Source organism: Thalassophryne amazonica, chromosome 19 (genome assembly GCF_902500255.1).
Source record: "Thalassophryne amazonica chromosome 19, fThaAma1.1, whole genome shotgun sequence".
NCBI classification, from domain to species: Eukaryota; Metazoa; Chordata; class Actinopteri; order Batrachoidiformes; family Batrachoididae; genus Thalassophryne; species Thalassophryne amazonica.
The window spans coordinates 41,410,637-41,554,815 of NC_047121.1; the positions used below are offsets into that span (position 1 = coordinate 41,410,637).

At 40.0% G+C, this 144,179-nt stretch overlaps 4 protein-coding genes across 8 annotated transcripts; 2 read left to right on the forward strand and 2 right to left on the reverse strand.

Moving 5' to 3' along the window:
• Nucleotides 1-1,615: 1,615 nt before the first annotated feature.
• LOC117500887 (inositol-3-phosphate synthase 1-B-like) lies at nucleotides 1,616-22,602 on the reverse strand. 3 transcript variants are annotated; one of them, XM_034159671.1, is made up of 11 exons: nucleotides 22,591-22,602; nucleotides 15,363-15,487; nucleotides 15,108-15,269; nucleotides 13,686-13,815; nucleotides 12,292-12,485; nucleotides 11,999-12,148; nucleotides 10,317-10,532; nucleotides 8,684-8,848; nucleotides 8,464-8,577; nucleotides 4,724-4,941; nucleotides 1,616-2,464 (listed from the first exon to the last, which is right to left on the reverse strand). In XM_034159671.1, the coding sequence occupies exons 2-11, from the start codon at nucleotides 15,474-15,476 to the stop codon at nucleotides 2,269-2,271; spliced, it is 1,659 nt and encodes a 552-aa protein (XP_034015562.1). In that variant the 5' UTR covers nucleotides 15,477-15,487; nucleotides 22,591-22,602; the 3' UTR covers nucleotides 1,616-2,268. The 3 variants fall into 3 exon arrangements, with proteins under 3 accessions (XP_034015562.1, XP_034015560.1, XP_034015561.1); XM_034159669.1 differs by lacking the exon at nucleotides 22,591-22,602 and adding an exon at nucleotides 17,849-17,979; XM_034159670.1 differs by lacking the exon at nucleotides 22,591-22,602 and adding an exon at nucleotides 17,790-17,968.
• Nucleotides 21,734-51,556, forward strand: LOC117500890 (programmed cell death protein 10-like). Its single transcript, XM_034159676.1, is given in 9 exon segments — nucleotides 21,734-21,887; nucleotides 25,715-25,938; nucleotides 26,517-26,570; nucleotides 39,403-39,520; nucleotides 42,002-42,128; nucleotides 47,892-47,955; nucleotides 47,957-47,971; nucleotides 48,060-48,145; nucleotides 50,658-51,556. Coding segments are annotated over 8 exon segments (636 nt in total). The 5' UTR covers nucleotides 21,734-21,887; nucleotides 25,715-25,848; the 3' UTR covers nucleotides 50,740-51,556.
• Nucleotides 51,557-55,944: 4,388 nt separating this feature from the next.
• Nucleotides 55,945-81,716, forward strand: LOC117500889 (programmed cell death protein 10). The gene is made up of 7 exons (XM_034159675.1): nucleotides 55,945-56,121; nucleotides 56,692-56,745; nucleotides 69,550-69,667; nucleotides 72,152-72,278; nucleotides 78,042-78,120; nucleotides 78,210-78,292; nucleotides 80,815-81,716. Exons 1-7 carry the CDS (start codon nucleotides 55,963-55,965, stop codon nucleotides 80,894-80,896), a joined length of 702 nt encoding a protein of 233 aa, XP_034015566.1. The 5' UTR covers nucleotides 55,945-55,962; the 3' UTR covers nucleotides 80,897-81,716.
• Nucleotides 81,717-98,937: 17,221 nt separating this feature from the next.
• LOC117500888 lies at nucleotides 98,938-116,231 on the reverse strand. 3 transcript variants are annotated; one of them, XR_004557881.1, is made up of 5 exons: nucleotides 105,286-105,943; nucleotides 103,859-104,189; nucleotides 103,117-103,292; nucleotides 99,969-100,276; nucleotides 98,938-99,913 (listed from the first exon to the last, which is right to left on the reverse strand). XR_004557881.1 is itself a non-coding variant. In XM_034159674.1 (5 exons), exons 1-5 carry the CDS (start codon nucleotides 116,187-116,189, stop codon nucleotides 100,027-100,029), a joined length of 1,377 nt encoding a protein of 458 aa, XP_034015565.1. In that variant the 5' UTR covers nucleotides 116,190-116,231; the 3' UTR covers nucleotides 98,938-100,026. The 3 variants fall into 3 exon arrangements, 2 of the variants coding, with proteins under 2 accessions (XP_034015565.1, XP_034015564.1); XM_034159674.1 differs by adding an exon at nucleotides 116,170-116,231 and having other exon boundaries at nucleotides 98,938-100,276; nucleotides 105,286-105,885; XM_034159673.1 differs by having other exon boundaries at nucleotides 98,938-100,276.
• Between the last annotated feature and the right edge of the window lie 27,948 nt (nucleotides 116,232-144,179).

Below are 144,179 nucleotides of genomic sequence, written 5' to 3' on the forward strand. Positions count from 1 at the left end.
CAGTGTACAAATTAGTCAAACCTAGAAAACCCACAATAACCATTTACAAACAGCTTCACACAAACACTGACAATTGGGCTGTAAGAAGGCAGTAACATGCCAAAAATGAAATTCACATAATTTAAAATTTACAGTCCAAAAGGTCATATTCTGGTCAGTTCAGTTCTATGTACACAGGAGTGTGATTAACTTGGATATTAAACATGAAACACTAAATATTACTTAAAACAGATTTTGCTGATGACACCGTTTGACATCAATTATCATGTTATTACCCACAGCTGTGAGATCCCTTGTGTTAATTCAACTGAAAATTTGGACAGAAAACAACTCAAGCAACTAGAAAAAAAGCAATTTCTTGAAAACTGAATAATACCCTTCCTAAAACAATTATGCTCAAGGTCGGTAACTATCCATCCTGTGCCGCTGATGCCACAACATTACCATATTTTCCAGAGTATAAGTCACACCTGTCAAAAATGCCTCTTGAAGAGGAAAAGAAAAAACCATATAGGGGTGATTCTTAGACTACGGGCACTTATGTCCTTTTATCATATTGTATGAAAAACAGAAAAAAGGGGAAATTTCACACTTTTATAGTTATCTTTACAATGAAAGTGTGTTAAGAAATTTGTTCTAGTAGTCTATGATGACTTTTTCACCTTTTTTCAGCATCATTATATGCAAATATTGCCGTTTTGTGCTTGTCCCACACCCAGACTTTTGATCTTCAATGATAAAAATGAATGGTAAAGAAACGTTTTTTTCTAATGTTTTAAAATATCTGAATAAAAAGTAAAATAATCAAAACATAATTGGGGTATTCAATGTCATACAACTGTTGTGATTTTTTTAAACAAAATGTAGTTGTCCCACACTATTGCCGTAATTTCCACCACAACACTGTAATGTCCCTTTAAACAGTTTGTATGAAAGATTGTTTGGGTAGTTTCTATGGAGATAAACAGTGACATCAGAGCACATGTATATAGCGCCAACTCACAACAAACAGTTGCCCCAAGGCGCTTTATATTGTAAGGCAATGGTGTGGTGGAAATTACATTTACAAGGCCAATAGTGCCCATAGTTAAAGAATCACCCATAGGTCCTACTGAAGTATAAGTTGCACCTTTCTCTGTTATCTCTTCTTTTTGAGATTTTTGTGCATTGTTGTAGTGTATTTTGTTTATTACTGGTATTCATTCTTTTATTATTGGAGTTACTGTATTTCTTTATTGGAGCTTATTTTTTTAGTTCCTTGATTTTTGGGAAATTCCCATATAAACAGTCATTATAATAAAGGATAGCGAGGTCCATGTAACAAACACAGAGGTCTGATATTTTTTTATACAGATCCAGCAAGAAAGGTTAATAATTTGTTTATCATATGACTATTTTATATATACAAACACGTGAACTTCAGGTTTCACCTGAATATGAAAGCTGCTGATGTTTTTGGGCTTGGAGGCAGACCCGTTCGTTTTCTTCACCTCCATGAAGAACTTGCCTAACAGATAACAGATGGTCAAAGTCGTTAGCTGGTAAGATTTCAATCTATGTGTTTTTTTTTCAATGCTGTTTAGATATTTATGGAGTATGCTCATATCCGACTTGGTTTTTCTTATCGTGCTTTTAGCTTTCTTGTTTGTAACAAAGTTTTTAATCTATTCTTGACTGTTTGGAGCTGTGTTTTTGTTGGTCTTCATTTTGCATGTCCATTTCAAGCTCGTTTGCTGTTAATTCCGCCATTTTATTTGTTCACTTTTTGTTTTATTTCACGCCATGAAAATTGTAGACAAAGTCCCAAATCTGATACGCGATCTGGACCAATTGTCATGGTAACGGTCTGATATGGGAAAATATCAGACCGGAAATCAGCCAATTGGCGCACGCGTACTGTCATAGCCGTATAATTATTATTATTAATAAACTTGGGAAATTTTGGTATATAAGTCGCACCAGAGTACAAGTCACAGGGCCTTCTAAACAAGTACGCGACTTATACTCCAGAAAATATGGCCCAGCATTAGGTGTTATGCAACAGATCTTTTGCTCTGTTTCAATCAATATTGCATAAGTGTTTATGCGGCAGTGCCTTTTTGTAAAACCTTCAGCAAATTACTGTAAGAAATGCTGGTTTTATCCAGGACTATATTTGTTTTTGTTTTTTTGTTTTCTATCATATTTTGCTCAGTGAGCGATTTTGTTCTTTTGATACAAACCTAGTTGTATTTCAATTTTATACAGGGTACAGTGTTGCATCTGGGATCAAAACATGCGTGGGTCATCGTCAACATGTGACTCAATGCCATTTGTTATCAGTGTATGGTTCCCGTTAATGAGGGGAACTTTTTTCAAAGCTGCTGTGTGGTTGCTGACATAGTTGGTGTGCGTCGGCAGTACGTCTCTCTGCAGCTTGTGTTCCAGGAGCATATGGTTCTGAGGAGGAAGGCCAAGGCACGCTCTGAAAAAGGCAGAAAGGAAGTTTAAACTTTGAATGAAATTTGTACAAATTTCACATGTTGTAAACTTGGACTGACTTTATTTAGAAGCTTTACCCTTCAATATAATACCATATTGGCATGTCTGAGCGCCCTGGACGTTCCATGCAAAATTATGCTTGAAGTGGGGGGGTGGGCATTTGTACAAACTCAGCCACATGTATTTGTCGGACTGCCTAGTTTAATAAAATGTCTGATTTCCTTGCTAATAAAGAATAAATCACCTGTCTTTTGGTTTTTTTTCCTTCCTATCCTTTTGTTATTTATTAAATGGGTTCCTTGTCAGCTGATGTCTGGCGCAGCCAAAAAAAAAAAAGGACAAAAGGTGACCTGCACGGTTAGTTTTCAATGTTAACTACATGAACAATAATTTACTTCACTGAAACACTTTGCACAGCATGTATGTTAAAGTAGAAAACTCTGGCACTCATGGCAGCTTAAAAAAGTTCCTAGCTGTTTAAATCTAGGCGACTTTGCAGTTAAATAATACATTTGTTGCCGTGTGATTCCTGCTTAAGATCTAAAAAAAAAAAAAAAAAAAAGAAAATCCATAATTTTGCCGCCAGCCTCTCAGTGAAACGAGTGGAACATTCAGACTGTTACTGACTGTCAACACAAGTCAGTTTTCTCTGCGTTCATGTCCACAAGCTGCAGAAGCCCTGTGTGTGCTCACACTGTGTCACACTCTGACAAAGTATTTAAATATTTTGTCCGTTGGCAAATGGGTGATTCTTTAACTACGGGCACTATTGGCCTTGTAAATGTAATTTCCACCACACCATTGCCTTACAATATAAAACGCCTTGGGGCAACTGTTTGTTGTGATTTGGTGCTATACACATGTGCTCTGATGTCACTGTTTATCTCCATACAAACTACCCAAACAATCTTTCATACAAACTGTTTAAAGGGACATTACAGTGTTGTGGTGGAAATTACGGAAATAGTGTGGGACAACTACATTTTGTTTAAAAAAAATCACAACAGTTTTATGACATTGAATACCCCAATTATGTTTTGATTATTTTACTGATATTTTATTCAGAGATATTTTAAAACATTAGAAAAAACGTTTCTTTACCATTCATTTTTATTATTGAAGATCAAAAGTCTGGGTGTGGGACAAGCACAAAACGGCAATATTTGCATATAATGATGCTGAAAAAAGGTGAAAAAGTCATCATAGACTACTAGAACAAATTTCTTAACACACTTTCATTGTAAAGATAACTATAAAAGTGTGAAATTTCCCCTTTATTCTGTTTTTCATACAATATGATCAAAGGACATAAGTGCCCGTAGTCTAAGAATCACCCAAATACATCTGTCTCCCATGGGGTTGGGGCGCTAACGGACAGATTGCGCCACATTTCTACTGCAGTGAATCTGCAATGCACAGAAGGACTGTCCCCATTTGTTGAAATTCTGGATTTCAGCAATAGTTTGGTGGTCTGAAAGCACAAAATCATAATCATATGTGCCCCCACCTCCTCCCTCTCTCTGAGGGAGACATAGCGAGAGTGAGAGTGAGTGATATCTCCTGTTCTGTGTCGACTCTTTCTCCTCTGGTGCTGGAGTTTTGGTCAATCAGAATACCAGAATGATCAATCAGACAGCCACAGGGAAAAAAAATAAATGAAAAAAAAAAAAAAAAAAAACAAGTAGAGTACAAACCAGCAAACAAAGGTACAGGCATAGTTTAAGCTCTCCATCTAAACTCTGCTCAAAGTTTTGAACACGCTCAAAATTTTCTGTTAAACTTTGCGGACATCAGCTGAGGAACTCATTTTGCAGGTGGAAAAAGGCTTTTTGTCACACAAAAACGAGCAAACTGATAGTAGCTCCTTTACCGTGTGAGTGGGACTTGTACAAAGCTAGCCATTGCCACAGAATACTTCCTGCGAATCTTTCACAATAAGAGCACAGGACAAACTGATGACATCACAAGTCAGACGTGGAAGAAATGAGAAAACTGTGAAAACTCTTTTGTGTGCTTTTTTACAATATGCTGGAGTCACTGAATTTATTTTAGGTGGGCATTTAATAAAAAAATTATTTCAGGTCAGTGTTTAACCAACTTTCTTCAAAAAAAAAAAGAGGTGGGTTGATGCTCGGCGTTGGGCCCTCAGACGTGCAAATAGGGTGTAGTATTTTTAAAAGGTAAAGTGTGTTATAATGCAGAACAGGAAAGAAAAAGATCTTTTATTGGGGCTGAGATACACCTCATGATGTTTTCGATGCAGGCACGCTGGCGGAAAAAAGCATTGATGACCGGCGTCCCCAGTGGGACCAAGGGGGCTTTACAGAGGAACGAGAGCAATGCCAGGACACTGTGGAAGGACTGGAAGTTTTTTTCACCCTGGGGCTGAACAGTCACACGCTGACAAAGTTCGGTCAGGATCACAAGGTCCAGGATGATTGGGCTTGCTAGCAAAGAGTCCTGTTGCACAACAAGAGATGTGTGGTCACCATCGTTGGATTAACATGAGTGATTATGGTTAAACAACTGATCTAGTAACCAGTTTCAAGTGTGTGTGTGTGTGTGTGTGTGTGTGTGTGTGTAAAACCAGTTTCACCTTAAACACCCTCAAAGCTTCTCAAACAATACTTGCAAGTCTATGCTGCTCCTACCATTTAATAAGTGGGGCATCAAAATTCCACCTTGATTTAAATGAATGAGAAAGAACATGTTAGGATTGACTCTACATCTGTGTGAAAAATGAAAATTAGTGGTATTGTATCGTGATACCTTCAAAGCCAGATCAACAAATAATACGTTTTAAGAAAATACCTGTTATGAAATGTACCACAGGCAAATGTTTAGTCTTCACTTCACAGTTTCTAGTCATTCTAAGGTGTACTGAGATTACAACTACAAACATCTAAATTCATGCTGTTTGGTTTCCCTTCAAGTGTTAAATAAGTAAAACTTAAGTTTATTTAACATGACATTTGAATGAGTAAGTAAGGGCAAGGGACACAACTGTAAGTTGATTTTTTGCTTCAGCCTCTTATTTTTGCCAAAAGTTAACTCCTCAAATTAATAAGCAGTGGAGACATTACCACACACTTAAACTGCTTTTGTTGCCATCTAGCGGGTGATGTGCAAATTTCAGGGCTTCTGGTACACTTACGAATTGAAACCCAAAATTCATTCATTCTGTCATTCATTAGTTTTCAACCGCTTATCCGAGTACGGGTCATGGTGGCAGTAGATCAAGCAGCTCATCCCACACTTCTCTATCCTCTGCCAAGTCCTGTAAAGGTGCCCTGACACTTGTGCCCCCACCCACTGTGCTCGTAGCCGGATGCCGTACTTTGTTCCGCTGGCTGCCACGTGTTGTGTGCTGGACGCTGCATATATAAAATAATTATTTCGTAGCGGATTAATCATTTTCTCTTTGAGTTGGTTGTTGAAAACACTTCTAATCGCTTCCGGAATCACAGAGGAGTGCTCCAGCAGCAGCTTTTCTCACGCGCATGCTAAATGAGGTGGAGAAAGCATTTGGAACCGTCTAAAAAGGTAATTATTGGTTATGTTTATATTGGAATGGCTTGGTAAAACAGTTGCATGTTTTTCCTTCTTGTGAGCAGCTATAAAAGTATGTTTATGATATACGATGTCTGTTAGAAAAGTATCCAACCTTTTTATTTTTTTCAAAAACCTGATGGATTTGAATCACATGTGCTTGCATGAGCAAACCTTGAACCTTCGTGCGCATGCGTGAATTTTTTTCATGCCTGTTGATTGCGTCATTTGCTTGTAAGCAGCCTTTGTGTGAGGATGGGTGTAGTTCTCTCGTCGTTTTTTCTTTGCAAGGAAATGGCGGAACGAATGGAGCAGTGCGACTGCATAAAATTTTGCCAGAAACTGGGCGACCCCCAGGTGGAAACCATTCGGATTATTCAGACGGCTTTCGGTGACGATGCTATGGGCATCACACAGATTAAGGAGCGGTACAACTGGTTTAAAGACGGCCGCACAATGGTGGAGAGCGTACCGCACTCCGGTCGGCCATCAACATGCTGAAATGACCAGATCATTTCCAAAGTGAACACTGTGGTGATGCGGGACCGTCGTGTGACTATCCGAGAAATTGCGGAAGAGGTGGACATCAGCACTTTTTCGGCACATTCCACTGTGACAGAAGATTAGGCCATGAAAAGAGTTGCAGCGAAATTCATGCCGATGGCTTCGGCACGAAGCTGATGGCGGAGCAAAAGCGCCTCCATGTTGAAGTCTCACAGGACATGTTGTGACATGCCCACCTCTTCCACAATTTCTCGGATAGTCACACAACTGAAAAGCCACCGAAAGCCGTCTGAATCTTCCGAATGGTTTCCACCTGGCTGTCACCCAGTTTCTGGCAAAATTTGATGCAGTCGTGCTGCTCCAGTCGATCTGCCATTTCCTTGCAAAGAAAAAATGATGAGAGACTCCACCCATCCTCACACAAAGGCTGCTTACCAGCAAATGACGCAATCGACAGGTGTGAAAAAATTCACGCATGCGCACAAAGGTTCAAGGTTGGCTCATGCAAGCACACGTGATTCAAATCCATCAGGTTTTTGAAAAAAATAAAAAGGTCGGATACTTTTCTAACAGACCTCGTATTTAACATCTCGTTATAGTCGTTCAGACGAGATGCGCTGTGATGTGGTGCGCTGACGCAATCACTCACGCAGTGTTTTTGAATTGTTTGCATAATGTTCACATGAAGTTCAAGTAATTAATGCGCAATGGAGATTTTAAACATTTCAAAATTTTCTTTACACACTTGCACGAAGCTGTACACAGTTTACAATGAGTTTGAGGCGAGGTTACTCTTGTGCACGGCAAAGTGCATGCAAGTGCGTGGATCAAAGTCGTGCAAGTGTCAGGTGGCCTTAACTCTTCCCGGGAGATCTCAAGGTATTCCCAAGCCAGCTGGGAAATAGAATTTCTCCAGCATATCCTGAGTCTTCTCCGTGGCCTCCTCCCGATAAAAAGTGCCTGGTAGACCTCCTTAGGGAGATGAACAGGGAGCATCCTCACCTGACGTCCAAAACACCTCACCAATTTTTCAGTGTTAACAAAAAAAAAGAAAGAAAAAAAAAGACATAAATAACCATTTATAAATGTCAGAAATGTATGATTTTTCCACACACAGAACTTTGACCTCCTAGTTTTACTGTATAAAAATTTTTGATGTTGATAGTTTTAAGATGCAAATGTTTGCCAGAAAGATGTACGGAAGATGGAATTTCTCTAGACAAGGACGATTTACAGTTGTGAAAAATCAGTTCCATCAAAATTCATTTTCATTTGTCTTACAAATTAAACATGTAAACAGGAACAGGTTATGTGTAGAAATAGTGGGAGAGAGGGAATATGCAAATGACTTGCAAGTGTCTGAAAGATGTGTAAAGAAAGATTAACAGTCAGGGAAGGGTGAAGGGAGAGTATTGGAACTGAGCATAAGTGATGGCATTCCTGAGCCTCCACCCCATACAACCACTCTTGGACCTGGCCTTTGGGAATACTCTATTTTTTCCCCAGTAGATAGAATTCAGTCTCTGTAAGAATTAGCAAAAGCAAAAAACTACAGCACCATGCTGATAGACTGCAAACCTCCACCAACACTAGTTTCTTATGCCACAAATTTTTACCTTGGAAAAAAAAATTTCAAGATAACAGTCCTGTTAGAGGTGACTTTTCATAAGTTAAGCTATAATGCAAAATACAGATTTAAAAGTGCTTTTCGATGTTAAAGTCAAATATCTACTAAATCCGTAATACGGCTCAGATGCAGCTCAAACTTGGTCTATTCATTGAGAGTACCCGTTTGCACCTCATTGTCACAAATGAGAGTGATTGAGGCACTTTTGATTGAGATAGAAGGCAAAATGTACACCAAATAGGCTTTTCATTATTAAATTCAAATGTCCACAAAATCCACAGGTTTCACTGAAACTGACTGACCTCACAGGTGTTGTGCAGTGCAATGGTATTGATCCCTCCCATCATTATTTCAGAAGTGTATTCATCCATGGCACGTTTGCTGTCTCCCACAAAGGGAACATATTTAATCACCACCTAAAACAAAGAGAGAGAGACAGACAGACACACACAGGGAGAGGGAGAGAGAGAAATAAGATGTCTGGAAGAGTCTCTCCAGTTTAACAGCCACTTGTTAACTTACGCAATGATCAGGTTTTTCATCAGGCTGGTACAGGATTGGGTTGGACTGGACCATGTCATCCACTACGTTGCTCTTGGAGATCTCCTTGGAGCGAAACTGCTGAGGAGCAGACAGATTCTTTCCATCGTTGTTCCCCAAGTGATTGTAGCTGACAATGGAGGTCGGCTGAGACAGGGAGAGAAAACCATTTAAATTCAATGTGAATAGTAGAAGTAGAGATTGGTGGTTTCAGAGTAATTACTACATATTTTCTTTATTTTTCTCATTTGTTATTTTTTCCCCAGTCAAGGTTGTAAATGCAGAGTGTAAAATACTGTATACAAAGAATGAGATTCTCCCAGTGACAACTGGTGTTCCTCAAGGGTTATGTTCTGGGTCCTTCAGTGCTCAATGCTTGTATTCACTGGTTGTTGGGTAGGGTTGTGGAAACCAGTGACTTTGTTGGTTAGGAACGGTTTACCGACCGTGACTTTGTGGTTGATGCTGTGAGCTTGGTGGAATCAGTGGATACTCTGACTGCAGCACATCAGAAGTTGAGTGATGAAATGGATTGACTGAGTTTGAGACTGTCCTGGATTAAGACTAAGATCCAGGCTTCGGTGACTTCCTGGACTCAGCCATGAAAACTGTATCTGTATGTGGTGAAGGTGTTGACCTTTTAGAGACATTCCTGTCCGTAGGTCCACAGCCTTTGAGATAGAGAAATGTCTGAGAAGATCTTATGGCATTAGAAGGTTTCTGGACAGAGGTGCTTGGTGACGCCGATGTCTTTGCAGGAGAGCAAAAGTCCAAGTTTTAAGTGTCCTGGTGCTTCCTGTATTACTGTATGGTTGTGAGACTTAAGGTGATGACTGGATGCCTTTGGTACAAGGTCTCTTTGGAGAATCCTTGAGCACCGCTGGAATGACTGGGTCAAACACAAGAGGCTAAGATGAGGAGTATTACTTGTACTGCGAGGGAGAGTCAGCTTTGCCATTTTGGCCATGTGACACCTTTCTCAATGCATGATCTAGTACATATGCACTGGAGTATTGAGGACCACAGTGGCTGGAGAAAGCCAAAGGGACTCCCACATTTCACCTTGCTGGTGGGAGTAGACCAGCTGTTCGCTTGGGCAGATGGCATTCATAAACGAAAGGGGGTTCCATGGTGTCATGGCTGCCGCAAAGCATGACACTCCCAGGCTTGACTTGTTAGATTATTGGGGAGGTGTCAAAGATTAAAACAAGGAATTAAAAAGCGCAAGCCTAGGATCAGTGGTTCCTGAGACCAGAGTTATTGTGAATATATATATATATATATATATATATATATATATATTTATTTTATTTTTTTAAGCTACTAACATAACACTTGAGTTTCTGATAAACTCTTAAATCAGAGCTCAAAGGTACTTCTATTTTGCAAATACTTTGACACCAAGATAAAGACTGTACGATCAGAGGTTCCTAACGCAGAGCACAATGCTGACAGAAGTAAACACTAGCTGAAGGAGACAGGCAGAAAACAGTGCACTATGTAACCTTTTTGCCCCTCTTCTTTTTTTTGTTTTTAAATTCATCTTTAGGTCAGCTGGCTTGGTTCAATTGGCTGATCTGTCATTGGCATTTTAAACTTCAGTCACTCATCTCACCTTGATGCCGGAGCTGACCAGAAAGTCCACCAGCACGGATTTGATCTTCGTCTGGCCAGATTTGAAGTCATCTCCTCCGATGAACACGCCCCTCTCCACAGCCAGCTCTATAGCCCCAGGGACAAACGTATTCTGTGGGGAGCCGTTGATGTAGGCACAGCCCTCCAGTATGCTGGCCACTGCAAACAGAGTTGATGGAGAAACTTCTCCTCCACCCTAGTGGAGGTACAAAGAGATAATGACTGTGACATCCTTTGTCTTATCAGAGTGAGGAAGAACACTGGGCTGATGATGAAACATTCCCCCTGCAACAGTGTTCACATCATCTGTGCAGCACAGCTCTGCTGCAGGCTCGAGGCGCATCTACAATTGAGCTATTTACTGAGGATTAAAACTGTGAAACAGACAATTACCTTTGCTGGCAGCAGTGAAAACATACTGAAGAAAGATGATTATTAAAACTCACTCAAAAGGGGGAAAACCATAAACATCCACATCTGATTTAAAAATAAATCTTTCACACTCATAGTATTTCATTTACACATCTGCAAGAACATATTAAGAGACTAATCTGTTCATCCTTTAAGCTTTATTAATCATAAATTGTGATGGATTATATCAGCATTAGTAGGGAATTTAGTTGAATGGCTGATCCAGAAACCCCAGATTTTTTTTTTCTTCAGCAGACGCCAAGTATAGCGGATAAGAGAATATTTACAGAGGAATCCTTCAAATGGTGATGCAAGCACCACATTTTGCACAAATTCTCCTTAGACATTACTCATTTGAAAAAGCAGTGTCCACTTGAATTTTCAATAGGTGATCACTTAGGGGGACAATTGAAGAATGAGTCAAAATTTAAAAATGATCCCATCAAATTGAGAACTGTACCATATTATTTGTCTGATCATAAGGATTCCAAAAAGGTATAGTTTGGACTATCTGTGACTGAATTCTATGGAATTATGAGGTAAAACTGCAAGAATGGTAAGAAAGGTCAATTTCAGTTTGTACAGGGGTAAAAAGTTTAAGTTGCCCCAATGCTGGTAAAAAGTGGTGCAAATTATTGACTGAGCTAATAGGATTAATAAATGGAATAGTTTTGACTGTGTTGAGTGCTTAGTCTGCAAAGGTTAAACAATGAATAACATGATAACTAAATATGCCACATAATGCAAACTATTCCTTTTTAAAACCCTATTAACTCAACCAATAATTCACATTGATCTTTTTTTTTTCAAAATTAAAGCATCTTTAACTTTTGAACCCTGTAAATACTGAAATTGACCTTTGTCATCATTCTTGCTGTTTTTACCCCATAACTCCCTAACATTCAGTTATAGATAGTCCAAACTATACCTTTTTGGAATCTTTATCAGGAAAATAATGTGGTATAATTTTCAATATGATTGGAGCATCTTTTAATTTTGACCATTGTGTAATTCTTCAACTGACCCCCTGCCTGGCCACTTATTGAAAATTCAAGTGGACACCCTGCCTTTTCAAAAGGGTAATGTCTAAAGTGTATTTGTGCCAAATTTGGCACTTGCATCACCATTTGAAAGATCTTTTTCAGTTATCCTCTGTACTTAAAGAAATGTATCAGTTTACATCATACAGAATATGTACAAATTACTAGTCTGGGTGGTCCAAATGACATTTTTCATGGACCCTGATCTCACCTGGATTGTAGCCAACAGGTTCTTCGCTGTATCGTTAACCCCAATTATGACATCACAGTAGCGCTCAGTGTTGGCCGTCCACAGAACAATGACTTTATCCACACCGCTCGCCTGATGGAAGTCCCTGATATCAGCTCTGATCTGCTCCACCTGGAAAACCATTTACTCCTCAAAAATCAAAAATCCTAATCACATCAAAAAACAATAACAATAATCCAGAGAAGGATTTTTTTTATAATTATACAAGAGTGCCTCTAGCCTTATGCTCTGCATATTTGTTTAGCAAACCCCACCTGCTCTGCCATAGTCCCATGAAGAATGTTGTCAGCGCGACTCTCCTGGTTAGCAGCAATAAATTCTGGGATGTAGATGGAAGGTCTTGGTTTCAGGCAGCACATGTGCGGTCGTAGCTGCTCTTGTAATGACCAGTCAAGCACCTGAGCTCGCTCCATTGCATGACCAAGATCCAGTGAAGAAATATCCCAACCTGAACACAGGCAAAAAGTGTATATGGGAGGTGATGGTCTAGTGGTTAAGCATTGGGCTTGAGACCAGAGGATCCTCGGTTCAAACCCCAGCCTGACCAGAAAATCACTAAGGGCCCTTGGGCAAGGTCCTTAATCCCCTAGTTGCTCCTGGTGTGTAGTGGGCACCTTGCATGGCAGCAGCCTCACATCGAGGTGAATGTGAGGCATTGATGTGTAAAGTGCTTTGAGCATCTGATGCAGATGGAAAAGCATTATATAAATGCAGTCCATTTACCATTTGTGTATATGTGTATATAAATTTTATACAGCTGGCCACTGTTACATCATCTACCTGACACAAGAGATGTTTTGAACTAATGTCCACACCTTTTTTGTGACATTATAAGGCATGCTTATATTAAAGCAAGTATCTCCACCAACAGCATTCTTTGAGATTTTTGGATTTTCGATGTGCATGTTATACGTCACACTAAATGCCAGTGCTGACAATGATTCCAGAATGGTGGCATGCCATCTAAAAATCACACAGCTGGGCAGCATTTTGCCGTCTTTGTTTGGTTCAATGTAAACAAGCAAAGGTGGGATAATGAGGAGTCTTCTGAACCCTTTAACATACTCACAGTTTTCAACAGAATGTAGTAAATATCAATATGCTCTACCAAATGCTTGAGTTGACCATTAAAGGGTTAATGGCAGTGTAGCTGGAGCTGTTTTAAAAGTGTTAGTCACTATTTAGTAGTAATGTTAAAAGTGCACCCATTCCATTGACACATGGTATAAACCAATGGATGTTATGAGTATTTTTATCAGTTTCGCCCAGAGTCAGTTATAATGTTCTAAAGGTTGTGCTAAAACATGTTCTATCAATAATGAAAATAATGAATGAGCACAAAGTGAAATCAGTTCACCTGTTAGTGTTCAACAGTGGTGTGACCTGTCTTGTAAGTAGTAAGTACAAAAGACAAAGCTGTGTTGATGGGCCCTTCCCAAAGAAGATGACTCACTGCAGTCTCAGCCCTGAAGGACAGCCTTTCTACATGAGAATACTAACTGTTTAAGTATACCAGTACCCAAAAACTGTCCTGAGGTGGAATCTTTCTGCCTGTATAAATCTCTCTCACATCAATTGTTTTGCTCAAATAGTTCTGTTGGACTCTGAAAGGGTAACCTTGAGTTAGATTTAATGGAATTACTCTTACCATCAAAGACAATATCATTAGGGTGCACCATGGGCAAAAGGTCACGGAAAGGCACGTTTACTTCGCCCTCTAGACCAGACCCCAGACAAACAGTAGATGCTTGCAGGAGGGAGCCAAAGTAATTTGCTTTCTGAAGAAAGTGTGAGAAAAAAAAGGGAGAGAAAACATTGTGTTTTAAATCTCTGTTATGTAAAATACAAGTTACAGAGTTCAAGCCAGTAATACATCAGTGCATTGAAGCTCATGAGACACAGGTGTACATAACAAAGTGCCAAAATAGTCAAGAAATCAGAGACATCCCAAGAAACCGTTCATTAAGGCAGTTGCATGTGCCCTTAAAAAGGGAAAACCAAAACTAGTGTGATTTAAGCTCTCTGTCGGCATATCCAGTGAGCAGTCGGTCTGCAAATGTAACCGGGGCAATACAGTAGGATACATTCAGAAAAGAGGAAAAGAAGCTGCCATTTCATAATCATTCTGATGGTCTTGTTATAAAAGTAAGATTCACAGTTCTTTTCAACTACAAATTCTTTACAGAATCATTCTGTTTTGCATATTATGTTGCTCAATTACCAATGTACTTTCTACTCTGTAGTTGGAGACCACATGCATAACACAGCAATTACAACTTTAATGTACTTTTCCCAGCCAGAATTTTTTATCCCAATTATCCACTTCAAATTTGTGGAAAATCACATCAATTTTGTTTCAGTTAGCATGGGCACAAGAATCAAAATGTGATGAAACTCAATCATGCTCAAATTCAAATTCAGCTGAGATGCACTCATTTGGAAGGTCCCGTTCAAAGTGCTTTTCTGTACCCCCCGACCTTACAGCCTGCAGGTAGTACAAATTAACTTGTAGAGGTGTAACACAGAGCCACTCTTCATCTGACCACCTGTTTGGAATTTTAAAAAGAATATAGAAGTTTTGATTCTCTAACAAATTAGACCTGTCAACACTTGTAATCATTAAACCCTGAGAGCTGCACCAATCTCAAGTTTTGATGGGAAAGCCACCCCCCCGCCCCTGCCCCCAGGCCAGAACCTTACCCTCACTACTTCTCCAAAGAATGAAAAATGGATCACAACAATGACAAAATTACTACACGTGGGTACAAATTCCCCAAGTGTGGTATCACCCTTTGCTTTTGCCCCACCCTGAATAAGACCCACTGAAAGGTCCAAATACGCTGACTCTATTTGGACCCAGTTCCACTTAACTTGACCTTGTCAGGACGAAGTGTTCTGCCATCTCTATAAAGCAAGATAGTTAAGTAGTAATGCAGTCTGTGCCATCATCAGCTGCTACACTAAGTTAGAGCTGTTGTTTATCCAAACCAGAATGAAATAACAATATTCCACTAGTTGATATTGTGTATGGATTTATGCCGACATTTTTTTTTTTTTTTTGATCACTCACCTTTATTCCAGTCTTGGTCCTCCAGCTGAGGCCCAACTTGTTGGCCAACACAGCAGCGGTAACTGTGGTCCCATTGTTGCCCCCCCAGCCCACAAGCATCACACCCAATCGGGGAACATGCCGCTCAGTGCGAAAAGTCAGCTCAGTGGTGCAAGGGGTCACCTACATTCATTATGGAGCAGAATTAGCAGGAGATTGTACGGAAAGCAAATAGAGTGTACAGTTCACAAACATAATGCGACACAGGCGATTTACCGTAATTTTATTCCCTTCTGTGTGCACTGATGTGGTCTGGTAGGAATACTGAGCCACAATATGTGTCTCTGTATATCTCACATTTGGGCTGTTAATATGAATGTTGACTGACATGACTGCAAAATCTGCAGAGAAAATGAGAGAAAGAGTTGAATGGTAATGAGTCCAGCTTTTCTTTCTTCCTGCTAACAGCCTCCAGACAGCACAGTGGATTTGTTTTGTATGTGCGTGCATGCGTGCGTGTTGGGTGTGCACGTGCATGTGTAGGCTGCACATGCAGAGTGCAATGGTACCAAACATATGGAACCAAATTTGCACTCTAAATGGAACCAAGCCACACTCTAAATGCATCCATCCATCTTCTTCCGCTTTATCCAGAGTCAGGTCGCGGGGGCAGCAGCTCAAGCAAAGCCGCCCAGACCTCCCGATCCACACACACCTCCCCCAGCTCCTCTGGGGGAACCCCAAGGCCCAAGCCAGCCGAGAGATGTAGTCCCTCCAGCGTGTCCTGGGTCTTCCCTGGGGCCTCCTCCCAATGGGGCGTGCCCGGAACACCTCTCCAGCGAGGCGTCCAGGGGGCATCCGGAAAAGATGCCCAAGCCACCTCAACTGACTCCTTTCAACGTGGAGGAGCAGCGGCTCGACTCCGAGCTCCTCACCCTATCTCTAAGGGAGCGCCCAGCCACCCTGAAGAGGAAACTCATCTCGGTCGCTTGTACTCGCGATCTCGTTCTTTCGGTCATGAGCCAAATCTCATGACCATAGGTGAGGATCGGAACGTAGATCGATCGGTAAATCGAGAGCTTTGCCCCCCTACTCAGCTCTCTCTTCACCACGACGGTCCGATACAGCAACAGCATCACTGCAGATGCTGCACCGATCCGTCTATCGATCTCACGCTCCATCTGTCCCTCACTTGTGAACAAGACCCCGAGATACTTAAACTCCTCCACTTGAGGCAAGGACACTCCACCGACCTGAAGAGGGCAAAGCACCTTTTTCCGGTCGAGAACCATGGCCTCGGATTTGGAGGTGCTGATTTTCACACTCGGCTGCAAACTGCCCCAGTGCACGCTGAAGGTCCTGATTTGACGAAGCCAACAGAACCACATCGTCCGCAAACAGCAGAGACAAGATTCTGTGGTTCCTAAACCAGACCCCCTCTACACCCTGGCTGCGCCTAGAAATTCTGTCCATAAAAATAATGAACAGAACCGGTGACAAAGGGCAGCCCTGGCGGAGGCCAACGTGCACTGGAAACAGGTTTGACTTACTACCGGCAATGCGAACCAAGCTCCTGCTGCGGTCGTACAGGGACCGTATAGCCCTTAGCAAAGGACCCCGGACCCCTTACTCCCGGAGCACTCCCAACAGGGTGCCCCAAGGGACACGGTCGAACGCCTTCTCCAGATCCACAAAACACATGTGGACTGGTTGGGCGAACTCCCATGAACCCTCGAGCACCCGATGGAGCGAGTAGAGCTGGTCCAGTGTGCCGCGACCAGGACGAAAACCACACTGCTCCTCCTGAATCCGAGGTTCGACCATCGGTCGAATTCTCCTCTCCAGTACTCTGGAATAGACCTTACCGTGGAGGCTGAGGAGTGTGATCTCCCTATAGTTGAAACACACCCTCCGGTCCCCCTTCTTAAACAGAGGGACCACCACCCCGGTCTGCCAATCCAGAGGCACTGTCCCCGATCGCCATGCGATGTTGCAGAGGCGTGTCAGCCAAGACAATCCCACAACATCCAGAGACTTAAGGTACTCAGGACGGATTTCATCCACCCCAGGATCCTTGCCACCGAGGAGCTTTCTAACCACCTCGGTGACTTCGGCCTGGGTAATGGATGAGTCCGCCTCTGAGTCCTCAGTCTCTGCTTCCTCTTCGGAAGACGTGACGATGGGATTGAGGAGATCCTCGACTCTAAATGCAATGCAACACAAATGGGATGAATTAATCCATGTCATGTGACATAAAAAGCGCCAATCAAATGACCACAGAATCCACTCAGCCGTTATATAAAACTGATTATTACAGGGCCACCATCAGGTCGATCACGGTAGTTTTTCGTATCTGAGTAGTTGTGGTTATTTTGGACATGCGTGCCAAATTTGGTCGCTGGAACGTTTGCGGTTTCTGAGCTCCAGATGCTTTTGTTGGAGAAAAAGAATAACAATAAGCCTTACTGCTGTTCCAGTTCTGGAGATTCTGGTTATTTTAGTGACAAACTACGCACAAGCACATCAACACCAGCTGCTGCTGGCAAGTGGAAGAATAAAAAAGGAAAAAGAAAAGGAAGTGTGTTGCCATCCTTCCGGCAGTTCAACTTTCAGCATATGTGGTTTAAAGTCGTGAAAGCTGGAAAAGGGAGCAAACGAAGCAGAACAGATCGTACAGAAACGGGGAGAGAAAAAAAAAACATTACAAAACACAAATGAATGAGTCACATGTAGCTAAGTAGCTAATCCGGAAATTTCCCCACCTTTTAATTTTTTCCTGAAACACAGCTCGTTCTGGTGCGCTTCGTTGATAGTTGCGAGCAATTATTTCCAAATCTTTAGGGTGTTTCTGTTACCGTGTGGTCGAAGGGACAAACCGGTACATCCGGCTAATCTTTTGCCGTCTTTGACAAGATGATGACGATGAAGTTTCAACCAGCCAATCAGGTTGCTCCTTGGAAACCCATGAGACGGACCCTTGTGACGTCACCACATACGGTGGATGTAATTGGACGTCTGTGCCTGATCCACTGCCCGAAGGACGATTCTAGAAAGTTCACTCTATGATCCTGGCGTTTCCAGAAAGATGATGGAAAACTTTGTATTGTTGATAAAAATTCAACATATATTTTTTTTTTTTTGCAGATTTTTCATTCATTTAGAGCTCAGTCGCCCCCACCCCCAATCTCTCTCTCTCTCTCTCTCTCTCGCTCTCTCTCCTCTCTCTCTCTCTCTCTCTCTCTCTCTCGCTCTCTCTCTCTCTCTCTCTCTCTCTCTCTCTCTCTCTCTCTTCGGATTTAAATAATACACTCAAACCACACATAAATACACCACATTTTTCAAAAATTCATGTCAAACGTCATAAATCCGAAGAAACCTTTAAGGAAAAGTACCCGATTTATCATCTAATCAAAAATTCCCAATTGAACATGGCTGCTATTTATGACGGCGGCCAGCAGGAGTCGCTGTGCAGGCCTCCCCTGACAGCCAAAGGATACTCTGGCCACTGACTGATTACAGCATCCGCCTCCCATGTCGGAGATCGTGAGCTCGCGTCCCGAGTGGAGCGATCAAACGCAGAGGTCTTCAACTCATTCCAGAAAAGGTCAAGAGGCTGCAGGTTTTCTTTGTAATTACCCACTCCGTGATGTTAATCAGTGAAATCACCTGGTGGAGTGGGTGGTTGCAAAGAAAACCTGCAGTCTCTTGGCCCTTTCTGGAATAAGTTGAAGACCTCATGACCAATATCCCTGTTCACTATATATATCTATATAATTTACACACTCATCTTCAACGGCTTACTCCAATTAAGGGTCATAATTTACATGTTTAATGAATACCAACACGGCTTTGTATTTGTCATTATGTTTTGGTGTTTTTACCATGCTGGGTAATTATATTTCCCTCCGACATCTTGATATCATGGGAATAACCTGTTTAAATACAATTTTCTCTGCCCGCTTACTTCACTTAAGGGTTGGCGTGGAGAGTTGATGCCTATTCCGGCAGTCATAGGGCGTGACGCACAGCACCCTCAACAGGATGCCAGTCTATCGCAGGGTTACATATAGACAGAGAAACACAACCAGCATGCACACCTACACACAATTTAAAGTTGCCAATTCAGTTTTGGATGTGGGAAGAAGCCGGAGCACTCAGAGAGAACTTGTGCAAAAAGAGCATGCAAACTCCACACAAAAAGGCCACAGCTGGGAAGCGATTCCAAGACCTTCTTGCTGTGAGGCAACAGTGCTAACCACTAAGGCACTGTTCTGAGGTTCAGCTAATGGTCTCCTGTATTGTAGAACCCTGGCTTATGCTTTCCCAGGGAGAGATTCCTCTACAATTGGAACACACTCTCCAGCCCCCTTTTTTAAAGATGGGGACCACCACACCAGTTTGTCAATCCAGAGATACTGTCCCTGACTTCCATGCAAGATTGTATAAGCATGTCAGCCATGACAGCCCAACAATATCCAGGGACTTCAACATCACATGGCGGATCTCATTTATCCAAGGCGACTTGCCACTGAGGAGTTCTTGACTACCTCTGTGAATTTTGCATGGGAGATGAGATGGCACCAGATCTGCCTGAGCCATCCATCCCTGCCTCCTCAAAGCATATCCAGGGCATGTCTGTCAAGTTGACTAGATCATCATAGTGTTCTTTCTACCACCTGACAATATCCTCAGTCCAATTTAGCAGCTCTCTTCCTTTGCTGAACACAGCCTGGGTGAAGAACTGCTTCCCTTTCCTGAATCAGTGTGCCAGAAGCACTTTAAGGCTGAACTGAAAGTCATTCTCCATGGCCTCTACAGACTCCTCCAACACTCACGTTTTTGCCTCAGCCATCACTGAGGCTGCAGTCCTTCCAGCCTGCCAATACCTTCTGGAGACCTCTGTGCCAGCTGGACATGAAAGGCCTCCTTCATTAGCGTGATGACTTCCCTTACAACAGGAGTCCACTAGCGGGTTATTGGGTTACAAAATACAAAAAAAAAAAAATTTAATTTCTAAAATTATCTTCCTTTTTAACTTATATTTTATTAAACTTTATAACACAATTATACAAATCAACATCAACCTAAATATGTCTGGCTGACATAGTATTATTAATTTTTTTGGATAAACAATGACCACTTTTCCCATTTTTGTCCATTTGTGGTTCCCGTAGTCTTATAATGTGTTATATATGTGTTATAATTATCTTCCTTAAATGTAAACTGAAAATAAATCTCTACAACTTGATATAAATTAATTAAAAATATAAAAGCCAAGATGGTGGGTTGCATATATATATATATATATATATATATATATATATATATATATATATATATATATATATATATATATATATATATATCGTGTATATATATATATATATATATATATATATATACACGATATATATATATATATATATATATATATATATATATATATATATATATATATATACACGATATATATATATATATATATATATATATATATATATATATATATATATATATATATATATATATATATATATATATATATATATATATTTTTTTTTTTTTTCCAGTTTTCTTCAGACAAGTTAAGGGATGGATACATGAACATTTTCAAGTCACTGAAAATGTCTTTGACTTTATTTACATCAATTATGTAGAAATACAAACAGTATGGCACTCTATGACAAATATGTGTGGAGTAGACAGTTCTCAAAAAATGAGTGTCTGGGCAAAAAAGAGAAGAGTGAGGAAAGCCACCAAGACACCCAGATAACCAAGGTTGGGTAGGATTTCTTTGAAATGTAATCCAAAAGTAATCAGATTACAAGTAATCCAAATGTATGTACATACATACATGTAATCCACATGTATTCTTTCAAAGTAATCCTACCCAACCTTGGTAATCTGGGTGTCTTGGTGGCTTTCCTCGCTCTTCTCCTTTTTGCCCAGAAGAAGTTATAGGCTTCTCTGGCTGTGATTGGAAAAATTGTGCATCGTGCATGTTTTGCATTTAGTATTTCCAGTTATACAGCTTTATGCTGAAGTCGTATAGAGGAGGATTTTCTTAAAAACAAGACCTGAAAGTTCAGCTACAATTTGCCAGAAGGTTCATCTGAGATGCAAGCCTAGATTTGATGTTTTGGTGAAAGAAAATTCTTCTCTATGCCACTTTCAGTTTGAGTTTAAGGCAGATAATTTTGGAAATTTAAATTTTTTTGGATTTTTTTTATATATTTGAAATGGCATAAACACATCAACATATGTGAAATACCAAGTGTTCCAAGAATTTTGGAGGGCACTGTATATTTTTCAAAATTCCCTCCAAAACTTAGATGGCACAGGGCAAATACAAAATAAATGTATAACTGTCTCTGATTCAATCCCAAATCGGTGAACCTGGAAATTGTGTTATTACAAGGATAAATGTGTCGTATTTTAAACTAAAGTTCTCTTATTGTATTTGAAATGCAAAACTTGAAGGGGCACAACCATGTTTTACGCCAATTTATATAATCTAATTGTGAATTACAGAAAATTTTTCCTTTGGGGGAGATAACATGTTTGTTTGTACATTTTCTATCAAGTGTATCAACCAGACTGACAGTCATAAAGGGCACGTTTCATGTGCTGACGTTGTGCTTAGTCGCCTGTTCATTGGAGAACAGGCGTTGACGTCGAAACGGTCCGGAAGATGTCGGTCTGGTCAGTCCTGAAAAACTTCCGCCTTAACTTGTAAAGAAAATATAGTAGCTAAAAGGCAGACGACGGCGTAACCATCTCGTTTAAAGAGTTTTACCCAAGGTAATTACAGGGTAGCACGTCCATGCTCAGATAAACACTTATAATGGCATAGTTTCTTGATATGTTTAATGTCAACAGTGTATACAATGCTACAGCTTACTCTGGGTAGTACAAATGCTAACAGGATGCTAACATCGAGTTGGTCAGAGGCCTCAACTAATAATTTTTAGTGTTCGATCGCCATATATTTGCCACTTTGCCATAGTGTTACTTTGTTTATTATCGGCATGTCAGCAGATGACTTTGTCAATTAACTTTAGGTAAAACAGTCGCCCTTCGTTAACATTACAGCAACTATCTCAAGCAGATGGCTAATGCATTTAGCTAAAGAGTTAGCAGTTAGATAGAGCTACTTAGTTTAGCTTGTTGGCTAGTCGCAGAGTCTCGTCAAAAATATGTAACTTAATGTGTGGCTTGTTAACATGAATCGATACATTTACTTTCAAAACTCTGTCACAAAGTGCTTACTGTTTTAAATAACTGTCAGTTAACAGTTCATTAACAACATAGAGCTGTTTCGTTGTCCAAGACATTTTCTTGCTTCTGTCATTTGGGATTCTTTATAACAGAGATATATTGAAAATATAAAACCACTTTAGATTTTCAATATATCACTATATATTTTCAATGCAGTATAAGCAGGATTGTGTTAGTGTTTCCTGGTATGACATCATTGCATATCTAAGTTGCTGCCTGGTTACACCTTTTTAGATAAAGCAATGTTGCTGTTACCAGCAATTAATGTCATTCTGTCACTCCCGTATTTTGGCCTTTGCTCATCGTTCCTTGCTTCTTCTCCAGGGAACAGAGATGCTGGTGTGTGAATTTCACAGTAGCTCAAGTAGTATGGCGCTTCCTGAAAATGTGGATGCCAGACTGTTAGATGCAGATGAATCCATATATTAAGATCATTTCTTGCAGAGTTGTAGAGAATACAGAAACATTTATTTTATGTATTTTACATTTAATTGTATCACTGGAGATGGAAGCTAAAATGTGCTCTGTGATGAAAAATTGTTTTTTTTAAATGCAGAATGTAGACTCCAAAAGCATTGCAACAATTATTTGATTATTAATGCACTATTAAATTGTCAGCTGTTATGATAATCAACTATTTGAGTTTGATTTTAGCTTCTTAAATGCAAATAGTTTCTGGTTTATTTTACTTGTTGCTTTACTGTTATCTATTAGTAAACTGAATGTCTTTGGGCTGTGGACAAAACAAGATATTTGCAGGTGACATTTTGGGCTCTAGGTAACTTTTAGCAATATTTGTCACTTTTTAAAAAACATTTTATGGACCTAACAATTAATCATCTAATTAAGAAAATAATCAATCAACCAAAATCAGGTTGATCTTTTACCAGGTCCAAGCGACATTTGACACCCTCTCTATTATTGAACTGTCTAGTCAATGGGACATGTACTTTGCAAGTTATGTATTTTGATATGCACATAACATGCATAATATGTTTTCCTCAACGAACTTTGGTTCGTGGACTAGTTCTGTTGAATATACATGGTACCAAGGTGCCCACAAAAAAAACAAAACATGCCAGCATATCAACCAATGTGCAGTTGAACTGTTTTCTTACCAGCTTTCCTATGTAATATGTTGAAATATTACTAAAATTAATCATGCATAGGACATATTAGATGCCTTCTACTTTTTTAAAAACAATGCTTCTGACCCACCATATATCTGTTCGAAGGGGATCTGGCTCACTTTCCATTGACCCTACTATTGTTGAAGCTAAATAAAATGTCCTGGGGCCTCATGTACAAAGGCTGCATAAGCACAAAAACGTGGCGTACGTCTTTCTCCGCGCTAACATTCAGGACTATCAAAAGTGAAATGACTGTGGAAATGTGCGGTGCACCATTCCAAGTTCACAACTGGCGTACACTTGTTTCCACAGCTACCGGTCCACTCGGGACATGTAAAAGAGATGCTGGGAAACTGTTAATAGTGTGAAAACAAGTATTCATCAGAGTGATGTGCACATCAGAGACACACTTATGAACAATTAACACACCCACGTGTTTGCAGTTATATGGGTGGATATGAAAGCATGTGCAAAGTGATGAGGAAAATGGGATTAACAATGGCTGCGTTAGCACTGTTAGAGGACCTTGCAAATGGTGCAATCTGACATGAGCGTGACCGTGGGAATGCGAGGATTTACTTGCAAATGATGATAATTAAGTCGATTTTAGTTACCAAGGTCAGTATTACTGTAGAACAGTAGAACTGTGGTCGGCCCACAGCACAATACAGCAAGGAGCCAGGAGTTGTCTGTGCCCACACATGTGCTGACCACGCTGGGGTTCCTGGCAATGGGGGCATTCCAGTGGGAGCTGGCTCAACGGTCAGGAGTATGCCTGTCAACCTTGAGCCAAGCCATGCCAGCTGTGTGGGACGGAATCATCTGATTGTCATCCAGATACATCACATACCAGCATTAAAGCGCAATTTGCAGTGTGAGCCGGTTTCCCTAATGTAATCGGAGCTGTTGACTGCACACATATTGCTATAAAGGTGCCATCACATTATGAATTTGTTTTTGTTAATTTTCATTCCATCAACATTCAAATGATGTGTCATGTGCAAATGCATTGGTTGTGTTGGGAACAGGCTAGAAGCTGGCACGGTACACGATGGGTGGCTGCTTGGTGAGGAAATAGTTTATTTGTGTAAAATTAAAAAATTAAAACCAGCATGATCAAACATGTTTATTGTTATTATTTAATTTTTTTTTTCTTGATGGTTACACTACAGCTGCAGCACGTCTTTACAGGCCTCTGATTGGCTCCCTGTGTTCAGTATTCGCCAATCAACATGGCTGTACAGTTGTGGATATCACACACTGTCAGCCATGGCATACCTCATTTTATTTAACTTGTGTGTGTGCTGCTCTGAGCCCTCAGCATTTACGGCCTCACACACACATGCACACACGCTCCCACTAACTTTTTTCCTATTTCATGTTTATTATGTTTGACAGGGTACCAAATAAAGTATCCCTGTGTGTCTCTATTTCCATCATCACACTCTTTTTTTTGTGTTCATGTTGACTGATCTGACTGAGAGGGGAATCCCAGCTCACTTGGCCTATTTACATGAATTTGCATATTTAAATAGGGACGTGGAAAGGGAGGAGTTTGGTACATCTGCATATGCTCTCAATTCCATGTTGATTGGGATGTACAAATGCAACATGCTTGGATCCATGCGGACAAAACACTTTGATACATCTGGACATTTTTGTGTGTACGTTAGTTTCTGGGTTTTAGTGTATGGCATGTTTCAGTAGGAAATCCACACAAGTCTTTGTACATGAGGCCCGTGGTCTGTTAATTTGCTGCTTGTTATCCGAGCAATCCATTGGGCAGTTTGTAATATTTCCCACTGCTGTTTCATCTGGCACCAATGCAATGAATGTGACTTGTTTGTGTTTTTGTACTGTAATTTGTATGTGTGTACCTGTCTACTGTAACTTTTTCATGCTGACGAAGAAAAATACACTCCCACTCTAGTGCAGTTTTGTGCCTTGCAGTTTTCTGGTTCATTTTTTGAAAAAGCGTTTTGGGTTCTGCAAATCTGCACCAGTTTTATTTTGTTTAAAATTTGCAAAATTAGGTTTTATTTAAGATGTCTAACATTAGGTTCTTTAACCAGAACAGATTTGGTTCTGTCTTGGTGGAAATAGCCAAACCAATCTGTTAAAAATATACTTATCCATGGGGGGGTATAAATACATTATTTACTGGTCAGTAAATATCATGAACTGAAACGACTTGTCTCTTGTCTTTTAAACTTTCAACAGCCTCTTGTCAGCCTGGAGCTTGCGTGGTTTTCAGATTGTGTGTGTGTGAGTGGTTGGGTGCATGTGTGAGTGTGTGTGAGCTGCAGTTAGCCTTCCTTCTCACCTTTTCATCACGAGCTGTTCCTCCCTGGAGGATGACAATGGAGGAGATGAAGAATGAAGCTGAGACAAATTCCATGGTATCCATGACACTGTATGCTGTGATGTATCCTGTTTTCAATGAGGTACATTTATTTTTTTGTGGTCTTACGATGTTCTGTCATTTTCTTAGGCACTGGTCACACACAATGAGTTTGAAGTCATAATCACAGTATAACTGTTTTGGCCTCAATGTATGTGCTGTGTTGTTAACTGATGACAGGGATCCTGTGTATCCTTAGAAAGTCTTAAAAGGCATTGCATTTGTTTGTCTAAAAATAAGGCCTTAATTGGTCTTAAATCAGTCTTTCAAAAGTCTTACACATGCCAAGACATAAGAAGTAGGATTTTATTAATCTTTTCTTCTGACATTGGAAATAAAAATACCAAAATAAATGGCAATGTCAGGTTGATTGGTTATTTATTTGTTTGTTTAAAAGAATTCAGTGAAAGTGTCTCCTAACTACACAAAGTCATAACGCCATAACATACATGATGATAGAGGTGGTACTCCACCATTTCTAATATGTACTGGTTAAAAATACTAATGATCATATGATTAAAAAGTACATTATTGACATTGAGTGAAGAATGAGTTATTTATGTCTGACTGAACACATCCAACTTTTGCACTGATATGCGCGTGTGTGTGTTTTGTTATCAGCTGGAGAAGATCAACCTATCAGCGGCGCAAACGCTTAGAGCAGCTTTCATAAAGGTAAAAGTATTGTATGCATGGGTTATTTTAGTTTTCTCCTCGTTCTTTAAAGAATACATCCTTTTGATACTCAGCATGGATGTGATGTTCTTTTCAGTATCATGGCAAAGGTTTGGTTTTTACTTCAAGGACACTGACAGCATGCTGACTGAGGTTAAAATGCTGACTTTTTACTTCCAGAATGATCAAAGCGACTTTCAGTGTTGATTAGTGCAAATCGCTGATGACTAGATGACTATAAATGTATCAAAGTAGTCCTGAGCAAGAAAGCCTTGATCAGATGTGCTCACGGTACACAGCGTCTGTTGTACCCTCATATTTCAAAGTATCATGCATTGAGAGAAATGTTTACATGGGCTTTTAAACAGTCAAGTTCATAAAATATCTCACCTCACTTTTATAAAATTGGCTTTTTTTTTCCTCTGCCATGTTGTATGTTTTCAGTGCTGTTTGTCTGTTTGACTTTTAGCAGGATTATGCAAAAACTGCCAAACTGATTTTCTTGAAACGTGGTGGGAGTGCTGTCTATGGGCCTAGGAGGAAACCTAACTTTAGGACTGGATCTGCCGAAAGGGGGCGGATCTGGGAATTTGTAGGAATGAGGTTGTTTCTGTAACTATTATGTAATTCTGGATTTCTGAGAGCTTGCAACACGGGATCCACCTACGTATAATATTTGGTGTCCACGGGGGAATCCTTTTTTTGCGCACGATGAGATTGAGATTCTTTTGTCATTGTTATGCTACATACAAGAACAAAATTGTTTTAACACATCCACCAGTCAGTAGTTTATTGCAAAGAAGCCTGTATTATTGCTTTAATAAATAAGGGAATACTCCTTGATCTGATGCTTTGGAGACCTTTTTGATGATGTTGCTCTACGCATGCAGCGCTCAGTGTGGATGTACTGTGGACATGGCAGGAAGGCACCAGAGATATATATATATATTTTTTTTTCTCAGCAGCGCTCACTATCCTGTTCAGTTTATCTCTCTCCTCTGTTGCACTGTTGCCAAACCAGGAAGCGATGCAGTAGGTGAGAATGCTCTCAGTGGTGCATCTGTAAAATGTGATCATGGCCAGAATCGTAAGCTCCACCCTCTTCAGCCTACGGTGGGAGTGAAGGCCCTGTTGGGCCCTCTTGAGTGCTGCTGTGGTGTTGTTCCTGGAGTTCAGCTCATCTGTCAGATGGATCCCCAGGAACTTGGTGCTCAGAGCAGCTGATGGTCAGTAGGAGATGGTGCCAGTGACCAATCCTCCTGAAATGAGTTACCATGTTGTTGTTGTTGAAGGCAGGGTTGTTTTTTGTGCACCAGGCTGACAGATGCTCCACCTCTTTTCTGTAGGCTCATTCATCATTGTTGGTGATGAGGTTGATAACTGCGGGGTCATCGCCAAATTTTGTGATGTGGTTGGCATTTAATCTGGTGAACAGTCATGCATCAGCAGCGTAAACAGTCACTGGGTCAGTACACACCCTCTGGAGATCCTGTGCTTACTGTGGTCATTTTTGCTGCTATGCTACTTACATTGACTCTCTGCCATCTCTCTGTGATCCAACTGCACACGCCATGATCCACGCCCCAGCAACAAGAAGTTTTCAATGAGCTGTTGTGGCAGTATCATGTTAAATGTGGAGCTGAAGTAAATTAACAGTATATTGGCATAACTATTGCTGTTTTCCAAATGAGATGGCATCCTCCATAGACCGGTTTGCTCTGTAAGTGAACTACAATAGGTCCAGACAAACTGCTCAAGGCATTTCATGGCTATGGGGGTCGAGGCTACAGGCCAGTTGTCATTCAAGGACTCTGGCTTGTTGAGCAGAGGTATTTTGGTGGCACCTTTGAAACAGGCATTCAGGCTTGGCTGAGCAAGATGCAGTCGTCTCTAACTCCACACTGTAGCGATCTCCACATGTTGATGTAGTTCATTTTAGCGTCCAGTGAGTGAGTGTTAGGGTTAGGTTTGCAAATTAATGGCTGGTTTGCTTGTGTTAACCCTTAGGCAGGTGTTGACGCCTCCTTGCTTCCCTCACTTACCTGTTCTGTCTCAGTGCCTGGAGTGTAACTTCCTCACTGCAGTGGCTCCAGATGAGTCCAGCATTGGTTCTGTGCAGCCTCAGTGTAGCAGTCTGAGCTTGTTAAGCTAGGTTGTCATTATCAGTTTGCAGTTCATACAGCACTTTCTATTTTCCAGTAGGAAGTTGCAGTTATAAACAACTTTTCACCTATTTGCTTTTCAGGGCAGGGATGAAACCACTTGTGGCACTGAAAAACTTCAGCCAGGCTGCCTTGAAGTACCCTCATGCAGCCGCTGGGCTGTTGATTCTTGATTCTCTTACCAGATTATTTATCTGATCCACTGAATTTTGGATCGGGTTGTCGCATATGTCGCTGACTTAAGACGGGTTTCCATATGTACTCCTGAAGCGTACCCATCCTGAATAGTTTCTAACTCTGCTTTACTTTGCTTCTACAGTCTGGTGTCTGCCAGCTCTTGATGGGTTGACCACACTTGACCCAGTTAGTTACCTGTGGGTAGAACACGAAGAATGGAACAGGGTTAAGACCCTACATGTATAGGATCCTATTTCCTTTTCTTCTTTTATTTCTTGTCAGAGCTGCAAAATTTGCACCTACTTCTCCAGTTTCATATTGATCAACTCCCAAAATAAATGTTGACTATATACAAATATTTACTTAATTTTTTTGTTGCTGAGTAATTCAGCAGGAGAATCTCATCACTTACCAAGTAAGTGTTACACTGGCATTTTTGTGAGTAATTTTAGTAACTGAAGTGATATTTTGACTTTTTTTTTTTTATTGGAATTTTGTTGAACAGATTAGGTTCAATTCATGTGGAATTTGTTTGCCGGTGCTGTCATTGGCATGACTGATATTCACAAGTATGAATTGGTAATCAGTGTAATGTTAGTTAAAGATCTGTGGCTTCAGAAACTATGCTCACTTAAGTCCTATATCGACCCATGATGCTCGTTTGTGTCGGCGGTTATTTCCAGATTCCATAGTATGAAGCATCCCGTCCAGGGATGCTACGCTAGTCCAGTGCAGATTACTTCCCCAGCTAAGGACGGCACCCATTTACAGCTGGGTGAACTGAGACAGTGCAGATCAAGTGTCTTGTCCAAGGACACAGACTAAGTGCATGGACAGAATTCAAAGCCAGTCCTGCAGATTGGCAGTCTGCAGGACTGCAGGATCAGTTCCTTATTCATTCACCAGACAAAACATGACATAAAAAGAACCCAAAACTGCATTTTCCATTTTATTAATTTGATGCTATTGTCACATTGGTTTAGTTCATCTCACAGTCGTAAGGTTTTGCTCATTGTTGCTGTTGTGGGTGTGCTAAAACATGAAAGAACATGCACAGAGAAGTTCAAACATGCTTGACAATATCCAAATGTGAGTGAGGTGTCGGTGAGGCTTGTGCATCATGTCTTTGAGCAGCTCAAACATAACAATGTTTGCTCATAGACACATGCAGTTATAGTCGCGTGCATTTGTCAGCAGTATACCAAAAAACAGTTTACAAGTGAGGAATTGGAACTAAAACCATGCGCTGTTCATCAGGTGAGACTTTTCAAGTGTCTTCATCGTGTCTTTTGTTTGTGCATTTCTCACACTGCTGTAATAAATGCACAGATAACCTCTGTACTGCAGTAATGGCACTCACCAAGTGTGCATATGAAACATTAATGAAGAGCTTTTGTGAAATGTAAGACTCGTAAAGGGAGATGTGATCTGCGAGAGATTCATGAGCTTTTTTTCATTTCAGTGCTGTATTATTGAAAACAGTCATGTGAGTTGTCACCGGATCTCTGTTTGGACATTCATTTTTGGAGTCTGAATGTTAACAAGGATAGGTCAGGACACAATGTTGCTTTGTGGTTTAGATTAATCAAATTTGACTATTATGTGGACAAACTCTCTAAATCCAATGTCATACTGTATTTTGCCCCCTTTAACATCAGTGACAGCTTGGAGTCAATTATGAAGAAATACAAACAGTATGGTGCTCTATGGTAAATCTGCATGGAGTAGACAGTTCTCAAAAACTGACTTAGTGCAGCAGATAACTAAAACAATCATGCAAATGGTGATAAAAGCATCAAATTCGGCAGAAATACTCCTTAGACACTCCTCTTTTGGAAAAAACGATTGGTCACTTGACTTTTCAGTCGGTGGTCAGGTAGGGGTCAATTGAAGAATTACACAGAGGTCAAAATTAAAAGATGCTCCAATCATATTGAAAAATATTCCACATTATTTGCCTGATCATAAAGATTCCAAAAAGGTATAGTTTGGACTATCTGTGACTGAATTCTATGGAGTTACGGGATAAAAACAGCAAGAATGGTGACAAAGGTCAGTTTCATTTTGTATAGGGGTCAAAAGTTAAAGTTGCTCCAGTTTTGGTAAAAAGTGATGCAAATTATTGGTTGAGCTAATAGGATTAATAAATGGAATAGTTTTGACAATGTTGAATGTTTGGTCTCCAAAGTAAAGGTCAAACAAGGTCTACGTCTGTTGGATGTTATGTTACCCTGCAATGTGATAAGTAAGGATGATACATGGTCCAAACTATTCCTTTTTAAAACTGTGTTAACTCAACTAGTAATTTGCATCACTTTTTACCAAAATTGGAGTAACTTTAACTTTTGACCCCTGTACAAACCTTTGTCACCATTCTTGCTGTTTTTATCCCATAACTCCATAGAATTCAGTTACAGACCATCCAAACAATACCTTTTTGGAATGTTTATGATCAGGCAAGTAATGTGGCATAGGTTTCAATATGATTGGAGCATCTTTTATTTTTGACCTCTGTGTAATTCTTCAATTGACCTCTACCTGAACGCCAACTGAAAATTCAAGTGGCCAATCAGTTTTTTTCAAAAGAGGATTGTCTGAGGACTATTTCTGCCGAATTTGATGCTTTTATCACCATTTGCAGGATTCCGCTCTAAATATTCTTTTATCTGCTGCACTAACTGTGCAAGGAGAAGAAGCGTGAGGAAAGCCACCAAGACACCCAGACAACCCAGAAGAAGTTATAGGCTTCTCTGGCTGTGATTGGAGAAATTGTGCACAGTGCAAATTTTACATTTTGCATCATAGTGGAATAGAGCAGAGAAGGATATTCTTTCACCAAAACAGATCAAATCTAGGCTTGCATCTCAGATGTACCTTCTGGCAATTTGTAGCTAAACATTCAGGTACCAACAAGATACCAGTCACTCTCACAGTGACAGTTTTCACTTGTTTGTTTTTGTAATCATTCCATTTTACACACACACACACACACACACACACACACACACACACACACACACACACACACACACACACACACACACACACACACACACACACACACACACACACTCTTGCAACTTCACATATAGCAGCTCTGGCAAGATACCTTTCAGCACACTAAAGGATCAAGGTTAAAGGTCAAGGCCACAGCAAGGTCAAACACTAAATTCAATGAAACAACTTTCCTGGTTGCAGTTTTTGAAAATCTGCCTCCAAGTTTGGTATGAACATAGTGATAGGCCTTGCCCATAAGCCATTACCTGGGATAAGTGATTGACCTTGATCTTCAGGGTTTTGCTTGAGCTCAAAGGTCACCTAAATTAAGTCAAACTTTAGATTATAGTAAAACATGTCATGTAATACAGCAAATTAAAGGGCTTGATGAGAGGATTTAGAATATTGCAAAGGTTTTCAAGTTATGACGTCTTTTGATGACATCATCATGAAAAACCTGTGTCGCAGACTGAACAGTCCGCCCCCAAAAAATTGGTCCACCTTTTGCATCTGAGCATGCGTCATTTCGGACCACAGCAGCACGTCTGAGACGAGTCTCTTCACCCAAAGCAGGGGCGGGCAACTTGTTCCAGAAAGGGCCAAGAGGGTGCAGGTTTTCTTTGCAGCCACCGATTCCACCAGGTGATTTCACTGATTGATATCACTTTGAGCAGATGGAATCAGTTAATCAAATGAGGTCATAACTTGAAAACCTTTGCTGTGTTCTGGATCCTCTCATCAAGCCCTTTAATTTGGTGTATTACGTGACATGTTTTACTCAAATCTGAAATTTGACCAAATGTAGGTCAAATTTCTTTTCTTTTTTTTTTTCCAGTTTATACTTTATTTTAGTTTTCAAAAGGTACAGTTTTACACAAACATTTGCACAGATTAAACTTGGTAGCATCCCAAAAAATAATTAACATTTGTGAAAACTTACTTTTTTTTTTCTCTTTAAATTAAGCGAGAACTGTAGCATTGAACCCAGGTGTAAAGAAATAATCTTATTCACAAGTCCACTTTGTGAAAGTCCATTGAAATATGTTGAAAACATAGAAAGCAGATTCACCTACAGCATTTACACATTTTTGTACCCCTGTCCCCCATTCTTACTTAATATGTATGTGGTAAAATCCTATATAAAGTCAGATCTATATTGTCTAATGTATTGTAGCCATCCTTTCCATACATTATTGAATTTGTCAACTTCCAATCTAACAGATGCCATTACTTTTTCCATAGTGTATATATTTAACATGACATCAACCCATTCCTCCACCTTTGGGATCCGATCTGTTTGCCATCTTTTGGTGATTGCTTTTTTACTAGCTAAAAGCATGATTCTCATAATTTTATAGTCATCTTTTCTTCTTAAATGTAACATTTCTATATTAGTCAAATATAACATTTCAAAACTTAACGGGATTCTGACCCGTACTACTTCATCTATAATGTTTTTGATTTCAGACCAATATTGAGTCATTAAAGGGCAACCCAAAAAGATGTGAAAATGATCCGCTTTGTCTTCCCCACATGATCTCCAACATTTTGTCTACATATTTTCTTTGAGCAGGTGTTAAGGAAAACCTTATTACATTTTTCCAGCCATATTCTCTCCAGAATAAAGAGCTTGTTGTTTTCCATTGATATTGGAGTATTTGATCCCAGTCCCCCTCTGAAATTAAAATGTTTGCTTCCCTCTCCCACCTTTCTTTGACATATCCTGTGGCATCCCCCTTTAACTCCTCTAAAGCTGTATATAATTTTGAAATAACTTTGCAACTTAACTCTGATTTATAAGCATCTAGGATAAGTTTGAGTATATTTGACCGAGTAATATTCATATCCTTATTTTTCATTTCTTGCTTTAAATAATGCCTTAGCTGCAGGTACCTATGGAAATCCTGATTTCCAAGATGAAAGTCATCTTTTACTTGTTGGAAACTCATTACATCATCTCTTTTGATTATTTCCCAGTGCATTCTTGGACCATTTCCCCACAATTTAAATGTGCTGTCCAATGCATTTGGTACAAAATCAGTATCATATGCAATCCATCTCAAAAGCCTGCATTTTCAACTAAATTATACTTTTTCAAAATTTCAGACCAGATTCCCAGAGAAACCCGCAGCAAAGGGTTCACATTTTGTCTCCAGTTTACCTGTAATTGCAAATCACACATCAGGGCTTGTACTGGTGGCTTCATTTTCCCCTCAATATCTTTCCATTTTGCTACATATTCTGGATCACACAAACCCATCAACACCTTCAACTGAGCAGCTTGATAGTAGTTCTTGAGGCATGGTAAAGCTAGACCTCCATGTTTTTTTGGCAATTGTAAAGTTCTGTATTTAATGCGTGGTCTTGCCCCCTGCCATATGTATCTATATATTAATTTGTCCCATTCTTTAAAGTCCCTCTCAGTTAATTCAATAGGAAGATTTTGAAATATATATATAACAACCGTGGCAAAATATTCATCTTATTCACCTCAACTCTTGACACCAGGCCTAAGAAAGGGATTAAGTTCCATTTTGAAAAGTCTGCTTTGATGTTAGACATCACCTTGTCATAATTTGAGATTTTCAAATGTCCAAGATCTTTAGTAAGGTGAATGCCCAAGTACTTCATTGATTGCTGCTCCCAATTAATTGGATAATTTTGTTTTATAAATTGGTTTGGTATATAATTATATGATAGAGCTTGGGTTTTCTGCACATTAATTTTATATCCTGACAGCTTTCCAAACTCTGCCAAGAATGACATCAGGACTGGTAGTGATGAGTTTGGGTTCTCCAGGTAGATCAAGACATCATCTGCGAACAATGCTAATTTCTGCTCTATTCCTGATATGGTTATTCCCTTGATATTGACACACTGTTTTATCCTCTGGCTTAGCGGTTCCAAAAAAAATATAAAATAATAACGGACTGACTGAGCAGCCATGACGACAACCCCTCTCTAATTTGATTACCTTTGACAGACTACCATTGACTTTGATCCTTGCTATTGGGTCCACATACAGAGATCGAACAATCTCAATATAACCATCATGAAAGTTAAATTTTTTCATTACTCTAAATAAAAATTCCCACTTAACGGAATCAAATGCTTTTTCTGCATCCATTCCCAGTATGGCGGCCTCCAGGTTTCTTTCTTTGATGTGCTGCATAATAAGTAATGTACGGCGAATATTGTCATGTGTTTGCCTTTGCTTTATAAATCCAGTCTGTTCTAAACTGATAATATCTGGTAATATGTCCTCCATTCTTTGAGCTAAAATTGCTGTAAAAATTCTATAATCCACATTAAGTACACTAATAGGTCAGTAGCTAGAGCAATTTGTTACGTCCTTACCCTCTTTTGCAATAACGGAAATGATTGCTTCCCTCCAAGAATCTGGAATTGTCCCACCCTGTGAAATCCAATTGAAAGTTTTTTGTAATAAAGGGATTAAAATTTTCCTGTATACTTTATACCATTCGGAGCCGTAACCATCTGCACCAGGACTGGTGTCAGATTTAAGTCTAGAAATGGCTGAATTGATTTCTTCCACCGTTATTAGAGCAATTAATTTCTTATTCTGCTCCTCTGTTATTTGTGGCAAATGTAACTTGTCTAAATACGTGTCTATTTGAGATTCATTGTTATTTTCTGTTTGTGCATACAACTTGGCATAATAATCTTCAAAACATCTATGTATAGCCTCTGTTTTGTATACCATTTGCTTTGTTTTAGGGTCTTTCATCTTAGAAATTTGTCTTAATGTCTGTTGCTTTTTAAGTTTATACGAAAGTAATTTTGTAGATTTACTCCCCGCCTCATAATATCTTTGCTTTGTGTAAATCATTTTTTTCTGGATTTCTTGAGAAAAAATGTCATTAATTTTTGCCCGTATTATCTTTAATTCTTCATTAGTTTTATCATCAACTTTGTTTTTATGCTCTCTTTCCTTTTTTCCAAATCTGCTTGTAATTGTTTTAGTTCAGATTGTCTCATTCTTTTTATGTGAGCTGATTTTGCTATCAGCTTTCCCCTCAATACCACCTTGCATGCGTCCCATAGTATAGGTGGAGACACGTCACCGTTATTGTTTTCTTTAATATATTCGCAAATATTCCTCTCAATTTCCTCTTTCATCTGACCGTTGAGCAAACTTGAATTTAGTCTCCATACTGTTGTTTTCTTTTCAGTCCCTGTGAATATTTTTAAAAATATTGGGCAATGATCAGATAGGTCCATAACCACCATATAACATTCTTTTACTCTATAACGATCTTTTGAGTTAATTAAAAAAATAATCGATTCGTGAATACAGAGCATGAGGAGCTGAATAATAGGTGTAATCTTTTTTGAGTGGATTTAGGTCCCGCCATATATCTAAAATCCCATGTTCTGACAAAAATTTAGAAATTCTTTTACCAGTAGTGGTCTTTTGTTGGGTGTTCCCTGTCGAATCTAAATTCGAATTAAGACGCTGCTTTAGATCACCTCCCCCTATTAACACTCCTTCACTCTGTTATCACCAGCTCAAAGAGAAGTTTGAAGAAACTCCAATCTGAACCTGGAGGGGCATAGATATTGAGCAATGTAACCAGAACTCCCTCTAGTCTACCTATAACTATTACATATCGACCTTCCTTATCCTTTATAGTTTTAAGCATTTCGAAACTTAGTCTATTGGATATTAATATACAAACCCATCTTCTATGCCCTGACTGATATGAAGATGAAAATTCCTTATATCCATTTCTCTTGAGTTTTTCATGTTCTTTATCAGTCATATGGATCTCCTGTAAATATAGCACTTCTACACCCTCTTTTTTCATGTTGCTCAACACCTTGCCCCTCTTGATTGGACTGAGGAGACCATTAACATTGTATGAGGCTACTTTTCTATGAGTACTCTGTGATGGTATTCTATGTTACATAATATAAATATCGTTATTCCTTTCACCCTATGTGCTACGTAAAACAAACGTTTGGAACAGTAATGAATAGAACAACTTTGAACTAAGTATACTCAAGACTTTCAAACATGAGGTCCAAAAGGAAACCTTTGTAGAGCAAAGTACCAGCTCTGAGGGATAACCCCTAACCCCGTAGGGTAGGGGGCCCTTGTGACCATATTTGGCCCTGTTCATTCCTCCCACTTTTTGTCCACTTTGAAATAAACATAAACTCCCCGACTGATAAATTAACTAAATAGAGGAAGGCTCCCTCTCTGTTGTAAACATATACACACACACACAGTCATTTTCAACATAATTTCCATAACATCACACTGTTGTCTTGATAAGAGAAGGTCCTATTGGTCCAGTGGCTTACTGGTCCTCTTGCCCCGCTCTTCTGTAGTTGAAGGCTTGCAGTTTCTCCTTATATCCCAAAGATGCTGCCTGGTCCGGTTTGTCCCCTCCTCGAGCAGAGTGCCACATCAGACGAGACAGCCTCTCCAGGGGGTCGTCCACGGGTCTGATGATCCGGACCTGGAGACACCTCGCCACCATATCCTTAGTTGCCTCTGCTGCCGTGGTATACAAGCGAGTTTCATCTTCATAGAAAACACGAAGCTTCGCGGGAAAGGGCGTCTGGAATCTGACTTTTTTTTTCTCTCTCAGCACTCGCTTTGCTTCAGCGTATTCCTTTCTCCTTTTCATGAATTCAGCTGCATAATCATGATCCACGTACACCCGTTGCTCCTCAAACATGAAGCCTCTCATTCCCCACGCCTTCTTTATGATTTCCTCTTTACATTTATAACTTGACAGCTTCACAATAATCGAGCGTGGAGGGGCATCTGTGGGGGGACGTGGTCCAAGTGCTCTGTGTGCTCTCTCCACTCGGAGTGCAAATGTTGGTGGCAGCTCGAGTTTTTCCCGGAGTAAAGTTTCCACGAATGTGCACATTGACTCCGCGCTCTCCTCAGCCCGTTCTCTGATGTTGTGCAGACGTATATTTTCGCGTCTGCCCTGTCCATCCTGGTCCACCAACCGCTCCTCCAGCCTTCTCTGGATCTTGATCAGCTCACGTCGCTTGATCAATGCACTGGACTCGGTCCTCAGTCCCTTCAGTACGTCTTTCCGCTTCATCAATTCTGCTATTGGCCGTTTTTATTTCTGCCCTGATATCTTTCAGATTTTCCACTGTTTCACGGCGAAATTCCCTAATTTCACGCAGAACAGTCTCCAGCTCAGACATTTTCCTGGGTTCGGGGGACCTGTGCACTGCCCGTTCCTCCTCCGCATGCACCTCTGTTAGCTCGGTTAGCTCTGGTGTTAGCTTACCCCACTCTTCTTCGTCCGTGTGTATCAGTGATTCTAGAAAATTTTTTCGTCTTTCCTCTTGTCATTATCAAAAGCCCATTTATGCCTTGATATTTTAGGGATTACACGGCAAAATTCACCACTCAGGGCTTCACCCAACTTAAAAGTCGGGGAGCAATGTTTTTACGCTACCGCTATCATCGAGTCCCGACCGGAAGTCTTGCAGGTCAAATTTCAATCATGAAAAAACGTGCACAATTTAGATTTTTTTTGTTTGTTTTTTTTGTTTTGTTTTTTTTAAGGGTTTAACAAACCATGTAAATCATCATTGTGGTCTCTTGTAAGTTTACATGTTGCAGTCCTACGGAGATACGTTTCAGCACACAAAAGGGTCAAGGTCACAGGAAGGTCAAACACTAAAATCACAAAAAGAAACTTTGGTGGTCACAATTTGTGCTTTTTTTTTTTTTTTTGCTTCCAAATTTGGCATGAATATAGTATATTCCCTTGCCCATCAGTCCCTCTTCATAGTGGTTGTTCCTCGTGGTAGTCTCTTTTTTGTTCACCTTTTGGCAAGATACCGGTCACTCTCAGGGTGACAGTTTTCTTTTTTTTTTTTCTTTCTTTCATTTCGCGTTTCTTTTTTTTTTTTATTTCTTTCATTTCACTTTTGATTATTTATTTACTTAGGTCGTTTCGGAATATATAGTACTTACAAATATAACCAAACTAGTTAAAAACAAAAAAGTGGACTAAGTTCGGAGCATGACTGAGCCAGATGTCTGTTTAAACAGTGCACAAGCCTGTGGGCGACAACATGACACCTGGTGTGTCGTTTGTCAGCTTGGACGGGATGCAGCTCCATTTCGCTTCCTTCTTTACGGGCTCCTCCTGCTGCAGGGAGTTGATTTTGTAACAAAAGTTAGAAATATTCAAGAGGTTTTTATGTTCATGTGTGCCAGGAACAGCAGTCATTAGAGTGCACACCTCCACAGAAAAACAACAGCTCACCATATTTAGACCAAATTACATTTGAGAAACAACCAATATCTACGTAAAACCGTGCTCCTTTAGTTTTTGACTCATCCTGCTGACTGTCAGACAGACTGATGCAAAAATGTAAGTGTCCTTTGACGGTAATATCTTTTTGCTGTACATTCTGAAGGTGAGCTTTCATTATTTATGTGTGGTGTTGTGGTTTTTTTTATTATTATTATTATTATTTTTGGTCAGGCTGAGAGGGAGAACCCAGGTCTGACTCAGGACATCATAATGAAGATTTTGGAGAAAAAGAAAGTCCAGATCAACTTTACTGAATCGCTGCTGCGCATGGCGATTGATGATGTGGAAGGTGTGTTGGACATGACTCCCAAGTTATTTTCTTCTGTGTGTGGGTGATTCTGAGTTTTATGTTTGTCAGTGGTACATTATACCTTTTACAAGTTATACGAGGTCTGTTAGAAAAGTATCCGACCTTATTTTTTTCAAAAACCATATGGATTTGAATCACGTGTGATTGCGTCAGCCAAGCTTGAACCCTCGTGCGCATGCGTGAGTTTTTTTTCATGCCTGTCGGTTGCTTCATTCGCCTGTTAGCAGGCTTTGAGTGAGGTGTGGTCTACCCCTCTCGTTTATTTTTTATTGCGAATAAATGTCTGAACGATTTGGATCTTTGCTGCATCAATTTTTTTCCAGAAACTGTAAGAGACCTCCAGGTGGACACCGTTCGAAAAATTAATATGACTTTCAGGGACGATTTTATGGGGATTAAACAGATTACGGGGTGTTACTGCCCCTTTAAGGACGGCCCACAACTGCTGAGAGCGCAGCACGCTCCAGTGCCGATGGACAGGCTGACACCCCGCACAAACAACCAGATCATTTCCAACGTGAAAGCTTTGTTGATCCGGGACCTCGTCTGACTTTCACAAAAAGGCAGAAGATGTGGACATCAGCACTTTTTCCGGCACATTCCACCGTTACAGGAGTTTTTTTTTTTTCATGGAAAAAGAAGCTGAGGGACGCGCCACGGCTCTGTTCATTACGCGGGACAAAACCATCTTGGTGTTGGTCTCACTGGACGGCTTAAAGGTGGATTTCAGACGGATTCCGGTTTCTTTCCAGTCGTGTGATTATCCGATTGTGATTGTGCATGAGCTGAACATGCCAGAACATGTCCTGTGAGGCTTCATCACGGCGTTTCTTTTTGCCATGCAGCTCAGCCGCGACCCGCGGAATTCCTCCGCCTTTGTTCCTCTTTCCGTGACAAAAACTCCTGTAACAGTGAAATGTGCCGTTCATTTCTAAACTGGATGCTGTCTTGATCTGGTATGTCCTCTGACTAGCACAGGAATTGTGAAAAGACGTGGACATCAACACTTTTTCCGGCACATTAAGACAGACGTGCGGAGGAGTTCGGCACGTCGTGGTGGCAGCCGGTCGGCGCAAAGAAACACCGTGATGAAGCCTCACAGGACATGTTGGGGCTTGTCCAGCTCAAGCTCAATTTCTTGGATATTCACACGACAGAAAAGCAACCGGGATCCGTCTGAAAGCCGTCCTGAGAGACCAACACCGAGGTGGTTTTGTGCCGCGTCCCTCAGCTTCTTTTTCCATGAAAAAAAAAACTCCTGTAATGGTGGAATGTGCCGGAAAAAGTGCTGATGTCCACGTCTTTTCACAATTCCTGTGCTAGTCAGAGGACATACATACAAGACAAGACAGGATCAAGACAGCGTCCAGTTTAGAAATGAACGGCACATTTCACTGTTACAGGAGTTTTGTCATGGAAAGAGGAACAAAGGCGGAGGAATTCTGCGTGTCGTGGCGGAGCTGCATGGCGTAAAGAAACGCCGTGATGAAGCCTCACAGGACATGTTCTGGCATGTTCAGCTCATGCACTATCACAATCGGATATTTACACGACTGGAAAGCAACCGGAATCCATCTGAAATCAACCTTTAAGCCGTCCAGTGAGACCAACACCGAGATGGTTTTGTCCCGTGTAATGAACAGAGCCGTGGCGCGTCCCTCAGCTTCTTTTTCCATGAAAAAAAAGCTCCTGTAACGGTGGAATGTGCCGGAAAAAGTGCTGATGTCCACATCTTCTGCCTTTTTGTGAAAGTCAGACGAGGTCCCGGATCAACAAAGCTTTCACGTTGGAAATTATCTGGTTGTTTGTGCGGGGTGTCAGCCTGTCCATCGGCGCTGGGAGCGCGCTGCGCTCTCAGCAGTTGTGGGCCGTCCTTAAAGGGGCAGTAACACCCCCGTAATCTGTTTAATCCCCATAAAATCGTCCCTGAAAGCCATATTAATTTTTCGAACGGTGTCCACCTGGAGGCCTCTTACAGTTTCTGGAAAAAAAATTGATGCAGCAAAGACCCAAATCGTTCAGACATTTATTCGCAATAAAAAATAGACGAGAGGGGTGGACCACACCTCACTCAAAGCCTGCTCACAGGCGAATGAAGCAACCGACAGGCATGAAAAAACTCACGCATGCGCACGAGGGTTCAAGCTTGGTTGACGCAATCACATGTGATTCAAATCCATATGGTTTTGAAAAAAATAAGGTCGGATACTTTTCTAACAGACCTCGTACTTGTCATTATGTTTGAATTTTATTACCTGACTGCATTTTTTTTAAATTTAATTTTTATTGTAAAGCAACATAAAATTTACACTTCCACGACAAAATTATAATACTTTCAATACAGTATGTCTGCTTTACCCTTTTTAACTTTTTACCTGACTGCATTTTATCTGGCCACCGATCCAGTGGTCAGTTTGCTCTGCATACTGAGATTTTTCTGTTGTTTTTTTTTTGTGACAGAGTTCCTGATTGAGCGACAAGAGCCAGAGTTTCAGGACCTAAATGCGAAAGCTCGAGCTTTGAAACACATTCTCAGCAAAATACCTGATGAAATCAATGACAGAGTACGATTCCTACAGACCATCAAGTAAGGGTTAACAGGAAATCATCACTTTACACCGCTGCACTCAGGGACATTCGTGTGTGTGTGTGTACAACATAACTCAAAGGGCTTCAATCCCATTTGGCTGCTAAGCGTGTTGGAATGAAAGAGTCCGCCAAGGAAAAAGGGATTTAATTTAGAGAAAAAAAACTGGTTAATAGTCAAGTTCATAGGCCAAGCTAAACATTTTTGGTTTAGTGCTATATTCTATAGTACGTTTCCATCTTGCATACACTCAAACCACTCTACTTACATTCCCAGCCAAGGCCGATGTCGCAGACTAAACAGTCCCCCCCCGCCAAAAATTGGTCCGCCCTGCCTCCACTGTGCATGCATCATTTTTGAGTTCAGCCGCTCGTCTGAGACAAAGTCTCTTCACCCAAAGCGATCAAATGGATGAATGTGTTTATTAACCATCAGATGACAAGGTAAAACCTCTTAAATCATTCTAAAGTTAGTTTTAAACAGAAACGAGGCGATACTGAGTGACGCTTTGAAATGACCAACGTGCAGCGAACGCATCAGCTAGCAGCTTGTTTAGCCGCGGCACTCTGATCACTTCCTCTGTCTTTTATGATGAAATAATGCTGAATTTATGTGGAAATGATTGTTGTACAAAAGCTTCAGATATCTGTCGCTGAGATAGATGATGACTAGAGGCAGTTTGAAGCAGAAACAAGGTGATAATCGGTGAACCGCGGCTGATGACGCATGCGCAGTGAAGGCAGGGCGGTCTGATTTTTAGGGGGAACCGTTCGGTCTGCGACACCGGTACCCATATACAGCTGGGTGGACTGAGACAACACAGATATAAGTGGTGTCCAAGGACACAGACAGGTAGTATGAGGACGATTTGAACCTTGACACGCTAGATCCTTATCTGCTGAGCTACCAGCTCTACAGGTTGAACAAATATGCTCATGAATTGGTTAAAGATACACCTACAGTTACTATTAAACACTTAATATGACACAATACATCACCTTTCTGTTGGGCACATGAACTTTAAACTTGCCCATAAAAGTTTAACTCAAATTATTTGGAGAAAATCTGGGTTAAACATGGTGGAAGGGTAGTATTTTAGTGAAGATTTAATTTGGGACAGAATTTATAGAACCATATTTTAAGGTGTTGCTGAATCAGAAAGAACTAAATTTTGTGAATTGGTGTCAGACATGTAAGGTGCGGGTTTGACACTCTGTGAATGTTCCTTCTGGCCGATTGGCTGCTACTTTAGCTTCATCAAAGCAAAATATAATGTCAGCTGTCAGACGCACCACAGTACACATGCAGGAAGTAACAGGAAGTGGAAAGCGGTATTTCACCATTGACACATTTACTTTCACTCATTGTAATTTTAAGTGTCACCTTTTCATCATCTGCTGTGAGAGAATAGAAATTTATGATATTCAGCGACATTAGGGCCACAATATGAGTTTACTGATGACTGTTAGTGTTAACTGGTGCAGCAGATGGTGTCCAACAATATCATTGTTACAATATTGTAATGTTTTAAAAAGCTCAAGTCTGTTTCTGTGTTTAGAAATGATGAAACTGTTTCAATATGAACAACAAAATCAGTAATTTATATAAATCAGTGTGATCTGCCTGACTGGGTTCATAATGCAGTTTTCTTACTCATTTAGTTTTTGTGAATTCTGTATAATTTTTAGTAGAGGTGCACCGATCGATTGGGCACCGATCATTATCGGCCAATCACGCCTTGATCGGTTTGATTGGTGATCGGCAAAATGCGGCGATCAAAAGGACCGATCACAACAGTGCAGGCAGTAGCGCAGGGAGCGCTTGGTCCTGTCATGACACGCTTTCCTCTGTGATGTAAACTCATTTGACTTCTTATATGAGCTGGACGGACAAGGAGAGCAGTCGCCATCATCTAATGTAGTCCATGTCTGTCCAGCTCATATCAGAAGTCAAAATGAGTCAAATGGCTCAGAGATCTAAATAGACTGCTGTGTAATGAATGGAACCACACTGCCATCTAGTGGATATCCAGTGTGCGCGAGTGTGTATTTGTGAATCAGTAGGCATTTTGATTTTGTTTATTTTTTCATATGAGTGTAGAGGTACAGAGAGTACAAAGAAGCTTTGTTCATTTGATTTGCTTATATTGTGAACTGCCATGATACTGGAATTGACAACTAAGTTCGAAATTAAAAAAAAAAATTGAATTGATTGTTTGTGGATCTGTGGATTTCGCGAAAAGAATGTCTCAAAATTACATCAGAGGAAAGCGATGAATGCATGTAATTGGTGATCCACAAATGCTGAAACTCAATTCACAAATACAATTTCCAGTTTTACAAGTGTAATTTTTTTTTTACAAATTAAGTTTTATATTTGCAAATACATTATTTGCAAAGACCAATTTACAAGTTACAAATATGAAATTTGCATTTGTGGATATCTGAACACATCTGCAAATCAATGATTATTTGTAGATCACCCTGTGTGCATTTACAAATATTAATGAGACAATTTAACCCCATAGAATGAGGGCTGTATTTTACATTCTCAACGTGTTCTCTGTAGGCTGTAACCTGAGCAACATGAAACATGGAAAAAAAAAAAGCTTGCTGGTAGAACAAAGTCAGTGTAATAAAACAAAAGTTGGCAGTTTATTCTAGTGTCTTTATTTGAATGCGTGTTTTTTGTTTTCATCATTATGTTTTAATGCAAAAGTAGTCCTATACATTAGACCTATATTCTTATTTTGGGCATGATCCAAATATGTACTTGATCGGTATCGGTGATCAAAATTTCGGTGATCGGCCTAAAAAATCCTGATCGGTGCACCTCTAATTTTTAGCTTGGACTCACAGTAAGAGGCTTATCTTCTTGATGATGTCTTGAGGGGCCTTTTTCTGCCTTTGTCAGTGCTCGTGTGTGTGTGTGTGTGTTGTGAAACTGTTCCTATCAAAAAACAACATTCAGTGTAATGTGTTAAGCATTAAAGACCTTTTTCATTGTGTCAGAGATATAACTTTGGTGCAGAGGTTGACTAATTTATTAGTTCAGGTATTTCATCACAAAAGATTTACTCATGCAACCAAGTAATGTACCGGGGGGGTGGGGGGGTGGGGGGGTGGGGTGTTGTGTACTGTGAACTTGCTCACAGATTTGGAGTTTATTTTTCGTGTTTGTCAGCTGAAAAAACTTCTGTCGCTTGCACATGGAGGAGATTCACCCATTTCCACATCTGCTTGGAAGCTGATCTGAAAACATGCAGTGTTATGTTGTTTTACCAAAATGAGAGTATCACTCATGACAATACTACAGAAAAACACAACTGTTTTTTTTTTTTTTTTTTTTTAAGTAAATATGCTCAAAAATTTACCACCTTCACCTATACTTCTATAGTATTTTAAGGTGTTGTTGGGCAACCTCATTTCCTGAAGAATGAATTAAAGGCTGTTTCATTGCATAAATCTCTCCTAGTCACATACGAAAAGGTTAAATAAATTTGTGCATTTTGGGATTTTTCTGTTTTTATCCCCTGCTGGTCGAAGCCTCGCAGGAAGATTATGTCGTGGCGATTTCCACTTGTCTGTCCCGAAAATGGTACAGTCCCAATTCCAGTGAAGTTGAGACGTTGTGTAAAAGGTAAAGAAAAACAGAATACACTGATGTGCAAATCCTCTTCAACCTATATTCAGTTGAATACACCACAAAGACAAGATATTTAATGTTCAAACTGATAAACTTATTGTTTTTGTCCAAATATTTGCTCATTTTGAAATGGATGCCTGCAACATGTTTCAAAAAAGCTGGGACAGTGGTATGTTTACCACTGTGTTACATCACCTTTCCTTCTAAACAACACTCAATAAGCGTTTGGGAACTGAGGACACTAATTGTTGAAGTTTTGTAGGTGGAATTCTTTCCCATTCTTGCTTGATGTACGACTTCAGTTGTTCAACAGTTCGGGGTCTCCGTTGTATTTGCACTTCATAATGTGTCACACATTTTCAATGGGCGACAGGTCTGGACTGCAAGCAGGCGAGTCCTAGTACCCGCACTCTTTTACTACGAAGTCACGCTGTTACAACACGTGCAGAATGTGGCTTGGCATTGTCTTGCTGAATAAGCTTGGACGTCCCTGAAAAAGACGTTGCTTGGATGGCAGCATGTGTTGCTCCAAAACCTGGATGTACCTTTCAGCATTGATGGTGCCATCACAGATGTGTAAGTTGCCCATGCCATGGGCACTAACACACCCCGTACCATCACAGATGCTGGCTTTTGAACTTTGCGCTGGTAACATCTGGATGGTCTTTTTCCTCTTTTGTCTGGAGGACACGACATCCATGATTTCCAAAAACAATTTGAAATGTGTACTCATCAGACCACAGCACACTTTTCCACTTGTATCCTTCTATTTCAAATGAGCTCAGGCCCAGAGAAGGTGGTGGTGTTTCTGGATGTTGTTGATGTATGGCTTTTGCTTTGCATGGTAGAGTTTTAACTTGTAGATGTAGTGACGAACTATGTTAACTGACAATGGTTAACTGACAAAGATCCTTTCCACAGTGATGTCGGTTGTTAATGCAGTGCCCGCCTGAGGGATCGAAGGTCACAGGTATTCAATGTTGGTTTTCGGCCTTCCCCGCTTACGTGTAGAAAGTTCTCCAGATTCTCTGAATCTTCTGATTATATTATGGACTGTAGATGATAGAATCCCTAAATTCCTTGCAATTGAACATTGAGAAACATTGTTCTTAAACTGTTGGACTATTTTTTTTTTATGCAGTTGTTCACAAAGTGGTGATCCTCGCTCCATCTTTGCTTGTGAACGGCTGAACCTTTTAGGGATGCTCCTTTTATACCCAATCATGACACTCGCCTGTTTCCAATTAGGTGTTCTTTGAGCATTCATCAACTTTCCCAATCCTTTGTTGCCCTGTCCCAACTTTTTTGAAACGTGTTGCAGGCATCCATTTCAAAAATGAGCAAATACTTGCACAAAGACAAAAAAGTTTATCAGTTTGAACATTAAATATCTTGTCTTTGTGGTGTATTCAATTGAATATAGGTTGAAGAGGATTTGCAAATCATTGTATTCTGTTTTTATTTACATTTCACACAAAGTCTCAACTTCATTGGAATTGGGGTTGTATAAGTATTCTGAAAAACAACTACTCTCACATTTTAGTAGAAATTTCATGTAACTTGGTACAAATCCTTGTTATAGGTCAGTAATATGTATATTTTCATATCATTCAGTTGGGCTCATTTTACAGAGTTAGATTAGATAGAACTTTATTGATCCCTTGGGAAGACTCCCTCAGGGAAATTGAGGTTCCAGCAGCATTGTATAGCAGCACACACAGGGTAAGAAGCACACAGAGTATCAATCAGTTAATCAGAGTATTTGGTTAACAAAGCTGGACTCCGTCAGTTTCGTGCTTGGGTTGGTTGCCTGCAATCTGAAATCAACTTCTCTCACATTTTTAGGAGGAATTTTGGGAAACTTGGTATAATCCTAAAATGTTATTAGAATGTAGCAAACAGTTGTACCAAAGCAGTATTTGCCAGCAGGGGATATTGTGCTGTCAGAGCACTCTTGTTAACTGAATTTAAATAATGACTTGAATTTTAAATTGAGTCTGAAAAAAAAAAACAAAAAACAACAAAATGACAGATGCATCATAAAGCTCATGCATTTGGTCCTAATTTTTTGTTGAACGTTTCCTTGTTATCTGACATTCAAACCGCTGTTTCTGACAGAGACATAGCCAGCGCCATAAAAGAGCTCCTGGACACAGTCAACAATGTTATCAAGAAATATCAAGTACCAGAATCGCAGAGTGAGTAGCAGTTGTACCTGCACATGTCACATTTCATTGTTGTGTTCTGCTTCTTAAATGTCAGATTTGTTTACTTCTTCTTGTAAAGGCTCTGGAACATCAGAAAAAGGAGTTTGTGAAGTACTCCAAAAGTTTCAGCGACACACTCCAAACATACTTCAAAGATGGAAGTAAGTGTATCCATAGCAACCCATTTTTTTGCTTCATCTTTGCATTGCAAGCGCTCACAGAAAGCAGATATTAGTCTGAGCCCTGCCTGAATGCTACATGCTTATACTCTCTACAAACAGCTATTAAAAAAAAAAATTAAATATGACTGTTAATTGAGCGTCATAGTTGGAGACAATTCCATTATTGCCTTTCAGCTGATGGACATGGTACTCCAGTCATTTTATGAAAAAAAAAAAAGAAAGGGGGGGTCAACCCGGAACAAATTGCAACAGAAATGATTTTGGTGCATTTGAACCGTAAAACTGTTTTATAAAACATACTAAAAGTCAGAAAGATAAAAAATCGAGAACGCTCCCCAAAATCCAACATGGCCGGCCGAAAACATGCAAAAATGTAGTTTTTCCAAAATAACTAAAAAAATATCTATTTAAGCACAGATGTATTGATGTTAAATATAAACTTGGGTATTGTGGACATTTTGACACACATTTTGAAAATTAGGTCTCTATCTGTAGCGGTTCTTGAGATACAGCCTATACATACACTCAAGGATGGCAATTTGGTTTGTGTCCTATTACGTTAAAAATATTGCAGTTAAGGCCCATAAATATATTGAAGTTGAATATAAACTTGTGCATTGTGGACATTTTGGCACCAAAAAAATAGCTGTAGCTATTACAGTTTTTGAGATATGGTATAAAAATACATCTACACTCGACAAAAATTGATGAAATTGAGCATTGTTATGTTGAAAACTAAGTACCATTTCTGAAATGTTCATCTAAAGAAGGTAATAATCTTTTTGAGTCAATATTTCACTGGAATATGAATAGAGAAGTTACTCATATATTATGTATAATAGAGTGGCTGTCAATGCACAACCAGGGCACACTGGTGACACTACTGCTGTGTGGACAACATGGAGAAAGCCTCAATTCTCTGATACAGGCACAGTGTTTGCCACCCACTTCAGCAGCTGCAAGTTCAGGAATGGAAAGGTGAAGATGAAGGTGACAACATGCCATTGCAAGAATGGGGATGGAAAGTTTCTGATAGTCAGGTTGTCCCAATCATGACTGACTTGCAAGCAGCACCAGATTCTCTTCTGCATGCTGTGAGATGTAACTGCAGTACTGACTGTAATACATTGCGATGTACATGTTGCAAACTTAACTTAGATTGCTCAGCAGCGTGTGGCAACTGCAGAGGTACAGGGTGTACAAATGCAGGCCAACTCAATGATAACCATGATGATGCGACTGAAATTTGAACAAGTAAAATTCCAAGTGTCATGATGTACACAATACTGATTTCACCTGAACTTTTATTATCATGCTTCATTGGTTTTACTGTAAAATTAGTGTGTGATTACATCTGTGTCATTAAAAAAGTTAGTGCAGCTGACAAGCACTAAGAATATTATTACATTCTTTAAATGAACATTTCATAACAGTTACTTGGTTTCAACATAACAGTTTCACCATTTTTAGCCAAGTGTATATGGCTTATATGCTGTATCTCAAAAACTGTAAGAGCTACAGCCATTCTTTTGGTGCTAAAATGTCCACAATACACAAGTTTGTATTCAACTTCAATACATTTCTGGACCTTAACTGCAATATTTTTAACGTAATAGGACACAAACCAAATTGCCGTCCTTGAGTGTATGTAAAACTACAAATAGACTGTATCTCAAGAACCGTTACAGATAGACTTAATTTTGGTGTCACAATGTCCACAATACTCAAGTTTATATTTAACATCAATACATTTATGTGCTTAAATATTGATATTTTTTGAGTTATTTGGGAAAAACCAAATTTTTGCATGTTTTCAGGTGGCCATCTTGGATTTTGGGAGTGTTCCCGATTTGTGTTTTTTTTTTTTTTTTTTTTTTTTTTATATATATCTTTCTAGACTTTTAGTATGTTTTATAAAACAGTTTCACTGTTCAAATGCCACCAAAATCATTTCTGTTGCAATTTGTTCTGGGTCAAACCATAAAATGACTGGACTATGGTGACGGGCATCTCTTAAGTTCTCTGTAACTTGCAATTTGGACAAATCCAGCTACATAAATGCCAATAGTGTGTTGCAAGTTCCTGATGTGATTGGATGCGCATGTAAGATGTGAAATGCTGTCAAAATGCAGAGAAAACCTAATCTGAATTTTGAAACCCATCAGTTCAAGGTCTGTTGAGTTTAGAAAAAGTGAGGCAAAGTGCATCAAGAGTGCAGCCTGCAGGACAACAAAAGAACACATATCACAACTGATGAGATCCTGCTGAATAGTTTGAGGTCATTTTATTATTTGGAATAATGCCAATACAGTATTATCTTCTACACTTATTCAGTCATTTGTTGGGGTTTCCACTGTAATTAATTTGTTATAAGTGGTTGTGGTGTTTTAATCATTCCGTTTGTGTTCATCCACAAAACATTGTGCAGCGGAAGCGTGTGGGTGGGGGGGATCTCAACATTTTCTGTTTCTCACTTTGTGACTGTCTGTTGCCAGGGCGATAAACGTGTTCATCAGTGCAAACCGGCTCATCCACCAAACCAACCTCATACTGCAGACCTTCAAAACCGTGGCCTAGCCCTCAGAGACCACAAGTCTCCCGTCCTCTGGGGGAGCAACCCGCTAGAATGGTGGAAGCTTGACGAGCGCCTAACCCATTATTTGTAAATTAAAGTTGATTTTTAGGGTTGGAGTTCGATTCCATTCGGATCAAGATCCTAGATTCCAGTTCAAGAGACTGAAAAGTGCCATTTGTTTTTTTTTTCTTCAATGAGGATTTTTCCAATCTTGAAATGGAACAGAATGGGCCCAAAGTCTGGTTGATTGATTTTATTTGAACAGTTTTAATTTATAACCCTGGTCTTTTGGGAGTAGGTTGAGACGAGGTGTTTATTAAAGACTAATTGCCATTTTTCTAATATATTCATGTTTGTTTTACTTTTAGCTTTACAATCATTACTACACATCTGAGACTGCATTCAGTAGGGGTGCATTTCAGTCTGTATTGTTTGTTCCCCCCCCCCCCCTTTGTCTTTCACCATGGTCAGCACTTGCAGTCGAGATAAAAGCAAATCAAAATTCTCACTCACTAATAAGTGCATTTTTGTCTGCATTCATCAAATGACCACAGGTGAGAGATGGGCGAGGACAAGAGGGGGAACCTGTGTTGGACATTTGAGAAGCAGGCCCAGATTTCTTTTCTCTTTTATCCCCAGAAGACAGAAAGCCAAAAGACTTGGAGCACAGTGTGCACCTTATCAAGTCCTGTAACATTCCCTCCTCTGAGCGTAATGAAGCGCAGACGGTCCCTTCTGCTGAAGGATGTAGAGAGAAATGAAAGTTCCTGTATTTAATGGATATGTTTGCAAATGTTCAATAAATAGTTTCCAAAAAAATGGGTGTTTTCTTTAATGCATCCAGTTGCAACATGTAATTAGATCATTTTCACAGGAACTGATGTTTGTGAGGCAATCCTGGTCTGAGCAAAGAGGTGTGTGTGTTTAACCCCCTACCACCCGCCTCATTTGGGCTTGTTACTATCTAACAAAAAGTGAGATTTCCTATCGATGAGATATACAGGCTTAGAAGGGGTTAAATGAACATGCCTTACCGCTACCCAAACTCCAAAACACATGACGATCACTAGATTAGAGTCGTTTCATGAGGTTCTAACTGAATTCCTCAAGTACTGTATGTTGACTGTGGCTTTTAAATACAAAATTCATGATTTGATATGGCCGCACATTCCTTAACCATCCAACAGGTGGCAGCACAGCATGTGATCTACATTTTGTGCTGGATGTTTGAGCAATGTTTCATTACCAATTTGCAGTACAGACTAGAAAACTTTTGGTATCATCTCCATGTTGCCACGCATTTTGTCATTCTTTAATTCCAGTTTTTCTTTGCCATTCTGTTATTTCATCCTCTCTAACTTTGTAGCATGTTTTCCTAGTTTGTTGCTAGAGAAATATAGTACTAAAAGGCAGCGACGGCGCGTAACCATCTCGTTTAAAGAGTTTTTACCCAAGGTAAACAGGGTAGCACGTCCATGCTCAGATAAAACTTATAATGGCATAGTTTCTGATATGTTTAATGTCACAGTGTATCAATGCTACAGCTTACTCTGGTATACAAATGCTAACAGGATGCTAACATCGAGTTGGTCAGGCCTCAACTAATAATTTTAGTGTTCGCTCGCCATATATTTCCACTTTGCCATAGTGTTACTTTGGTTTATTATCGTCATGTCAGCAGATGACTTTGTCATTAACTTTAGGTAAAACAGTCGCCCTTCGTAACATTACAGCAACTATCTCAAGCAGATGGCTAATGCATTGCTAAAGATTTAGCAGTTAGATAGAGCTACTTAGTTTAGCTTGTTGGCTAGTCGCAGAGTCTCGTCAAAAATATGTAACTTAATGTGTGGCTTGTTAACATGATCGATACTTACTTTCAAAACTCTGTCACAAAGTGCTACTGTTTTAAATAACGTCAGTTAACAGTTCATTAACAACATAGAGCTGTTTCGTTGTCCAAGACATTTTTTCTTGCTGTCATTTGGGATTCTTTATAACAAGATAATATTGAAAATATAAAACCACTTTAGATTTTCATATATCACTATATATTTTCATGCAGTATAAGCAGATTGTGTTAGTGTTTCCTGGTATGACATCATTGCATATCTAAGTTGCTGCCTGGTTACACCTTTTTAGATAACAATGTTGCTGTTACCAGCAATTAATGTCATTCTGTCACTCCCGTATTTTGGCCTTTGCCATCGTTCCTTGCTTCTTCTCCAGGGAACAGAGATGCTGGTGTGTGAATTTCACAGTAGCTCAAGTAGTATGGCGCTTCCTGAAAATGTGGATGCCAGACTGTTAATGCAGATGAATCCATATATTACAGATCATTTCTTGCAGAGTTTAGAGATACAGAAACTTTATTTTGTATTTACATTAATTGTATCACTGGAGATGGAAGCTAAATGTGCTCTGTGATGAAAATTGTTTTTTTTAAATGCAGAATGTAACTCCAAGCATTGCAACAATTATTTGATATTATGCACTATTAAATTGTCACTGTTATGAATCACTATTTGAGTTTGATTTTAGCTTCTTAAATGCAAATAGTTTCTGGTGTTATTTACTTGTTTCTTTACTGTTATCTATTGTAAACGAATGTCTTTGGGCTGTGGACCAAAACAAATATTTGCAGGTGACATTTGGGCTCTAGGTAACTTTTAGCAATATTGTCACTTTTTAAAAACATTTTAGGACCTAACAATTATCATCTAATTAAGAAATAATCAATCAACCAAATCAGTTGATCTTTTACCAGGTCCAAGACATTTGACACCCTCTCTATTATTGAACTGTCTAGTCACTGGGACATACTTTGCAAGTTATGTATTTTGATATGCACATAGCATATGTTTTCCCTCAACGACTTTGGTTCGTGGACTAGTTCTGTTGAATATACATGGTACCAAGGTGCCCACAAAAAAAACAAAACATGCCATATCAACCAATGTGCAGTTGAACTGTTTTCTTACCATGCTTTCCTATGTAATAGTTAAATATTACTAAAATAATCATGCATAGGACATATAGATGCCTTCTACTTTTTTAAAAACATGCTTCTGACCCACCATATATCTTCGAAGGATCTGGCTCACTTTCCATTGACCCTACTATTGTTGAAGCTAAATAAAATGTCCTGGGGCCTCATGTACAAAGGCTGCATAAGCACAAAACGTGGCGTACGTCTCCGCGCTAACATTCAGGACTATCAAAGTGAAATGACTGTGGAAATGTGCGGTGCACCATTCCAAGTTCACAACTGGCGTACACTTGTTTCCACAGCTACCGTCCACTCGGGACATGTAAAGATGCTGGGAAACTGTTAATAGTGTGAAAACAAGTATTCATCAGAGTGATGTGCACATCAGAGACACACTTATGAACAATTAACACACCCCGTGTTTGCAGTTATATGGGTATATGAAGCATGTGCAAAGTGATGAGGAAATGGGATTAACAATGGCTGGCGTTAGCACTGTTAGAGGACCTTGCAATGTGCAATCTGACATGAGCGTGACCGGGGAATGCGAGGATTTACTTGCAAATGATGATAATTAAGTCGATTTTAGTTACCAAGGTCAGTATTACTGTAGAACAGTAGAACTGTGGTCGGCCCACAGCACAATACAGCAAGGAGCCAGGAGTTGTCTGTGCCCACACATGTGCTGACCACGCTGGGGTTCCTGGCAATGGGGGCATTCCAGTGGGAGCTGGCTCAACGTCAGGAGTATGCCTGTCAACCTTGAGCCAAGCCATGCCAGCTGTGTGGGACGGATCATCTGATTGTCATCCAGATACATCACATACCAGCATTAAAGCGCAATTTGCAGTGTGAGCCGGTTTCCCTAATGTAATCGGAGCTGTTGACTGCACACATATTGCTATAAAGGTGCCATCATTATGAATTGTTTTTGTTAATTTTCATTCCATCAACATTCAATGATGTCATGTGCAAATGCATTGTTTGTTGGGAACAGGCTAGAAGCTGGCACGGTACACGATGGGTGGCGCTTGGTGAGGAAATAGTTTTTGTGTAAAATTAAAAAATTAAAACCAGCATGATCAAACATGTTTATTGTTATTATTTAATTTTTTTTTCTTGATGGTTACACTACAGCTGCAGCACGTCTTTACAGGCCTCTGATTGGCTCCCTGTGTTCAGTATTCGCCAATCAACATGGCTGTACAGTTGTGGATATCACACACTGTCAGCCATGGCATACCTCATTTTATTAACTTGTGTGTGTGCTGCTCTGAGCCCTCAGCATTTACGGCCTCACACACACATGCACACACGCTCCCACTAACTTTTTTCCTATTTCATGTTTATTATGTTTGACAGGGTACCAAATAAAGTATCCCTGTGTGTCTCTATTTCCATCATCACACTCTTTTTTTTTGTTCATGTTGACTGATCTGACTGAGAGGGGAATCCCAGCTCACTTGGCCTATTTACATGAATTTGCATATTTAAATAGGGACGTGGAAAGGGAGGAGTTTGGTACATCTGCATATGCTCTCAATTCCATGTTGATTGGGATGTACAAATGCAACATGCTTGGATCCATGCGGACAAAACACTTTGATACATCTGGACATTTTTGTGTGTACGTTAGTTTCTGGGTTTTAGTGTATGGCATGTTTCAGTAGGAAATCCACACAAGTCTTTGTACATGAGGCCCGTGGTCTGTTAATTTGCTGCTTGTTATCCGAGCAATCCATTGGGCAGTTTGTAATATTTCCCACTGCTGTTTCATCTGGCACCAATGCAATGAATGTGACTTGTTTGTGTTTTTGTACTGTAATTTGTATGTGTGTACCTGTCTACTGTAACTTTTTCATGCTGACGAAGAAAAATACACTCCCACCTAGTGCAGTTTTGTGCCTTGCAGTTTTCTGGTTCATTTTTTGAAAAAGCGTTTGGGTTCTGCAAATCTGCACCAGTTTTATTTTGTTTAAAATTTGCAAAATTAGGTTTTATTTAAGATGTCTAACATTAGGTTCTTTAACCAGAACAGATTTGGTTCTGTCTTGGTGGAAATGCCAAACCAATCTGTTAAAAATACTTATCCATGGGGGGGTATAAATACATTATTTACTGGTCAGTAATATCATGAACTGAAACGACTTGTCTCTTGTCTTTTAAACTTTCAACAGCCTCTTGTCAGCCTGGAGCTTGCGTGGTTTTCAGATTGTGTGTGTGAGTGGTTGGGTGCATGTGTGTGTGTGAGCTGCAGTTAGCCTTCCTTCTCACCTTTTCATCACGAGCTGTTCCTCCCTGGAGGATGACAATGGAGGAGATGAAGAATGAAGCTGAGACAAATTCCATGGTATCCATGACACTGTATGCTGTGATGTATCCTGTTTTCAATGAGGTACATTTATTTTTTTGTGGTCTTACGATGTTCTGTCATTTTCTTAGGCACTGGTCACACACAATGAGTTTGAAGTCATAATCACAGTATAACTGTTTTGGCCTCAATGTATGTGCTGTGTTGTTAACTGATGACAGGGATCCTGTGTATCCTTAGAAAGTCTTAAAAGGCATTGCATTTGTTTGTCTAAAAATAAGGCCTTAATTGGTCTTAAATCAGTCTTTCAAAAGTCTTACACATGCCAAGACATAAGAAGTAGGATTTTATTAATCTTTTCTTCTGACATTGGAAATAAAAACCAAAATAAATGGCAATGTCAGGTTGATTGGTTATTTATTGTTTGTTTAAAAGAATTCAGTGAAAGTGTCTCCTAACTACACAAAGTCATAACGCCATAACATGATGATAGAGGTGGTACTCCACCATTTCTAATATGTACTGGTTAAAAATACTAATGATCATATGATTAAAAGTACATTATTGACATTGAGTGAAGAATGAGTTATTTATGTCTGACTGAACACATCCAACTTTTGCACTGATATGCGCGTGTGTGTGTTTTGTTATCAGCTGGAGAAGATCAACCTATCAGCGGCGCAAACGCTTAGAGCAGCTTTCATAAAGGTAAAAGTATTGTATGCATGGGTTATTTTAGTTTTCTCCTCGTTCTTTAAAGAATACATCCTTTTGATACTCAGCATGGATGTGATGTTCTTTCAGTATCATGGCAAAGGTTTGGTTTTTACTTCAAGGACACTGACAGCATGCTGACTGAGGTTAAAATGCTGACTTTTTACTTCCAGAAGGATCAAAGCGACTTTCAGTGTTGATTAGTGCAAACGCTGATGACTAGATGACTATAAAGTGTATCAAAGTAGTCCTGAGCAAGAAAGCCTTGATCAGATGTGCTCACGGTACACAGCGTCTGTTGTACCCTCATATTTCAAAGTATCATGCATTGAGAGAAATGTTTACATGGGCTTTTAAACAGTCAAGTTCATAAAATATCTCACCCACTTTTATAAAATTGGCTTTTTTTTTTCCTCTGCCATGTTGTAATGTTTTCAGTGCTGTTTGTCTGTTTGACTTTTAGCTAGGATTATGCAAAAACTGCCAAACTGATTTTCCTTGAAACGTTGGTGGGAAGTGCTGTCTATGGGCCTAGGAGGAACCTAACCTTTAGGACTGGATCTGCCGAGAAGGGGGCGGATCTGGGAATTTGTAGGAATGAGGTTGTTTCTGTAACTATTATGTAAATTCTGGATTTCTGAGAGCTTGCAAACACGGGATCCACCTACGTATAATATTTGGTGTCCACGGGGGAATCCTTTTTTGAGCACGATGAGATTGAGATTCTTTTGTCATTGTTATGCTACATACAAGAACAAAATTGTTTTAACACCTCCACCAGTCAGTAGTTTATTGCAAAGAAGCCTGTATTATTGCTTTAATAAATAAGGGAATACTCCTTGATCTGATGCCTTTTGGAGACCTTTTGATGATGTTGCTCTACGCATGCAGCGCTCAGTGTGGATGTACTGTGGACATGGCAGGAAGGCACCAGAGATATAATATATTTTTTTGTTCTCCAGCAGCGCTCACTATCCTGTTCAGTTTATCTCTCTCTCGGTTTGCACTGTTGCCAAACAGGAAGCGATGCAGTAGGTGAGAATGCTCTCAGTGGTGCATCGTAAAATGTGATCATGGCCAGAATAGTAAGCTCCACCCTCTTCAGCCTACGGTGGGATAGTGAAGGCCCTGTTGGGCCCTCTTGAGTGGCTGCTGTGGTGTTGTTCCTGGAGTTCAGCTCATCTGTCAGATGGATCCCCAGGAACTTGGTGCTCAGAGCAGCTGATGGTCAGTAGGAGATGGTGCCAGTGACAATCCTCTGAAATGAGTTACCATGTTGTGTTGTTGAAGGCAGGGTGTTTTTTGTGCACCAGGCTGACAGATGCTCCCACCTCTTTTCTGTAGGCTCATTCATCATTGTTGGTGATGAGGTTGATAACTGCGGGGTCATCGCCAAATTTTGTGATGTGGGTTGGCATTTAATCTGGTGAACAGTCATGCATCAGCAGCGTAAACAGTCACTGGGTCAGTACACACCCTCTGGAGATCCTGTGCTTACTGTGGTCATTTTTGCTGCTATGCTACTTACATTGACTCTCTGCCATCTCTCTGTGATCCAACTGCACACGCCATGATCCACGCCCCAGCACAAGAAGTTTCATGAGCTGTTGTGGCAGTATCATGTTAAATGTGGAGCTGAAGTAAATTAACAGTATATTGGCATAACTATTGCTGTTTTCCAAATGAGATGGCATCCTCCAATAGACCGGTTTGCTCTGTAAGTGAACTACAATAGGTCCAGACAAACTGCTCAAGGCATTTCATGGCTATGGGGGTCGAGGCTACAGGCCAGTTGTCATTCAAGGACTCTGGCTTGTTGAGCAGAGGTATTTTTGGTGGCACCTTTGAAACAGGCATTCAGGCTTGGCTGAGCAAGATGCAGTCGTCTCTAACTCCACACTGTAGCGATCTCCACATGTTGATGTAGTTCATTTTAGCGTCCAGTGAGTGAGTGTTAGGGTTAGGTTTGCAAATTAATGGCTGGTTTGCTTGTGTTAACCCTTAGGCAGGTGTTGACGCCTCCTTGCTTCCCTCACTTACCTGTTCTGTCTCAGTGCCTGGAGTGTAACTTCCTCACTGCAGTGGCTCCAGATGAGTCCAGCATTGGTTCTGTGCAGCCTCAGTGTAGCAGTCTGAGCTTGTTAAGCTAGGTTGTCATTATCAGTTTGCAGTTCATACAGCACTTTCTATTTTCCAGTAGGAAGTTGGCAGTTATAAACAACTTTTCACCTATTTGCTTTTCAGGGCAGGATGAAACCACTTGTGGCACTGAAAAACTTCAGCCAGGCTGCCTTGAAGTACCCTCATGCAGCCGCTGGCTGTTGATTCTTGATTCTCTTTACCAGATTATTTATCTGATCCACTGAATTTTGGAATCGGGTTGTCGCATATGTCGCTGACTTAAGACGGGTTTCCATATGTACTCCTGAAGCGTACCCATCCTGAATAGTTTCTAACTCTGCTTTACTTTGCTTCTACAGTCTGGTGTCTGCCAGCTCTTGATGGGTTGACCACACTGACCCAGTTAGTTACCTGTGGGTAGAACACGAAGAATGGAACAGGGTTAAGACCCTACATGTATAGGATCCTATTCCTTTTCTTCTTTTATTTCTTGTCAGAGCTGCAAATTTTGCACCTACTTCTCCAGTTTCATATTGATCAACTCCCAAAATAAATGTTGACTATATACAAATATTTACTTAATTTTTTTGTTGCTGAGTAATTCAGCAGGAGAATCTCATCACTTACCAAGTAAGTGTTACACTGGCATTTTGTGAGTAATTTTAGTAACTGAAGTGATATTTTGACTTTTTTTTTTTATTGGAATTTTGTTGAACAGATTAGGTTCAATTCATGTGGAATTTGTTTGCCGGTGCTGTCATTGGCATGACTGATATTCACAAGTATGAATTGGTAATCAGTGTAATGTTAGTTAAAGATCTGTGGCTTCAGAAACTATGCTCACTTAAGTCCTATATCGACCCATGATGCTCGTTTGTGTCGGCGGTTATTTCCAGATTCCATAGTATGAAGCATCCCGTCCAGGGATGCTACGCTAGTCCAGTGCAGATTACTTCCCCAGCTAAGGACGGCACCCATTTACAGCTGGGTGAACTGAGACAGTGCAGATCAAGTGTCTTGTCCAAGGACACAGACTAAGTGCATGGACAGAATTCAAAGCCAGTCCTGCAGATTGGCAGTCTGCAGGACTGCAGGATCAGTTCCTTATTCATTCACCAGACAAAACATGACATAAAAAGAACCCAAAACTGCATTTTCCATTTTATTAATTTGATGCTATTGTCACATTGGTTTAGTTCATCTCACAGTCGTAAGGTTTTTGCTCATTGTTGCTGTTGTGGGTGTGCTAAAACATGAAAGAACATGCACAGAGAAGTTCAAACATGCTTGACAATATCCAAAGGTGAGTGAGGTGTCGGTGAGGCTTGTGCATCATGTCTTTGAGCAGCTCAAACATAACATGTTTGCTCATAGACACATGCAGTTATAGTCGCGTGCATTTGTCAGCAGTATACCAAAAAACAGTTTACAAGTGAGGAATTGGAACTAAAACCATGCGCTGTCATCAGGTGAGACTTTTCAAGTGTCTTCATCGTGTCTTTTGTTTGTGCATTTCTCACCCTGCTGTAATAAATGCACAGATAACCTCTGTACTGCAGTAATGGCACTCACCAAGTGTGCATATGAACAATTAATGGAAGAGCTTTTGTGAAATGTAAGACTCGTAAAGGGAGATGTGATCTGCGAGAGATTCATGAGCTTTTTTTCATTTCAGTGCTGTATTATGAAAACAGTCATGTGAGTTGTCACCGGATCTCTGTTTGGACATTCATTTTGGAGTCTGAATGTTAACAAGGATAGGTCAGGACACAATGTTGCTTTGTGGTTTAGATTAATCAAATTTGACTATTATGTGGACAAACTCTCTAAATCCAATGTCATACTGTATTTTGCCCCCCTTTAACATCAGTGACAGCTTGGAGTCAATTATGAAGAAATACAAACAGTATGGTGCTCTATGGTAAATCTGCATGGAGTAGACAGTTCTCAAAAACTGACTTAGTGCAGCAGATAACTAAAACAATCATGCAAATGGTGATAAAAGCATCAAATTCGGCAGAAATACTCCTTAGACACTCCTCTTTTGGAAAAAACGATTGGTCACTTGACTTTTCAGTCGGTGGTCAGGTAGGGTCAATTGAAGAATTACACAGAGGTCAAAATTAAAAGATGCTCCAATCATATTGAAAAATATTCCACATTATTTGCCTGATCATAAAGATTCCAAAAGGTATAGTTTGGACTATCTGTGACTGAATTCTATGGAGTTACGGGATAAAAACAGCAAGAATGGTGACAAAGGTCAGTTTCATTTTGTATAGGGGTCAAAAGTTAAAGTTGCTCCAGTTTTGGTAAAAAGTGATGCAAATTATTGGTTGAGCTAATAGGATTAATAAATGGAATAGTTTTGACAATGTTGAATGTTTGGTCTCCAAAGTAAAGGTCAAACAAGGTCTACGTCTGTTGGATGTTATGTTACCCCTGCAATGTGATAAGTAAGGATGATACATGGTCCAAACTATTCCTTTTTAAAACTGTGTTAACTCAACTAGTAATTTGCATCACTTTTTACCAAATTGGAAGTAACTTTAACTTTTGACCCCTGTACAAACCTTTGTCACCATTCTTGCTGTTTTTATCCCATAACTCCATAGAATTCAGTTACAGACCATCCAAACAATACCTTTTTGGAATGTTTATGATCAGGCAAGTAATGTGGCATAGGTTTCAATATGATTGGAGCATCTTTTATTTTTGACCTCTGTGTAATTCTTCAATTGACCTCTACCTGAACGCCAACTGAAAATTCAAGTGGCCAATCAGTTTTTTTCAAAAGAGGATTGTCTGAGGACTATTTCTGCCGAATTTGATGCTTTTATCACCATTTGCAGGATTCCGCTCTAAATATTCTTTTATCTGCTGCACTAACTGTGCAAGGAGAAGAAGCGTGAGGAAAGCCACCAAGACACCCAGACAACCCAGAAGAAGTTATAGGCTTCTCTGGCTGTGATTGGAGAAATTGTGCACAGTGCAAATTTTACATTTTGCATCATAGTGGAATAGAGCAGAGAAGGATATTCTTTCACCAAAACAGATCAAATCTAGGCTTGCATCTCAGATGTACCTTCTGGCAATTTGTAGCTAAACATTCAGTACCAACAAGATACCAGTCACTCTCACAGTGACAGTTTTCACTTGTTTGTTTTTGTAATCATTCCATTTTACACACACACACACACACACACACACACACACACACACACACACACACACACACACACACACACACACACACACACACACTCTTGCAACTTCACATATAGCAGCTCTGGCAAGATACCTTTCAGCACACTAAAGGATCAAGGTTAAAGGTCAAGGCCACAGCAAGGTCAAACACTAAATTCAATGAAACAACTTTCCTGGTTGCAGTTTTTGGAAAATCTGCCTCCAAGTTTGGTATGAACATAGTGATAGGCCTTGCCCATAAGCCATTACCTGGGATAAGTGATTGACCTTGATCTTCAGGTTTTGCTTGAGCTCAAAGGTCACCTAAATTAAGTCAAACTTTAGATTATAGTAAAACATGTCATGTAATACAGCAAATTAAAGGGCTTGATGAGAGGATTTAGAATATTGCAAAGGTTTTCAAGTTATGACGTCTTTTGATGACATCATCATGAAAAACCTGTGTCGCAGACTGAACAGTCCGCCCCCAAAAAATTGGTCCCACCTTTTGCATCTGAGCATGCGTCATTTCGGACCACAGCAGCACGTCTGAGACGAGTCTCTTCACCCAAAGCAGGGGCGGGCAACTTGTTCCAGAAAGGGCCAAGAGGGTGCAGGTTTTCTTTGCAGCCACCGATTCCACCAGGTGATTTCACTGATTGATATCACTTTGAGCAGATGGAATCAGTTAATCAAATGAGGTCATAACTTGAAAACCTTTGCTGTGTTCTGGATCCTCTCATCAAGCCCTTTAATTTGGTGTATTACGTGACATGTTTTACTCAAATCTGAAATTTGACCAAATGTAGGTCAAATTTCTTTTCTTTTTTTTTTTCCAGTTTATACTTTATTTTAGTTTTCAAAAGGTACAGTTTTACACAAACATTTGCACAGATTAAACTTGGTAGCATCCCAAAAAATAATTAACATTTGTGAAAACTTACTTTTTTTTTCTCTTTAAATTAAGCGAGAACTGTAGCATTGAACCCAGGTGTAAAGAAATAATCTTATTCACAAGTCCACTTTGTGAAAGTCCATTGAAATATGTTGAAAACATAGAAAGCAGATTCACCTACAGCATTTACACATTTTTGTACCCCTGTCCCCCATTCTTACTTAATATGTATGTGGTAAAATCCTATATAAAGTCAGATCTATATTGTCTAATGTATTGTAGCCATCCTTTCCATACATTATTGAATTTGTCAACTTCCAATCTAACAGATGCCATTACTTTTTCCATAGTGTATATATTTAACATGACATCAACCCATTCCTCCACCTTTGGGATCCGATCTGTTTGCCATCTTTTGGTGATTGCTTTTTTACTAGCTAAAAGCATGATTCTCATAATTTTATAGTCATCTTTTCTTCTTAATGTAACATTTCTATATTAGTCAAATATAACATTTCAAAACTTAACGGGATTCTGACCCGTACTACTTCATCTATAATGTTTTGATTTCAGACCAATATTGAGTCATTAAAGGGCAACCCAAAAAGATGTGAAAGATGCCGCTTTGTCTTCCCCACATGATCTCCAACATTTTGTCTACATATTTTCTTTGAGCAGGTGTTAAGGAAAACCTTATTACATTTTTCCAGCCATATTCTCTCCAGAATAAAGAGCTTGTTGTTTTCCATTGATATTGGAGTATTTGATCCCAGTCCCCCTCTGAAATTAAAATGTTGCTTCCCTCTCCCACCTTTCTTTGACATATCCTGTGGCATCCCCCTTTAACTCCTCTAAAGCTGTATATAATTTTGAAATAACTTTGCACTTAACTCTGATTTATAAGCATCTAGGATAAGTTTGAGTATATTTGACCGAGTAATATTCATATCCTTATTTTCATTTCTTGCTTTAAATAATGCCTTAGCTGCAGGTACCTATGGAAATCCTGATTTCCAAGATGAAAGTCATCTTTTACTTGTTGGAAACTCATTACATCATCTCTTTGATTATTTCCCAGTGCATTCTTGGACCATTTCCCCACAATTTAAATGTGCTGTCCAATGCATTTGGTACAAAATCAGTATCATATGCAATCCATCTCAAAAGCCTGCATTTTCAACTAAATTATACTTTTTTTCAAAATTTCAGACCAGATTCCCAGAGAAACCCGCAGCAAAGGGTTCACATTTTGTCTCCAGTTTACCTGTAATTGCAAATCACACATCAGGGCTTGTACTGGTGGCTTCATTTTCCCCTCAATATCTTTCCATTTTGCTACATATTCTGGATCACACAAACCCATCAACACCTTCAACTGAGCAGCTTGATAGTAGTTCTTGAGGCATGGTAAAGCTAGACCTCCATGTTTTTTTGGCAATTGTAAAGTTCTGTATTTAATGCGTGGTCTTGCCCCCTGCCATATGTATCTATATATTAATTTGTCCCATTCTTTAAAGTCCCTCTCAGTTAATTCAATAGGAAGATTTTGAAATATATATATAACAACCGTGGCAAAATATTCATCTTATTCACCTCAACTCTTGACACCAGGCCTAAGAAAGGGATTAAGTTCCATTTTGAAAAGTCTGCTTTGATGTTAGACATCACCTTGTCATAATTTGAGATTTTCAAATGTCTAAGATCTTTAGTAAGGTGAATGCCCAAGTACTTCATTGATTGCTGCTCCCAATTAATTGGATAATTTTGTTTTATAAATTGGTTTGGTATATAATTATATGATAGAGCTTGGGTTTTCTGCACATTAATTTTATATCCTGACAGCTTTCCAAACTCTGCCAAGAATGACATCAGGACTGGTAGTGATGAGTTTGGGTTCTCCAGGTAGATCAAGACATCATCTGCGAACAATGCTAATTTCTGCTCTATTCCTGATATGGTTATTCCCTTGATATTGACACACTGTTTTATCCTCTGGCTTAGCGGTTCCAAAAAAAATATAAAATAATAACGGACTGACTGAGCAGCCATGACGACAACCCCTCTCTAATTGATTACCTTTGACAGACTACCATTGACTTTGATCCTTGCTATTGGGTCCACATACAGAGATCGAACAATCTCAATATAACCATCATGAAAGTTAAATTTTTTCATTACTCTAAATAAAAATTCCCACTTAACGGAATCAAATGCTTTTTCTGCATCCATTCCCAGTATGGCGGCCTCCAGGTTTCTTTCTTTGATGTGCTGCATAATAAGTAATGTACGGCGAATATTGTCATGTGTTTGCCTTTGCTTTATAAATCCAGTCTGTTCTAAACTGATAATATCTGGTAATATGTCCTCCATTCTTTGAGCTAAAATTGCTGTAAAAATTCTATAATCCACATTAAGTACACTAATAGGTCAGTAGCTAGAGCAATTTGTTACGTCCTTACCCTCTTTTGCAATAACGGAAATGATTGCTTCCCTCCAAGAATCTGGAATTGTCCCACCCTGTGAAATCCAATTGAAAGTTTTTTGTAATAAAGGGATTAAAATTTTCCTGTATACTTTATACCATTCGGAGCCGTAACCATCTGCACCAGGACTGGTGTCAGATTTAAGTCTAGAAATGGCTGAATTGATTTCTTCCACCGTTATTAGAGCAATTAATTTCTTATTCTGCTCCTCTGTTATTTGTGGCAAATGTAACTTGTCTAAATACGTGTCTATTTGAGATTCATTGTTATTTTCTGTTTGTGCATACAACTTGGCATAATAATCTTCAAAACATCTATGTATAGCCTCTGTTTTGTATACCATTTGCTTTGTTTTAGGGTCTTTCATCTTAGAAATTTGTCTTAATGTCTGTTGCTTTTTAAGTTTATACGAAAGTAATTTGTAGATTTACTCCCCGCCTCATAATATCTTTGCTTTGTGTAAATCATTTTTTTCTGGATTTCTTGAGAAAAAATGTCATTAATTTTTGCCCGTATTATCTTTAATTCTTCATTAGTTTTATCATCAACTTTGTTTTTATGCTCTCTTTCCTTTTTTCCAAATCTGCTTGTAATTGTTTTAGTTCAGATTGTCTCATTCTTTTTATGTGAGCTGATTTTGCTATCAGCTTTCCCCTCAATACCACCTTGCATGCGTCCCATAGTATAGGTGGAGACACGTCACCGTTATTGTTTTCTTTAATATATTCGCAAATATTCCTCTCAATTTCCTCTTTCATCTGACCGTTGAGCAAACTTGAATTTAGTCTCCATACTGTTGTTTTCTTTTCAGTCCCTGTGAATATTTTTAAAAATATTGGGCAATGATCAGATAGGTCCATAACCACCATATAACATTCTTTTACTCTATAACGATCTTTTGAGTTAATTAAAAAAATAATCGATTCGTGAATACAGAGCATGAGGAGCTGAATAATAGGTGTAATCTTTTTTGAGTGGATTTAGGTCCCGCCATATATCTAAAATCCCATGTTCTGACAAAAATTTAGAAATTCTTTTACCAGTAGTGGTCTTTTGTTGGGTGTTCCCTGTCGAATCTAAATTCGAATTAAGACGCTGCTTTAGATCACCTCCCCCTATTAACACTCCTTCACTCTGTTATCACCAGCTCAAAGAGAAGTTTGAAGAAACTCCAATCTGAACCTGGAGGGGCATAGATATTGAGCAATGTAACCAGAACTCCCTCTAGTCTACCTATAACTATTACATATCGACCTTCCTTATCCTTTATAGTTTTAAGCATTTCGAAACTTAGTCTATTGGATATTAATATACAAACCCATCTTCTATGCCCTGACTGATATGAAGATGAAAATTCCTTATATCCATTTCTCTTGAGTTTTTCATGTTCTTTATCAGTCATATGGATCTCCTGTAAATATAGCACTTCTACACCCTCTTTTTTCATGTTGCTCAACACCTTGCCCCTCTTGATTGGACTGAGGAGACCATTAACATTGTATGAGGCTACTTTTCTATGAGTACTCTGTGATGGTATTCTATGTTACATAATATAAATATCGTTATTCCTTTCACCCTATGTGCTACGTAAAACAAACGTTTGGAACAGTAATGAATAGAACAACTTTGAACTAAGTATACTCAAGACTTTCAAACATGAGGTCCAAAAGGAAACCTTTGTAGAGCAAAGTACCAGCTCTGAGGGATAACCCCTAACCCCGTAGGGTAGGGGGCCCTTGTGACCATATTTGGCCCTGTTCATTCCTCCCACTTTTTGTCCACTTTGAAATAAACATAAACTCCCCGACTGATAAATTAACTAAATAGAGGAAGGCTCCCTCTCTGTTGTAAACATATACACACACACACAGTCATTTTCAACATAATTTCCATAACATCACACTGTTGTCTTGATAAGAGAAGGTCCTATTGGTCCAGTGGCTTACTGGTCCTCTTGCCCCGCTCTTCTGTAGTTGAAGGCTTGCAGTTTCTCCTTATATCCCAAAGATGCTGCCTGGTCCGGTTTGTCCCCTCCTCGAGCAGAGTGCCACATCAGACGAGACAGCCTCTCCAGGGGGTCGTCCACGGGTCTGATGATCCGGACCTGGAGACACCTCGCCACCATATCCTTAGTTGCCTCTGCTGCCGTGGTATACAGCGAGTTTCATCTTCATAGAAAACACGAAGCTTCGCGGGAAAGGGCGTCTGGAATCTGACTTTTTTTTTCTCTCTCAGCACTCGCTTTGCTTCAGCGTATTCCTTTCTCCTTTTCATGAATTCAGCTGCATAATCATGATCCACGTACACCCGTTGCTCCTCAAACATGAAGCCTCTCATTCCCCACGCCTTCTTTATGATTTCCTCTTTACATTTATAACTTGACAGCTTCACAATAATCGAGCGTGGAGGGGCATCTGTGGGGGGACGTGGTCCAAGTGCTCTGTGTGCTCTCTCCACTCGGAGTGCAAATGTTGGTGGCAGCTCGAGTTTTTCCCGGAGTAAAGTTTCCACGAATGTGCACATTGACTCCGCGCTCTCCTCAGCCCGTTCTCTGATGTTGTGCAGACGTATATTTTCGCGTCTGCCCTGTCCATCCTGGTCCACCAACCGCTCCTCCAGCCTTCTCTGGATCTTGATCAGCTCACGTCGCTTGATCAATGCACTGGACTCGGTCCTCAGTCCCTTCAGTACGTCTTTCCGCTTCATCAATTCTGCTATTGGCCGTTTTTATTTCTGCCCTGATATCTTTCAGATTTTCCACTGTTTCACGGCGAAATTCCCTAATTTCACGCAGAACAGTCTCCAGCTCAGACATTTTCCTGGGTTCGGGGGACCTGTGCACTGCCCGTTCCTCCTCCGCATGCACCTCTGTTAGCTCGGTTAGCTCTGGTGTTAGCTTACCCCACTCTTCTTCGTCCGTGTGTATCAGTGATTCTAGAAAATTTTTTCGTCTTTCCTCTTGTCATTATCAAAAGCCCATTTATGCCTTGATATTTTAGGGATTACACGGCAAAATTCACCACTCAGGGCTTCACCCAACTTAAAAGTCGGGGAGCAATGTTTTTACGCTACCGCTATCATCGAGTCCCGACCGGAAGTCTTGCAGGTCAAATTTCAATCATGAAAAAACGTGCACAATTTAGATTTTTTTTGTTTGTTTTTTTTGTTTTGTTTTTTTTAAGGGTTTAACAAACCATGTAAATCATCATTGTGGTCTCTTGTAAGTTTACATGTTGCAGTCCTACGGAGATACGTTTCAGCACACAAAAGGGTCAAGGTCACAGGAAGGTCAAACACTAAAATCACAAAAAGAAACTTTGGTGGTCACAATTTGTGCTTTTTTTTTTTTTTTTTGCTTCCAAATTTGGCATGAATATAGTATATTCCCTTGCCCATCAGTCCCTCTTCATAGTGGTTGTTCCTCGTGGTAGTCTCTTTTTTGTTCACCTTTTGGCAAGATACCGGTCACTCTCAGGGTGACAGTTTTCTTTTTTTTTTTTCTTTCTTTCATTTCGCGTTTCTTTTTTTTTTTTATTTCTTTCATTTCACTTTTGATTATTTATTTACTTAGGTCGTTTCGGAATATATAGTACTTACAAATATAACCAAACTAGTTAAAAACAAAAAGTGGACTAAGTTCGGAGCATGACTGAGCCAGATGTCTGTTTAAACAGTGCACAAGCCTGTGGGCGACAACATGACACCTGGTGTGTCGTTTGTCAGCTTGGACGGGATGCAGCTCCATTTCGCTTCCTTCTTTACGGGCTCCTCCTGCTGCAGGGAGTTGATTTTGTAACAAAAGTTAGAAATATTCAAGAGGTTTTTATGTTCATGTGTGCCAGGAACAGCAGTCATTAGAGTGCACACCTCCACAGAAAAACAACAGCTCACCATATTTAGACCAAATTACATTTGAGAAACAACCAATATCTACGTAAAACCGTGCTCCTTTAGTTTTTGACTCATCCTGCTGACTGTCAGACAGACTGATGCAAAAATGTAAGTGTCCTTTGACGGTAATATCTTTTTGCTGTACATTCTGAAGGTGAGCTTTCATTATTTATGTGTGGTGTTGTGGTTTTTTTTATTATTATTATTATTATTTTTGGTCAGGCTGAGAGGGAGAACCCAGGTCTGACTCAGGACATCATAATGAAGATTTTGGAGAAAAAGAAAGTCCAGATCAACTTTACTGAATCGCTGCTGCGCATGGCGATTGATGATGTGGAAGGTGTGTTGGACATGACTCCCAAGTTATTTTCTTCTGTGTGTGGGTGATTCTGAGTTTTATGTTTGTCAGTGGTACATTATACCTTTTACAAGTTATACGAGGTCTGTTAGAAAAGTATCCGACCTTATTTTTTTCAAAAACCATATGGATTTGAATCACGTGTGATTGCGTCAGCCAAGCTTGAACCCTCGTGCGCATGCGTGAGTTTTTTTTCATGCCTGTCGGTTGCTTCATTCGCCTGTTAGCAGGCTTTGAGTGAGGTGTGGTCTACCCCTCTCGTTTATTTTTTATTGCGAATAAATGTCTGAACGATTTGGATCTTTGCTGCATCAATTTTTTTCCAGAAACTGTAAGAGACCTCCAGGTGGACACCGTTCGAAAAATTAATATGACTTTCAGGGACGATTTTATGGGGATTAAACAGATTACGGGGTGTTACTGCCCCTTTAAGGACGGCCCACAACTGCTGAGAGCGCAGCACGCTCCCAGTGCCGATGGACAGGCTGACACCCCGCACAAACAACCAGATCATTTCCAACGTGAAAGCTTTGTTGATCCGGGACCTCGTCTGACTTTCACAAAAAGGCAGAAGATGTGGACATCAGCACTTTTTCCGGCACATTCCACCGTTACAGGAGTTTTTTTTTTTTTCATGGAAAAAGAAGCTGAGGGACGCGCCACGGCTCTGTTCATTACGCGGGACAAAACCATCTTGGTGTTGGTCTCACTGGACGGCTTAAAGGTGGATTTCAGACGGATTCCGGTTTCTTTCCAGTCGTGTGATTATCCGATTGTGATTGTGCATGAGCTGAACATGCCAGAACATGTCCTGTGAGGCTTCATCACGGCGTTTCTTTTTGCCATGCAGCTCCGCCGCGACCCGCGGAATTCCTCCGCCTTTGTTCCTCTTTCCGTGACAAAAACTCCTGTAACAGTGAAATGTGCCGTTCATTTCTAAACTGGATGCTGTCTTGATCTGGTATGTCCTCTGACTAGCACAGGAATTGTGAAAAGACGTGGACATCAACACTTTTTCCGGCACATTAAGACAGACGTGCGGAGGAGTTCGGCACGTCGTGGTGCAGCCGGTCGGCGCAAAGAAACACCGTGATGAAGCCTCACAGGACATGTTGGGGCTTGTCCAGCTCAAGCTCAATTTCTTGGATATTCACACGACAGAAAAGCAACCGGGATCCGTCTGAAAGCCGTCCTGAGAGACCAACACCGAGGTGGTTTTGTGCCGCGTCCCTCAGCTTCTTTTTCCATGGAAAAAAAAAACTCCTGTAATGGTGGAATGTGCCGGAAAAAGTGCTGATGTCCACGTCTTTTCACAATTCCTGTGCTAGTCAGAGGACATACATACAAGACAAGACAGGATCAAGACAGCGTCCAGTTTAGAAATGAACGGCACATTTCACTGTTACAGGAGTTTTTGTCATGGAAAGAGGAACAAAGGCGGAGGAATTCTGCGTGTCGTGGCGGAGCTGCATGGCGTAAAGAAACGCCGTGATGAAGCCTCACAGGACATGTTCTGGCATGTTCAGCTCATGCACTATCACAATCGGATATTTACACGACTGGAAAGCAACCGGAATCCATCTGAAATCAACCTTTAAGCCGTCCAGTGAGACCAACACCGAGATGGTTTTGTCCCGTGTAATGAACAGAGCCGTGGCGCGTCCCTCAGCTTCTTTTTCCATGAAAAAAAAGCTCCTGTAACGGTGGAATGTGCCGGAAAAAGTGCTGATGTCCACATCTTCTGCCTTTTTGTGAAAGTCAGACGAGGTCCCGGATCAACAAAGCTTTCACGTTGGAAATTATCTGGTTGTTTGTGCGGGGTGTCAGCCTGTCCATCGGCGCTGGGAGCGCGCTGCGCTCTCAGCAGTTGTGGGCCGTCCTTAAAGGGGCAGTAACACCCCCGTAATCTGTTTAATCCCCATAAAATCGTCCCTGAAAGCCATATTAATTTTTCGAACGGTGTCCACCTGGAGGCCTCTTACAGTTTCTGGAAAAAAAATTGATGCAGCAAAGACCCAAATCGTTCAGACATTTATTCGCAAAAAAAATAGACGAGAGGGGTGGACCACACCTCACTCAAAGCCTGCTCACAGGCGAATGAAGCAACCGACAGGCATGAAAAAACTCACGCATGCGCACGAGGGTTCAAGCTTGGTTGACGCAATCACATGTGATTCAAATCCATATGGTTTTTGAAAAAAATAAGGTCGGATACTTTTCTAACAGACCTCGTACTTGTCATTATGTTTGAATTTTATTACCTGACTGCATTTTTTTTTAATTTAATTTTTATTGTAAAGCAACATAAAATTTACACTTCCACGACAAAATTATAATACTTTCAATACAGTATGTCTGCTTTACCCTTTTTAACTTTTTACCTGACTGCATTTTATCTGGCCACCGATCCAGTGGTCAGTTTGCTCTGCATACTGAGATTTTTCTGTTGTTTTTTTTTTGTGACAGAGTTCCTGATTGAGCGACAAGAGCCAGAGTTTCAGGACCTAAATGCGAAAGCTCGAGCTTTGAAACACATTCTCAGCAAAATACCTGATGAAATCAATGACAGAGTACGATTCCTACAGACCATCAAGTAAGGGTTAACAGGAAATCATCACTTTACACCGCTGCACTCAGGGACATTCGTGTGTGTGTGTGTACAACATAACTCAAAGGGCTTCAATCCCATTTGGCTGCTAAGCGTGTTGGAATGAAAGAGTCCGCCAAGGAAAAAGGGATTTAATTTAGAGAAAAAAACTGGTTAATAGTCAAGTTCATAGGCCAAGCTAAACATTTTTGGTTTAGTGCTATATTCTATAGTACGTTTCCATCTTGCATACACTCAAACCACTCTACTTACATTCCCAGCCAAGGCCGATGTCGCAGACTAAACAGTCCCCCCCGCCAAAAATTGGTCCGCCCTGCCTCCACTGTGCATGCATCATTTTTGAGTTCAGCCGCTCGTCTGAGACAAAGTCTCTTCACCCAAAGCGATCAAATGGATGAATGTGTTTATTAACCATCAGATGACAAGGTAAAACCTCTTAAATCATTCTAAAGTTAGTTTTAAACAGAAACGAGGCGATACTGAGTGACGCTTTGAAATGACCAACGTGCAGCGAACGCATCAGCTAGCAGCTTGTTTAGCCGCGGCACTCTGATCACTTCCTCTGTCTTTTATGATGAAATAATGCTGAATTTATGTGGAAATGATTGTTGTACAAAAGCTTCAGATATCTGTCGCTGAGATAGATGATGACTAGAGGCAGTTTGAAGCAGAAACAAGGTGATAATCGGTGAACCGCGGCTGATGACGCATGCGCAGTGAAGGCAGGGCGGTCTGATTTTTAGGGGGAACCGTTCGGTCTGCGACACCGGTACCCATATACAGCTGGGTGGACTGAGACAACACAGATATAAGTGGTGTCCAAGGACACAGACAGGTAGTATGAGGACGATTTGAACCTTGACACGCTAGATCCTTATCTGCTGAGCTACCAGCTCTACAGGTTGAACAAATATGCTCATGAATTGGTTAAAGATACACCTACAGTTACTATTAAACACTTAATATGACACAATACATCACCTTTCTGTTGGGCACATGAACTTTAAACTTGCCCATAAAAGTTTAACTCAAATTATTTGGAGAAAATCTGGGTTAAACATGGTGGAAGGGTAGTATTTTAGTGAAGATTTAATTTGGGACAGAATTTATAGAACCATATTTTAAGGTGTTGCTGAATCAGAAAGAACTAAATTTTGTGAATTGGTGTCAGACATGTAAGGTGCGGGTTTGACACTCTGTGAATGTTCCTTCTGGCCGATTGGCTGCTACTTTAGCTTCATCAAAGCAAAATATAATGTCAGCTGTCAGACGCACCACAGTACACATGCAGGAAGTAACAGGAAGTGGAAAGCGGTATTTCACCATTGACACATTTACTTTCACTCATTGTAATTTTAAGTGTCACCTTTTCATCATCTGCTGTGAGAGAATAGAAATTTATGATATTCAGCGACATTAGGGCCACAATATGAGTTTACTGATGACTGTTAGTGTTAACTGGTGCAGCAGATGGTGTCCAACAATATCATTGTTACAATATTGTAATGTTTTAAAAAGCTCAAGTCTGTTTCTGTGTTTAGAAATGATGAAACTGTTTCAATATGAACAACAAAATCAGTAATTTATATAAATCAGTGTTGATCTGCCTGACTGGGTTCATAATGCAGTTTTCTTACTCATTTAGTTTTTGTGAATTCTGTATAATTTTTAGTAGAGGTGCACCGATCGATTGGGCACCGATCATTATCGGCCAATCACGCCTTGATTGGTGATCGGCAAAATGCGGCGATCAAAAGGACCGATCACAACAGTGCAGGCAGTAGCGCAGGGAGCGCTTGGTCCTGTCATGACACGCTTTCCTCTGTGATGTAAACTCATTTTGACTTCTTATATGAGCTGGACGGACAAGGAGAGCAGTCGCCATCATCTAATGTAGTCCATGTCTGTCCAGCTCATATCAGAAGTCAAAATGAGTCAAATGGCTCAGAGATCTAAATAGACTGCTGTGTAATGAATGGAACCACACTGCCATCTAGTGGATATCCAGTGTGCGCGAGTGTGTATTTGTGAATCAGTAGGCATTTTGATTTTGTTTATTTTTTCATATGAGTGTAGAGGTACAGAGAGTACAAAGAAGCTTTGTTCATTTGATTTGCTTATATTGTGAACTGCCATGATACTGGAATTGACAACTAAGTTCGAAATTAAAAAAAAAATTGAATTGATTGTTTGTGGATCTGTGGATTTCGCGAAAAGAATGTCTCAAAATTACATCAGAGGAAAGCGATGAATGCATGTAATTGGTGATCCACAAATGCTGAAACTCAATTCACAAATACAATTTCCAGTTTTACAAGTGTAATTTTTTTTTTTACAAATTAAGTTTTATATTTGCAAATACATTATTTGCAAAGACCAATTTACAAGTTACAAATATGAAATTTGCATTTGTGGATATCTGAACACATCTGCAAATCAATGATTATTTGTAGATCACCCTGTGTGCATTTACAAATATTAATGAGACAATTTTAACCCCATAGAATGAGGGCTGTATTTTACATTCTCAACGTGTTCTCTGTAGGCTGTAACCTGAGCAACATGAAACATGGAAAAAAAAAAAGCTTGCTGGTAGAACAAAGTCAGTGTAATAAAACAAAAGTTGGCAGTTTATTCTAGTGTCTTTATTTGAATGCGTGTTTTTTGTTTTCATCATTATGTTTTAATGCAAAAGTAGTCCTATACATTAGACCTATATTCTTATTTTGGGCATGATCCAAATATGTACTTGATCGGTATCGGTGATCAAAATTTCGGTGATCGGCCTAAAAAATCCTGATCGGTGCACCTCTAATTTTTAGCTTGGACTCACAGTAAGAGGCTTATCTTCTTGATGATGTCTTGAGGGGCCTTTTTCTGCCTTTGTCAGTGCTCGTGTGTGTGTGTGTGTGTTGTGAAACTGTTCCTATCAAAAAACAACATTCAGTGTAATGTGTTAAGCATTAAAGACCTTTTTCATTGTGTCAGAGATATAACTTTGGTGCAGAGGTTGACTAATTTATTAGTTCAGGTATTTCATCACAAAAGATTTACTCATGCAACCAAGTAATGTACCGGGGGGGTGGGGGGTGGGGGGGTGGGGTGTTGTGTAACTGTGAACTTGCTCACAGATTTGGAGTTTATTTTTCGTGTTTGTCAGCTGAAAAAACTTCTGTCGCTTGCACATGGAGGAGATTCACCCATTTCCACATCTGCTTGGAAGCTGATCTGAAAACATGCAGTGTTATGTTGTTTTACCAAAATGAGAGTATCACTCATGACAATACTACAGAAAAACACAACTGTTTTTTTTTTTTTTTTTTTTTTTTAAGTAAATATGCTCAAAAATTTACCACCTTCACCTATACTTCTATAGTATTTTAAGGTGTTGTTGGGCAACCTCATTTCCTGAAGAATGAATTAAAGGCTGTTTCATTGCATAAATCTCTCCTAGTCAACATACGAAAAGGTTAAATAAATTTGTGCATTTTGGGATTTTTCTGTTTTTATCCCCTGCTGGTCGAAGCCTCGCAGGAAGATTATGTCGTGGCGATTTCCACTTGTCTGTCCCGAAAATGGTACAGTCCCAATTCCAGTGAAGTTGAGACGTTGTGTAAAAGGTAAAGAAAAACAGAATACACTGATGTGCAAATCCTCTTCAACCTATATTCAGTTGAATACACCACAAAGACAAGATATTTAATGTTCAAACTGATAAACTTTATTGTTTTTGTCCAAATATTTGCTCATTTTGAAATGGATGCCTGCAACATGTTTCAAAAAAGCTGGGACAGTGGTATGTTTACCACTGTGTTACATCACCTTTCCTTCTAACAACACTCAATAAGCGTTTGGGAACTGAGGACACTAATTGTTGAAGTTTTGTAGGTGGAATTCTTTCCCATTCTTGCTTGATGTACGACTTCAGTTGTTCAACAGTTCGGGGTCTCCGTTGTATTTTGCACTTCATAATGTGTCACACATTTTCAATGGGCGACAGGTCTGGACTGCAAGCAGGCGAGTCTAGTACCCGCACTCTTTTACTACGAAGTCACGCTGTTACAACACGTGCAGAATGTGGCTTGGCATTGTCTTGCTGAAATAAGCTTGGACGTCCCTGAAAAAGACGTTGCTTGGATGGCAGCATGTGTTGCTCCAAAACCTGGATGTACCTTTCAGCATTGATGGTGCCATCACAGATGTGTAAGTTGCCCATGCCATGGGCACTAACACACCCCCGTACCATCACAGATGCTGGCTTTTGAACTTTGCGCTGGTAACAATCTGGATGGTCTTTTTCCTCTTTTGTCTGGAGGACACGACATCCATGATTTCCAAAAACAATTTGAAATGTGTACTCATCAGACCACAGCACACTTTTCCACTTTGTATCCTTCTATTTCAAATGAGCTCAGGCCCAGAGAAGGTGGTGGTGTTTCTGGATGTTGTTGATGTATGGCTTTTGCTTTGCATGGTAGAGTTTTAACTTGTAGATGTAGTGACGAACTATGTTAACTGACAATGGTTAACTGACAAAGATCCTTTCCACAGTGATGTCGGTTGTTAATGCAGTGCCGCCTGAGGGATCGAAGGTCACAGGTATTCAATGTTGGTTTTCGGCCTTCCCGCTTACGTGTAGAAAGTTCTCCAGATTCTCTGAATCTTCTGATTATATTATGGACTGTAGATGATAGAATCCCTAAATTCCTTGCAATTGAACATTGAGAAACATTGTTCTTAAACTGTTGGACTATTTTTTTTTTATGCAGTTGTTCACAAAGTGGTGATCCTCGCTCCATCTTTGCTTGTGAACGGCTGAACCTTTTAGGGATGCTCCTTTTATACCCAATCATGACACTCGCCTGTTTCCAATTAGGTGTTCTTTGAGCATTCATCAACTTTCCCAATCCTTTGTTGCCCTGTCCCAACTTTTTTGAAACGTGTTGCAGGCATCCATTTCAAAATGAGCAAATACTTGCACAAAGACAAAAAAGTTTATCAGTTTGAACATTAAATATCTTGTCTTTGTGGTGTATTCAATTGAATATAGGTTGAAGAGGATTTGCAAATCATTGTATTCTGTTTTTATTTACATTTCACACAAAGTCTCAACTTCATTGGAATTGGGGTTGTATAAGTATTCTGAAAAACAACTACTCTCACATTTTTAGTAGAAATTTCATGTAACTTGGTACAAATCCTTGTTATAGGTCAGTAATATGTATATTTTCATATCATTTCAGTTGGGCTCATTTTACCAGAGTTAGATTAGATAGAACTTTATTGATCCCTTGGGAAGACTCCCTCAGGGAAATTGAGGTTCCAGCAGCATTGTATAGCAGCACACAGGGTAAGAAGCACACAGAGTATCAATCAGTTAATCAGAGTATTTGGTTAACAAAGCTGGACTCCGTCAGTTTCGTGCTTGGTTGGTTGCCTGCAATCTGAAATCAACTTCTCTCACATTTTTAGGAGGAATTTTGGGAAACTTGGTATAAATCCTTAAAATGTTATTAGAATGTAGCAAACAGTTGTACCAAAGCAGTATTTGCCAGCAGGGGATATTGTGCTGTCAGAGCACTCTTGTTAACTGAATTTAAAATAATGACTTGAATTTTAAATTGATTCTGAAAAAAAAAACAAAAAACAACAAAATGACAGATGCATCATAAAGCTCATGCATTTGGTCCTAATTTTTTGTTGAACTGTTTCCTTGTTATCTGACATTCAAACCGCTGTTTCTGACAGAGACATAGCCAGCGCCATAAAAGAGCTCCTGGACACAGTCAACAATGTTATCAAGAAATATCAGTACCAGAATCGCAGAGTGAGTAGCAGTTGTACCTGCACATGTCACATTTTCATTGTTGTGTTCTGCTTCTTAAATGTCAGATTTGTTTACTTCTTCTTGTAAAGGCTCTGGAACATCAGAAAAAGGAGTTTGTGAAGTACTCCAAAAGTTTCAGCGACACACTCAAAACATACTTCAAAGATGGAAAGTAAGTGTATCCATAGCAACCCATTTTTTTTGCTTCATCTTTGCATTGCAGCGCTCACAGAAAAGCAGATATTAGTCTGAGCCCTGCCTGAATGCTACATGCTTATACTCTCTACAAACAGCTATTAAAAAAAAAAAATTAAATATGACTGTTAATTGAGCGTCATAGTTGGAGAAATTCCATTATTGCCTTTCAGCTGATGGACATGGTACTCCAGTCATTTTATGAAAAAAAAAAAGAAAGGGGGGTCAACCCGGAACAAATTGCAACAGAAATGATTTTGGTGGCATTTGAACCGTAAAACTGTTTTATAAAACATACTAAAAGTCTAGAAAGATAAAAAATCGAGAACGCTCCCAAAATCCAACATGGCCGTCCGAAAACATGCAAAAATGTAGTTTTTCCAAAATAACTAAAAAAATATCTATTTAAGCACAGATGTATTGATGTTAAATATAAACTTGGGTATTGTGGACATTTTGACACACATTTTGAAAATTAGGTCTCTATCTGTAGCGGTTCTTGAGATACAGCCTATACATACACTCAAGGATGGCAATTTGGTTTGTGTCCTATTACGTTAAAAATATTGCAGTTAAGGCCCATAAATATATTGAAGTTGAATATAAACTTGTGCATTGTGGACATTTTGGCACCAAAAAAATAGCTGTAGCTATTACAGTTTTTGAGATATGGTATAAAAATACATCTACACTCGACAAAAATTGATGAAATTGAGCATTGTTATGTTGAAAACTAAGTACCATTTCTGAAATGTTCATCTAAAGAAGGTAATAATCTTTTTGAGTCAATATTTCACTGGAATATGAATAGAGAAGTTACTCATATATTATGTATAATAGAGTGGCTGTCAATGCACAACCAGGGCACACTGGTGACACTACTGCTGTGTGGACAACATGGAGAAAGCCTCAATTCTCTGATACAGGCACAGTGTTTGCCACCCACTTCAGCAGCTGCAAGTTCAGGAATGGAAAGGTGAAGATGAAGGTGACAACATGCCATTGCAAGAATGGGGATGGAAAGTTTCTGATAGTCAGGTTGTCCCAATCATGACTGACTTGCAAGCAGCACCAGATTCTCTTCTGCATGCTGTGAGATGTAACTGCAGTACTGACTGTAATACATTGCGATGTACATGTTGCAAACTTAACTTAGATTGCTCAGCAGCGTGTGGCAACTGCAGAGGTACAGGGTGTACAAATGCAGGCCAACTCAATGATAACCAGGATGATGAGACTGAAATTTGAACAAGTAAAATTCCAAGTGTCATGATGTACACAATACTGATTTCACCTGAACTTTTATTATCATGCTTCATTGGTTTTACTGTAAAATTAGTGTGTGATTACATCTGTGTCATTAAAAAAGTTAGTGCAGCTGACAAGCACTAAGAATATTATTACATTCTTTAAATGAACATTTCATAACAGTTACTTGGTTTCAACATAACAGTTTCACCATTTTTAGCCAAGTGTATATGGCTTATATGCTGTATCTCAAAAACTGTAAGAGCTACAGCCATTCTTTTGGTGCTAAAATGTCCACAATACACAAGTTTGTATTCAACTTCAATACATTTCTGGACCTTAACTGCAATATTTTTAACGTAATAGGACACAAACCAAATTGCCGTCCTTGAGTGTATGTAAAACTACAAATAGACTGTATCTCAAGAACCGTTACAGATAGACTTAATTTTGGTGTCACAATGTCCACAATACTCAAGTTTATATTTAACATCAATACATTTATGTGCTTAAATATTGATATTTTTTGAGTTATTTGGGAAAAAACCAAATTTTTGCATGTTTTCAGGTGGCCATCTTGGATTTTGGGAGTGTTCCCGATTTGTGTTTTTTTTTTTTTTTTTTTTTTTTTTTTTATATATATCTTTCTAGACTTTTAGTATGTTTTATAAAACAGTTTCACTGTTCAAATGCCACCAAAATCATTTCTGTTGCAATTTGTTCTGGGTCAAACCATAAAATGACTGGACTATGGTGACGGGCATCTCTTAAGTTCTCTGTAACTTGCAATTTGGACAAATCCAGCTACATAAATGCCAATAGTGTGTTGCAAGTTCCTGATGTGATTGGATGCGCATGTAAGATGTGAAATGCTGTCAAAATGCAGAGAAAACCTAATCTGAATTTTGAAACCCATCAGTTCAAGGTCTGTTGAGTTTAGAAAAAGTGAGGCAAAGTGCATCAAGAGTGCAGCCTGCAGGACAACAAAAGAACACATATCACAACTGATGAGATCCTGCTGAATAGTTTGAGGTCATTTTATTATTTGGAATAATGCCAATACAGTATTATATCTTCTACACTTATTCAGTCATTTGTTGGGGTTTCCACTGTAATTAATTTGTTATAAGTGGTTGTGGTGTTTTAATCATTCCGTTTGTGTTCATCCACAAAACATTGTGCAGCGGAAGCGTGTGGGTGGGGGGGATCTCAACATTTTCTGTTTCTCACTTTGTGACTGTCTGTTGCCAGGGCGATAAACGTGTTCATCAGTGCAAACCGGCTCATCCACCAAACCAACCTCATACTGCAGACCTTCAAAACCGTGGCCTAGCCCTCAGAGACCACAAGTCTCCCGTCCTCTGGGGGAGCAACCCGCTAGAATGGTGGAAGCTTGACGAGCGCCTAACCCATTATTTGTAAATTAAAGTTGATTTTTAGGGTTGGAGTTCGATTCCATTCGGATCAAGATCCTAGATTCCAGTTCAAGAGACTGAAAAGTGCCATTTGTTTTTTTTTTTCTTCAATGAGGATTTTTCCAATCTTGAAATGGAACAGAATGGGCCCAAAGTCTGGTTGATTGATTTTATTTGAACAGTTTTAATTTATAACCCTGGTCTTTTTGGGAGTAGGTTGAGACGAGGTGTTTATTAAAGACTAATTGCCATTTTTCTAATATATTCATGTTTGTTTTACTTTTAGCTTTACAATCATTACTACACATCTGAGACTGCATTCAGTAGGGGTGCATTTCAGTCTGTATTGTTTGTTCCCCCCCCCCCCCCTTTGTCTTTCACCATGGTCAGCACTTGCAGTCGAGATAAAAGCAAATCAAAATTCTCACTCACTAATAAGTGCATTTTTGTCTGCATTCATCAAATGACCACAGGTGAGAGATGGGCGAGGACAAGAGGGGGAACCTGTGTTGGACATTTGAGAAGCAGGCCCAGATTTCTTTTCTCTTTTATCCCCAGAAGACAGAAAGCCAAAAGACTTGGAGCACAGTGTGCACCTTATCAAGTCCTGTAACATTCCCTCCTCTGAGCGTAATGAAGCGCAGACGGTCCCTTCTGCTGAAGGATGTAGAGAGAAATGAAAGTTCCTGTATTTAATGGATATGTTTGCAAATGTTCAATAAATAGTTTCCAAAAAAATGGGTGTTTTCTTTAATGCATCCAGTTGCAACATGTAATTAGATCATTTTCACAGGAACTGATGTTTGTGAGGCAATCCTGGTCTGAGCAAAGAGGTGTGTGTGTGTTTAACCCCCTACCACCCGCCTCATTTGGGCTTGTTACTATCTAACAAAAAGTGAGATTTCCTATCGATGAGATATACAGGCTTAGAAGGGGTTAAATGAACATGCCTTACCGCTACCCCAAACTCCAAAACACATGACGATCACTAGATTAGAGTCGTTTCATGAGGTTCTAACTGAATTCCTCAAGTACTGTATGTTGACTGTGGCTTTTAAATACAAAATTCATGATTTGATATGGCCGCACATTCCTTAACCATCCAACAGGTGGCAGCACAGCATGTGATCTACATTTTGTGCTGGATGTTTGAGCAATGTTTCATTACCAATTTGCAGTACAGACTAGAAAACTTTTGGTATCATCTCCATGTTGCCACGCATTTTGTCATTCTTTAATTCCAGTTTTTCTTTGCCATTCTGTTATTTCATCCTCTCTAACTTTGTAGCATGTTTTTCCTAGTTTGTTGCTAGAACTATGTTGGCAATATCACAGAGGTGAAGGTTGAATCACAGTGTTCATTGTTTCATCAGATGGCAGACAAACCTTAAGTGCCCATAGAGATGTGTGTGTGTGTGTATATATGTATGTATATATATATATATATCCACCACAGGTCTTTGGAATTTTGCATAATTCATATGCAGCATTCACTAACCAGCCAGTAGATGGCAGTCATGGTTGGCATATTATATGGGCAAAAACGTTTGAGCTACTACATCAAAGTTCACCTTTGAATCATTTCATATATAGATTATTTTTGATCATTTGATTTAAAATATTACAGCACATTTTTGAGCTATTATCTACACATGTAGGCTGCAGATGGATTAACTCAGAAGTGTTTATATGTCATTTTGATAACCACAAACCGCTATTTAGGGAGATGCTGCGCCTGTGAGAATGAGCTGTCAGTCAAAAAAGTTGTTGACCAATCATGGTGTAGTATGCATGGATGCCATTAAGGTCCTCCTACAGCTCAAAGCATTAAAGGTGTATGGCCTTTAAAAGTTATAAGATTTAAGTCAAAATAATTTAAAATAGGGGATCTATAATATAACTGCCAATATGATCAAAATTCGTGTTGTCTAGAAAAAATTAAGGGGAAATTTCCGTATCCCTGTTATCAAAGAAATATGCAAAAATATCCATTAACTCCTTAGTGGAGATAAAGGATTCAAGCAATGGGTTCCGATTACACATTTTTGTTTTCTGGGAGTACAATCAACCAATAAGATAAAAATATTTGTCTTCTGTGGATGGTAACTTACTTTTATTTTCATTTGCAGAGATCCGACTGACTTATTTTGCAGGGGGGTCATAGCTAGACTTGCAGTGTTATCTATCTTTTGGTTGCGATCCTGGCCTTGCCATTCCTGTGCTGATAATTTTGCCAAGACGTATCCTTACAAACAGATGTTTCCTCACTGTACAGGATTGTTTCCACAGCTTGCAGAAAAATGAGTGTTGTATGGAAACAGTGGAGATGCCGTTGGGCCTCTGGAACAGTTCCTTTTAAATTCCAAATTCACCAACTGATTTGTAAAACAAAATGCAAAGTACAGTGAGGAAACTAAGTATGTATATAGCGCCAAATCACAACAAACAGTTGCCCCAAGACGCTTTATATTGTAAGGCAATGGTGTGGTGGAAATTACATTTACAAGGCCAATAGTGCCCGTAGTTAAAGAATCACCCTTAAACACCCTGCGATTTTGCAAGTTCTCCCACTTAGAAATCATGGAGGGGCCTGAAATTTTCATCTTAGGTGCATGTCCACTGTGAGAGCCATAATCTACAAAAAAAAAAAAAAAATATCCAGAAATCACAATGTACGATTTTTTTAAAATTTATTTGTATGTTACTGCTGCAAATAAGTATTTGAACACTTACCAACCAGCAAGATTTCTGGTTTACACAGACCTGTTAATTTTTCTTTTAGAAGCCCTCTTATTCTGAACTCTTTACCTGTATTAACTGCACCTGTTTGAACTTGTTACCTGTATAAAGGACACCTGTTCACACAATCAATCACACTCCAACCTGTCCACCATAGCCAAGACCAAAGAGCTGTCTAAGGACACCAGGGACCAAACTGTAGACCTGCACAAGGCTGGGATGGACTACAGGACAACAAGCAAGCAGCTTGGTAGAAGACAACAACTGTTATATTTATTTATTAGAAAGTGGAAGAAACACAAGATGACTGTCAGTCTCCCTCAGTCTGGGATTCCATGCAAGATCTCACTTTGTGGGGTAAGGATGATTCTGAGAAAGCTCAGAACTACACAGGAGGACCTGATCAATGACCTGAAGAGAGCTGGGATCACAGTCAAAGATTACATTAGTAACACATGATGCTGTCATGGTTTAAAATCCTGCAGGGCAGCAATGTCCCCCTGCTCAAGCCAGCACATGTCCAAGCGCGTTTGAAGTTCAGCAGTGACCACCTGGATGATCCAGAGGAGGCATGGGAGAAGGTCATGTGGTCAGATGAGACCAGAATAGAGCTTTTTGGAATCAACTCCACTTACCATGTTTATAGGATGAGAACAACCCCAAGAAAACCATCCCCGCCGTGAAGCATGGGGATGGAAAGATCATACTCTGGGGGTGCGCTTCTGCAAAGGGGACAGGACGACTGCACCGTATTGAAGGGAGGATGGATGGGGTCATGTATCGTGAGATTTTGGCAAACAACCTCCTTCCCTCAGTAAGAGCATTGAAGATGGGTCGTGGCTGGATCTTCCAGCATGACAATGACCCCAAACACACAGCCAGGGCAACTAAGGAGGGGCTCCGTAAGAAGCATTTCAAGGTCCTGGAGTGACCTGGCCAGTCTCCAGACCTGAACTCAATAGAAAATCTTTGGAGGGAGCTGAAACTCCAAACCTGAAAGATTTGGAGAAGATCTGTATGGAGGAGTGGACCAAAATCCCTGCTGCAGTGTGTGAAAACGTGGTCAAGAACTACAGGAAACGTCTGACCTCTGTAATGGCAGACAAATGTTTCTGTACCAATTGTTAAGCTCTGTTTTTCTTGGGGGTCAAATACTTATTTTATGTAATAAAATGCAAATTATTTAAAAATCATACAATGTGATTTTCTGGATTTTTTTTTTAATTCTGTCTCTCACAGTTGAAGTGTACCTACAATAAAAATTACAGACCTCTCCATTCTTTGTAGGTGGGAAAACCTGCAAAACTGACAGGGGGTAAAATACTTATTTTCCCCACTGTACATTGTGAGAAAATATATTTGATTAATTTTATGTACTTACTGAAACGCTGCACAAATAGTGGAAAATTTGTTGGTGTTATCAAAAAACAGGAACACTGACAGCATGCGTAGTATTTGCTGGGATGCTGGCATTAAATGTTTTATTGTGAAAGGGTGTGAGCAACATGTAAACTATTTGATGTTGTTTAACGTTGCTACCAGTAACATCAGCGAGCCACACCATCTTGGAAGTACGAATGTGGACCAAAATCCCTGCTGCAGTGTGTGAAAACCTGGTGAAAAACTACAGGAAATGTTTGACCTCTGTAATTGCAAACAAAGGCTACTGTACCAAATATTAACATTGATTTTCACAGGTGTTCAAATACTTATTTGCAGCAGTAACATACAAATAAATTATTAAAAAAAAACATACATTGTGATTTCCGGATTTTTTTTATTTTTTTTTAGATTATGTCTCTCAACGTGGACGTGCACATAAGATGAAAATTTCAGACTCCTCCATGATTTCTAAGTGGGAGAACTTGCAAAATCACAGGGTGTTCAAATACTTATTTTCCTCACTGTACATGAATGCACAAATGACATTTATTTCATTTGTAAGATGCAAAAAAAAAAAAAAAAAAAAAAAAAAAAACTCATATCAATGAATTCTAATAATTCTGTCAACACCACAGGCAAGCTGAATCAGTGCAGTGGAAAAAAAATGTATTCACAAAGTCCAAAACAAGTGCAATAACATGTTTGAGTTATATTTTCCCTGCAGGCTACAGAGCAAAAAGAACAAGTGTATTTGGGTATGAAGCAACCTGTATGCAGGGATTAAAGCCAAAAAAATAATAAAATAAATAAAATCTGAATGCAAAAACTTTTTCACAGCCACATCATAAACTGTTCATCTACCTTTTTATACAAACCCTTTTGCGTTTGTTTCCTAGAGTTTAAGGTGAAACAAGACGGAGACCAGTAAGAAAACAGCAAATTGTTCTTCTGAACATGATTATATTTCACTCACTAACCATTGCTGCTCTTTTCTAATGCAGCATCATATTATAGATAGACTTTAACCTACACATTATTTAAATACTTCAGGATAAACACATTTTAAGAGGACAGTTTTTTTTCTTGAGTTTTTACTTCATTAAATAGCAATTAAAATCTCAGGCCTGTAGCCAGGATATGAATGGGGGGGGGGGGGGACACTCAAGACCCCCAGAACTGAAAATTTCAGGTTTTTGTTGTCCAGGGATACATTCTGGAGGGTTTTTTAATGATTATTCTCTCATCCCGATGTCCCCCCCCCCCCCCCCAATTTAGTTGTACTGCGTAATGTGTGCTGTATCCGCATTTTCTTTTGCTCATTTTCCCCTTTTTTTGCCTTTAGCCCAAATTGATACCACAACCCACGTTTGATAAGATTACTAAACACAAGAGCCGTGATCATTGATATTTTTGGCTTCCCTCATCCTAACTGACGTGATTTCAAAGCTAGAACCCCAAACAGACCCAGTAATGCCCGAGCTTAGACATTATATTAAAAAAAAGATATTGCTTTACATCCCACTTTAGTTATGTACAAAAGTTAAATTAACTAAACTTATTTTTATATGACTCATCAATTAAAATTAGTCCCAGATTAATACTGATTTAAACATTTTAGTTGTTAAACACTATTATTAAGTAGTAGTAGTATAAAAAATGTCTTCAAAATTGTACCTTTAATCAAGCGGTGTTGTGGAGGGCATCCCCCCCCCCCCAAAAAAAAACACTCTTTCCATCTAGATTTGCCCCTGGTTTGCAGTCTGAGCAGGAACAATCAAGAATTTGTGTATTTATATGGTAAGCACAACCTGATTGAGAGGTAAGAATGTTTTATCAGCACATTTACATCATTCCATCCTCAGAAAGAGATTTTAGGCATATTTTGTCGAAAAAAGGTTTGTTGTTATGTGTCATGGTTCTGCAGCTGTGTTTTAGTTTAACCACAGTGAGGACACTCACAGAAACACTCAGAGCAGATTTTGAAAGAAAATAAAAGTTTAAGAACATGTTTGTAAATCTTTGCTCTTTGCTCGCTGTGCGTCGAGACACTCAAACACACTGTCCCCCTCTTCCTGCAGACAGGAGATGACTCGGCAGGAGAAAAAAAAATAAAACAAAACAATGCAGAGACATTCTAAAAATCGATTTTTGAACATTTTGAACACAGCAAATTTTATATCTCGCATCCAACCTTGATTCTGTGCCAGGACTGTCTCAGCGCGAACACCCAATTGACAGAAATCCATCGTAGTGATGGAGAACTTTAATCTCTGTGTATGTCTTCAACTGGGACGGTGGTGTCACAGTTCACGGTCACCTCGTTTTGTCATAACATGAGCAAGGTGAAAAAATATCAAATCTACACTCAAGGGACAGTACATTCCCAGTTATTGGAAGACACACTGTATCCAAAGAAAGCAATCTGTAAGCACAAAACTATATGATTCACTCAGTCCAGAATATGCAAAAATGTCTCTCAAAATCAGTCCAAATGGCTTCACGAGAAGGAAGATGGGAACATTTTGCAATAGGGTTTGAAAAAGACAAACCCCTTGTATTTGTGAGTCTTACATCTGAATCCACAGGTCATGAAAACTCAAATGTAACCCAAACAATTGTGTTACTAAGAGAGCAGCTGCTGAAGCCTTTGAGGCAGTTTGCCACCACACCTGAGTGAAAATGATTTTCTTTCAGTTAAAAGTAAACTGAACTTCCAAAAAAAAAAAAAAAAGTCACTACTTCTTCCGCAAGGCTGCTTGCATCACAATCTTGCTGTTGCCAAAGCGTTTCCTTTATTCTGAAAAGTGAAAATAATGCATCTTGACACATTATTTTTAAACACATAGGCACAGCTGTGCATGAGACTTGAATTTTTTTTTTTGTTTTTTTTTTTACACACAAACTGAAGGCTGATCATTTAGGTGCAACATGCATCTAGAGTGAAATTATTTCATGAGCACTTACAATCAAGAAAGCCCCCCACCCAAAAAAAAAGGATTAATAATCCCCCCCATCAGCAGCAGCGAACTCCACATAATGCTGCCAAAAACCAGGTGGAAACTACTGAAATCCTTTTTCATAAGTTATTAAAACTTAGCTTCTGGAGAATAAAAAATATTATGTATGTAGTTCACTATAATGTTAAATTTATATAGCGTTCCCTTGCCCCCTTCCATCTGTAACAGACACTCTAAGCATTTTACAATGATACCTCAGTCACCTGTTCACACACACACACACACACACACACACACACACACACACACACACACACACACACACACACACACACACACACACACACACACACACACACACACACACACACACACACACACACACACACACACACACACACACACTCTGTTGAGCAGCTTGAATTAAAGGTTCCCTCAATGACATTTTACACATTAATATAGTAGCCAACAACTATTTTGTGTGCAAAGATTTAGCAGTTTAATGGCATCCTGTGCAAAGAATGACAAGCAATACTCCCTCTGTACCCTGAACTTTTCTCTCCTGTTACATTCGTCTGGCTGCGCATGCATTTTCAGTGCATTTCCACTGTGCACATTTAGTGCAGGAAATTCCTCCCCTGCGAAAGCATTGCCTGTCCACACATTGTAAATAGACAGCAGTGCTCACTATACTGCACCACTGTTGAATTCTGTCAAGATGTCAGAATACATCCAAAAATCAAATGTAGAAGCTAAAAATGCTGCTGATCAAGAATATGCTTGGACTACAATCCACATATGTACATATGGCTTTCCAACATAGAGAACCACTGAAGCTGTTTAAAGGTTCCAGCTTATGGTCTTCGGTTACTATTGGAAAAATAATGATATTCTTATGTAATCCTGCTATATACTATGTATTCATATAACCGTTCTCATGAAGGATGGCTCATCTAGCAATGTGATGCTCTTGTGGGAGATCAGCCATGAATTGTCTTCCAACCTTTTCATGCAAGTGGGGACATGTAGCACACTATCCAAGTATCTTTCTAATGGCCATGTTGGCACTGGGGATTCAAAAGCACGTAATTGCGCCCTCTGTGCACAACTTCCTTGTGAATCCTTCGAAGAATTACAGATCAGTAATGTGAAAGTCTCTAAACAGAATGATGGGCTGCTTATCGTTGTCTGGCATTGCTGCTCGGCTCAGTCGTCCACCAACTGTCAAGAGACCATCATGAAGCACAGGGTTGTGGCTGCTGCATTTCACATTCAGACCTTTGAGAAGAGCTGGCATTTCTGAGACTTTTTCCTTTTGATGGAATCTGATAATGGCAAGTTCTGCCTCATCCAGGACTTCCACTGAAATCTACATATTCTTAAATCTTTCTTTGATACCGTCCATGTGACTTTGACTTGTCTGGCTGCTGCGCTCTGATCGCTTCCTCCGATTTCTATTATGAAATAATGCTGAATTTATGTGAAAATGATTGTTGTACAAAAGCTTCAGATATCTGTTGCCAAGCTAGATGATGACTGGAGTGCAGTTTTAAACGCAGCTCTCACCTTCATCCTCGTTCACCAGCTTTGAATGGAGTTTGTTTGAGCTGGGTCGCTCTCACACAGCATTGTGTGCTGTGGTCTATCAGCCTCCTAAATATAATAAGGACATTGTAGATTAATTTTCCGATTTCCTGTCTGAAATTATGCCTAAATTTGACAGTGCCCTTATTGTTGGTGATTTTAATGTTCATGTGTGTTGTCCTGATAAGCCAATGGCAAAGGACTTTTTAAACCTCATTGACTCTTTTAATCTAATGCAGTTTGTGTCTGGACCCACACAAGAACACGGACACAAACTTGATCTTGTTTTATTGTGTGATTTTCCTGTTCTTCACTTAGAGACTTGTGACACGTGTTTTCTGATCACACTGTCATGTCTCAGTCCTGTTTGGGTCCCAGTTGGCATTTTGTTCCCTTGTCTTTGCTTTGATCTTGACTTTATAGTTTTATTTTGGCCTCTTGATTATGTTCATTCTAGTTTGGTTCTGATTATTCCAGTTCATGTATTATTTTGTGGTCCCTGGTTTTGGTTCTTTATTGTAGTATTGGTTCTCTGTATTGCATTTTCAGTTCAGTCATTTATGGCTTTTCTTTGTGTTTGCTGTAGTCACTAGTTCTGTTCTGGGTTACCGTTTATTTTGTTAGTCATATATGTATTGTTATCTTCAGTTGTAATTATGTATTCTCTGGTTTTGCTTTTTATTTATCTTCAGTGTTTTGCATCTGATTATGTTTGTGATTTATTGCATTCTCTATTTATTAGTTATTTATTGTGTATTGTCTTATTATCAGTCATTGTATTTATTTTTATACTTTATTCAGTGTCAGTTCTGTTCCAGTTTCATTTATTATTGATCTCCTGCTTTGTAGATTAGTTTCATTTGTTGCTAGTATTTTCCCCTTTTGTTTTGCTCACTTTAATTATTGTCTGCTTTAAGCACGTCACATTTTCCACCGTTAATTTTCTAGTCACTTAGTTCTGTCTGAATTACATTTTTCTTCCCTCACTCTCTTGCACCTGTTCCTCATCTGTCAGCCACACCCCCTTTCCAGATCCTTCGTCCTCATGTGCGTCTTGTTTTCCTGTCACCGCCTTCCTTATTTAAATTGCATCTGTTCACTCCCTTGTTGCTCGTTTGTTGATTGTTATCACTTACCAGCACTTCATCTCCGTCTGTGTTTTTGACTCTGCTCTGTGTACCGGAGCCTGCTTTTTGCCTCAGCTCTAAAAACCCAGTTTGCTCGTGTACTAACCCTGCTTGTTTATGACCACGTCCTCTGTCTCGTCCCTGCCTGATACCTTTGCTCCGTGGACTGCCTTCCTGTTTACCGACTCCTTGCCTGTAATAAAGACCTATATTTTTACTCATACGTCCTGCATTGCGAGCCTGCATTTGTGTCCAGCCTCTGTCTGTGCCTCGCCTCCGCTCAGCCTGACACACGTCTGCATTATTTGAGTCTGCTCTGTCCCATAATACAGTTAAACCTGCCGCATCATTAACTCTGCCACTGCTGTTCAGTTCTCGGTCTCTGTGTCCTTCCTGAGTCTGTGCTCAGTCCAGAGGAGCTTTGCTCATGGTTTCAGTCCACCTGTTTTAGATACTGTGACTCCATTAAAAAAAACAGGTGGCGTAAAACTAAATCAGAGCCCTGTCTAAATGACACGACACGTGCTGTTAGACGCGAGTGCCGTAGAGCTGAACACAAATGGAAAAGGGACAAACTGAAGGTGTCTTTTTGAGTGCTAAAGGGACTGCTGCCGTCATTCTCAAATAACTGAAAAATGCTTAAAATGCTTATTTGTCTGATATTATCCTGTCAAACTGTCACAAGCGTCATGTTTTATTTAAGACTATCGACTCAGTTGTTAATGCCCCACAGGCTGTGTGGGGACCGCCCCTGCTGTCGTGAAAATTTTCTTCACTTTGTTATTGGCAAGGTCCCCTATGCTGCTGTCTTTGACCTGCTGGAGCCCATGACTCTGTCCTTTTTACAGGAAATTGTTGGTCACTGAAGTCCAAACGATGCTGTCCCACCTCAACTATTCAAAGAGGTTCTCCACACTGTAGGATCATCTGTTCTTGCAATTATTAATAGCAGTCTGTCCTCAGGTATGGTCCCTGAAACTTTTAAACTGGCAGTAGTGCGAGCTCTGACTAAAATGCCATGAGCTAGATCCTGCAGTTCTTGCCAATTTCAGGCCTATCGCCAATCTGCTTTTTCTTTCAAAAATCCTCGAGAAGACAGTTTACAGTCAGTTAATGGGCTTTCTGAAAGAACACAATGTTCTTGAGGTTTTCCAATCCTGTTTTAAAACCATGCACAGCATCGAGTCAGCTCTTAAGAGTTTTTAATGATATTTTTATAGCTACTGACTCAGGTGACTGTGTTATTCTTGTGCTTTTAGATTTAACTGCTGCATTTAACACAATGGACCATAAACTCCTGATCTGCTGCTTGGAGCAGTTCAGAGGTTCAGGTCGTACCGTAGCACTTCATAATAACTAGACCTTATTTAGCTTTAATTAAGCATGAATAAATGTGCAATTAATTAGCAACAAATTAATTAAGAATGAATCATACTTAAGTAATTAACTGAAGCCCTGGTCCCACAGAATAATGAAGGATGAATAATGAGCCATGTTAGCATGTTTTTTTGGTACTAGTCCAGTTATTCAACAATCATGGGAGAATAGTGGCTCTGAGAGGCTCTTAGAGGCAGAATATTCAGCTAACAAGGCTCATCTTTGAACGTAACAACGTGGGGCAGGTTGTGTATGAGTTACGAGGACAAACGAGGATTTTAGAGGCATGTTTGTGGAGAGGACGAGGCTGTTAAAACCCCATTATTCGAGCACCTGGCGGCTACAAGGACAGGACAGGCTATTTTGGCTCCGCCCTCTTGCGCACTATAATCCCACCTGCTTTGTGCGCCGGATGCTAAATATAAAATAACTATTTTGTAGTGGATTAATGATTTTCTGTCAGTTTGGATGTTAAAAACACCTCTAATTGCTTCTGGAATCACAGAGGACATTTGGAGCTTTTTTCCTCTGTCTCGTGCGCTGAGGTGGAGAACATATTTGGAACAGCCTAAAAGGTAATTATTTGTAATGTTTATATTGTAATAGCTTGGTCAAACAATTGCATGTTCGTTCCTTCTTTATAAGCACCTGTAAAAGTATGTTTATGATAGTTTTAACATCTTGTTATAATGGATCAGATGAGGCGTGCTCTGTACGCTCTGACGCAATGACTCGCACTAAAGATGAGCATTTATACATAACGCGAGCACACAGAAGAGCAATTAGGCAGACGATAACGGACGAACACAAATTTAAAAATTCCATCAGTGTCAAAATGACTGTAAAGCCATGGGAAAAATAAAGCCAGCGAAAAGAAGCGCAGAGGCGATTGTCCAGGAACCCCTGGGTTGGTTCTAGCTGGTCTGGTCTATGGATGCGTTTTGTGTTTTTTTTTTTTTTTTTTTTAAGTTTTTTTTTGGGGGGGAAGTGATTCACACAGTTGTGGGTGTATATAATTAAAGCGGCCACCTCATTGCGGTGTTTTTTATTTTGGTCACAGAGAGCTGAATGAACACGCAGAACTGCTGCATTTAATGACTGTGGAACACAGGTGAACTGCAGCGTGACACATGGACATGCACACCAGCAGGACTGTGCAGGATTGTCTTTTTTTGGATTGCATATAAAAAAAAAAAGTGATATCTTGAACGGATGCTGTGAATTGAAAACCCACACTTTAAAGGGACCAAGTGTGGGAGGGCTGGAGGGTTGGACCAAACCCGTGCCTAAACATGCACCAGTGTTGCATTACATGGCGCTACATGGATCATATGTGGCTTGATATGGATCATATGCAGCGACACGAGCCATTCGAGGCTGGACGGGGCTCATTAGAGGCTGATACATGGCACGTGAGGTACTTCAAGGCACTTAGAGGCTTCTTCATAGCAGGTACGTGTTAGATTTATACATGGATCAATATTCGAATAATCACTGACAAATCCATACGTGGCTCATTATTCATGGCTTTATTATTTGGTGGGACCAAGGCTTAATACATTTAATTAATGCTTTGCTTCTAATGAATAGTCCCATGCAGTATGCGTTTACTCGTTTTTTTCCATACTTAATAAATCACGAACAAACTATTTGTAAGTGTACGTATGTATGCACTATTACGCCATGAGTCAGACATGTATTAATGATTAGGAAGTGTCTGAATAAATGATTTCCTAATTGTGCAATGTATGAGTAATTGAGGCACTTGCTAATAGTTAAGTGTTTCTGTGAACTTTTCTAAAGTGAAGACTATGCTTTATTACATATTTGTTAATGTATGTATCCTTCCTATGGACCTGGTGCCCTGTGTCCTAATTAAAGTTTTGAATGAATAAATGAATCACCCCAAAAATCAATCCATGACACTGGAATGAAGAACATATTCTTTGTATTTAAAATGGTACAAGCATTTAAAAAAAATAAAAAAATAAGTAAACATGGGTCATGCCAACAGCACCTTATTTTGAGCCCAATTTATTTTTATAAACCTAAGTTGCATGAATCAGGTCATTTTCAGCCATAAAATGTTCTTAAAATTTTATACAATTTTTTTTAGGATATATAGCGCTATATCACCATGTGCCCTGCGCCGCGAATACCTCCTGCTCAAATGCTTCCCATCTCGCTTTTGTTATGTCATCAAAAGAGGATGGTACACCTAATGTCATGCAACAGTTGCATGTGATAAACTTATACAGTCGATGTAAGAAATGTGTTAAAATTTTAAATATACCGCAGTCTGTTTTTTTGTCATTATGTGTTCTTTGATGTGTCATGTTTTGTTCCCGTTTGCACTTTGTAGACTTTTGAGTTCCATGTTTGTTTTCTCTTGTGTACTTGATTTTATATTTTGGATTTTGTTATTTCCTTCTTAGGTTGTTTGTTATCTTTATGTTGTGGTTCTACTCACCCCCAGGGTTCGGTTTAGTTCTGAGTCAGTTTCCCCTATTTTCATTCGCACTTCACACCTGCCGTGTTCTGTGCATTTCAGCCTGCACTTTTTCCTTGTTTGTTTGCCAGTTCCTTTCATTGGTCCTCCCTGCTTGTCGGTTCTAAGTACTTTGAGATTCCTTGTCATCACCTCTTAGCATCAGTGTTTAGTTTTTGTGTCTTGATCATTTCCTGTAACTCTTGTTGGATTTTGTTTTGTGTTTATCCTGGACTCTTTACTCACACTCACATTATTTGTTAGATTGGATTTATGTGTTTTTGGTACAATAAATCACCTGTGTTTTTCACTCATCTCCCCTGTGGCTGTTGCCTGCATTATTGGGTTAATTTTGACACTGCTATCCGTAACAAGAGTGGCATAAAATGATTTAAAAACCGAATGAATTTCACTTGGGTCAGATATTTTTTATTTGTACAATTTGCTGGGTGGTAGCGTAACCGAGTTGGTGGCCCAATACGCGAGTAGCTTTTTCACCATATTCATAATAGTTACCACGAGACTGTAATAACAACTGCTCAGCTTCCCTCATTGAGATCAAGTCAAACTCGAGTTGCAAATTAAGACGTTGCATATAAACATCTGGGGAAGGTTTCTGGGCTTTCTCTGTTTCGCAGTTGTGATTCTCACGCCATCTCACGGTCCGTGACTCATGCGAGAGGTCAGTTTCAGCAGAGTTCCGGTTCAGGGTACAATGTAAACAAACCTTGTGAAGTATGAACAACAAGACAACATCAGGGCACAGCAGAAGTCCATTACAGGTGCTACACCTCCTCTAGATAACCCTCTCACCTTGGCAGAATGTGTCATCATCATAATCACCCGTGAACTTGCTGGATTAATGCCATCCACATCCTCACTAGTCACTGTTTACATGTGCTGTGAGACGCCGGAACTCTGCTGGCGTCACGGTTTCCATTTCAATTTACTTTCATTTATATAGTGCAAAATCACAACAAAGTTGCCTCAAGGTGCTTCACACAAGTAAGGTCTAACTTTACCAATCCCCCAGAGTAAGCACACAGGCAACAGTGGTAAGGAAAAACTCCCTCTGATGATTTGAGGAAGAAACCTCAAGCAGAACAGGCTCACAGGGGTGACCCTCTGCTTAGGCTATGCTACCGACAATTGACAAAAACGAATGTACAGGAAATTCTGGGCGTCCATGTTGGCGGACAGGATGGGAGGCTTGCAGAAAAACACACCACCCCTCTGGATGGAGCTGCACCTCAAACAGAGAGAAAAAACAGAATCAGGCATCAGAAAAACAACAAATACAGTATAATTTGTCAGCATTAAGCAACAAGAAAAACAGAAGAAATACTAAGGTGATCGCCGGATACTAGCCCAAAGCTTTACTAAAAGACCCAGACTTTAGATAAATTTGAGGCCGCGGGCCACTCTTTACTAATAAATGAATTTGAAAGGGTAAAAAGCATAGTAACATACTATGCCAGTATGCTAGCCATACGAAAGGGAAAATAAATGCATCTTAAATCTGGACTTGAAAGTCTCTACAGAATTTGTTTTATGGATGCAGGGAGATCATTCCACAGAACAGGGGCAGTTTTAAAATTTCTGTAGTAAGGTCTTTTTGTCTAGCTCTCGTGGACCTGGACAGGTGAGATGAATAAGAAATAATTTGGGAGATAAAGTATTTGAGATGGCATCAGATTTATTAGTAATTAAAAAATGTTATCAATAGAAGTTGAAATATACTCACAGAAGGTCGAGTCAGTGAGTAGCAAGGGGTTTAACCTCCAAGAAAGTCAAGTTGTACGGTGAGGGGACGAGGCAATATCAAGACCCAAAGGAGCATGATCCGAGATGACAACTGGAAGATATTCGGAATTGGGAATATTTGAAATTAAAGAGCAAAAAAAAGGGGGGGTTTCGACAAGAGTATGTGTGATGAATATGCAAGAAAAAAAAAATGAATATTCTCTGGCTTGTGGATTATGAAATCTCCAAGGATCAATGTATCTGTTTGGGTAATAAAGTCTGAGAAAGATTTGGACATAGAGGATGTTTTTATGCAGGAGGCATATCTACCAAGAACAAGATCAATAACTCAATTTAGATTACCACCAAAAATCCGGTGTGTATTTAACAGGGATCATCCCCAAAAGGTTATCAGCAAACTGGACATTATCAAAATTTGGAGAACAGACATTCACCAGAACAACAGGATTGCGCAGGATAGTGCCTGCAATAATTAATCATCCATTTGTGTATGGGATCATTTTAGAAAATGAGAAATGTATTTTCTTACTAATTAAAACTGCAACCCCCTCTTGCTCTGGAGTCAAAATTTTAGTGACAGACGTGGCCTATCGAAGTCTCAATTTTCCTTTTTTAAATGGAGTAGAGGTGTTGTGGTCTGGGGAGTCGGTCTGGGCTCTGTGTTTCTCCCCCCCCCTTCTATTTCGCTGCCAGAGGAGCTGATTGACTACACATGTGGCCGTGGTGCACCTGCATTGATTAGCGGCATCCTACTTAAACATGGCCTGAACTGATCTTTCCATCTATGGAAGTGGTAACCTGGCCTCACAACTATTTCCTCAGTGCCTTAGTTTACCTCTCCTCGTGTTTTCTGGATTATACTCTGTTTGCTCATTTTGTTTTTCCTTCTCTTGTAAGTCCGCAGCCGCCACCTGCTCCACTGGCTCACCTGGCAACCTGCGGTCCATCCTCCAGTGACTTCACCTCCTGGGTCCATATTCACAAAGCATCCTCAGACTAAAAGTAGCTCTTAGTGATGACATTCTAAGGAAAAATCTTAGAATTCCTCAAATTCTTAGATCTTTCTTGGAATTTTCCCTTAGTAAGATAAAAGTTATTCAGAAAGTATCTTAGGTCTTAAAAGAGCTCCTAAGGTGCAAAACTGTTAAGAGGAGGAAGGAGGACTTTTAAGAAGCCTAAGAATGTCAAACAGACAAGATGGCAGAAAGACAGAGGAAGGAGAGACATTCTCCGTCTGTTGAATGACATTGATTCAGTAACACGCTACCGGCTTGATGGTGAAGGGATAATGTTTTGACCACATCAGGAATGAGCTTCCTTTCCCACCCAGCGTAGTAACCCCCAACCTCCCCACGGTGCTGCATTTAGCCCAAAAAGTATTAAAGTGACAGGCACCTAATTCTCCAAACCATCAATACAATTCAATGGCTTTGTCTAACCTAAAATATCTGTCAACAAATGCAATCCATTTACTGCAACAATCACCAGATAGTAAAATTACCATTAATAGTGCAAAATAATAGTAGTAATAATGACTTGGATTTATAGAGTGCCTTATTATTACTAAGATACCCAAAGCAGGAACAGGTCTCAGTCTTAACTTTATCTAAATTTTGGGTCTGTTAGTGAAGCTTAGGCGATCACCTTAGTATTTTCTCTGCTTTGTCAATTTACTGCTGATGAGTTATACCTTGTGCGTAGTTTTTTTTCCCAGGAGACTGAATGTTCTCTTTTTCTCTCTCTCTGAGGGAGGATAGCGCGATGGCTACTCAACACAGGATGCTGGACTGACAAACTGAAATATATGTTGCTGTGGGAACAGGCCCAGTGTTGACATGAGGACTGCTGGATGACCCCCGGCTGTGGCATAACCGCCTGCATAGACTTCTCATCAAATACATATTCTTTTCTTATTATGTCATGTTTTGAATTCCTGTTTTCTGTTTCTTCAGTTTTGTAAATCTTTGTACAAACCTTGTAATTGTTAGAATGGCCTCAGTAGTGGGTCACCACTCTGAGTCTGGTCTGCTTGAGGTTTCTTCCTCAATATCAGAGGGAGTTTTTCCTTATCACTGTCGACTATATGCTTGCTCTAGGGGTTGGTAAAGTTAGACCTTAATTATGTGAAGCACCATGAGGCAGCTTTGTGGTGATTTGGTGCTATAGAAATGAAACTAAAATTGAAAGCGCTTACAAGTTGCATCATTATTCATTCACTCAAACATTTACACATTGCTGGTGGCAAGCTAATAGTGTAGCCACAGCTGCCCTGGAGCAGAATGACAGAAACGTGGCTGCCATTCTTTGTCTACGGCCCATCCAACCAACACCTCATTCATAAATAAGCATGTTTTGATTGTGGGAGGAAACCGGAGTGCCTGGAGGAAACCCACGCAAACACGTGGAGAACATACAAACTCTACACAGTAAGGGTGGGACGCGATCCCACAACCTTCTTGCTGTGAGGCAACAGTGCAAACCATTAAGCCACACTGTGCTGCCAACTGTCATTAATTATGCAAGGCACAAATTTCCTTAAGTCAACAAATCATGGCTTTAATATCACATATGTCCATACGCGTATGGCACCAACAGGAATCAAAGGATCGTAACATCTAAAAGTCTATCACAACAACTAAGAAACAGACTAATGAAATGTGTGGGTTTGGACTGTAACCTTATATGGCTCAGAAATAAAAGTTCAAAATGTTGGGAGTGTTGTGTGACAAAGTTCTCAGGCCCTATGACACACCTTATGGGAACACCTAAAATATGTTGGCCCAATGTATCCAGACTGGATCATTTTTATGAAGCAATGTTCTCTCTTTTTAGTTAGCACTGCCATAGTCCAGGAGCTACAGAAATGGGCTCCACCTGTCAGTGCCATTAATCAACACCAAATCATCACAGAATTAAGATATTTCAGATTTAAGTTCATATTATAACCCTCATGTGGTTTCAGAGAGTGCCAACCTTGACCTACTTTGTTTGGATCAGATTCAGGTCAACATAAAAATAGGCCTTCACCACAATATCACTCGACGTCAAATCCTGGATTGTAATGTGCTTGCTTGAATTCAGAGATCATCGACCTTGACTTACTTCTTCTGGGTCAGCTCCTTGGTTCACATGTAAAAATGGGCTTTCGCCTCACAGTACCTCCACACCAATCATTGCAGACCCATGACATTTGAATATACGTTCATATTACAACCGTCTTGCATGATGTCAGAGGATGTCAACCTTGGCATCGTTTTTGTGAGACAAATCAGGGAAGAATGCCAAATATCTCTCACTCGAGTTTACAACACCACTTTCAAAGAAGCGACTTGTCCTTCAGGACAGATCTCTTGTTTAGTTTCAGAATTACGCATCTCAGTGATATGAGCCAAATCCACTAGTCTATTTTAAAAGTTGGGGAAGCAACAGTGATAAAACAGTGTCTCGTTAAAGCTTTTAAACCCACACTCATATGAGGAGATACTTCCTCAAATCTTCAATAAATGTGGTCTGGGTTGCATTAATTTGGTTTGTCAGTGTGGCAATACCAGATAACTGTCACATGTGACATCTGAGTCACTGTAGTCTAAATGTTCACAGGCATGGTTGTACATTTGAGAACAGATTCTTTAAAACATTGTCACCTGTCCACTCAGGTTCTTCTTTGGGCTCAACATGTCCAACTTCAACACCTTGTCCACGTTGACGATCATCCTATCACTGAAGTCCCACAGTCTTTTGTCCACATGAAGCTGGTCCAGCGTTAACACCTTCCGCAGAGCCACGCGGACGTGAATGAGCCGACACACATCTGGGTTAACAGTCAAAGTTTCTCCAAACCACTTGAGCACACTGTGCACAGACGTCTGCTCCACAGCTCTGATGCACACAGATGGACAGACACACAATTAGACTGCAATTCACGCTGCATTATGTTGTGCTGGTACTGTTATTGTGCAGTATGCACTGCTGGAGAATGGTTTTGTGTCTTCTGCAGTGCACACTGAGCTCTCTGACAGGAAAGAAATATGACCTCAAAACAAAGGCTTTGAACCGGTTCGTGGAACGACAAACCAGAAACCTCTCTTTTTCTGGAACAGAACCATTTATTTAAAATAATGGTAACCTGTTCTTGAAAAGCTGATGCTTCACCCTACCCCTTTTCGGACATGTTGGGTACACAGTAGGAACTTTTTTGTTGTTGTCTTTACTGATCTATCTTGTAATTGTTGTTGTATCAAATGTTCGAAATAAACAGTTTTCATTCATTCAAAGATTTCCATTTACAATGACCCAGTGAGGACGTCAGATTCCATTAATGCACCACACCTAAACAGTTGGTGACAGTAATACATCGTGTTGGCTTGCAAACCACCAATAAACTCAACAGAAGAAGAAGAGCCGGTGGGGTTAACTTCTACATGTTTAATTTGGATGTTGGTGGCACAAAGCGCTGCTGTCCCGTGTTTCACTCTGAGAAATGCACCAGGAGCAGACAAACATTGACGGACTTCTTTAAAACACTGCATTTATTTGGTTCATTACAATGCTTTGCTTTTTCTTTTATTTGTGTCTTGGTGGATCAAATGGTATTTTTTTTCATCACAAGCAGAACGCTGAAGCTACATCACATGGCTGAACGCTGGCGGAATATATTTCAGCTTCAAAAGCATGTTGGGGCAACCGTTTGTGATTTGGCGCTATATAAATAAAATTGATTTGATTTTAAAATAACATTTTTCTTCTTGTTGATAGGATAAAGCATTGGAGTTCTCTGGTTCAGGCTGAGAAAAGGCCCCGACACTTGCACGCACTTTGCCGTGCACAAGAGTAAACCCGTCTCAAAGTTGTTGTAAACCGGTGCAAGTGCACAAAGAAAATTTTGAAATGTTCAAATCTCCATCACACATTAATTACATAAGCATTAAAAATCTTCTCTAGGGTGCCAAATTGGTTAAGGCCGGCACTGCTGAAGCGACGCTCTGATCTGATGAAACCATACAGTCTCAACTTAAAGTTAAGCATGACCTCGCCTCATGGCTACATTGTAGCAAAATCACACCGTAGATAACAGTTGGCATATGTATTTGAATATTTACAAATCATCAGGTGGAAACTAGCAATGGCAAATGTGCTGCACTGTGCATTGCTCCCGGAGTACAATAGGCCTCTGATACCTACAGAACCCCAGCAAGTATTTGTTATATCCTGAATTTTTGATTGTGTGTTTTAACTTGTTTCAGTTTCTTGAGTGAATTTCTGTTCATCCGGGTTTTTTTTTTTTTTTTTTTTTAATCTTTCTATTGATGCTGGTTTGGTACTTTTTAGGCTTTTATGGTAGAAATGGTTTCCTGTATTATGTTTGTACTCCCTCCTCAGACTTCACTGCTTCCTGCTCTCACTGATAGTTCCACTCTGCTGCCTTGCAGTGACCTGCTGACGCCATGGATCTGCTGAGTGATTGCTTTGTTTTGAACATTTACACTTAATAGATAACAGATAAGACGATGAATCAACATGATGTTAATAACACCTGCTAACAGGGCTTCATTGTAATATTTTCTGCACTGGTACATCCACGTGTGCAGCGTACACTCAACTATAAGCAATGGATCCTGCAGAAACAGTATAGCCTCTTCTAATAACTTTACTTTCAGTAACTACAAAATCATAATTACAGTGTGGCAACTTGCATTGCTTTGGGCAAGGTCAACGGAAAACTGAGTCATCTGTGGTATTTTGCTGTGGTGCAGCTGCAACATGCACACAGTGCCTACACTCCATTGTAAATATCTAAACGGTAAACCAGTAACAGCTTCATTATCTCTTTGAGGGAATGTTCACCGTCTAACAGCAACATGAGGAAATGTGACATTTTCTTTTGTTTCTAATTAAGAAATCTATGCCGCATTCGCCACACTACAGAACCATCCCAGGTGGCAACCATCCAGACAGACAAATGGTCTGTCTCCACCTCTTAAAGGAAACCATCTATCTGCTGCAACCAGGTGAAACGTGGGCATCCCCTTGGCCTTCTCCAGCTGCTGAGGCACGTCTGGCTCATGCATGCCCAGAGAAATGCATCACGTGACCAAAAGGCCTGACGCTCCTCTCTCACAATGCAGATTATCGCTATTCTTATGATTATTCAAAATGCATAGGAAATACCTATAACAACAACCAAAGTAATCTGAATGTGTAATATGGCATTAGGTCTGTAGTTTCTTTGGGCATGATCCACCACACAGGTGTTTCTGTGCTGTGGGCCCCAACAGTTGGAGAAGTCCAAGGCAGAAGCCTACTTTGCCTGGGTGTGGAAGACAGATGGTTGATTCCAGCGGGCCAGTTGTCTGCCTGGGTGGTTACCTTCCAGGACCCAAGATGGCTCGGTAGTCTGGATGCACCAGCGCAATGCTCCCAGGCCTGATCTGAATACGATACGGTCAACTGAAACCTGTAATATGTTAACACAGCTTGCTACACTCCATGACACTGGTTCCCAGTCCTGGTCCTCATGACGCTGAAGTCTGCACATTTTTCTTTTGATCCTGATCTACTCACACCAGATCAGCTCTGTTAAATGTGTTCAGCCAATCAACAGCTGGCTGAACAATGGAACACACCTAATTTGGGTCATTACCACCAGAAATGGGAGCCGCTACTCTGTAATTTTGTGTGTTCTTAAACTTGATGTAAAGCACCTCAAATGTTCTCCTTACCTTGGCTGAACTATCATTTTGTAGGGGTGGACTATTGTTCTGTCTGGCTCCTCCCGATAGATGTGCTCCAAAATGTTAACTCCTGGCACATCTTTCCATTGCGGTAAATTAAACATCCTGTTTGGTTCAAAGTGTTTTTTGGGGAAAATATGATTCTCAATGAGGAATACTCCAGCCTGCAGGAACACATTTGACAGTGTGGGGAAAAAAAAAAAAAAGTAGACAAACAAATGTTAACCATCAGCACGTGGAAACTAAGGTAACATGTTCCATGTCATTAAGAAACCAGTGTCGCAGACCGAACGGCCGCCCCTAAAAATCGGTCCGCCTTTTACATATGCACAAGCGTCATTTTGAACCACAGATGACCACAACCATCAGATGATAAAGGTAAAACCTCTTAAATCATTCTAAAGTCAGTTTTAAGCAGAAATTAGGCCGTTTTAAGCAGAAATAAGGCAAAATTCCATAACACTGAAATGTCCGATGCGCAGTCAACACATCAGCTAGTAGCTCATTTAGCCACAGCGTTCTGATCGCTTCCACTGCCTTTTTCGATGAAATAATGCTGAGTTTATCTGGAAATGATTCTTGTACAAAAGCTTCAGATATCTGTCGCTGAGATAGATGACTGGTGTGCAGTTTGAAGCAGAAACGAGGTGTTAATCCATGAACCACGTCATCAGGGGGGACGGATTTTTAGGCGGACTGTTCGGTCTTTGACACCGGTACACTACTGTACCTTTGGATGCTGCTGTTGGAGCATGTCCATTAGCGCCATCAGGTTGTTGTGCTGGTATGGCATTATGATCTCATCTATGTCATTCAACAGGACATAGCGAGACCGGTCCATGGATCTATAAACGCACTCATTTAGTGTAGTCAACTGTCCGTAGTAATGTAGGTCTCCACCATGCTTTGTGTAAAGCCACCCACGAGATGGATTGAGATGTTGGTCAATGGGCCAGGTAACCACTTCCAAAAAACCCTCCTGTGTGTAAGTTTGCAGTAAACGGTCAAGATCTGGACCACAGCTAGTATTATAGATCACTACCCTATCCACCCCCAGCAACCTAGGGCAAGTTGACACACACACAAACAAAAATGAGAACATGTGCACTCAAAGTCAACAGTGTGTCATTATGTTGCAGATTTTGTTCCATGCAAGTACAAGCTCACATATAGGCTACAGATCTGTATACATGTAGGGCTGCAGTTATTTTCGTAATTGATTAATCTGTCGAGCATTTTCTCGATTAGTTCTTCGGTTCATAAAATGGTGAAAAATGTCTGTTTCCAGAATCATGTCCTTAAATATCTTGATTTGTCCCCAACCTAAATATTGATGGATTATTAACTGAGCAAGCGAGGTTAAAAAACGGCTGTTTTTTAACTGTGTTGACAGAATTTAATAGCTATTTATGGAGTATTTTCATGTTCGACTGTTTTTCTAATTGTGTTTTTGGTTTTGTGGTTTGTAAGGAAGTTTTCAATCTGTTCTTGACTGTTAGGAGTTGCGTTTTTGTGTTGGTCTTCATTTTGCACGCCCGCTTTGAGCTTGTTTGCTGTTAATTCCTCCAATTGAATGAGAAAAAATGTCAAATATCAAAATCGCAAATCTGATACACGATGTGGACCAATTGTCATGGCAATGGTCTGACATGGGGAAAATAGACTGGAAATCAGCAAATCAGAGCGCACGTGTACCATTGTAGCCATATAATAACTTCAGTTTATTATCTGAGAGGAGTAAAGAACTTAGTGAGACCCTTCGGCTGCTCCCTTGTTTTCACTCGGGGTCGCTACAGCAGATCCAAGATGGATCTGCATGTTGATTTGGCACACGTTTTACACCGGATATCCTTCCTCAGAAAAATGTGTCAGGGGTGAGGTTTGAACAGGGAACCTCCCACACTGAAACCAAGCACACTAACCACTAGGCCACCACCCCTGCAGCAGTAAACTAAATAAAGTAAGTAAGAAGCTGAAATAAGAATTTGGATTTCTTTTCTTTTTTTTTTTTTTTAAGTATGCAAAAAGATTAATTGGTTGCAAAAATAGTTGGCAATTAATTTAAACTGATTATTCGTTGCAGCTCTACCAAGGTGCTATTGGTCACATTCTTCCTGATCTTTAGGCTGAGTGGAAATTGGGTTGTAATCTTCTAACCTGTAGATTTCCATAGTCTGTGTAAACTGAAGCACATTGTTGTAGCCTCCAAACAAGCTGGATATGCAGACTGTGAAGTTAAACTGCAGCTTGTTGTCTTCCTCACCAACGTTCTTCTGATTTCGTATTGTGAGCCAGTTTTGATAGGGTGCTTTTTTGTTTTGTGTATCAGGCAGAAGACTGACATGAGAAGCCTTACAGTTTGGAGGAAGTTGGCACATGACATCTGTGGTCACAAAAGGAAAACCAAAGTTGTCTGTGTGTTCAAAAATTTTTGCTGGAGTGCCATCAGATGTTTGATCTGTACAGCAGAAGTGACAGTAAAGGGGCTGGATGGAGTCTCTCCTGAATATGCCAATGATGCGTACATCCAAACCCCTCACCCTCTGGTCCATGAAAGCCGAAACCAGGAGGTGCTTGGTGTTGTGGAGGGGGGTGATGGTGTGTTTAGAGATCTGCAGGTGGCACTCAGACTGATTTGGCTTGAGGTTTAACTTGAACTTCACAGGGTATTTCACACCAAACATGAGGCTGATGATGATGACAGTAACGAAGAGGAAGAAAATTTTCCTTCTGCGCTCGTTCCCCTTGTTCAACGATCTGCAGATCAGAATGAGTGGCATCATGAGACAGCAGTTAGAATCATAATCCAAAAAATAAACTTGTGAGTAACAGACACTGTGATGATGATGACTAATGCTGTATTATTATTACTACACTTGAATTAACCACTATGGTTGTTTGGAAGAAAAAAAGGCTTTATCTCCATTTGTCTTTTAAACATCTAGATCAGCTATTTTGCATTTGCAAACAAATTCATTGGTCATGTTATCAATTTATTTGCTAGATGCATTATTCTAATGCAGTGAATTCAATCTAATGAAATCCTGCTAAAATCTATGGAAAAAGTTTACAATAAGCGTTCATCAAGTGACATGCGTTAATGAAGTAATACACATTAACGAACAGTTAATTAAGCATTAACTAAAGTGTTTAGTAATCATTTATTAATGGTATTCAGTATCTTTATAATTTACTAGTACAGTACCCATAGGAAGTTTGTATCTATATACCAGTGGTTCCCAAACTTTTTCTGCCAGGCCCCCCTTTGGCCAATCAAAATTGTCTCAGGCCCCCCACTACCCCTGACTGTACACATCAACATGTAAATGTATGACAAACACACTCGGTCCCAAACTGCTATTGTTTATAGAATAAACCTCAATGAAACTTTGAACTTTTGTAGAAATAATAACCACAGCTTTTAACTGTTTTTTAAAATTCTGAATGTGAGGATGAACATTTCCCTGTGAATAAAACATTGAACATCTTGAATATGTTTTCTTCCAGCCCTGCAATAAGTCAGTGCCTACAGTGGGCTTGTTTTGTGTCACAGATCTTCCCCAGTCTTGGGTGCAGCTGTGAGACAGCCACTCTCAGTTCATTTTCAATGGCCAGTTTTGATCTGTACTTTGTCTTGATGGAGGCAACAGCAGAAAAACCTATCTCACACAGGTAGGATGTGGCAAAAGGGAGGAGTGTGGTCAAGGCTCTCCTGCCCAGCAGCGAGTACTCCTTCTCCACTCCAATCCAAAATGCAGACAATGTCTTTGATTTGAACTCCAGTCGCATCCTTGAATCTGAGGTGACAATGAACTGCTCTTCCTCTGCTGTGCTAAAGTCATCAGCTGGAGTTGCACTGAAGGGGTCTCTGATCCAGTCATATTTTGATGAATCTTGCACTGGAAAATACTTTTGGAAATGTGTTTTAAGGGCAGAGATGTGATTTTTCATGCATGGGATCACTGTGTTCTGCAGCTTGTTTGAATCAATGAATGACTTCAAGCTTTCAAATGAGTCTATATTCCCCCCTGTAACTCGCTGCTCCCACATCCCTAATTTTCTTGTGAATGATGTGATTTTATCTGCCAGCTGGGGGAGGTGTGTCTTAATGAACTTAATCTGCAGATGCAGGGCACTAAGTTTTTGAAACATGTCACAGGTATGCAAGCTTCATGAGGAAGTTGTTATCTTTAAACTTGTGGGCAAGCTCACTACCCTCCTCCTCCAGGAAGATTTTGATCTCATCCCGCAATTCAAACACCCTGGACAAAACCTTCCCCTGTGACAGCCACTGGGACTCGCTGTGGAACAGTACAGCTGTGTGGTCGGAGCCCATCTCCTCACACAATGCAGAGAAAATCCGGGCTTTGGCAGGTCGTGTTTTGATGAAGTTTACTGTAGCAATAACGTCGGTCATAACATCATTCAGCTCAGGACTCAGCTGTTTGGAAGCGAGCGCCTCTCGGTGTATCATGGTCCACTGCACATCCGGGGAGACGCGCTTGATGAGCGCCTGCAGCCCTCCCCATCTCCCAGCCATTGCTTGAGCGCCGTCTGTGCAGATTCCCACACAGTCCTCCCATTTTAACTCAGCATCGTTCAAGTAAGTGTCAATGATGTTAAACAACTCATCCGCAGTGGCCCTGTTTTTCATAGGTTTACAGAAAAGTAAATCCTCCCTCAAATCCTCATTATCGATGAATCTGACATATGTTATTAATAAACAGTCCTTCTTGCTATCCGTGGCTTCGTCCACCTGCAGAGCAAAACGTTGTCTCATAAAATGTCACTGAGCTGCTCCTCCATATCTTTTGACATGTCATAGCTGCGCCTTGCAATGGTATTGTTTGATAGAGGTATAGTCTTTAGTTTATTGGCAGTTGTTTCATCAGTCATCGTGGAAACCATATCAATAGCTGCAGGCAGTATTAATTCCTCAGTGATGGTGTGTGTTTTTTTTTTTTTTTACATTTTGCAACTCTGTAGGCTACTTTATAAGAGGCAAGTTGCGCATTTGATGTAGAAACAGCTGCGTTTGTAAATGTATTCTGTTGTGCATGACAGCTGAGAAGTTTTTTTCCTGAAGAACTCCACAGGCTTCTGTGTGTGTGCAGGATGTAAGGTCTCTAAGTGACGCTTTATCTTGTTTGGCTTCATGCTGTCCGAAGCTAGCACTTTGAGGCACAGCATACACTGTGGTCTCTCTTCATTACCCACCGTTGTACATGTGAAGCCGAGGTCAGCGGACGTGTGAATGTGAATGTCAGCGGACCTCCCATGGTTGCCATGGTTTGCTAGCTGTCCAACACAAAGTATATTGTTTGTATTTAGCCTTGTCGCGCCCCCCCTGCAATGACGCCACGCCCCCCCCCAGGGGGGCGCACGGCCCACTTTGGGAACCACTGCTATATACTAAGTGTGGCGGTCCCATTTTTTGTCCTCAATGTTCTGTGGATCTGCTCACCTCACACATCTCTACGCTCTCGATCTTCTCATATCCTCTGTAGTTATGAATGCACATCATGTCTCTCTCACAAATGCCCTTAATTTCCCACATTTTGCAGTTAATTAGAACTGCCGATCTGTGATATACTGCCAATTTTCACCTAGCGAATATGAATACGTCCAGCTTCCATGTATGACATTCAATGCATTGTCACTGAGCACTGTTTTTTTTTCAATATTTCATCAAGGTAGGTCATTGAAAATGATCTGAAGATGTTTTCTAGGGCAAAACATCGACAGATTCCAAATCTGCCATTACATTTGTGCCAGCTATTATGGTTCGGGCGCCATGGGCCCCGCTTTTGATGCCGAAAATAGCGCTCGGGCAGGCTCCTCACCAAATGCATAAAAAAGGTATAGTTTTGTGAAAGCAATACTTCTTAATTATTTCACACAAATATGTCAGCATGTTTTTATTACACTTTCTTTCCAGTCTTGCCTTGAATTTCATGCATTCTTATAATTTATTAGAATCTGTCATTCCCATCATACTTCAGCATACACTAGGTGGCGCTGCTACTGCTGCAAATGTCTTACTGCCACATGGTGTATAGATAAATTTTATTGACAACTTCATAACATAATCAGAAAAAATTAAAACTTACATCCATTTTATTACACTACAGAGTCAGTCATTTCATAATTATTAGGCGTTAAAAAAGATTTAAGAAGTTTAACCTTCTTAAATAAGGGCTCAGTGTGTCTGTTATAGCTGCTACTTGCAAATGCTTTGAAAGCTTTCTTTTGGAAGCTAATACATTGTGTCACTATACTGCTGCACACTTTTCCGGGTCAGTGACTCTCAATTAGTACACTCTTCACTGTCTGAAGAACGGGTACTTTGCTAGTTCCTATAGAAAATTGGGGGCTTAAGTAGATTTTTCATGGCTAGTTGTATGAGGCTGTGTTTGAAGGTGGGATGTACATGAGGTGTACTTATGTTATATTATTTGAATACAGTATTTCAAAATGTTTTTTACAAAATCAGTTTTATTTTCAATTATATAAAAATAAATAGATTCCTATTTAACAGGCTATTGGAAGAGACAGACAAAATTATACAGAACATTTAGAATATTTGAAACAGCAAATCCTCAGTACCCCAACTCCTGAACACAGTTTATTTAAACTTGAAGTTGTACTCAGAGCAAATATAAGATGTTATTCAGCTTATGTAATTACAGTGGGGAAAATAAATATTTGACCCCCCGTCAGTTTTGCAGGTTTTCCCACCTACAAAGAATGGAGAGGTCTGTAATTTTTATCGTAGGTACACGTCAACTGTGAGACAGGATCTTAAAAAAAAAAAAAAATATCCAGAAAATCACATTGTATGATTTTTAAATAATTCATTTGCATTTTATTGCATGAAATACGTATTTGCACCCCTACCAACCAGCAAGAATTCTGGCTCTCACAGACCTGTTAATTTTTCTTTAAGAGGCCCTCTTAAAGAGACTCAATCTCCCTCGGTCTGGGATTCCATGCAAGATCTCACTTTGTGGAGTAAGGATGATTCTGAGAAAGCTCAGAACTACACAGGAGGACCTGAAGAGAGCTGGGACCACAGTCACAAAGATTACATTAGTAACACATGATGCTTTCATGCTTAAAATCCTGCAGGGCAGCAATGTCCCCCTGCTCAAGCCAGCACATGTCCAAGCCCGTTTGAAGTTCAGCAGTGACCATCTGGATGATCCAGAGGAGGCATGGGAGAAGGTCATGTGGTCAGATGAGACCAGAATAGAGCTTTTTGGAATCAACTCCACTTACCATGTTTATAGGATGAGAACAACCCCAAGAAAACCATCCCCACCGTGAAGCATGCGGGTGGAAACATACTCTGGGGGTGCGCTTCTGCAAAGGGGACAGGACGACTCCACCGTATTGAAGGGAGGATGGATGAGGTCATGTACTGCAAGATTTTGGCAAACAACCTCCTTCCCTCAGTAAGAGCATTGAAGATGGGTCATGGTTGGATCTTCCAGCATGACAATGACTCCAAACACACAGCCAGGGCAACTAAGAAGGGGCTCCGTAAGAAGCATTTCAAGGTCCTGGAGTGACCTGGCCAGTCTCCAGACCTGAACTCAATAGAAAATCTTTGGAGGGAGCTGAAACTCCAAACCTGAAAGATTTGGAGAAGATCTGTATGGAGGAGTGGACCAAAATCCCTGCTGCAGTGTGTGAAAACGTGGTCAAGAACTACAGGAAACGTCTGACCTCTGTAATGGCAGACAAATGTTTCTGTACCAATTGTTAAGCTCTGTTTTTCTTGGGGGTCAAATACTTATTTTACGTAATAAAATGCAAATTATTTAAAAATCATACAATGTGATTTTCTGGATTTTTTTTTTATTCTGTCTCTCACAGTTGAAGTGTACCTACGATAAAAATTACAGACCTCTCCATTCTTTGTAGGTGGGAAAACCTGCAAAACTGACAGGGGGTCAAATACTTATTTTCCACACTGTACATTGTGAGAAAATATATTTTATTAATTTTTTTATGTACTTATTGAAATGTTGTACAAATAGTGGGAAATTTGTTGGTGTTATCAAAAAAACAGGAACACTGACAGCATGCGTAGTATTTGCAAGTATTTGCTGGGATGCTGGCATTAAATGTTTTATTGTGAAAGGGTGTGAGCAACATGTGAACTATTTGATGTTGTTTAACGTTGCTACCAGTAACATCAGCGAGCCACACCATCTTGGAAGTACGAATGTTACAATGTAAATCAAAATAAAGGTTTTGAAAATTAATCTCCCAAATTTTCAGCACACAGGATGTGCATCACTGTGCCACGTGCAAGCCATATCCAAAAGTTGAAGTTGATCTGACAAATGCAAACAAATGCAAATTCAAAGATCATTCATTCAAACATCTGTATGCAAGTTCAAGTCAGTCTGCTGTGACACCACTTTGCCAAGGTCTAAAAGAAGACCCAAACGAGGGCAGTACAATGGTTCCAGCATGAAGCCCTGTTCAATTTTATTCAACTTTCATATTTTTTGCTAGAAAAATTAACTTGTCAAAAACTGTCACATTCTATAAAGTATTTTTTTTAAAGATAATTAATGTTAAAGAATCCCTTTACTTTTGTGCAATTTATTTTATATCTCTTTCTATTAACAGTTCATTTAATGTTTGTTAATATATCTTTTTAAATAAAGTTTTAAAATCAAAAACATTGTGGGAGAGGCAACAAAGTGAGTAAAACGGCCTTAAAAATATTTAGAACCACAAATAAACATGATTCTTGGTTTGTTTATTTATTTTGCCATTAAAATTGGTAATCATTTATTAAAATAAAATAACTTCAAGGTCAGGGCTTTTCAAGGTCTGCAGACTATTTAATCACAGTGGAGTGACGAGGATTGTAGATATTCCTCTGCTCAGTGCTTTCAGGTAGAGGTGGGCGATACCGGGAACTTTGGTATTGATCTGATACCAAGTAAATACAGGCCCAGTATCGCCGATATCAATACCGATACTTTCTCATATTTAAGCTTCATAGATCCAAAGGATCCAAAAGACCTAGGATAGAATTTCGCCAAACATTGTAACAACAAAATACTTTATCACAATCAACATTTTTGTTTAAAAAAAAAAAAATATCACTCAACATAACTTAAACCAAAACTTACTTAGGTAGAGGACTGACAAACCACAATACAAGGGTGTGCTGCTCTGTGTTGTGTGACACAGCGCAGCCCTCCTCTTACAGAGAGTAGACTTTGATGAATCTGTGTGCGCAGCAGTCAGTGCGTGCGGGAGAGAAAAAAGCTTGAGTATTAATCTTTTTACACGAGGATCGTTCAATATCAATACCAGCGTTGGTATCAATATTAGGATCGATCCGCCCACCTCTACTTTCAGGCTGCTGCAGGCTGCAGAGGAGGGGGAACCCGCTGCCACTCTAACAACAGAGACTTTCACTTTCAGTCACCAAACATCAGAAAAGTCTCCAGTAACGCCAGGAAAAGTAGCTAGATTTGTCGCTAGTCGCTTTTGAGGAAATAAGTAATCAAGAGGGTTTGGAAAGTCGCCAGATTTAGCGAGAAAGTCGGCAAGTTGGCAACACTGAATGCACGCAACGCGAACTCACCTGTGAATAACCCTGTACCGAAACGGCTCAATACAAATACATGTATCGTTACACCCTTACACCCGAGTGAAAATGAGGGAGCTTCCAAAGGTACTTACTTTTTAATGATGTGTACATATGCTGTACAACTGTCCTACCCTGACAAGTAAACAGTTAAAGGACATCATTGAAACCTCAGAATTACCATGATGTTTATGCCCATGATGCATGTATGTAAATTTACACTCACAACATTTTACAGACAGAGCGTGTGTGTGTTCAGACCCAAACAGGGGCAAAAACTCAGGCAGGCAGGATATCATGGTTTCCTCTCCATTGTTATTACAGTTTTTTTTTTGCAATCACTTCAACGCTAACCTGAGACGTTTGTGGTCAATTTTCAAAACATTAGATACAACACTCATAACAGTCAGTACTTGTAACACAGCCCAACCATGTGTTCAAAACCTTGCATTGTGTATTCATATCACTGAAGAAACAAGATCTCATAATTACAAGATCTTGTAACTATGAGATCAGGATCTTGTAATTATGAGAAAAGATCAGGTGTCTAAATTGTTTTATGTACATACTTCCGTACTTCCAGTCCCTCAGTAAAGAAGCAGGCTGATCTCAGCTGATAACACACTGCAATCAAACACAAAGTGTGGATTTTCCCCTGAAGTGCTCCCGGATGAATGTCCAGGAAGGGACACCGGACATCTTCCAGCTTTCACTCACACAGTCCCACCGAACACTGAGGGACAAAACGGGGCTCACTCCCACCCGGGCGCATGCCAGTCTTTGGGCCCTGTGCCCCGCCTCGCTGGAGGAGTTTCATTCATCCAGGAATAGTTTAGGGGGAAATCCACACTTTGAGTGAATGCAATACGAGGTCTGTTAGAAAAGTATCGGACCTTTTTATTTTTTTCAAAACCTGATGGATTTGAATCACGTGTGCTTGCATGAGCCAACCTTGAACCTTCGTGCGCATGTGTGATTTTTTTCACGCATTTTTTCAGGTGGAAACCATTCGGATTATTCAGACGGCTTTCGGTGACGATCCTCTCGGCATCACACAGATTAAGGAGCGGTACAACCGGTTTAAAGATGGCCGCACAACAGTGGAGGGCGCGCCGTGCTCTGGGCGGCCATCAACACGCTGAAACGACTGGATTATTTCCAAAGTGAACGTTGTGGTGATGTGGGACCGTCGTGTAATTATCCGAGAATTTTGCCATGAAAAGAGCGGCGGTGAAATTCATCGGCACGAAGCTGATGGCGCAGCAACAGCGCCTCCGTGATGAAGCCTCACAGGACATGTGGCATGTCCACCTCGTCCACAATTTCTTGGATAGTCACACGACTGAAAAGCCACCGAAAGCCGTCTGAATCTTCCGAATGGTGCAAGATCTGGGCATGTCCTGTGAGACTTCAACACGGAGCTGCTTTTGCTGCGCCACCAGCGTCGTGCCGATGAATTTCGCCGCCGCTCTTCATGGCAAAATCTTCTTTCACAGTGGAATGTGCTGAAAAAGTGCTGATGTCCACCTCTTCCGCAATTTCTCGGATAATCACACGGCGGTCCTGCATCACCACAGCGTTCACTTTGGAAATTATCAGGTCATTTCAGCGTGTTGATGCCGATCGGAGCGCGGCGCGCCCTCCACCGTTGTGCAGATGTCTTTAAACCAGTTGTACCGCTCCTTAATCTGTGTGATGCCGAGAGGATCGTCACCGAAACCCGTCTGAATAATCTGAATGGTTTCCACCTGGCTGTGGCCAGTTTCTAACAAAATTTGATGCAGTCGCGCTGCTCCAGTCGTTCTGCCATTTCCTTGCAAAGAAAAAAACGACAACTTTGTTTTTACCAAAGGCGCAGTTACTTACCACTTTGAGTAGTTGTATTTATTGCTAGTTGGATGCATTTAATGACATGAAATAGTTGTATTTATTGCTAGTTGGATGCATTTAATGACATGAAACAGCAGTCATATCATATTAGATGTGTATATTCCATTTTAGAACAATGATACTTTGACATTAACTTGTGTCATTTTACATTCAGTGAACAAATGACTTAAGCGTAATGTATGGGTGATTCTTTAACTACGGGCACTATTGGCCTTGTAAATGTAATTTCCACCACACCATTCCCTTACAATATAAAGCGCCTTGGGGCAACTGTTTGTTGCGATTTGGCGCTATATACATGTGCTCTGATGTCACTGTTTATCTCCATAGAAACTACCCAAACAATCTTTCATACAAACTGTTTAAAGGGACCTTACAGTGTTGTGGTGGAAATTACGGCAATAGTGTGGGACAACTACATTTTGTTTACAAAATTCACAACAGTTGTATGACATTGAATACCCCAATTATGTTTTATTTTACTGATATTTTATTCAGAGATATTTTAAAACATTAGAAAAAACATTTCTTTACCATTCATTTTTATCATTGAAGATCAAAAGTCTGGATGTGAGACAAGCACAAAACAGCAATATTTGCATATAATGATGCTGAAAATAGGTGAAAAAGTCATCATAGACTACTAGGACAAATTTCTTAACACACTTTCATTGTAAAGATAACTATAAATGATCAAAGGACATAATAAGTGCCTAAGAATCTAAGAATCACCCGTATATTGTAACCAAGCAATTGAAAAACATGTTTAGAGTTTTGAGAACTTGTCTATTTTGATGATCTGTGTTGAGGTTCGTATCTAGAGTTTTGAAAATTGTGCATGGACTTGTGAGGTTAGCGCTGAAGCGATTGCAAAAACTGTAATCAACAGACCAAAACTCTAACCCAAACGTCAAAGCTGGATTCAGCCACACTCGCAATATTTTATTTAATTTCAACTGTAGCCTATAACTTCAGAGTTGGCGTGAATGTCTTGTTGGCTTTCCTCACCTGTCTCCTTCTCGTACAGTCACTCAGTTTTTCAGAACTTCCTACAGCAGATTATTTACTGTGCAATAACAGGCACAAAAGAAGTCTAATATTCAACTTGAAAATGTTTGTAAATCCAACCTGACTTGTCCAAAGAAAATCAGCTTAGAAAGTGACAATTTCTTTCTTTCTTTTGCAAATTCAGTGTGCCAAATGTGTCATCTTGAAATGTTATGTCTGTATAATAATAATAATAATGAGAAGAAGAAGAATTATTAATTTCACAAAGATGAACGCCTTTTTAAAATTTCACTAACTTTGAACATTGCATTGAATATTTATAGAATTGGTTCATGTGCGTTTATTTCTCAACATATTTTGAAAACTGCATTTAAGCTTCAGGGCTACCAAACAGTTAATACGACTACGTTAAATAAATGAGGCAGCTTTATTTTCCTTTTCTTTTTTCTTAATTTAAGGCAGACACGGTTTTCATGTGTTGAAAGCTGTCGCTTACAGTTAAACTAACGGTTAGGTAAACTTACTGACAGATGAAGCAAAGCATCTTCCTCTTTTTGTGAAGTTAAATCACGATACGACGTCTGCTGACTGAAAAACGCCGTCGAGAACGTTTGGCTTCCTTATAAACTCTTTTTAATACGCTGTGGGCGGAGCCTGCAGTTCTCCAGAAATTTCTTTATTTTCAACCTTTATTTAACCAGGAAAATAAACAATCCACTGAGGTTAAGAACCTGTTTTTCAGGGGATACCTGTCCAAGACAAGCAGGAGCAAATACAAAAGCACAATTACACAATTAAACCAACACAAACAAAAGACAAATAAAAAGAGTTGCTTAGTTGGCGTCAAGCACTCTCAATTTGGATTTGAAAGCATTCTGTGAAATGAATTCTGTTAATTTTCACTTCTTTTGCAACATATTCCAAGCAAAAGGTGCAGAGTGGACTAAATAAGCCCTTTTACCCAATTCAGTACTGACATACCGAACAGAACGCAACAAGTAATCGTGTGAGCGGAAAGAATAAGGACCAGCACTTTATTTAATTTCATTAATTTAATTTATACAGTGCCAAATCACAACAAAGTTGCCTCAAGGTGCTTCATACAAGTAAGGTCAAACCTTACCAACCTTACCACTTCTCTGTACAATTAAAGTACAATTCTAATCCAATTACATTTTTTTTTCGTGAATCTGATTGGTTAAGCGTGTGAGATTTCAGACCGTCTAATATCGGGGTAATGGTGGCAAAATATACAACCGTTTCACATTTGCGCACACGTGCAATATTGTCAGACGCAGAAGTATTGATTTATGCAACGAGATGCACAATTTGACAGAACACCAGCTGCGCACGCTGGTAGCTGTTAGCACTGTTAGCTGAGAGTGAGAGAAAGTCGTGTATAGACGCTGCCACCTAAATGGGCAAATTTAAGCTACCGTACGAAAGTACTGATGTGGATTCTGATTGTCGGACGCGGAACTGTTGATTTATGCGACAAGACACACAAGTCGACAGAACACCGGCTGCGCACACTGCTAGCTGTTAGCACTGTTAGCTGAGAGTGAGAGAAAGTCGTGTACCGACGCTGCCACTTAAATGGGCAAATTTAAGCTACCATACGAAAGTATTGATGTGGATTCTGATTGTCGGGACGTGGAACTGTCGATTTATGCAACAAGATGCACAATTTGACAGAACACTGGCTGCGTGCGCTGCTAGCTGTTAGCGCTGTTAGTGAGAGAAAGTCGTGTGTCCACGCCTAAATGGGCAAATTTAAGCTACCATACAAAAGTATTGATGTGGATTCTGATTGTCGGGACGTGGAACTGTCGTTTTATGCGACAAGACGCACAATTTGACAGAACACCGGCTGTGTGCGCTGCGAGCTGTTAGCGCTGTTAGTGAGAGAAAGTCGTGTGTCCATGCCTAAATGGGTGAATTTAAGCTATCATACGAAAGTATTGATGTGGATTCTGATACAGAATTACCGTTTCACATTTGATGGATTTTCACATTTGATGGATTACACCGCGCCCTGACCTCTGTTGGAGCAACGCTGCCTCGGCTCGACGGTAAGCCTCGCCGACCGAATTACCTACAGAAATATAAACCGTGCAAATGATGAAATTGAATTAGAATGGGAATAACCCCCTTGTGTCTGATGATTTGCGGATGTTCATGTTATGCGGTCGCAAATAGCCGTCACCAGTAAAGGTCTATTTGCAACCGTATAACCAGCGAGAACGTCCGCAAACCATCAGACACAAATTTATTCCCTAAATAAATGCAGTCCATTTACCATTTATACCATTGACTGATCCTTCTGGTGGCCAGAGCAGGTCATCCCACACGAGAGCATCATTGACAGTGGTTGCCTTCGGCAAGCACTGCTTTCTCAGGACCCTGCCCCCTGCTGACTCCCTCTCATGCCCCCTTGGCGCATCTAGGTTTCCCGTCCATTACCCAACAAGTCTGGGCACTGTGTTGGGCCACTGTTTGTTTTTAAGCTAAGTGCTGCTAGTGTCAGCGTGCGGTGACGTGCAATGCTACAAAACGTATGGAACCAAATTTGCACGCTAAATAGAACCAAAATTGCAAAGCAAATGGAACACAACAGTAAATTGGATGAATGATCAATATCACGTGGCATACAAACCACCAGTCAAATGACAAGGTTCTATTTAGGTGTAATCATGAATAGTATCTGCCAGCATTGGGGAGAACCAGGGATTATCTCGCCCCTTTATCCTCAATCTCCTTAATGGGGCATGCTTTTTTACTATTTACATAAAAATATCCCTAAAGAATGTCCACTCTATCCCTACACCAGGGATAAGTCCTATTTTTTTTTCAATTACAATTGGACAAATCATGGTGATATGCTTGTTCATTAAATTGTCTAAGAGTCCTCTTATCAATGATACTAGGTTTCTGATTTGGACACCTTAGTGGTTCTGATAGCAGCAACATGGAAATGAAAACCAATGATGAAACTGACAAAGTTAAAATTGCTTCATTTTGCGAAAACATTTGACCAAAATTCACATGGGAGACTAGGCACGCTTGTAAAAAAACAAAACAAAACACACTCTCACTCTCTACCATGAACCAACAGACAACAGCTGCTTTATCCCATTTTCACCATTTGCATCCACAGAATCTTTTAACTAATTATAATGATAACAATAATTTTATTTGGATAAATCTTTCAAGAAAAATTCTAAGTGGTTTACAACGAATAGACATAAAGTCAATACAGGCATATGTTGACGCTGCGTAAACACACACACACACACACACACACACACACACACACACACACACACACACACACACACACACACACACACACACACACACACACACACACACACAAATAATTAAAATAACAGAAATACAGAGTTAAATGGTTAAGCATCAATAACCCGACATTTTACGACATAAATGATTGGATTTGATGTAATTTATTGTAATTCAAATATTGTTTAAAGTAATGTAACTTGTGATTGCTTCATCATACATTTTAACACAAGAACAACTTTGTCATCTGCAACTTGTTTGAAATGTCGACAAAACATGATGTATGTTCTTCACCAATTCAAAAATTGAAAGATCAACACGGACTGAAAAGATTTTAACACAGAATGGTCAGCAAATTCAGTTGGTATCTACTTTTAAATACCTAGATTTTTAATTGATGACTATCTGTCTTTTAAGGAGCACATTCAATGTGTTATTAAAAAAAAAAACTGAAACGTATCCTAGAATTTTTCTACACAAACAAGTCTTGTTTCTCTTTTAATGTGAAACAGAAATGGGTGGAAACAACATTTTTACCGGAGATGTGTTACACATAACTGCTGCTTCTGCACATTGTCTTTCCATGCTGGATAGTGTGTACCACGGGGCACTGACATTTATTACCATCTGTGGTTCCCTTACTCACCACTGTGCACGTTATTCTAAAGTTAACCAGACTTCTATATGTGCCAGATGCCTCAGCCATTGGTATTTGTTTATTTACAAAACCATTCTGGGTATGACTCCTTTGGATTTGCCTTCTCTTTTTACAAGGACACATTGGACATCACAATCTCCAGTCTATGGATGTTTTGCACTTAGTTGTTCCCAAAGTAAGAACTGAACCGAGACAGCCTTTAGATTTTCAGCACCCAATGCTTGGAATAAACTACAATGGGAACTTCAGTTTCAAGTCCTGGTGACACTGAATGAGTGAAGTTGTTGCAGTCTGCCTTGTTTGTTTGCAAGTGTTTTACAGGAACAAATTTTAATGTTGTTAATTCAATTTTCTTTTTATTATTAGATCCACCAAGGATGTAATAAAATTATCGGTGTTTATTTATTTATTTGTCTTTCTATCTGTTGGCAGGATCACGTCAAAACTACTGCACAGATTTTGACAAAATCACTCAAAAAATGACTCACTGGATTAACTCAATTCAGTTATGTGCAGGATTTCCATCTAATAAATATATGTAGCCCCAACTAAAAAAAGCACATCAATGCAAGATAATTTAATTTAGTTGGGACTACATATATTTATTAGATGGAAATCCAATTCAATGAGTCAGTTTTTTGTGTGTGTTCAACACAGAAACATATTACACCATGGGAGACTCCATTAAATTTTCGAGGTGATCTGGATCTGGATCCGAATTCTGGGTCAAGTTTCACTTTATATAGGCTTTGAAAGATTATGTCAAAACTACTTCACGGATTCTCACCAACATTTCACCACGGATACATATTAGGCAATGTAAGACTACATTAAATTTTGGAAGTGATCCAGATCTGGTTCTATATTCTGGATCAAGATTTCACTTTATATAGGCTTTGAAGGATTACATCAAAACTACTTCGCAGATTCTCACCAAATTTGCACCACAGATAGATATTAGGGCATGGAAGATTCCACTGAATTTTGGAGGTGATCCAGATCTGGATTGGTGGACGTCAGAAATCTCTGATTGCTCTTGCTTTTAATGTATCCATGATGCTGCCCTACTGGCCATGTCTCCCTTGGAAAAGAGATCTTGATCTCAGTGGGACTAACCTGGCTACATAAGGTTAAATAGAAGAAGAAAAAAATTTAAGATGGTGGTGTTTTTCTATGTATGAATGATGTGTATGTCTCGTTTTGTGAACCTGACAAGCTCCCGTCCAATCATGTGATTTATCATTGTTGATTATATTAGTATTGTGGATTTGGTGTAATTGCTTGCACCTGTTGTTTTACCCAGAATACCTCTATAAAACCCATGTGTGTTATCCACTCACTGAACCTTGATAAAGGCGATGGGTCAAAACATCTGTAAATAAAGTAAAAGAGAGCATCATATGAGAACCATTAAAACCCCTTAACGCCTGAATTTATATAGCTGTATATAAAAAAATGTTTTGTTTGTGTTTTTGCCTTTAAGTAGAAGGTAAATAATGTTGAGATTATTAATTACACTTTTGCACAAAAAATAAATAGTAATTTTGGTATTTTGGTAATAATTTATGTTATAATGTTATAATAATAATAATGGTATGTTGCAAATTTGCGACAACAGGCATACTGGTCAATTTGGTATGTTGCATATTTGAGTCAAATATTGTAGCATATATGCGACAATAGGCGTTAAGGGGTTAAATCAGGATAACAAAAAGGCAACTACTCAATGGAACAAAAAGAGGATAGTGTTATGTGTCGGACGCAGCCCGGAGAACCGACCAGCGTTTGAAGGACCCAGTATAAAATAAGCAGAGCACGGTACAAAGGATAACAGAGTTTAATGAACATAACAGTGCTGTGAAAAAAGTGCGCGGTCTGGCGTGGTGGTTTTGCGGTGCGCTCCCAGCAACGGTCCGGAGCCAGAACCAATTCGGACCCAAGGACCCCGCTGACACCCCCCAGGTGGCCGCGACAAACGGAGTCTGTGAAAGAAGGAATCATTATGTAAGTCCACACTCAACACACAGAGAGAACGCTCAAAGGTGCACAAACAGCAAACACTTCCTGGCTTAATTACTAATCAGCTTCCCACCCTGCAGGCATGGAACACCCAGTTCACAAAACTCCACTGCAGTGGAAGCTGATTACACGACCAACATACAGCTCAATATAATAAGGTGTGAGGGACACCACATTTACTGACTGTATAAATGTTAGTCACAAAATCTAACGTACCTCAGGAAGTGTGCTGACGAGCGTGAGACCTCACCCCCTCCTCTTTCACAGACCGTGCATCAAATCTGGACGTTCTCTGCATCCACTGATGATGAGATGGCTCCCGAGACGACGATCTCACCCGTCTGGTCACAAGGTCGAGTCTCTGGCAAATACACACTGTGTACTCCAGTCTTAAATGCCACCATGTTCCAATCCATGTAGATGCACCACAGCTGTGAGTCCTGACGAGCCGCAGGTGATCAGCCTCAGGTGATCAGGGTGAGGTCCTGATAAACTCAGCTACACAGCCACTCAGTCCCAAATGCAAGCCACCTGGAAGGAAAAACAAAAGACAGGACAAAAGACAGAAACAAAAAGGCAGCCAGGCCCCCCCAGCCATACAACAGATAGTGTGTTTTAAGTCTTGAGTTAAAAGACTGAACAGAATCTGACTGTTGAAAATCAACTAATATTTTCCACAAAATAGGTGCGTGGTAAGCAAAGTCTTTCAGCCTTCTCACTTGATCTTAACCTTCGGAATACAGAGCGAGTGAATCCTGATACCACGGTGCATGTGACAGCACATGAGATTCATTATGTTCTCTAAGATAAATAAATGTGCAACCATTTAGTGTGGATCTGTGTGATCAACAAAGCCATAAAATATACTCTGTCACAGAGAGCCAATACAAGTAATACGTGGTTGATGTGATCAAAGCTCAAGAGTTTTGCGGTCGTTAAAAACTTCTCCAACTGTTTTCTGAATAGCTGAAGACTCCTTATGCTCTCATTGGACGGGCCAACATACTCACGAAGCAGTTCGTATGAAATTGCATGAAATGTTAACCACAATATTTTATGTATAATCCAACGAAGTTCCGTGGACTTGCACAACAAACACTTCTTGTTCGGCTTTTGGAAAATTGGGTTGGGGTTCCAATAACAATACGAAGACAAGAGAGAGGAATATCTGACTTTTTTTGGAGGCGAGGGGGTCATAAGGACTACCATATTCATGGGATTATGGTCTAAAAGTTAAATCAGTGGGTTTGAGACCCATGGGATGATTTGACATTTAAGCGATTATTAGACTGGGGTATCGTTCCTTCTGTTGTTGGTGTGGCAGCTTGGCTGACACATTACATAAGAGAATGGATTAAAGTGTACTTGGAAGTACAGGGTAAACAGTCTATTGAGCCTAATGCCTGGTTCACATGACAAGATAATTATGCTGATTTCTGACCCAATCTTCCCCTTCCAACAATCTTAAGGAAGCCACAACTATCGTGATGCTCTAAAAATAATCTTATCAGATATTCCTGCTGTGTGTGGTGTGTTAAGAGTGCTCTAGTCTGCTTGGAAGGACGTCAGGACTGTTCAGACCTCAAATCGTGAATAGAAAACTGGTATATTTATGTTTTTTTTATTGCCATGTGTGGGATCTCTCAGGTATTGAAAACCTACCAACAATTTTAAAATCTTGCTGTGTGAATCAGGCTTAACATGAGGTACAACTACTGACTGAAATACATAGTTTCCAGTGATATATGAATAAACTTCAGGTAACACAGCGTTTCATCCTGTCTAGATAACATAGGGCCAGCCAAATTACAACAGGGGAAACCGGGGCATGGTGAATCATGGGGCACAGTGAATCAGTAACTATATCTGCAAAACTACCTATATATTTGCAGCAGGTATGCCATATTTTTATGTATAAAGACATCCTCCTTATAAATTAGTGTTTTGTTTTTGTATACTTTAAGGTAAAACTAAGTGGCAAGTGAAGTCAGTTTTTTCCTATCAAAAGTAAATTTTGTGGATGTCAGTGTCTTTGTATTTGTTTCTCACAACAGAGGAAAGGTGGCCCAAAAAAATTATTAGTTAGAAGACTACCCCCTCCAACTGATGAGTATGTGTTATGTCTTCTTCAGACTATCAGCTATTTGATAACATGACTCGTGTGTCACATGCACCCGGGGCACAGTGAATCGGAGCACAGTGAATCAGTCTAGAAAGTGATTTAAGCCCCAGTATCAAGTGGATGACAAATATTACTTGTTGAAGCTTATATATTTATTTTTTCCATGAATTATTTCTATAATTTGTGTATATAAACAACTGTTTTCACGTTTGAACACAAATTACAACAGTTGTATTTATAATTGTTTCTAAAGGACTTATGTCACTATATAAGACACTCACACATTACATAGCTGGTCTGCTGGATTATAGTTTGTATATACATCAGCATATATTTAATAATTTTGAAGAAATCTTTATAATCAAGGGTTTTTCATTATATTCTAAGTTGATTCACTGTGCCCTGGACACTGATTAACTGTGCCCCGTAAATTAACATCAGGTGTCGCAGACTGAATGGTCCACCCCTAAAAATAGATCCACCTTTTGTATCTGCGCATGGGTCATTTCAGACCACAGCAGCACGTTTGAGACAGAGTCTCTTCACCCAAAGCAATCAAATGGATTAATGGGATTATTATCAGATGATAAAGGTAAAACCTGTTAAATCATTCTAAAGTCAATTTTAAGCAGAAGCGAGACTGTTTAAAGCGGAAAATCAACAAAATTCCGTGACACTTTGAAATGACCGACTCGCGGTGAATGCATCAGCTAGCAACTTGTTTAGCCGCGGCGGTCTGATCGCTTCCGCCGTCTTTTATGATGAAATAATAATGAATTCATGTGGAAATGATTGTTGTACAAAAGCTTCAGATATCTGTCGCTGAGATAGATGATGACTGGAGTGCAGTTTGAAGTAGAAACAAGGTGTTCATCCGTGAACCGCGTCATCAGGGGGACCAATTTTTAGGGGACCATTCAGTTGGCGACACCGGGGCACAGTGAATCAAAAATTTTAAAATCGATTTTAAACACCTGTAAATTACACGTGGGGAGACATAAATAACACAGCTTTATAAACAATGACTTGCTGTATTAAATCCACATTAGAATGACCTAAACCTATGCATAATGTGTTTATGCTGCCACAAAACAACATTTCTGATCCACTGTGCCCCGGCTTCCCCTACCTTCAAACTACCATTTAGTCGTCACTGGGTACAGAAGGGTAACATCAGTGCCAGATCAAGGAACCGAGAACTACAGCATAGGGTCAAAGCACCAACTGCTGTTCGATGTAGCAATCAATCAACACTTCAAGACCAAACAGCTTCTGGACTGAAGACAAGAAACTGGATTGTAGTATGTTTTGCAAGTCTGATATGTTCACCTCTACCAATCAAAACAACTTGGAGGAAACAGACAATGAGAAACATTTTCAACAATATTCTTCAGGTTATTACCATACCTCACATTCAGCGGTACTTTATCATGGTATTCCAGATCACAACCACCACACGCAGTGCCCGACAGAAGTAATTTAACTTACATCAGCATATACATGGAACATTACAAACACACTACTGGTTACATGACCAGTGGGCTGGCTCATGGCCCTGATTGATTTTTGATATACTGTATTAATTTCATCCACCAGCAGGTGTCACCACATAGCAAGGTTTCAGCTCTCTCTCTCTCTCTCCCTCACTGCACCAGTCTGGCCCAAGTTGCATTGCATTTGTTGTACTCTCATCACGACAGATGGCAGAACCATCTTTGACAGGAAAGATAAAAATAGAGACTTTTCGTGACTATGGCATCTTTTTCTTTCAGCCTGTACGTACCATGTGTTCACAACCAGCAGTTCACATTTTGGTGCCATATAACATAGTCAGGTCTTGGGTTGATCACTGATGTGTAGGTTCTGGTATTTCCAAATCTCTTTCTCTGGTGGATACTTTACTGCTTAGACTGTGTCGGTTTCTTGTGCACACCAAGAATGACACTGATTGATGTGAACGAGTATATTTTGCAGCACATCTTTCATGTATCTAGGACATTAAAGGGCAAACGTCTTACTTGTCTATTGGAGTCCATCAGATAAATTTGTTTTCCCTCAGACAGCCCATCATGTCTTATACACGGAGCTTTTTTTTTTTCAAGCTGGAGCACAAACACCCCAGTCTGCCCATTGTCGGTCTACAATTTTCTCACACACAATTTTTTAAAAAGCTGCAATGTGTAGGAGTTAGTGCCATCTAGTGGTAAGGTTGGGGATTTCATTATGCTATCACCGGTCATGATTTTGTTTCCATTCATATTTTTGCTTGGTTACGGGGATTATGTTCTCTTCTCTTACAATCAGCAAGATGAAGGTTCTCAAACATGTTAGTCAGCACGAGTAATCACAGATTCCTCTTCTTTTTTCTTCAGTCTTCTGGCTGCGCTGCAAAATGTGAAAGGTGGAGTAAGTACGTTCCTTTTGGCCTAGTTTATCAACATGCCGGTGTAACGTGCTGGCTTCCGTGGGGGAAACCACTCCCGTGTGATATGAAGGGCTTATGAAAACTCATCGGTTCATTGTTGCAGGTAATTAATTATACACTAGTGAACAGAAGAGAATGATGCTACTAGAGCATTCCTCATAGATAAATCCACTCTAATCTAGGTGGAATTCTCCCAAATAAAAATACTTAAAATATATATTTTATTAAATATCTTAAATTATATAAATATATAAAATCTCCCAAATAACAATAGTTTCTTTAGTCATAGTATTTATGAAATACGAGTTGATCAATGAATTATACTTTATTATGATCACCATTAATGAATTTGGTAATAATCCGTTGTCTTTCCTTACAGCAATTATTGGGAAAATACTGAGAAACACGTTTCAAGGTCCTTCTAAATAATATATATTGAATATATAGTTGCAGTTCAGAATCAGAAAATGTTCACATTGTGTTGCAACACTGTTGGTTTATCGGGAAAGGTTCACCAGTCTGAGGGTTTAGTAGTCTGAAGGTTCACTAGTCTGTGTATTTAATCCCAATTAAGCCAAACATCGCAGTTCAGAGTCACACATGAAAGCTGGATGATTGCCATTTGAATTAAATGCCAAAGTCTTAATTGTGGAATATTATGTATGACATTTGTACGGTGCAGCTTAATAACCAGGGAAGGTAAAAACAAAGTGATTTTGTTTAAAGTAAAGTAACATTCACTCTCGCATCACAGATGAAAGAAAAGTCTTTTTAATTTAAACAAAAAGCACATGTAAGTATACAGCTAGTAGTGCAGCCTACTGAAACATATTCATTTATTGACCTGAACCGTCGTCCTAGTGAACCTTCGGACTCGTGACATGTTCCTGGCTTGTCTTTATTTAATGTGTTGTGTTATTGCCTTAGAGCAAATGCGAGCATGAAAACTCACTAGCCTCACATAATGTGATGCTAATGGAATAACATCAGTATGAAAAGTCACAGGCGTCTCAGTGCTAACTGGTGTCACATAATGCAGTGCTAATGAGCTAATGTTAGCATGAAAACCTGCTAGCATTACATGATTCTAATGAGCTAACATTAGCATGAGCTGAGTGCCTCCCTTGTGAGCAATGGGATTTATAATGCACTTAAAAAATACATACATACATGCATATACATCCATGTTAAAGCAATGCAGCCCTTCAAATTTCACAAGAGTGACAAAATTTTGCCACCCTGGCAATATAATACTATGAATCCCTTATTAAAACGCTAAGGAATAAAATTATAGTTGTTGTGTGGGCCGCTGAAGAGGAGGTACTGCTGGCCCACCACCACAAGATGGCGCCCTGCTTGAAGTGCGGGCGTTGGAGCGACCAGGAGTAACAGCTGTCACTCATCATCCGTACCAGCTGTCACTCATCCACTACTCATCACCACCACCATAAAGGCCGGACTGCAACTCCACCTCCCCGCCGAGAAATCAGCTACCATTCAGGTAACCTTCTCTGCTGTAATTATTGTTGTCCAAAACATTGTTCCGTGTTCCTGCGGGCTCTGTCGGAGGCTGGATTGGCGGACAGTGAGAGGACGACGTTCTTCGCCTCTCACTCCATCCAGGAAAGAGACCTACAGGAGCTGCACGGGTGAAATTGTTGCTGGAGGTAGAGGTTCTCCCTCCTAGTTGTGTACAGACTGTGGGATTACTGAGTGTGCGACCTCACACTCATCTGGACTGTCTCTGTTCTCTGCCAGCAGTACCGCGTCTGACTGCTGAAGACAGCGGCCACCTGGGGCGCAGGGCTTGGCGGCTTCGGTGTTCTTCAGCTCCGTTGGCGGTGGAAGCTGTGTGGGATCCGGCTCTTCTCTCGCCAGGCGTCTTCTATCGTCGAGCCTGCCCACACGTCACCTGGTGTATGATTGACAGTCACCATATTGTTATTGTCTGTACGTCGTTGTGCGATTCACAACATTAAATTGTTACTTTTGGCTTATCCATTGTCCGTTCATTAACGCCCCCTGTTGTGGGTCTGTGTCACGACACCTTCACAACAATAGTAGTGCAAAGAAAGTTATTTTTATAACTTAAATCTTGAAAAACAAACAAACAAACAAACAAACACACAGCTTTTTTGTTACTGGGCTAACATTTGTATGAAAACTAACAGGTTATAGTTAGTAATGGAACTCACTAGTATACAAATAATGAATGTTTCTGAGTTCAATGGTATGAATATTTCATGAGGTGAAAACTGGAACATACCATTCAACCATTTTTTTGTACTTCCAAAAAAAAAAAAAAAAAAGACTGTGTACTTCCATAGTGCAGTGAAAAACAAAAATCACATCAGAAATTTGTACAGCTTTTCATTCTAAGACGGCTTACAGTGCAGTGCATTTGTGTTTTGTGTGTGTGTGTGTGTGTGTGTGTATGTGTGCGCGCAGAGTGCAGTGGTGCCAAACACATGGAACCAAATTGCACTCTAAATGCAATGCAACACAAATGGGACGAATAATCCATGTCACTTGACATACAAAGCACCAATCAAATGACAAGGATCCACTCAGCCGTTATATAACATTACATAATGTGATAGCAACTGGTGTCACATAATGAGATGGGCAAATGTTTGCATTAAAACTTGCTAGCATTGCATAAATGTTAATGGGCTAATATTAGCATGGGCTGAGTGCCTCCACTGTGAGTAATGGGACTAACAATGTGATAAAAAATAGATATACCTTCATGTTAGCATGAAACGAGTTGTAGTTAGCAATGAAACTCACTAGCATCACATAATGCAATGCTAATAGCCTACAATTAGCATTAAAATACATGAGCATGACATGTCTAAGCTTAGCATTAAAATCCGCTAACATTACATAACATGATGCTAACTCGTTAACAGTGTGTTTATACTCAAATTTGCTTAGAAAAATCTTAATGCACATCTTCAGGTAATTTTACATATTGCCTGAAAAAAATGACAGAATTTTTTGCCGGAGTGACTAGTATATAGATATTTAATTTCTGCTAACAAACACTACTAAATCCTACACACTGTGGCTTTAATTGGGGAATCCCATCTCATCACTGTTTTTTTTTTTTTTTTTTTTTGCGGGGGCGCCGTCCATGTTGGCTGCTTCACAGCAGCACTCACAGAGAAACAGCGACGCAAACGAGGGCGTTAGAGAGCCTGCTTTACATTTGATCAACCTCTCATCAGCGGTGATGAGAACTTCTCAGCCACGATTAGAGACGCACACAGAGAGATGCAAATTCAGACAAGATCACAGCATTATCTGCAAGACCAGGAGATACGAGGGTAACTAAGGTCTAAAGAGAGGAGACGGAAGCCACGGGGAGCATTTTCTTAAAGTTTTAATTTGGAATGTACGATCTATACTTCTCAAATCCTGACATGCTTTTTGTTTTAACATTTATTGCCACAACAATGTCTCTGAGCGTGTCTGCTGGTTTGCACTTGCTCTTCATTCATACAGGGAAACAAAATCAAAATGTGCTCGAGACGTTTGCCCAGACAGCAGTTAAATCTTGTACAAGGTCTATTTCATTTCTAACATATTGCTGCTTTTACAAAAAAAAAAAAAACTAAAATTCACACCTGTGAAGCAGCTAGCAGAACGGCGGCGTGCTGCCGTCGACCGCTGAGCAGCTTCACTGGAGCGTGTGAGTGTTAACGGCCTCTCTCATTCGTTTTTCCAAAGTGGAGTTTTTACGGGCTTACACGGAGAAGCTGAAGCAGATGTTCCAGCAGAGCTGTTTCCAAGTGTTTCGAGGCAAGTTCAAGTAGAATGTCAACACTCATCAATGTAAGTCTCAGGTCAAGTGTAACGCCATGCTAACATTATAGCTGTTAAACTCTGCCCCGCACACCACACAACACAAATGTGAACCATTTCTGAGCTGATGGTGGCGCTAAACTTAGTTAAATGTGTTTTGTCCAGGATATAAATGTGAACATTAACATCATGTTGCCTTCATGCGCTCGCAATTATGCTAAATAAAACTTGACGACTTGTAAATTGCGCACGAGCACCCCCTCTGGTCGCAATTTCGAAAACTTAAGTATACTTCGTATATTATATAATATTTATTGGTATACTTCGTATATTATATAATATTATTGCGAATGCGCAATTTACAAGTCGTCAAGTTTTATTTAGCATAATTGCGAGCGCATGAAGGCAACATGATGTTAATGTTCACATTTATATCCTGGACAAAACACATTTAACTAAGTTTAGCGCCACCATCAGCTCAGAAATGGTTCACATTTGTGTTGTGTGGTGTGCGGGGCAGAGTTTAACAGCTATAATGTTAGCATGGCGTTACAGACTGACGTTACAATATTGTTATATATATATATATATATATATATATATATATAAAAAACAATATTGTAACGTCATATATATATATATATAAAACAATATTGTAACGTCAGTTACAATATATTATATTGTAACATCATGAGAGACACTGGACTTGGTTAAAGGAGAAATCAGTCAGACTATAATGGAAAAAAACCAAGACATTTTATTTAAATTGCACACAACTTAAATCCTTTTTGCTTTTGTCATTCAAATAATGTCCAACAAAAATGAATGCATCTAGCAAGAAAGTCCAGGTTCCTCAAAGTCAATGGTTCCAAACAAAAATATATTTTTAAAGGGGAAACTTTCCATAACTTCAGTAAAAGTAAAGGGTATTTGCCTTTCTGCCATTCCAGCCAAGGTGCCCTTTCCTTCCAACCATCTCGCTCTTGTGTCTCTTGTGTCTGATTGTTTCTCATGTACAAAGGCTGCGTACACACAAAACCGTGGCGTACATCCATCTCCATGTTAATGTTCAGATGTATCAAAGTGAAATGACAGTGGAAATGTGCAGTGTGCCACGCCATCTTCGTGGCTGGCATACGCAAAAATGATGAGGAAAATTATATTAACAGTGGCTGTGTTAACATTGTTAGAGGACCTTGCAAATGGTACAATCCAACATCAGCGTGTATTTGGGGAACTTGCAAATGACGATAACTGGCAAAAGGCGATTTTAATTACCAAAGCCAGTGTTACTGGAGTTGTGCGCAGAACTGTGGCAGGCCCTAGAGTGCAACACAGGGAGGAGTCAGGGGTCTGTTTCCACACAGGTGCTGACCACGCTGGGGGTTCCTGGCAACAGGGGCATTCCGGCGGGAGCTGGCTGAGCGGTCAGGAGTGTGCCACTCAAACTTGAGCTGAGCCATGCCAGCTGTGTGATGCGGAATCATCCGAATGTCATCCAGGTACATCACATTCCAACATTATAATGCAATTTGCAGCGAGCGCTGGTTTCCCTAATGTAATCGGAGCTATTGACTGTACACATCTTGCTGTAAAGGCGCCATCACAGAATGAATTTGTTTTTGTTAAGAGGAAACATTTTCATTCCATCACTGTTCAAATCATATGTGATGCACAAATGCATTGGGTTGGGAACAAGCTAGAGGCTGGCACGGTGCATTATGGGTGGCTGTGTGGGTAAATAGTTAATTTGTGTAATTGTTCCAAATGAAAACCAGCGCGCGCACATTTGGGCATCTGCACATGCCCAAATGTGTTTTTCCTGATAGTGAAACTAGAGCTGCAGAGCTTCTTAACAGGCCCCTGATTGTCTCCCCGTGTCTAGTATTTGACAATAACCGCTTATGTAAAGTTGTGAATGCCACACACTATCAGCCGCAGGGCACCTCATTTTTATGGTAAAAATGGTAAAAGGACTGCATTCATATAGTGCTTTTCCATCTGCATCAGATGCTCAAAGTGCTTTACAATAATGCTTCACATTCACCCCGATGTCAGGGTGCTGCCATACAAGGCACTCACTTCAGTGTGTGTGTACTCGTCTGAGCCCACAGCATTTACGGCTTCACACACTCGCTCCCACTAACTTTTTTCTTGTTTCATGTTTATTCCATTTGGCAGGGTACCAAATAAGCTATCCCTGCGTTTCTCTGATGCATTGCTATTCATCTATAGCACACACTTAAAATATAAATTCTTTTCTGTGTTGATGTTGACTGAGCTGACTGAGAGCGGAATCCCAGCCCCCAAGGGCCTATTTACATGAATTTTCATATTTAAATAGGGGCGTGGAAAGAGAGGAGTTTAGTACATCTGCATGTGCACTCAATTCCATGCTGATTGGGATATACAAACGGAATGTGCTTGGATCCATGTGTATGCACACTTTGATGAATCTGGATATTTTTGTGCGTACGACAGTTTCCGGGTTTTAGCGTGCACCATGTTTCTGTTGTGAAAGTGTTGGAACACGGACCCACAACAGGGGGCGCAATGAACGGACAATGGAGAAAGTAAATAAGATTTACTACTGAACAAGCAAGAGTAATACAACAAACACAATTTAGGGTCGAATCCGCTGGTGTCGTGTGGGCAGGCTCGAAGGTAGGAGACGTCCGTCTCAGTCGAACCGGAACCACCCAGATCTCCTCTGCCACCGAACCCTGGAAATACTGGAACCGCCAAGTCCCGACTTCCCAGGTGGCCACTGCCTCCGCTCGTCGGATCCGGTACTGCTGGCAGGAGAGAGCAACAACACACAGGAGTGGATGAACGCACCCAGTTACAGAGAGGGGAGAAGCCGCCTCCACCTCTTGACAAAGTTCAGCAGGAAGGTGAGTACTTATCCAAGGAATAAGGTTCTTAGTAGTCACCAGTCCTGAAAAACGGTTTTGACAGTCTTAGTTAATAATGCAAAGTATACCTGCAGAGAATACTACCTTGGTCTTAGGTGATATCTCGGCACTGAGGTGGAGACGCCGTCCTCCTGATATACCTCGGTGCTGAGTGGAAACAGCTGTGTTTGGTGATGGGTGACAGCTGTCACCCAGATTACTCCCATGATGCGGCAGCGCCCTCTGGTGCCTGGAGCCCGCACTCCAGGCAGGGCGCCCTCTGGTGGTGGTGGGCCAGCAGTACCTCCTCTTCAGCGGCCCACACAACAGTTTCATTAGGAAATCCTTGCGAGTCTTTGTACATATCATCACCAGTCTCCATTCAACATGCAGTCTGTCCATTCTCCTCTGACCTCTGACATCAACAAGACATTTTTGTCCACCTAACTGCCACTACCTGGATATCTTCTCGTTTTTGGACCATTCTCTGTAAGCCCTAGAGATGGCTGCGTGTGAAAATCTCAGTAGATCAGCAGTTCCTGAAATACTCAGACCAGCCCATCTAGCACCAACAAACATGCCACGTTCAAAGTCACTTATATTCCCCTTTTCCCCATTCTGATGCTCAGTTTGAACTTCAGCTAGTTGTCCTCACCACATCTAGATGCCTAAATGCATTGAGTTGCTGCCATGTGATTGGCTGTTTAGATATTTGTGTTAACAAGCGATTGAACAGAATCAGCAGGATATCTGAAATTTCTCATGGAGTTGTTTGAGTTTGGAGATGTTGAATATTACATATCAAACACATGAAAAGATAAAAGCAAGATAAAAAGTGATTTGCCACAAAATGACCCCTTTAATAATTATCTTATTGAATCCAGGACAATTTCATTTTCAAATCAGGCCAATGAACATTAAAATCTGGATGAAAACATCATGAATCAAGCATTTGTACACTGTGTAAAGCCTGCAAGAGATCCCCGTGCCTGTGTTTAATTAACAGTCTTTAAAGCCTAACCAGTTCAACACCAATAGTTCACTAGTTTTTGCATTAAAAAGTCCACATTTAAATCAGTGATGGTTATTAAAGTAAGTTACTTTTGCAAGACAAGTAATAGGTATTTCACTTCCATGTGGAGCTGAGTAGTAGGAAACATTAATGAGACTATTTTCAGGTCAGAGAACAACATAAAGCTTGTACGCTGACAATTTGGCCCTCTTGGTCGCTGGCAGAAGTACTGCTGTCTTCCCAAATGCAGTGTGTTTGTCATTGGCTTACCAATCATATATTGCCAACTGACCTCACCTGAAATGGTCAAACCCTCGCTCGTAAAACCTGTGTTGACCAGTCATTAACTGGGAGCCAAACACTGTCAGATGTAAGTCTAATGCCAGACGTTCTTGTTCAGACAGAGCCCATCCACTTTCTATACCTGCTTACTCCAATTAAGGGTTACGGGGGCTGGAGCCGATCCCAGTAGTCTTTGGGCCCGAGGCAGCACACACCCTGGACAAAACGCCAGTCTGTCACTGGGCCACATGTAGACAAAAACATGCACACCCACCAACGGTCAATTAAAGTTTCCAATTCACCTAACATGCATGTCTTTGGATGTGGGAGGAACTCACACAAACACGTGGAGAACATGCAAACTCCACACACAAAGGCGACAGTCGGGAATCAAATCCGTGATCTTCTTGCTGTGAGGCAACGGTGCTAACCACTAAGCCACCATGCTGCCCTCCAGACAGAGCAGACATTTTAATTTGGATATTTTTTAAAAAGCTGTTAGTCTAATCTTTAACAGAGTATCATTTCAATTATGCCGGTGCTGAATGTTATTCTGGTCTTATCAAGAAAAATCAAAATCAAAAAAGTTTGCACAGGTTAGGATGTTACCAGTGAGTCTCTGAGTTCAACAACTTCAGTTCAGTCACGTGCATAACTTAATAACATAATAAATGGTAGTGACGAGCAGGTCAGGGGTTTTTACACCTGTACCCACCGATACATAATAAGCCATTCTTCACAGAACCGTAACATCTGGCACCTTAAAAAAGGCTACTGTTTTTTTTTTTTTTTTAGCCAAAACCGGTTACTGCAGCTACTAATATAAGCAACAGGTTGGTCATCGTTGATGGTGTCCCACAGCAGACCATACTCAAGGTTCTTGAAATGGGGAAATGCAGTAAACCTCGCATATAATGGATTCAGGTGGACCAGCGGATTTTGTCCGTCATAATCAAAATCTAGCATATGTATAAGTTGGACAAAATCCATTATATGTATGTAACGGATTAGTTACAGTCAGGAGACACCGAATGATCTATGTATTTCCTTGATTAAATGCTTGACCTTGAATAGGGGTCTGCCTCATTTAAAGAGTGGGTCAAAACTTTGTGTGAAAACATAAATGCCTGCCTTATATAAATGCCGGGCATTATGCGCATTAAAAGTATTACATTTGGTAATGTCACTCATTTTTCTAAGTCCGCTGCAGAGTGTTACCTTAAAATCCTAAAGCCTGATTTATGCTTCTACAACTCCGTAACTCTGTGGCCACGCAATGACGTTGACATGCGCATGACCCTTTTACAGTTCTCCGTTGCATTGGTGGATATCATAATGCAATTTACCGCAGGAACAGTGTTTTTTTTCTGGATCAGTTTGTCCCTCAATGAGCTCCACTTCTTTATACAATCATCAACCTCCAAACCAATGTTACGGTACGTGCAATTTCCCTCCATTAATTTCAGGTTCTTTGAGCATCACTGTAGTTTTTATACTCCGTGTTGTAAAGTTGGTCATATTTGCGGACTTTCCTGCCAAACATTCCTCTTTTTTCTATTTGATCAATGATTGAAATGTAATTAGCACATGGACTGCAAAAACTTTTAAAATACGACAGGAGATGGAGGAGTGAAAGCAGAAAACTGACTAATCACAGCCTTTGCAATTTTGGTTGTTTCGACTGGGCTACGGAGAGGGTTCGCAGCCACACAGAGGGCTCTGATCTAAAGTGGTTGTCTTTGGTTTGCCACACCCAGGGATATGCGTGAAACTTAACACTATGTATTAAAGTGCAGGCAGCAGGCATTGTTTTGTTAATAATCACCGGCCTCGTTTAAGCACCGGGTCTGAGCACGATTTGAAAAAAAATAAATGCCCAGGCTTTTAGTCAAGGAAATACGGTACCCACTCTCCCTTAAACAGCTACTGTCAGTGCTGAAGTTTCTCTGGGCACGTCCAGACTGCTTTGTCTGGTACATATGAGAGGTTTTTAATGGAAAAACAGTGCAATGGAACGGGACGTTTTGTCCAATGTGAGCAAAAATCCATTATACAAAATCCGGTATATACAGTGTTTATTACATACAAACTATACAAAACTATACAAAAATATTGGGAGTTTTGTTTTTGTCCAGTGAGTATGAGTATCCACTTTATAAGATGATGGTTTAGGTGAGTTTTTCTTTATCTCCAACTGGTGAACATTTATCATTACTACAGGTACAGATTCCCCAAGAGCTCCAGTAAATAATTTTTCACAATTTATGTGATGTAGATTGCCAAGTGGTTAATGCGCTTGTTTCAGTTCGGAAGGTTCTGGGTTCAAATCCCACCCCTGCCACATTTCTCCATGTAATGTGGAGTTGCGTCAGGAAGGGCATCCGGCGTAAAACCTGTGCCAAATCAACATGCAGATCCACCTTGGATTTGCTGTGGCGACCCCGAGTGCAAAACAAGGGAGCAGCCGAAGGGACTTACTAGATTATGGTACTTACAGAGAATTTAGCAAGCATATTTTTTCCAAGTTGTTTTAAATTTACATCTACAATGTGTAAGTGCGCTCTGCGGTTAATGCTCCCACGTCTTTTTCCACAGAAAGGTGAATACATCTTAATCAACTCTCAGCTCTTTGCAAGTCGTATGCAGTTCCATTCTCAAGTCCTTCACAAAGGTAACAAAATATTAATTTTGATTGAAGATCACGTCTTTGTATGTCTGTTGCTAGGCTTTTTTAACCTTTTGAATAGTGAATAGATTTAATTAGTGAAAAAAATATCATGTCAAATCAGTTTCTTTTTGAAGAGACACTCAGATAAGATATAGTCGACACTAATATAATGCTGTCTTGGATTTACATGTTCATGAATTGAATTGTCTAAATAAGAGTCATCTTGGCAGTCTTGTCAAAACTGCTGGAAAAATCTCAGGCAGTCAGCAGGCCAGGGTAATGTCCATCTATAACAGACAGGTCCTGAGAAAGGCTAATGCTGTTCTGGATTGTTCTAATCATCCACTGAAAAAAGAGTTTGAGCTTTTGCCCTCAGGCCGTCGTTTTAGGGCTCCTATGAGGAGGACTAAAAGATTTCAGGTCTCATTTATTCCTAGTGCAATTTTATTACTCAATGGCAATTAGCCTTTGATGATTTTATTTTGCACTACTATTGCTTATTTGCACATCCACATATGGCATTTTTGCAATACTTTTTGTTTCTGGCATGGACTCTGGATTGAATATTTGACATTGTATGGGTATTGTTTTTATTGTTTTTATTTTATTTTATTTTATTATTATTACTATTATTATTATTATTATTAAGTTTTACTTTTATTGCTAAGTTTAGTGATAAAGGTTACTTAGTTAGTTGTTATTATTATTAAGTTTATTCCTTTGTTTCCTTCCATGTTTGATTTTAGACTTTTAATTGGGTCTTATTTTCACTGTTGATATTGTTATCTTTGTGTACCTTGTCCTTTGTGTGCTCCTGCTGCAACATTAATTTCCCTTTACGGGACAATAAAGAAATTCTGATTCTGATTCTGATGTGTGGTCGCCCCTCTCCGTTACAAAGGGGGTCAGTTGACAGATTTGGGTTTCAACTTAACAGCTCCTTCTGAATGTCACACAGCAAAAAGCAGACTAAAAAACAACAACAAAATAAACAGGATTAGATGCAGCCACAGTTAATCCCATTTTAGTGCCGATACCTCAGTATGAGTGATTTTGTTGTGTGCTCCAACATGTGTATGTGTGCGCTCTCTTATGATTACATGCATGCATTTGTGCACTTCGGTGTGTGCGACTGGCTGTATGTTAAGGTTTGAAGGCATTGCATTGATGAAAAGACTCAATAGGTGTCTTCTTTTTTGTTATTGTTGGAATAAATTATTGTGTTGTGGCAAGCATTTGTGGTGTGCATGGCCTCTGCACCTTGTACTTGTGTGTGTGCATTTGTGAGAAACTGTAAAGGTTATGACTGAGGATCCCAGTGCAGAGAACAACAATGTAGGTGTGTAAAAGCTGGATGTATTGGAGCAATCACAGTAAGAAGCGTCACACTGCTAATAAACAGTTTAATAGTTGTCAAATGAATGAACATTTTGTTATGTGTCGGACGCAGCTCGGAGAACCGACCAGCGTTTGAAGGACCCAGTATGAAATAAGCAGAGCACGGTACAAAGGCTAACTGAATTTAATACATAACAGTGATACAAAAATAACAAAAAGTGCGGTCTGGCGTGGTGCGCTCCCAGCAGCGCTAACGGTCCGGAGCCAGAAGCTGTTCGGACCCAAGGACCCCGCCGACACCCCCCAGGTGGCCGCAACAAACCGAGTCTGTGAAAGAAGGAACCATTATGTGAGTCCACACTCTACACACAGAGAGAACACTTAAAGGTGTACAAACAGCAAACACTTCCTGGCTTGATTACTAATCAGCTTCCCAACCTGCAGGCATGGAACATCCAGTTCACAAAACTCCACTGCAGTGGAAGCCGATACATGACTAACATACAGCTCAATATAATAAAGGTGTGAGGGACACCACATTTACTGACTGTATAAATGTTAGTCACAAAATCTAACGTACCTCAGGAAGTGTGCTGACGAGCGTGAGACCTCACCCCCTCCTCTTTCACAGACCGTGCATCAAACCTGGACGTTCTCTGCATCCACTGATGATGAGATGGCTCCCGAGACGACGATCTCACCCGTCTGGTCACAAGGTCGAGTCTCTGGCAAATACACACTGTGCACTCCAGTCTTAAATGCCACCATGTTCCAATCCATGCAGATGCACCACAGCTGTGAGTCCTGATGAGCCGCAGGTGATCAGCCTCAGGTGATCAGGGTGAGGTCCTGATAAACTCAGCAACACAGCCACTCAGTTCCAAATGCAAGCCACCTGGAAGGAAAAACAAAAGACAGAAACAAAAAGGCAGCCAGGCCCCCCAGCCATACAACACATTTCTCTTCACAGCACTGTCGCATCATAGCAAGAAGGTCATGGGTTTGATTCCCACCTGTGACCTTTCTGTGTGGAGTTTGTGTGTTCTCTCTGTGTTTGTGTGGGGTTCCTTCGGGTGCTCTGCTTATATACATAATAAAAGTTAACGGCATCTTCAGCTAATTTTATTTATTTATTTATTTTTGAGCGGTTTATCAGTTTACTGTTATCACACTTAACTTTTCAATCAGGATTCTAGTTAGCTGAAGCTAACTTTTCGGTGAGCTCATTAGTAAAAGCTAGCTTTTTGGTTAGCTGATCAGTGGCTATTGAAGCTAACTTTTCAGTTCACTGATTAGTGGTTAATGAAACTAACCTTTCGGTTCACTGATTACTGGTTATCAAAGCTAGCTTTTCGGTGAGCTGATTAGTTGTTGTTGAAGCTAACTTTTCAGTTGGCTGATTATTGGTTATCGAAGTGAACCTTTTGGTTAGCTGATTAGTGGTTGTTAAAGCTAGCATCTCAGTTAGCTGTGTCCATCACTGCAGAGTAGGGTTGCCACCCATCCATTAAAATATAGAATTGTCCTTTATTTCACAATTAATTGTTGCATCCCAAATCAATACGGGATGTAAATTGTTCTGTATTTTCATAAATGTTGCACACACACTCACACATTCATCAAAACTGAATAATGAACAAAGTAAAACACATGAAATATTAAGGGCTGCCAATGTCATGTCTGTACCTCGCAAAAATGGGAGAATCACTATTAATTTCTCTACTGTACACACAGTAGGTGCATGCACATCACAGAAAATGAACAGAAGGAATAACGAACAACAACAAACAGAGTGAGATGAATAGTATATTTGATGAGCAGAAATATGTATGAACAACTCCAACAATGCCTGTCGCTACACAGCGTGCACTAATCGACTTGACGTTTCGAAACCATTACACTATTTCCATTGGCCGAGGGGCTATTAGCTTATCAGAGTAACGCACACATACAGCACTTAAATCCACACAGACACACACCCACACACAGATGCAGATGACAGTTTGATCAATGGATGTCTCCGTGACCGTAATGACTCGGTACAGCCTTCTTTCAAAGCAGCGCAGCTTGAGCCCTAATACAATAGCCCTGTATCACAATTGCGCACGCCCACACAGAAACACACATAGTAACACACATGCATGCACAAGTACTAAATAAAAGGCACATCAATCATAATCATGGCCACCTTTAAAGACAATGTTGCCAAGAAGAGAAGGAAAACGGCACATCCCTAATTACTGTCTCACAGTTGTTTACCACCAATAATCACATAAACGTGTGTGCACGGCCCATGCATGCTTACTTGCGGACATCGATACATGAAGGCTTTGTGGAAAGATGATGAAGCTTCTTGAAAGCAAAACGGGCCCCATGGACTCAGAAAAGCTCTTTAGGGCTAAAAAAAAATCTCTTTCATACTTCACACGCACAAAAACTCAATCGTTCATTCCTGCTCCCTCAACAGATTCCAGATTTGTGTATTGTTTTTTTTTTTATTCTTTTCACTCTGAATGTAAGCAACCTATTGATCCAGTTGCACATGGACCTAACTCTTGTTGGAGGTACGAGATCGAGTCATCACCAGACACTGGAGCAGTCAATCATATCAAACAACCTTAAAACTCCACATTTCTGTGTACAAGCTCCCTTGCTTTCATTTGTCTTTTTTTTTTATTATTTGCTTAAATTTGAGTTTATGTGGATAGTAACAAACACAAAAACAAATTTGTGAGATATGGTTGCCCCAATACATCGTAAAAAGCAAAAAATAATGGGTTTTCACAATGTTTTTCCTTGTCTCTTACACATCTTATCTGTGATGACAACATCATCAGTGTGCGTCAGTGCAGATGTTAAACAACCGCAGCCTCCTTAGGAAGTGCAGCCTACTCTGTCCCTTCCTGTACAGGTGGCTGGTGTGGGGTGTCCAGTCCAGTTTGCTGTCCAGTCACAGACCAACGTACTTGTAGGAATCCACAGCCTCCATCTCAACTCCCTCGATTAGAACTGGACTTCCCAAAGTCAGTGACCTGCTCCATTGTCTTCGAGGTGTTGATGTGTAGATGGGAGGGAGAAATAGTGAGGGACAGCAAAGTCCCTCACTAGGCTCCTGTACTCTTCCTCTCTGTCATCCCTGATGCATCCATCAATGGCTGTGTCATCTACAAACAACAAGAAGGTGCTGATTTTGAACACAACTTAGGACTTTCTGGGTAAAAAATGTGCAAATGTCTGAAATCTCTGAAATTTTTAGTTCATCAATGATTGCTGCAAGTACAGTAGTACACAGTCTCTGATTCTACTTTTATTGTCCCTCTGTGTAAACGTGTCCTTGAATGCTTCCTCTTATGTGGATACACAGTCTCTCCTTGTCCCAGGTATCCTTGGCCGTGGTCCTTCCAGCTCTGGCAGCACCTGAAAGTACATCCACCCCCACAGTGATCAAAGGACAGATGGCATTGTGTCTCGTGCAGACTGTAAGGCCCTCTGAGGCATTTGTTTTCATTTTAAGCAGTACAAATTCAACTTGACAAATACAGAGACGGAACTCCCCCAATACCACAAAGATTTAATGTAACTTTGGACAGATGACAAGCTTTTAAGTTAATTTTGACCATGAATGGACTCAACTACAATTTGGCTTATACTGTTTGTTTCTTTGAATCCTACTTACACAAAGGCTATTGAAGATTGGCATCAAATGTGGCAGATATTTGTATTTGCTTACACACACACACACACACACACACACACACACACATATATATATATATATATATATATATATATATATATATATATATATATATATATATATATATATATATATATATATATGCATGTATCAACCCAGTCTCACGGAAAGTCGTGATTCAGCAGCACGAAATATACATTAATCTATTGGTTTGTGATATTGTGACGAAAAGTGCCCCATTTTTGTCACGGCAGCACAAATTAATTCTAATTCATTCCGTGATGGCTACACGAAATTAAAAGTGAAGCGGGGGGAGGGGTGGTGGTGGTTATGGTTAGGGTGGGGGGTAAGAGTAGGGTTAGTAACAGCAAGTTAAAAAAAAACCCTGTCACGAAAATTTGACTTATTTCATCACAGGAGCATGAAAAAAAAAACGTGAGACTGGGCTGTATGTATGTATGCATATATATATATATATATATATATATATATATATATATATATATATATATATATATATATATATATATATATATATATATATATATATATATATATATATATATATATATATATATATATATATATATATATATATATATATAAAGTCATGGGTTCAGTTCCCGCCTGTGGCCTTTCTGTATGGAGTTTGCATGTTCTCCCTGTTTGCATGGGTTTCCTCTGGGTGCTCCGGTTTCCTCCCACATCCAAAGACATGTGGGTTAGGTGGATTGGAATCTTTAAATTGTCCGTAGGTGTGTATGTGTTTGTCTGTTTGTGACCCTGTGACAGACTGGCATCTTGTCCTGGGTGTACCCCACCTCACGCTCTATGACTGCTGGGATAGTCTCCACCCCCCCGTGACCCTTAATTGAACTAAGCGGTTGGAGATGAGAGTGTGTGTGTGTGTGTGTGTGTGTGTGTGTGTGTGTATATACACACATCAGATATATAAGAATATATATAAACATACATAAAAACATCAGAACCAAGGTTAGCCTGTTAGGAAACTCTGAGATGGGGCGTATTCAGGCTTCATTCACCTCACCAAGGTCAAGCAAGGTTTCGTCCGCCTCTTTACCCATTTTTGGATTAGCAGGGATGTGCAGCGGCCAAGCACAAGCCAGGACCCCTTTGCAGGGAAGAACACAGGTATGTTAAAATACTGTTCTTTAATTGAGAATTGCACCAGTACAGTGGGTAATGCACACAGTGTGACAGGCAGCAAACAGCCCTTTGGGGATTCGGCGCAGGAAACAGTCCAGAAAATAAGTAGGAGTTCAAAACCAAGGAGGCACTCTGACCAGGCACCAGTGTCCAGGGGGGCAGGCAGAAACTCTAAGTCTAAAGGGCAAAGCAGGCTTCGGTAATCAGGCAGTATAACAACACAAGGAACGCGGGAAAGCTTGGCATAATACACAAGACAATCTAGTGGGGAACACAGGAGGAGAGAGAGTTTAAATAGACCAAGACATGATTATACAGATGAGACACACGGAGACACAGGAAGAAAACCCCAACAATGCACAAGAGACAAGGGATGTCAAAATGATACATAGGAATTGCAACAGATGGGACAGACATGTGACAGGATGTATTTGGAGTAACTACCAACATGGCAGTTACTTCAAAACAGCTGTTCTGGGGCTCGATGGACAATGGAACTAGGAAATTCCATCATAATACTCCAACGTTAGCCTCACTTCACTGGCTAGCTGCTCAACAATTGTAAAGTTCTACTTTTAATCTACAAAATACAGAATGGCTATAGTCCCTTGATTCTGTCTGAGCTGGTACAGCCATATGTGCTGGTATGTGGCCTGCGACCTGAAGGAAAGAAGGTTCAGAAGATGACAGCGGTTTCTCTTACTGTCCACCATTTCTGTGGAATAGTTCACCTGATGATGAGGCGGTTGAGTTCCCAAGGTATTTTCGAGGCCAGACTCAAAACCTATTTTCTACTGTTTATAACCAATGAAACCATGTATTTGTGATTATTATTGTTTATTATTGGGTTTATATGTTGGTGTAATTCCTGCAGTCAAATAACACCTGAGGGAGTTTATCTTTACCACTACTGTCAATGTGCTTGCTTTTGGTTTTGGGTAAGACTGTATCCTTGTGAAAAACCTTGTGATTTAGTGCTATATAAATAATTTTAATGGAACTGAATTGGGCACCGTCATCTTGTTTGCGGGTAGGTGATAAAGGAGTTAAATGAAAGAGCATATGACTACCATGCTTGGCGCCGGCTCAGGATTTAGGTCTTGATTTTGGCTTTATGTCCTATATGGTTTTCTGGTTTTTGTTTT

What these genes read in the sequence shown, in the direction of transcription:
- LOC117500888 (XM_034159673.1), bottom strand. Translation starts at nt 105,911, where the DNA reads ATGATGCCACTCATTCTGATCTGCAGATCGTTGAACAAGGGGAACGAG. An exon ending in CAGACTATGGAAATCTACAG is followed by an intron (nt 104,190 to 105,285) that starts GTTAGAAGATTA and finishes AACTTGCCCTAG; the next exon opens with GTTGCTGGGGGTGGATAGGG. An exon ending in AAAATGATAGTTCAGCCAAG is followed by an intron (nt 100,277 to 103,116) that starts GTAAGGAGAACA and finishes TGTGTGCATCAG; the next exon opens with AGCTGTGGAGCAGACGTCTG.
- LOC117500887 (XM_034159671.1), bottom strand. Translation starts at nt 15,476, where the DNA reads ATGTCAGTCAACATTCATATTAACAGCCCAAATGTGAGATATACAGAG. An exon ending in ATGGGACTATGGCAGAGCAG is followed by an intron (nt 12,149 to 12,291) that starts GTGGGGTTTGCT and finishes ATGGTTTTCCAG; the next exon opens with GTGGAGCAGATCAGAGCTGA. An exon ending in CACTGCACAACACCTGTGAG is followed by an intron (nt 4,942 to 8,463) that starts GTCAGTCAGTTT and finishes GTTGTGCAACAG; the next exon opens with GACTCTTTGCTAGCAAGCCC.
- LOC117500889 (XM_034159675.1), top strand. Translation starts at nt 55,963, where the DNA reads ATGTGTGTGTGTGAGCTGCAGTTAGCCTTCCTTCTCACCTTTTCATCA. An exon ending in CGATTCCTACAGACCATCAA is followed by an intron (nt 72,279 to 78,041) that starts GTAAGGGTTAAC and finishes TGTTTCTGACAG; the next exon opens with AGACATAGCCAGCGCCATAA. An exon ending in ATCAGTACCAGAATCGCAGA is followed by an intron (nt 78,121 to 78,209) that starts GTGAGTAGCAGT and finishes CTTCTTGTAAAG; the next exon opens with GCTCTGGAACATCAGAAAAA.